At 44.8% G+C, this 144,179-nt stretch overlaps 2 protein-coding genes and 1 long non-coding RNA gene across 3 annotated transcripts; 2 read left to right on the top strand and 1 right to left on the bottom strand.

Annotated features, from left to right (window-relative positions):
• The first annotated feature begins 76,234 nt into the window (after positions 1-76,234).
• Positions 76,235-80,498, top strand: LOC141052181 (uncharacterized). Its single transcript, XM_073549404.1, has 4 exons — positions 76,235-76,364; positions 76,545-77,975; positions 78,033-80,426; positions 80,488-80,498. The coding sequence occupies exons 1-4, from the start codon at positions 76,235-76,237 to the stop codon at positions 80,496-80,498; spliced, it is 3,966 nt and encodes a 1,321-aa protein (XP_073405505.1).
• An 8-nt stretch (positions 80,499-80,506) lies between these two features.
• LOC141051816 (uncharacterized) lies at positions 80,507-97,851 on the top strand. Its single transcript, XM_073548850.1, has 4 exons — positions 80,507-81,953; positions 82,110-84,701; positions 88,360-88,460; positions 97,789-97,851. Exons 1-4 carry the CDS (start codon positions 80,507-80,509, stop codon positions 97,849-97,851), a joined length of 4,203 nt encoding a protein of 1,400 aa, XP_073404951.1.
• An 11,508-nt stretch (positions 97,852-109,359) lies between these two features.
• On the bottom strand, positions 109,360-143,319 carry LOC141051821 (uncharacterized). The gene is made up of 3 exons (XR_012220702.1): positions 143,206-143,319; positions 122,160-122,563; positions 109,360-109,601 (listed from the first exon to the last, which is right to left on the bottom strand). It is a non-coding gene; the product is annotated as an uncharacterized lncRNA (long non-coding RNA).
• Between the last annotated feature and the right edge of the window lie 860 nt (positions 143,320-144,179).

Raw genomic sequence — 144,179 nt, 5'->3', positions numbered from 1 at the left:
CGCCACTTCTTCTCTTGCAAAGCCATCCCAGCCCTCCACCATCATGTGAAAGACCGCATTGTCCATGCACTCAAGCAGTCAGTGAGTGGAAAGGTGCACCTCACAACAGATGCATGGTCCAGTCGGAATGGCCAGGGCCGTTACGTGTCCATCACTGCGCACTGGGTTAATGTGGTGGATGCAGGGTCCACAGGGGGCAGCGGTGGTGGGACAGTGCTGCCTAGCCCACGGTATAGGTAACAGTTGGCTGTAGGTGTTCGACCCTCCTCCTCCTCCTCCAGAAGCGAAAGCTCATCCACAGAGCGCAGTCGTACGAGCACTCCATCTGCAGCTGCCACTGTTGCACACGAGGTGTCCCCCTATCGAGCAGCTAGTGGAAAGCGTCAGCAGGCTGTGTTGCAGATGATGTGTTTGGGCGACAGACACACCGCGGAGGTGTTGGCCGAGTACTTTCAGTGACCAACTGAGTCATGGCTGGGCAGTATACATCTTGAGACAGGCAAGGTAGTTAGTGATAACGGCCGTAATTTTGTGGCAGCCATAGCCCTTTCAAAACTCAGCCACATACCTTGCTTGGCTCACACCTTGAACCTGGCGGGGCAGTGCTTCCTCAACAATTATCCGGAGTTAACAGCCCTGCTCCAGAAGGTGCGAAGACTGTGCGCGCACATCCGCCGGTCGCCTGTACATTCCATTCGTATGCAGAAGCTGCAGCGATTGCTCCACCTTCCCAACCACCGCCTCATTATCGACATTGCAACAAGGTGGAACTCCACCCTGCACATGGTTGAGCGGCTGTGCGAACAGAGGCAGGCCTTAATGCATTTGTGGGAGGATACACGGCCAGGCACTTTGAGAGCAGACATGGAGTTGACAGGTGTGCAGTGGTTGAAGCTGAAAGACCTCTGTAAAGTCCTTCAGTGTTTTGAGGAATGCACATGGCTGGTAAGCGCAGACGACACCATCCTAAGCATGAGCATCCCACTTATGCGTCTGCTCATGCAAACTTTGACGCACCTTAAGGAGCAGGCGTCTGCAGCCAATGTTGACGAGGAGGAAGAGGAGGAGGCAATCCTTGATGACATTCAGCCATTGTCTGCTCAGGGACCTCTCCTGGACGAGGTGGAGGAAGAAGAGGAGGAGGAGGATGATGATGGGGATGATTACTTAGGGAAGGAGGATGCATCTCGTGGGGCAAGTGAAAATGTTGGCGTGGCAAGGTCTGGTACAGGGTTTGTGCGTGACTGGAGGGATGTGGATTTGCCAGAAAGTGCTCCTCCAACCATCACTCGCAGTGCATCATTGACACCGGGAACATTGGCCCACATGTCAGATTATGCCTTGCAGATCCTAAAAAGGGACCCCCGCATTGCCAAAATGATGAACGATGACGACTACTGGTTGGCCAGCATCCTGGATCCACGCTATAAAGGCAAATTACAAAACATCATGCCACAGGAGAACCTTGACCTAATATTGGCTAATAAACAAGCAACTCTGGTAAACCGGTTGGTTGAGGCATTCCCAGCACACAGCAGCTGTGATGGTTCTCACACGAGCCGTACTGGCCGGGGGCAGCTTGGCAGAGGTGTTCGTGGTGCACACAGCAGAAGTGGCGTTGGAGACAGGGGTTTCATGACAATGTTGTGAACTGATTTTTCAAGTACCGCTCACACAACTGGTAATACTGCATCGATGGAAAGTGACAGGAGACAGCAGTTGTCAACTATGGTTACAAACTACTTTTCCTCCCATATCGATGTTCTCCCGCACAGGTCATTCCTCTTTGACTATTGGGCCGCTAAACTGGACACCTGGCCTGAATTGGCACAATATGCCTTACAGGAGCTCGCTTGCCCAGCTGCAAGTGTGCTATCGGAAAGAGTCTTCAGTGCAGCTGGATCAATCCTGACAGAAAAAAGGACCCGTCTGTCAACCCAAAATGTGGATGATCTAACCTTCATTAAAATGAACCATGCATGGGTTTCCAAGGATTTTGTCCCACCTTCCCTTGATGACACATAGGTTGCCAGAAAAATGGCTTGCTTTGGTCCTCCTCCTATTCCGCGAACTTGACCTATTTCACCTTTTGCAGCAGCTGAATGTTCCACATCAACATATGCCACTTTGTAAACCGCCCTAACTGGGCTGCCCCCCCATGGCCGGGGTCACCACCTAGCGCACGAAACCGTGCGAGTGCCGTTGCCCTGGACAGGTGGGTAGGCCGACTCTTGGGCGCATGCACTGGCACAGGGTCCCTCATAGTGCAATCAAGTGTCTCTGACGGTGGTGGTGCACACTCGCCGTCAGACACACCGCCACACTATGAGGGGCCCAGTGCCAGTACCGACGCCCACGAGTGTGCCCCCCTTGCTTGGGCAGGGCCCCAGCATTTGCAATGTTTACCTCTCCCTGCTCCTCCGCTGTGTAGTCTGGGCTGTCAAATACTTCACTGGGAGTGCCACTACAAATTGATTGAACTGAAAGATGATGGTTAAGATGTAGCTATGCCCTGTCCTGCTGGCCGGGCTCCAGATGATCAATGGCTTCCATTTCTTATGGACGTCGACTCACAATGACATGCAGTGGTGGTTTATCATCAGCTTTCACAGTTTTTCTACTCGCAAACATGTGACATTCCGGCGCACATTTTAAAATGTGCCCTCTCATGCCAATCAAATAGAATCGCCTACGGCCTGTGGCTTCTGTCTTTTGCACTCCAAAGTTACATGACAGATCATGATAGCCAGTGAGCACCATGTTTACATCGCTCCGTGTGATAAAAGTTGGATTGAGATGAGTAACAGTGATGGAATCAACGGAAGTGTGATACAGCAAGACTTTATTCACAAAAAAATGTTTTCACTGTCTCAACACACAAATTAATTGAGGGTCAGCATCGCCTTATGAGAATTGTGATGGAAGTTTTTCCCGTGAATAGTAATTCCTAGATTTCTGCAATCACTAGCCTTTATGTCAGTAATTGTATGCATCTCATTTCCTATTGCGGAGAGGCTGGACTGTATTACTGAGACAGAAATATATATAAAGATTTAAAAATAACACCAAAAGTATATAGTTGTGTACGCCTCAAATGCATTTCCTTTTTTCCACTTTTTAGATTGCTGTGTAATCCATACTGAGAACACGGAGATTTTACATGTTTAAACTATGCTATATATACCTGCTATCCAGTGATAAAGTACCCTTTCTCAACTTTGTACAATCTGGTCAAATCCATACTGGGCCTGAGAACATCTGAGTCTGCCTCCTGATCTATAGACATATATTTTTAATGTGTAAACTAGGCTACATATATACGTGTTATCTGGTGAAACTGTACCCTTTATCAACTTTCTACAATGTTGTTGAATCCATACTGGGCCTGAGAACGGCTGCCGAGCTGTTAAGCAAGCTACAGCACCTGTGGTTTGGACACGTAATTTTTTCAGGAATGATGGTTAGGCCTAACTCCGGAATTGCGGTTGACCTGAACTTACTGGGAAATCATCGTTCGTGGGGAATAATCTGAATCCCAGATCCCCATCACTAACGGAGATCAGCAGGTTATCTGCACCTGTAAGCGACAAAAGCAGGTCCTTTCAGTGTAGTGTGCATGCAGCCCTGGACATGTACGGGAATGCTAGACCTGTTATTGCTCGATTTCACATGCCAGAGCCTCGCTTATCCCTCTAGTAAGCTTGCCGGAGTCTCGGTTGTTAACGGAATAAAGCTGAGAAATCGCTAGCACAACTACAAACACACATACCACACCACACACAGAATCTACAAAGCTTTCAAAGTGTGCATCTTTTCTTTAGGTGGCATGGCTGTGGTTTCCTGGGTGGAGTCCAATTAAGCACCACTCCTGGTGGTGCCCTTTTGGACATTCCTTTAAGGTTCAGCTTTGCAATCATACTGCCCCCGGAAACCAAAAACTTTGCCTTCATGGACGCTGTTTGGGGGTTCGTGGGAATAACGCCGCCCGATCAGCAGTCGGCATATGGGTCGCCCTCCCAGGGCTGTACCGGGCCGGTGTCAGTGGGATGTGTCACAGCAGCGGTGACCCGGATGGTGGCCCTGGCTGCCCATGTAAATGGCGTGGTATAATGGTAAAGAGTTTATATAGATAGTTTGCCACCACCTGTGGTGTTCGGCAACATAGATGTTAGGCCGACGCTGCATGCAGATCCTCTGGGACTGATGGTGTTGTGCAGCAAAGATGGTGAAGCTCCCCACAGGTGGAGCTGGAGTCCCAGGGAAGTGTAGATGTAGTGATGGGGGAAAGGCACAGGCGGTTTAGGTGCTGGTACCCAGATGTAGCGGTGCTGGAATAACTGTAGGACACCAGAGCGTGCAGTTCCAAAGCTTTACTCACAGTCTGCAGGTTACACAGATGCCTTCCTCCGTGCTGTGTCCTCCGGGTCAGGACCTCAGCCAACCTACGGGACCAAAATGGAAAGCTCCCTTCCAACACTCCACCAACATGTACCTTCCTGAACGTCTCCTTTCTAACGCTTGTGGGGGAAGCACTCACAGGACCGTGATTCACTGAAGCGCCTCCTGTCTAACAGATGTTCCTCAGACTTTACTTGTATGGCCGGTGGCAGACAGCTGTAGCCTTTTCCTTCTGGCTCCCACACGTCGATGCTGGGGCCTCCGAGCCTTAGTTGGGTACAGAGCATTTATAGCTGCTACTTCCCCCGGTTTCTGCTGCAGGAACGTCAGTGTCCCTACAAACTCGGAGACCGGAATCGGGACCATGCGCTCCAGCTAGGAGTGAGCCTTAACTCTGCTCATCCTCCAGCTCCCCTTCTCACATCCACACACTTCCCCTTCCCTGCACAGAGTGCCCTAACTTACCTCCTCCCGACCACAGAGAGCAGCTCCTCAGCAGTCAGGTTCAGAGGTCTCCCTGCTAGCCTGGAGTGGGAAATGTGTTGTGTGTTGATTTCACTGCTAGAGAGATCCTTCGTTGCTCCCAAGCTTGACAACACACTCCCTAGGAGGAAGGTAATGCCACAGTGGCGACCGTACTCTTGGGGACGCCACAAGTGCACTGAGGCCCAGCCACTGCTGGATAATGCTGCTGGTACATTGACCCAGACCACTACATTCCCCTCGCACTCTACACTGTCAGAATCTGACCCAGAGGAAACTCAGGTTCCCCTTCCCACATACTATACCACCTTACACGGTGACAAAGAGGAAGGTGCAGATGAAAGTGCAGGTTCCTTGAGCAGGTGGGGGGGCATACTCATGGGTGATGGCACTGGCACAGGGCACCGCATAGTATGCAAAAGTGTCTCTGCCGGTGGGAGGGCCTAAACAGCCAAGTGCAGTGAGATGGAAGATGGGGACGACAAGGAGTTCAGAGTAGTGCAGGGATTCCCTAGCAAGGAGACTTATGTAATTGTTTTCAATGTTGGGACAGCAATTATTTGGAGCACTATACTCTGGTCAATGATATATGGGGCCCACCATACTCTGGAGCATTCCAAAGGTGGACATCAGACACTGGGGCAGTATTTACAGGGCCCATTATACACTAGAGCAGTAGAAATGGGGCCCATTATATATGGAGCATTATTTGGGCCCATAAGACAGTGGAGCTTCATCCATTGGGACTAACATATACTATAGCATTATGTGGAGCTCATCATATACGGTTTGAAACATTATATGGGATCAATGATTCCATATGGAGAAATATATGGGCCTCATTACTCTGTATAGCGCACTATGCGGTGGCCATAATACTGTATGGAGTAGTATACTGTCCGTTTTTGGAGGTATTGGAGAATTTAAAATGGATATCAGTCATGAGATGTAAGAAGTGAAGTATTTTTCATTGTACTATACCGCTATTTCTCTGCCGTATCGGAGCATCATGAGTTGTGGTATGTGTTAAAGGGGTGCTCTTTGGCCCTGGGCCCACGAAAACCTGGAGCCAGCCCTACCCCCCCCACAACTGTAGCCAAATAACCCCCTTTTTTCAGTGCGTAACTAGTTTTATGAAGTAAATTAAGGTTGACAAGCTTAAGTAATAAGAATTGATGCCTTTGGCATTCAAATGGGCACTGTAGGTGAGTTTCCTGTCCTCCTCTCACTGCCGACTTTAATTCCCCATTGACTTACATTGGGTTTCGTGTTTCGGTCGGACCCCCGACTTTTCCCTATAGTCGGCCGATTTTGCTCGACCTGACTTTTGGAAAAGTCGGGTTTCATGAAACGAAACTCGACCCTAAAAAACCGAAAGTCGCTCAACTCTACTAATCAATAGTATGACAGGAAGACTAAAACTAAATTATGGTATGGAATAAATAAATTATTGAGTGATATGACTCAACAAGATTTCCTCAAGCCTTGTGAAATGGTTAACTCTTCCAACAATTTATCTCACTAAGATGAAATTTATATAATGAATTATGTAAAAGGGTTAACACACAATATGTAAATGTTATTGCAAAAAGGAGTCAGCTGAGCAACGCTCCAGAGACTAAAAGATATTAAATGATTAACTCTTTTAGCAATTTATCTCTCTAAGATGAGATTTCTATAAACAGAATTATCACCAAGTATATAAATGTAATTGCAAAAAAGAGTTAACTGAGTAACTCTCTGGAGACTAAAATATATTAAATGGTGAACACTTCTAGCAATTTATCTCTCTAGGATGAGATTTCTATAAGCAGTTTATAATCTATAAAACTCAATGACAAAATAGTTTACTTAAGCATATAAGTACATCCAATGTTTATCAGCCGGGTGACTCTTCTTTAGTGATATGTTAGTCGAGAAAAGAGAGAAACAACAAATTGTGAGCATATATAGTATTGTAGTTATCTAAAAGGTACTTCCGGCAACATATGAAGTGAGAGGCCAAACATGTGCATCAATAACCTTGTCCAGACTTACCCACAAGCCAAATAAAGAAGGACATATACTATGATGCCTAAAGTGTGAAATGAACTCTCCTCTGTAAAGCAACTCAGCACAATACCCTCCTTTAATGTCCAAGTCAATAAATTAGTGGACTAGTTTGTGGATGTAAAAACATGAAGTTAATGCTGAGTTCCTTAAAATAAATAGATAAATATAGAAAAAAAAAGGAAAAAGAGATAAAAAGTGCCCAGTATTTGGCTATAACCAAGCAAGAAAGTTCAGTCTTTGTTTACCAGAGCCCTAGCAGGACTATTAAAAGGTTAAATTATAGCTGCTTTTGCACTAAAAAAAAAAAACTTCTTGTTATTCTTCTTATTTTCTAATCTTCTTTATCTTTCTTCTTCTTTCCTCTGTGTCTTTGTTAAGATTCGGCTTTCCCTGGCTCCTCACTCACTGGTACCTCTCCTCGCACACTCCAACCTCTGCTCTCTTCAGCGCAATAAACTTCGTGCCCTTTTCCAGCAATGGCGGCCGCGTCACTTACGGTTTTGTTGTTTGGACACTCACCGCTTCGTTACCTCAGAAAAACTCCCAGGCAGCTTGAGAATGCTGCAGCAGCTGCCCCCATGGTCCCAACGAGTCCAGGGCAAGTATACCTCTTCACCTCAGGCGCTCCCTCTGTTTTTTTCAGCGCGGTAAAATTCGCTCTCTGTGACAGGAACAATGGCGGCGGCGTCACTTCCGGTTATGTCTTTCAGCCGCGTCAGCGCTTCTCCTCACCTCAGGAGCCACTCGCCTCACTGAAAAGACTGCAACAGCTCCCCCAGCAGCATCAGCAGCTCCAGGACAGATGTCCCATGACTTAATAAGATGATTTCTAGGCAGATGAACGTCGGACAGGGAGGCCCCAATCTTTCAAAATGGCGCCTGACCCCTCAGCAAACGTCCTTATTCAAATGGAGTCAATGATAATGGCAGCATATAGTAAATAGATTCCTTTGTGAAATAAATAGCACAGATGTAAGTTTTTCTTCACCAGGGGAATCCCTTCACACCTGGTATCTTCCCACTGACAGAATCACCTCACACCACACCGATTCTTGTCAGTCAGTTATGGCTGCCTATCAGAAAAAAAAAATGTCATGTGGTTGTTACCATATTTGGAGCGTTTTAAGCGTATTTCCATCAATTTTATAATAACTTTCGTCGCTTGACTGTATAGTCCCACGGGAGCTTCAAGCTCACACAACCACCATGGTGCTGAGCTTAGGCCACGCCCCATTTAAAACCTTTTTTTTCAGCTTTTAGACACCGAGGCCTTCTCTTATTCAGAGAATGGGATGGTCACAATCTAGGAGTAGATGCAGTTGTACTTGAACAGTTGTTCTGCCCTCTGATATAGGGCAGTCTGTTTTGTATTATGTGCTGGGTTAATTATAGCACCATCAAGTGGTGGCTGAATTTATAGCAGTGTTTTGGATAGCATTATATAGTCTGTGCCTTTAACAGAAGCAATGCACATGGGATTGAAGCAGTGCTTTGTGGTAAGGAAGCAATGTATTCTGGGATGAAGAAGGGCCATTTTGCTTCTGTGTATATCATAGGATTCACATGTTTACCTGTCCTCCATCTTAATTCTCCATCTTGAATTCGTTATCCAGTTAAAGCACATCTGGTAAGCTTAATCTTTCTTACAATGCAGTGTGTGCAAGAGTTTATTAGCTGCATAGTAGTCAGTGCTCAGTAGACGGAATTGGACACCTGTTTTTTTTCTATGTAAATTGCATCACACTAAATGCTTCCTGTATGTGTGTTAACTGTGTGATCATCTGCCCAATACTTATGCATGTCATTGTATTCTTTACAGTTTTACCACATGTTCTATACTCTTCACAAATAAACAAGTTAGACTACAGAGAACAGTCTGCTTATTTTGGAAGACAGAGCTGTAGTTTATGCTGTATGCTGGATTGCACATCGTGTCAGCGTGCCTGAGGGCAGAATAGTAAAACAGATCGCCATACGACTGTGACAGTCAATTCAAGCTGTAAGGGACCGCTATCACCCAGACTGTTCCACACATGGGTACTACAGCAGCCACTATACAGCCGCAGGAGACAAGCCCAGGGCTCAGTAAAGGACCGCCGGTCGCACGCGGTGATTGCATAGACTGTACGGGACCACTAACACTCACACTGCTCCGCATACGGGTATCACAGCAGCTGCCCTACAGCCGCAGAACGCTACCACAACCCACCAAGAAGTGCTACATCTTTCCCGCCATGTGGAAGCTGCCATACATAGACTGTTTCCCGCCAATATACTAAGCAGCATGCAGCTAAACGCACAATGTCTCGGAAAAGTACATCTTCACTCAAAACAAGGTCACGAGCAAGATTCTGAGAGACACAGCAGCATTCTTGGACCAGATCTAGAGCAGCAAGATCCAGCGCAAAGCGTCGCAGAGTATGTCCGTCAACATTCCAGCATAGATGACAGCCCTGGCGCATTATATCGATCAGCCCATGCCGATTACCAGCGATCCAACCCCGAGCTTCACTACCATAGGCGAGGAGACGTCCAGTACAGAGATGTCAACTACAGCTACTGTTCCACTGAAAAGAAAGTTCAGCTCCCATCCCGCCTTAAAGAGACACCTTCTTCACCAACAAGGTACCGCACAGACTATCCAGAGTCACAAGCATCTTACAGGTATGGTGATGCACCACACGCTAGACATGACTATCACACACCGGCTCGTGCCAGCACTGACGGAGCCATCAAGGACCTTGCAAAGTTCCTTGCCCGCCAAGAACTGGTTACAAAGGGACTTGTAAAGTTCACTGACAAACTCAAGAACTATTGGTCATGGCGAGCCTCGTTCCGGAACTCCATTCATGGTCTGGACCTTTCTTGTGGTGAGGAGTTAGATCTCCTGGTAAAGTGGCTCGGAAGTGAGTCAGTCAAGCATGCCAAAAGACTGAGAGACATTAATGTAAAGCATCCTCGCATAGCCCTACATAAGGTGTGGGAAAGACTCGATGAATGCTATGGGGCAGTAGAAGTCATAAAGAATGCTTTATATAAAATAATTGAGGATTTTCCTAAGATAGGACCTAAAGGTTATCTAAAGCTTAGAGAACTGAGAGATTTGTTGAATGAGTTTCAGGTTGCTCAGCAGGAAGGAGACTTGCCCAGATTGGCATTCTTAGATACCGCTAGGGGTGTCAATCTGATAGTACAGAAACTTCCTTACAACCTACAAGAAAAGTGGATTACATGTGGTTCAGAGTATAAACACAATCATAATGTATCATTTCCGCCTTTCAATGTATTTGTTGATTTTGTCACCAAACAATCTAGGTTTATAAATGACTCTAGTTTTGATTTTACTCTGTCGTGTTCCACTGCCACTGGTGTCAAACCCGGTAAGACATCCGTGGCAGTCCACAAAACTAACATTGATTCCACAGGCCCTCCTCACAAGGTGAATAAAACCCCTCCAGATGAGAGCAAACCTCAGGATGTCAGTAAATATTGTCCTCTAAGCAAGAAACCACATCCTCTACTAAAATGCAGAGCCTTCAGGGAGAAATCTTTAGAGGATCATAAAGGTTTCCTCAAGGAGAATAACATCCGCTTCAAATGTTGTGCTGCAACCTCTAACTTCGCCAGGAACTCTGAAGTTAGCGTGAAATGTGCAGATTGCAGCAGCATGGATCACAATACAGCCTTGCACCCTGGATCACCTCCATGAGTGTGGTCGCAAGCAGAGGAGCACGATGGAAAGCAGAAGGACACTGATGAAGACACCGCGGATGTCAGCTCTAAATGTACTGAGATCTGTAGGGGACTCACAGGAGGAAGGTCCTGTTCAAAAATCTGCCTTGTCCAAGTTTATCTCACAGGCCACAAGGGCAAAGCCTTCAAGATTTATGCAATCCTGGATGACCAAAGTAACAGGTCTCTAGCCAGGTCCATCTTCTTTGACAACTTCAGCATTGTAGGCCCTGGTTCTCCCTACACCCTGAGAACATGTTCAGGTACCGTTGAGACTGCGGAGAGAAAAGCAACCGGATACAAAGTGGAGTCCATAGATGGCCAGACCTGCCTACTACTACCGACCATCCTGGAGTGCAACCAGATTCCTGAAAACAGGTCAGAAATACCTTCACGGGAGGTGGCGACATATCACCCCCATCTAAAGCGTATTGCCCACCTGATACCTGAACTAGATCCAGGAACCCCAATAGCTCTACTTCTGGGAAGAGATATACTGCAAGTCCACAAGGCTAGAGAATGTATAAACGGCTCCGGGAATGCTCCGTATGCACAGAGGCACGACCTTGGATGGGTCATTGCAGGAGACGTCTGCCTAGGAGGAGCACACAAGCCAGCCTTAGTCGACAGCATGCTTACCAATACTCTTGAAAATGGACGTCTGTCTCTCTTCCAGCCATGTAAGAGTAGCTTCCTGGTAAAAGAGTTGCCACACAATGCTCCTCTACCTTGTCCATTAGCTGATCCTTCCTGTGAAGACCACTCATGTGACAGCAACCAAGATCACATAGGGTGCACAGTTTTCCACAGATCAAAAGAGGACAAGGTAGCAATGTCCATAGAAGAAAGACTGTTTTTGGACATCATGGATCGAGAGATGGTAAGAGATGAGTCAAAGAGTTTGATGGCCCCTCTACCATTTAAACCCCAGAGGCAACGCTTACCCACCAGTCAGAAGTCTTGTAAAGGTTGGCACCATTGCAAGCATGCATTCACCGCTCCGAACCTGGAAAATGCCAAAAACACGATAATTTGTACCATACAACGCGACTAGAGATGAGCGACTTTGCCTTTTTTCGGGTCAAGTCGGGTTTCATGAAACCCAACTTTCTCAAAATTCGGGTCGAACGAAATCGGCCGATTATTGTGAAAAGTCGAAGGCAGACTGAAACACGAAACCCAATGCAAGTCAATGGGGAAGCAAAGTCGGCAGGGAGTGGAGGACAGGAAACACACCTACAGTGCCCTTTTGAATGCCAAAAACATAAATTCTTATTACTGAAGCATTTCAACCTTAATTTACTTCAAAATACTAGTTGCGCACTGAAAAATGGGGGTTATTTGGCTAAATTTGTGGGGGGGTAGGGATGGCTCCAGGCTTTCATGTGCCCTGGGCCAAAGAGCGCCCCTTTAATACATAGCACAACTCATGATGCTCCGATACGGTAGAGAAATAGCGGTATAGTACAATGAAAAATACTTCACTTTTTACATCTCGTGACTGATATCCATTTTAAATTCTCCAATAGCTCCAAAAACGGACAGTATATTACTCCATACAGTATTATTGCCACCGCATAGTGCGCTATACAGAGTAATGAGGCCCATATATTTATCCATACAGAATCATTGGTCCCATATAATGTTTGAAACAGTATATGATGAGCTCCACATAATGCTACAGTATATGTTGGTCCCCATGGATGAAGCTGCACTGTCTTATGGGCCCAAATAATGCTCCATATATAATGGGCCCCATTTCTACTGCTCTAGTGTATAATGGGCCCTGTAAATGCTGCTCCAGTGTCTGATGTCCACCTTTGGAATGCTCCAGTGTATGGTGGGCCCCATATATCATTCTCCAGAGTATAGTGCTCCCCAAAAATTGCTGTCCCAACATTGAAAACAATTAAATAAGTCTCAAATAAGTCTCCTCGCTAGGGAATCCCTGTACTAGTCTGGACGTACAGACGTCATGTCATTGCGCTCTCTGATCAGAATATCACTGTCAGGAAATGCGCAAGACGTCATGGCGGTGGTGCAGGGAGAGGTAAGTATTTCAACTTTGCAAGTGCTGTGATCCTGAGCAAGCAGGGGGGGCCCACTCATTGGCGACGGCACTGGCACAGGGCCCCTCATAGTACGGCGGTGTGTCTGACAGCGGGTGGGCCGAACCTGCATTTTCATCTGCACCTTCCTCTTTGTCACCGTGTAAGGTGGTACAGTATATGGGAAGGGTAACCTGAGTTTCGTCAGGGTCAGATTCTGGCTGTGTAGAGTGCAAGGGGAATGTAGTGGTCTGGGTCAATTTACCAGCAGAATCATCTAGCAGTGGCTGGGCATCAGTGCACTTGTGGCACCCCCAGGAGTACGGTCGCCACAGTGGCATAACCTTCCTCCTAGGGAGTGTGATGTCATGCTTGGGAGCAACGAAGGATCTCTCTAGCAGTTAAACCAACACACAACACATTTCCCACTCCAGGCCAGCAAGGAGACCTCTGAACCTGACTGCTGAGGAGCTGCTCTCTGTGGTCGGGAGGAGGTAAGTTAGGGCAGTCTGTGAAGGGAAGGGAAGTGTGTGGACGTGAGAAGGGGAGCTGGAGGATGAGCAGAGTTAAGGCTCACTCCTAGCTGGAGCGTATGGTCCGGATTCCGGTCTCCAAGTTGGTAGGGACACCGACGTTCCAGCAGCAGAAACCGGAGGAAGTAGCAGCTGTAAATGCTCTGTAACCAACTAAGGCTTGGAGGCCCCAGCAGCGATGTGTGGGAGCCAGAAGGAAAAGGCTATGGCTGCCTGCCATACGAGAAAGTTCCAAGAGAGAGTCAACAGGGGGAACTTCATTGAACTCAGCACTGCGAGTACCTCAGATAAGCGCTAGAACGGAGGCCACACTACCTATCTGCAGAGACAGAATTCCCAATTGGCTTCCAGGCTGACCAACTCCTTCTCCATCTGTACTCTCGGTTCTGGATGGCATTTACCAAGTGCAGGTAAAGGAAATGCACGACTGTCTATCCTCTTTCTCCTGCGCCTGGCGCACGGCTCTGCTACATCCTGCACTGGACACCATCTACCAACTCTTTCATCTGCCCTGTGACAATGGCCCTACCTATGCAGGGCTTCTACATCTTACCTGCACCACAACATCTGTCCCAGAGAAGCGCCACTTCAGCGCTGGTCAATCTAAACACGAAATCACAGGTGGCGTCACGTATCATTCACCTATAAGCGTAATTCACCCCTTTGCATGGACGCCCAGGGCCACGGAATGGGTCACCACCGTGACACATCCCTGTGAGACATCGGCCCGGTACCGATTAACCCCACTGCCCTGGCTGGCCACCCACACTCCATGTCAGATTCATCTTGGACTGGGGAATTCACGATTTGACTTGATAACCCAGGCATGGTATGATAGAAAGAGCTACATGGACTAATGTGAAGTGTGGCCTGCTGCATCATTCACTTTGGGTGGGGGTGCAGGACACAAGGAAAGGGGTTCTTCCTGACCAGGAGCCAGCACTTCACGACTCAGTGCTTGCATTTTTTGAAACTTCAGAAGAAGAGGGCATATTTGCTGGAGTCTGTTTTGGAAATGTAAGCCCAAACCAGTTCCTCATGCTCCGGCTTTAAAAGCGGTTAACCTACTCCCAGAAAAGGTAGCCTTCCAGACGTTCCGGAGCCAGACCATGACGCAGGCTCAACACCTCCTGCCTTAGCTGCTATTGTGCTTTTGCCACTACCAGCAGATGCACCACCACCATCAGCACCAGCTGGCCCCCCCACGCCCACGTCCGTGGCCTCTTCCACCAAACTTCCAAATTTAGCACAAAATAGACACAAAATAACATCAGATATATGGCAATGGCACTGTATCAGAAGCGTACAGCTCTATTCAGTCAAAGGATAATTGTCAATCTGCATATATATTCCATCAGTCACACAGAGACGCTCACAGGCACAGTATGGATTACACAAGAATATAAAAAGTAGACAAAGTGTACAGTACCAGCAGATAGCAGGTATATATAGCATAGGTTAAACATTAACAATGTACGTCTATATATCAGGAGTAGTGTTGAGCCACCCAGCTAGTGTTTTGGTTCGTCGCACAGGAGGCAAGTTCGTCGAATGTTCGTTGAACCACATTGAAAACAATGGCAGGCAAACACAAACACAAATACATACAAACACATAGAAAACAATTACAAAACACCTTAAACGGTGTCCCAAAGCTGACAAAATGCTCAGAAGACAAAAATAACATATTGAAAAGGGCAACTACATTTAGAAAAGAGGTGGAGGAGTAAAAGGAGGAGGTGGAGGAGACACAGATATAGGCTTGTCATGCTCTTATGAAGTCAAGAAAGGCTGGACTAAAAATGTAAAAAACAAACCGAAAAAAAAAAAAAATGAAATCGAACAAGATCATATACCGTCGGACTTCCCACCAATAAATTATGCCAACTAGTGATCGGGCGGCATTATTCCCATGAACATCCAAACAGCGTCCATGAAGGCAAAGTGTTTGCTTTCCGGGGGCAGTATGATTGCAAAGCTGAACCTTAAAGGAATGTCCAAAAGGGCACCACCAGGAGTGGAGCCTGCGGCTTCATTGGACTCCACCCAGGAAACCCCTACCATGCCACCTCAAGAAAAGATGCACACATTGAAAGCTTTTTCGATTCTGTGTGTGGTGTGGTATGTCCGTTTGTAGTTGTGCTAGCGATTTGTCAGCTTTATTCCGTTAACGAGCGAGACTCCGGCATGCCCCTGCAGTACGCATCAAGCTTACTAGAGGGACAAGCGAGGCTCTGGCACGCGAGATCGAGCAATATCAGGTCTATCATGGCCTTACATGTCCGGGGCTGCATGCGCGCTACACTGAAAGGACCAGCTTTTGTCGCTTACAGGTGCTGATAACCCGCTGAACACCGTTAGTGATGGGGATCTGTGATTCCAATTATTCCCCGCGAACGATGATTTCCCAGTAAGTGCAGGTCAACCGCAATTACGGAATTAGGCCTAACCGGCATTCCTGGCAAAATGAAAAAAATGCGTGTCCAAACCAAAGGTGCTGTAGCTTGCTTAACAGCTCGGCAGTCGTTCACAGGCCCAGTATGGATTCGACAAGATTCTAGAAAGTTGATAAAGGGTACAGTTTCACCGTACGCGTTAAAAACCTATGTATATAGATCATGAGGCAGGCTCAGACGTTCTCAGGCCCAGTATGGATTTGACGTGATTGGACAAAGGTGAAAAAGGGTACAGTTTCACCGGATAACACGTATATATGTAGCATTGTTTACACATTAAAAACCTATGTCTATAGATCAGGAGGCAGGCTCAGACGTTCTCAGGCCCAGTATGGATTTGACCACATTGTACAAAGTTGAGAAAGGGTACATTATCACTGGATAGCAGGTATATATAGCATAGTTTAAACATTTAAAATCTCCGTGTTCTCAGTATGGATTAGACAACAATCTAAAAAGTCGAAAAAAGGAAATGTATTTGAAGCGTACACCAGTATACACTTTTGGTGGTATTTTTTAATCTTCATTTATATTTCTGTCTCAGTAAGACAGTCCAGACTCTCTGCAATAGGAATTGAGATGCATACAATTACTGACATAAAGTCTAGTGATTGCAGAAATCTAGGAATTACTAGAGTTGAGCGACTTTTGGTTTTTTAGGGTCGCGTTTCGTTTCGTGAAACCCGACTTTTCCAAAAGTCGGGTCGAGCAAGATCGTCCGATTATAGGGAAAAGTCGGGGTCGTCCCGAAACACGAAACCCAATGAAAGTCAATGGGGAATAAAAGTCGGCAGTGAGAGGAGGACAGGAAACACACCTACAGTGCCCATTTGAATGCCAAAAACATCAATTCTTCTTACTTAAGCTTGTCAACCTTAATTAACTTCATAATACAAGTTACGCACTGAAAAATGGGGGTTATTTGGCTAAAGTTGTGGGGGGTAGGGCTGGCTCCAGGTTTTCATGTGCCCTGGGCGAAAGAGTGCCCCTTTAACACATACCACAACTCATCATGCTCCGATACGGCAGAGAAATAGCGGTATAGTACAATGAAAAATACTTCACTTTTTACATCTCATGACGAGGCCCATCTATTTCTCCATACAGAATCATTGGTCCCATATAATGTTTGAAACAGTATATGATGAGCTCCACATAATGCTACAGTATATGTTGGTCCCCATGGATGAAGCTCCACTGTCTTATGGGCCCAAATAATGCTCCAAACATAATGGGCCCCATTTCTACTGCTCTAGTGTATAATGGGCCCTGTAAATGCTGCTCCAGTGTCTGATGTCCACCTTTGGAATGTTCCAGTGTATGGTGGGCACCATCTATCATTCTCCAGAGTATAGAGCTCCCCAAAAATTGCTGTCCCAACATTGAAAACAATCAAATAAGTCTCATCACTAGGGAATCCCTGTACTTGTCTGGACTCCTCGTCGTCCCCATCTTCCATCTCACTGCACAGTATTTCAACTTTGCAAGTGCTGTGATCCTGAGCAAGCAGGGGGGGCCCACTCGTTGGCGACGGCACTGGCACAGGGCCCCTGATAGTACGGTGGTGTGTCTGATGGCGGGTGGGCCGAACCTGCACTTTCATCTGCAGCTTCCTCTTTGTCACCGTGTAAGATGGAGCTGTATATGGGAAGGGTAACCTGAGTTTCATCAGGGTCAGATTCAGGCCGAGTAGCGTGCGAGGGGAATGTATTTGTCTGGGTCAATGTACCAGCAGATTCATCGAGCAGTGGCTGGGCATCAGTGCACTTGTGTCGCCCCCAGGAGTACGGTCGCCACAGTGGCATTACCTTCTTCCTAGGGAGTGTGATGTCATGCTTGGGGGCAACGAACGATCTCTCTAGCAGGTTAACTGATTGGGCGGCGTTATTCCCACGAGTCATGACCCTCCAAACAGCGTTCATGAAGGCAAAGTGTTTGTTTTACGTGGGCAGTATGGTTGCAAAGCTGAACCTTAAAGGAATGTCCAGAAGGGCACCACCAGGAGTGGAGCCTACGGTTAAATTCGACTCCACCTGGGAAACCTCAACCATGCCAGCTACAGAACAGATGCACACATTGCAAGCTTAATTCCGTTAACGAACGAGACTCCGTCATGCCCTGCGGTCCGAGTCCGGCTTACTAGAGGGACACGTGAGGCTCTGGCACATGAGATTGGCCAATAACTGGTGTGTCATGCCATTACATGTCCGTGGTTGCATGTGCGCTACACTGAAAAGGCCAGCGTTTGTCGCTTACAGGTGCAGATAACCCGCTGAACAACGTTAGTGATGGGGATCACTGATGACAATTATTACCCGCGAACAATGATTTCCCAGTAAGTGCAGGTCAACTGCAGTTCCGGAATTAGGCCTAACCGTCATTCCTGAAAAAATGAAAAACTTACGTGTGCAAACCACAGGTGCTGTAGCTTGCTTAACAGCTCGCCAGCCGTTCTCACGCCCAGTATGGATTGCACGTGATTGCACAAAGGTTAGAAAGGGTAGCGTATCCCTGGATAACATGTATGGATAGCGTACACATTCAAAATATATGTCTATACATCAGGAGGCAGGCTCAGACGGTGTTAGGCCCAGTATGGATTGCACGTGATTGCACAAAGGTTAGAAAGGGTACCGTATCCCTGGATAACATGTATGGATAGCGTACACATTCAAAATATATGTCTGTACATCAGGAGGCAGGCTCAGACGGTGTTAGGCCCAGTATGGATTGCACGTGATTGCACAAAGGTTAGAAAGGGTACCGTATCCCCGGATAACATGTATGGATAGCGTACACATTCAAAATATATGTCTGTACATCAGGAGGCAGGCTCAGACGGTGTTAGGCCCAGTATGGATTGCACGTGATTGCACAAAGGTTAGAAAGGGTACCGTATCCCTGGATAACATGTATGGATAGTGTACACATTCAAAATATATGTCTGTACATCAGGAGGCAGGCTCAGACGGTGTTAGGCCCAGTATGGATTGCACGTGATTGCACAAAGGTTAGAAAGGGTACCGTATCCCCGGATAACATGTATGGATAGCGTACACATTCAAAATATATGTCTGTACATCAGGAGGCAGGCTCAGACGGTGTTAGGCCCAGTATGGATTGCACGTGATTGCACAAAGGTTAGAAAGGGTACCGTATCCCCGGATAACATGTATGGATAGCGTACACATTCAAAATATATGTCTGTACATCAGGAGGCAGGCTCAGACGGTGGTAGGCCCAGTATGGATTGCACGTGATTGCACAAAGGTTAGAAAGGGTACCGTATCCCTGGATAACATGTATGGATAGCGTACACATTCAAAATATATGTCTGTACATCAGGAGGCAGGCTCAGATGGTGTTAGGCCCAGTATGGATTGCACGTGATTGCACAAAGGTTAGAAAGGGTACCGTATCTCCGGATAACATGTATGGATAGCGTACACATTCAAAATATATGTCTGTACATCAGGAGGCAGGCTCAGACGGTGTTAGGCCCAGTATGGATTGCACGTGATTGCACAAAGGTTAGAAAGGGTACCGTATCCCCGGATAACATGTATGGATAGCGTACACATTCAAAATATATGTCTGTACATCAGGAGGCAGGCTCAGACGGTGTTAGGCCCAGTATGGATTGCACGTGATTGCACAAAGGTTAGAAAGGGTACCGTATCCCTGGATAACATGTATGGATAGCGTAGACATTCAAAATATATGTCTGTACATCAGGAGGCAGGCTCAGACGGTGTTAGGCCAGTATGGATTGCACGTGATTGCACAAAGGTTAGAAAGGGTACCGTATCCCCAGATAACATGTATGGATAGCGTACACATTCAAAATATATGTCTGTACATCAGGAGGCAGGCTCAGACGGTGTTAGGCCCAGTATGGATTGCACGTGATTGCACAAAGGTTAGAAAGGGTACCGTATCCCTGGATAACATGTATGGATAGCGTACACATTCAAAATATATGTCTGTACATCAGGAGGCAGGCTCAGACGGTGTTAGGCCCAGTATGGATTGCACGTGATTGCACAAAGGTTAGAAAGGGTACCGTATCCCCGGATAACATGTATGGATAGTGTACACATTCAAAATATATGTCTGTACATCAGGAGGCAGGCTCAGACGGTGTTAGGCCCAGTATGGATTGCACGTGATTGCGCAAAGGTTAGAAAGGGTACCGTATCCCTGGATAACATGTATGGATAGTGTACACATTCAAAATATATTTCTGTACATCAGGAGGCAGGCTCAGACGGTGTTAGGCCCAGTATGGATTGCACGTGATTGCACAAAGGTTAGAAAGGGTACCGTATCCCCGGATAACATGTATGGATAGCGTACACATTCAAAATATATGTCTGTACATCAGGAGGCAGGCTCAGATGGTGTTAGGCCCAGTATGGATTGCACGTGATTGCACAAAGGTTAGAAAGGGTACCGTATCCCTGGATAACATGTATGGATAGCGTACACATTCAAAATATATGTCTGTACATCAGGAGGCAGGCTCAGACGGTGTTAGGCCCAGTATGGATTGCACGTGATTGCACAAAGGTTAGAAAGGGTACCGTATCCCCGGATAACATGTATGGATAGCGTACACATTCAAAATATATGTCTGTACATCAGGAGGCAGGCTCAGACGGTGTTAGGCCCAGTATGGATTGCACGTGATTGCACAAAGGTTAGAAAGGGTACCGTATCCCTGGATAACATGTATGGATAGCGTAGACATTCAAAATATATGTCTGTACATCAGGAGGCAGGCTCAGACGGTGTTAGGCCAGTATGGATTGCATGTGATTGCACAAAGGTTAGAAAGGGTACCGTATCCCCAGATAACATGTATGGATAGCGTACACATTCAAAATATATGTCTGTACATCAGGAGGCAGGCTCAGACGGTGTTAGGCCCAGTATGGATTGCACGTGATTGCACAAAGGTTAGAAAGGGTACTGTATCCCTGGATAACATGTATGGATAGCGTACACATTCAAAATATATGTCTGTACATCAGGAGGCAGGCTCAGACGGTGTTAGGCCCAGTATGGATTGCACGTGATTGCACAAAGGTTAGAAAGGGTACCGTATCCCCGGATAACATGTATGGATAGCGTACACATTCAAAATATATGTCTGTACATCAGGAGGCAGGCTCAGACGGTGTTAGGCCCAGTATGGATTGCACGTGATTGCGCAAAGGTTAGAAAGGGTACCGTATCCCTGGATAACATGTATGGATAGTGTACACATTCAAAATATATTTCTGTACATCAGGAGGCAGGCTCAGACGGTGTTAGGCCCAGTATGGATTGCACGTGATTGCACAAAGGTTAGAAAGGGTACCGTATCCCCGGATAACATGTATGGATAGCGTACACATTCAAAATATATGTCTGTACATCAGGAGGCAGGCTCAGATGGTGTTAGGCCCAGTATGGATTGCACGTGATTGCACATAGGTTAGAAAGGGTACCATATCCCCGGATAACATGTATGGATAGCGTACACATTCAAAATATATGTCTGTACATCAGGAGGCAGGCTCAGACGGTGTTAGGCCCAGTATGGATTGCACGTGATTGCACAAAGGTTAGAAAGGGTACCGTATCCCTGGATAACATGTATGGATAGCGTACACATTCAAAATATATGTCTGTACATCAGGAGGCAGGCTCAGACGGTGTTAGGCCCAGTATGGATTGCACGTGATTGCACAAAGGTTAGAAAGGGTACCGTATCCCCGGATAACATGTATGGATAGCGTACACATTCAAAATATATGTCTGTACATCAGGAGGCAGGCTCAGACGGTGTTAGGCCCAGTATGGATTGCACGTGATTGCACAGAGGTTAGAAAGGGTACCGTATCCCTGGATAACATGTATGGATAGCGTAGACATTCAAAATATATGTCTGTACATCAGGAGGCAGGCTCAGACGGTGTTAGGCCAGTATGGATTGCACGTGATTGCACAAAGGTTAGAAAGGGTACCGTATCCTCAGATAACATGTATGGATAGCGTACACATTCAAAATATATGTCTGTACATCAGGAGGCAGGCTCAGACGGTGTTAGGCCCAGTATGGATTGCACGTGATTGCACAAAGGTTAGAAAGGGTACCGTATCCCTGGATAACATGTATGGATAGCGTACACATTCAAAATATATGTCTGTACATCAGGAGGCAGGCTCAGACGGTGTTAGGCCCAGTATGGATTGCACGTGATTGCACAAAGGTTAGAAAGGGTACCGTATCCCCGGATAACATGTATGGATAGCGTACACATTCAAAATATATGTCTGTTTTTCAGGAGGCATGCTCAGACGGTGTTAGGCCCAGTATGGATTGCACGTGATTGCACAAAGGTTAGAAAGGGTACCGTATCCCCGGATAACATGTATGGATAGCGTACACATTCAAAATATATGTCTGTACATCAGGAGGCAGGCTCAGACGGTGTTAGGCCCAGTATGGATTGCACGTGATTGCACAAAGGTTAGAAAGGGTACCGTATCCCCGGATAACATGTATGGATAGCGTACACATTCAAAATATATGTCTGTACATCAGGAGGCAGGCTCAGACGGTGTCAGGCACAGTATGGATTTGACGGCCCAGATTACACAGCGGAGGAGCAGGGAGAGGTAAAGGTTGCAAATGCTGGGGCCCTGCCCAAGCAAGGGGGGCCCACTCGTGGGCGTCGGTACTGGCACTGGGCCCCTCATTGTACGGCGGTGTGTCTGACGGCGGGTGTGCACCACCACCGTCAGAGACACTTGATTGCACTATGAGGGACCCTGTGCCAGTGCCCGCACCCAAGAGTCAGCCTACCCACCTGTCCAGGGCAACGGCACTCGCACGGTGTCGTGCGCTAGGTGGTGACCCCAGCCATGGGGGGGGAGGCAGCACAGTTAGGGAGTTTTAGAAAGTGGCATATATTGATGTTGGACATTCAGCTGATGCAAAAGGCGAAATAGGTGAAGTCCCAGGAAGAGGTGGACCAAAGCAAGCCATTTTTCTGTCACCCTATGTGTCATCAGGGGAAGGTGGGACAAAATCCTTGGAAACCCATGCATGGTTCATTTTAATGAAGGTTAGATCATCCACATTTTGGGTTGACAGATGGGTCCTTTTTTCTGTCAGGATTGATCCAGCTGCACTGAAGACTCTTTCCGATAGCACACTTGCAACTGGGCAAGCGAGCTCCTGTAAAGCATATTGGGCCAATTCAGGCCAGGTGTCAAGTTTAGCAGCCCAATAGTCAAAGGGGAATGACCTGTGTGGGAGAACATCGATATGGGATGAGAAGTAGTTTGTAACCATAGTTGACAACTGCTGTCTCCTGTCACTTTCCATCGATGCAGTATTACCAGTTGTGTGAGCGGTATTTGAAAAATCAGTCCACAACATTGTCATGAAACCCCTGTCTCCAACGCCACTTCTGCTGTGTGCACCACGAACACCTCTGCCAAGCTGCCCCTGGCCCGTACGGCTCGTGTGAGAACCATCACCGCTGCTGTGTGCTGGGAATGCCTCAAGCAACCGATTTACCAGAGTTGCTTGTTTATTAGCCAATATTAGGTCAAGGTTCTCCTGTGGCATGATGTTTTGTAATTTGCCTTTATAGCGTGGATCCAGGATGCTGGCCAACCAGTAGTCGTCATCGTTCATCATTTTGGCAATGCGTGGGTCCCTTTTTAGGATCTGCAAGGCATAATCTGACATGTGGGCCAATGTTCCCGGTGTCAATGATGCACTGCGAGTGCTGGGTGGAGGAGCACTTTCTGGCAAATCCACATCCCTCAAGTCACGCACAAACCGTGTACCAGACCTTGCCAAGCCAACATTTTCACTTGCCCCACGAGATGCATCCTCCTCCCCTAAGTAATCATCCCCATTATCCTCCTCCTCCTCCTCTTCTTCCTCCACCTCGTCCAGGAGAGGTCCCTGAGCAGACAATGGCTGAATGTCATCAAGGATTCCCTCCTCCTCTTCCTCCTCATCAACATTGGCTGCAGACGCCTGCTCCTTAAGGTGCGTCAAAGTTTGCATGAGCAGACGCATAAGTGGGATGCTCATGCTTAGGATGGCGTCGTCTGCGCTTACCAGTCGTGTGCATTCCTCAAAACACTAAAGGACTTTACAGAGGTCTTTCAGCTTCGACCACTGCACACCTGTCAACTCCATGTCTGCTCTCAAAGTGCCTGGCCGTGTATCCTCCCACAAATGCATTATGGCCTGCCTCTGCTCGCACAGCCGCTCCACCATGTGCAGGGTGGAGTTCCACCTTGTTGCAATGTCGATAATGAGGCGGTGGTTGGGAAGGTGGAGCAATCGTTGCAGCTTCTGCATACGAACGGAGTGTACAGGCGACTGGCGGATGTGCATGCACAGTCTTCGCACCTTCTGGAGCAGGGCTGTTAACTCCGGATAATTTTTGAGGAAGCACTGCACCACCAGGTTCAAGGTGTGAGCCAAGCAAGGTATATGGCTGAGTTTTGAAAGGGCTATGGCTGCCACAAAATTACGGCCGTTATCACTAACTACCTTGCCTGCCTCAAGATGTACACTGCCCAGCCATGACTCAGTTTGTCGCTTCAAGTACTCGGCCAGCACCTCGGCGGTGTGTCTGTTGCCCAAACACATCATCTGCAACACAGCCTGCTGACGCTTTCCACTAGCTGCTCGATAGGGGGACACATCGTGTGCAACAGTGGCAGCTGCAGATGGAGTGCTCGTACGACTGCGCTCTGTGGACGAGCTTTCGCTTCTGGAGGAGGAGGAGGAGGCGGGTCGAACGCCTACAGCCAACTGTTTCCTATACCGTGGGCTAGGCAGCACTGTCCCACCACCGCTGTCCCCTGTGGACCCTGCATCCACCACATTAACCCAGTGTGCAGTGATGGACACGTAACGGCCCTGGCCATGCCGACTGGACCATGCATCAGTTGTGAGGTGCACCTTTCCGCTCACTGACTGCTTGAGTGCATGGACAATGCGGTCTTTCACATGATGGTGGAGGGCTGGGATGGCTTTGCGAGAGAAGAAGTGGCGACTGGGTAGGTCATAGCGTGGTACTGCATAGGCCATGAGTTCGCGGAAAGCTGTGCTTTCCACCAGCTGAAAGGGCATCATCTCAAACGAGATTAGTTTGGCAATGTGGGCGTTCAAACCCAGTGTACGCTGATGAGAGACTGAGTACTTTCTTGACCTACTCATAGTGTCTGGGAGGGTGAGCTGGACTTGAGAGCTGCATATGGTGGAAGTAGCGGTGGACAGGGCGGACTGAGAGAGGGTTGATGATGGTGATGGAGTTGGTGTTCTTTCTGATGGCCTAGAATCAGTCTTTCGTTGATATAACAGTGGGATTCCCTGACTGCTGTGGCCTTGCAACGACACCTCAACATTTGCTGCTGTGCTAACCGGTGGGTTTACAGTGGGGGAAACAATGTAGCGTTGCTGATTACCTTCGTTGTGATCAGTTGCACATGTGGCACTTGAGGTTTCGTGTTGTGTCCACGCTTGCAAGTGCATGCTGGTTAAATGTCTAAGCATGCAACTGGTATTCAAATTTTTCAGATTTTTCCCTCGGCTAAAGGTCTTTGCGCACTTCTTACAGATAACCTTGGCCTGATCATGAGGATTTTGTTTAAAAAAGTGCCACACTGCACTCTTCCTACTTTGGCAGACATTTTGCGGCCTAGCACGCTGTGATGTTTTGACCCTCTGGACAAGCTGTCCAGCAACTCTTTTGATTTTTGGAACCTGTCTTTGGAGTGCTCCGGGCCTGCCAGATAACAGCTGTTGCGATGTTGATGTCTGCTGTGGATGCTCCTCATCTGAGCTATTGGAAGCAGCACCCTCTTCCCCCAATGGATGCCAATCTGGGTCAACAACTGGGTCATCCATCACCTCCTCTTCTATGTCATGTGCACCTTCCTCTGTGTCACCGTGTATGGTGGTATAGTGTGTGGGAAGGGGCACCTGAGTCTCATCAGGGTCAGAATCTGGCTCTGTACACTGCGAGGACAATGTAGTGCTCTGAGTGAATGTACCAGCAGAATCATCCATCAGCGGCTGTGCATCAGTACACTCCATGTCAGATTCATCTTGGCCTGGGTAATTCACCATTTGACTTGATAATCCAGGCATGGTATGTGAAAACAGCTCCATGGAGTAATCAGCAGTATGGCCTGCGTCATCCTTCAATCTTGGTTGGGGTGAAGGACACAAGGAAAGGTGTGGTTCATGAACATGAGCCTCCAATGACGACTCAGTGCTTTTACTTTTTACAACTGAAGAAGAGGAGGCGATAGAGCTGGAGGCTGAGTCAGCAATGTAAGACAAAACTTTTTCCTGATGCTCTGGCTTTAAAAGCGGTTTGCCAACTCCTAGAAAACTAAGCGTTCGAGGCCTTATGTAGCCAGACGATGACGCAGGCTCAACACCTCCTGCATTCGGTCCTATTTTGCTCTTGCCACTACCATCAGATCCACCACCAACACCATAATTACCAGCTGCCAACCCCCGCCCAATTCCGTGGCCTCTTCCACCAGCCTTCCTCATTTTTGGTAGAAATGTAGACAAAATCCAACAAACTATATAGTAATGTAAAACAAGGTACAAGGTGTCTACAGGACAGGGGAGATTTTGAATTTCTGCAGACACTTGTGGACACTGGACACTTTTGGATTGTGTGAGGCCCACTGATATCTGAGCGCTATGTGACAGGCTCGATGGCACAGCTGTGACAAAAGTGACGAGAGGATAAGGGAGATTTTGAATTTCTGCAGACACTTGTGGACACTGGACACTTTTGGATTGTGTGAGGCCCACTGATATCTGAGCGCTATGTGACAGGCACGATGGCACAGCTGTGACAAAAGTGACTAGAGGATAAGGGACATTTTGAATTTCTGCAGACACTTGTGGACACTGGACACTTTTGGATTGTGTGAGGCCCACTAATATCTGAGCGCTATGTCACAGGCTCGATGGCACAGCTGTGACAAAAGTGACGAGAGGATAAGGGAGATTTTGAATTTCTGCACACACTTGTGGACACTGGACACTTTTGGATTGTGTGAGGCCCAATGAATATCTGAGCGCTATGTGACAGGCTCGATGGCACAGCTGTGACCAAAGTGACTAGAGGATAAAGGAGATTTTGAATTTCTGCACACACTTGTGGACACTGGACACTTTTGGATTGTGTGAGGCCCAATGAATATCTGAGCGCTATGTGACAGGCTCGATGGCACAGCTGTGACAAAAGTGACGAGAGGATAAGGGAGATTTTGAATTTCTGCACACACTTGTGGACACTGGACACTTTTGGATTGTGTGAGGCCCACTGATATCTGAGCGCTATGTGACAGGCTCGATGGCACAGCTGTGACCAAAGTGACTAGAGGATAAGGGAGATTTTGAATTTCTGCACACACTTGTGGACACTGGACACTTTTGGATTGTGTGAGGCCCACTGATATCTGAGCGCTATGTCACAGGCTCGATGGCACAGCTGTGACAAAAGTGACGAGAGGATAAGGGAGATTTTGAATTTCTGCACACACTTGTGGACACTGGACACTTTTGGATTGTGTGAGGCTCAATGAATATCTGAGCGCTATGTGACAGGCTCGATGGCACAGCTGTGACCAAAGTGACTAGAGGATAAAGGAGATTTTGAATTTCTGCACACACTTGTGGACACTGGACACTTTTGGATTGTGTGAGGCCCAATGAATATCTGAGCGCTATGTGACAGGCTCGATGGCACAGCTGTGACAAAAGTGACGAGAGGATAAGGGAGATTTTGAATTTCTGCACACACTTGTGGACACTGGACACTTTTGGATTGTGTGAGGCCCACTGATATCTGAGCGCTATGTGACAGGCTCGATGGCACAGCTGTGACCAAAGTGACTAGAGGATAAGGGGGATTTTGAATTTCTGCACACACTTGTGGACACTGGACACTTTTGGATTGTGTGAGGCCCACTGATATCTGAGCGCTATGTCACAGGCTCGATGGCACAGCTGTGACAAAAGTGACGAGAGGATAATGGAGATTTTGAATTTCTGCACACACTTGTGGACACTGGACACTTTTGGATTGTGTGAGGCCCAATGAATATCTGAGCGCTATGTGACAGGCTCGATGGCACAGCTGTGACCAAAGTGACTAGAGGATAAGGGAGATTTTGAATTTCTGCAAACACTTGTGGACACTGGACACTTTTGGATTGTGTGAGGCCCATTGATATCTGAGCGCTATGTGACAGGCTCGATGGCACAGCTGTGACCAAAGTGACTAGAGGATAAGGGAGATTTTGAATTTCTGCACACACTTGTGGACACTGGACACTTTTGGATTGTGTGAGACCCACTGATATATGAGCGCTATGTCACAGGCTCGATGGCACAGCTGTGACAAAAGTGATGAGAGGATAAGGGAGATTTTGAATTTCTGCACACACTTGTGGACACTGGACACTTTTGGATTGTGTGAGGCCCACTGATATCTGAGCGCTATGTCACAGGCTCGATAGCACAGCTGTGACAAAAGTGACGAGAGGATAAGGGAGATTTTGAATTTCTGCACACACTTGTGGACACTGGACACTTTTGGATTGTGTGAGGCCCAATGAATATCTGAGCGCTATGTGACAGGCTCGATGGCACAGCTGTGACAAAAGTGATGAGAGGATAAGGGAGATTTTTAATTTCTGCACACACTTGTGGACAGTGGACACTTTTGGATTGTGTGAGGCCCAATGAATATCTGAGCGCTATGTGACAGGCTCGATGGCACAGCTGTGACCAAAGTGACTAGAGGATAAGGGAGATTTTGAATTTCTGCAGACACTTGTGGACACTGGACACTTTTGGATTGTGTGAGGCCCACTGATATCTGAGCGCTATGTCACAGGCTCGATGGCACAGCTGTGACCAAAGTGACTAGAGGATAAGGGAGATTTTGAATTTCTGCACACACTTGTGGACACTGGACACTTTTGGATTGTGTGAGGCCCACTGATATCTGAGCGCTATGTGACAGGCTCGATGGCACAGCTGTGACCAAAGTGACTAGAGGATAAGGGAGATTTTGAATTTCTGCACACACTTGTGGACACTGGACACTTTTGGATTGTGTGAGGCCCACTGATATCTGAGCGCTATGTCACAGGCTCGATGGCACAGCTGTGACAAAAGTGATGAGAGGATAAGGGAGATTTTGAATTTCTGCACACACTTGTGGACACTGGACACTTTTGGATTGTGTGAGGCCCAATGAATATCTGAGCGCTATGTGACAGGCTCGATGGCACAGCTGTGACCAAAGTGACTAGAGGATAAGGGAGATTTTGAATTTCTGCACACACTTGTGGACACTGGACACTTTTGGATTGTGTGAGGCCCACTGATATCTGAGCCCTATGTGACAGGCTCGATGGCACAGCTGTGACCAAAGTGACTAGAGGATAAGGGAGATTTTGAATTTCTGCACACACTTGTGGACACTGGACACTTTTGGATTGTGTGAGGCCCACTGATATCTGAGCGCTATGTCACAGGCTCGATGGCACAGCTGTGACAAAAGTGATGAGAGGATAAGGGAGATTTTGAATTTCTGCACACACTTGTGGACACTGGACACTTTTGGATTGTGTGAGGCCCACTGATATCTGAGCGCTATGTCACAGGCTCGATGGCACAGCTGTGACAAAAGTGATGAGAGGATAAGGGAGATTTTGAATTTCTGCACACACTTGTGGACACTGGACACTTTTGGATTGTGTGAGGCCCAATGAATATCTGAGCGCTATGTGACAGGCTCGATGGCACAGCTGTGACCAAAGTGACAAGAGGATAAGGGAGATTTTGAATTTCTGCAGACACTTGTGGACACTGGACACTTTTGGATTGTGTGAGGCCCAATGAATATCTGAGCGCTATGTGACAGGCTCGATGGCACAGCTGTGACCAAAGTGACTAGAGGATAAAGGAGATTTTGAATTTCTGCACACACTTGTGGACACTGGACACTTTTGGATTGTGTGAGGCCCACTGATATCTGAGCGCTATGTCACAGGCTCGATGCACAGGTGTGACAAAAGTGACGAGAGGATAAGGGAGATTTTGAATTTCTGCACACACTTGTGGACACTGGACACTTTTGGATTGTGTGAGGCCCACTGATATCTGAGCGCTCTGTGACAGGCTCGATGGTACAGCTGTGACAAAAGTGACTAGAGGATAAGGGAGATTTTGAATTTCTGCACACACTTTTGGACACTGGACACTTTTGGATTGTGTGAGGCCCAATGAATATCTGAGCGCTATGTGACAGGCTCGATGGCACAGCTGTGACCAAAGTGACTAGAGGATAAGGGAGATTTTGAATTTCTGCACACACTTGTGGACACTGGACACTTTTGGATTGTGTGAGGCCCACTGATATCTGAGCGCTATGTGACAGGCTCGATGGCACAGCTGTGACAAAAGTGACGAGAGGATAAGGGAGATTTTGAATTTCTGCACACACTTGTGGACACTGGACACTTTTGGATTGTGTGAGGCCCAATGAATATCTGAGCGCTATGTGACAGGCTCGATGGCACAGCTGTGACAAAAGTGACGAGAGGATAAGGGAGATTTTGAATTCCTGCACACACTTGTGGACACTGGACACTTTTGGATTGTGTGAGGCCCAATGAATATCTGAGCGCTATGTGACAAGCTCGATGGCACAGCTGTGACCAAAGTGACTAGGGGATAAGGGAGATTTTGAATTTCTGCACACACTTGTGGACACTGGACACTTTTGTATTGTGTGAGGCCCACTGATATCTGAGCGCTATGTCACAGGCTCGATGGCACAGCTGTGACAAAAGTGACTAGAGGATAAGGGAGATTGGATTGCTTTTAAAAAAGCAGTTTGCAGAGCAGTGGGTAAACAGCAATGCCAGCCTGTCAGGAAGCCTTAAAAGGCAGCCCAACAACCAACACCACTGATACACCACAATATAGCCTCCCCTTGCACTGCACACACAGTGACTGGTGTGTTGTGCAGGCCAAATCGCTAGCAGCAGAAGCAGTTTTTTTTCTTCTCAGCAGGACAAAAAAAAAAATGGGATTGCTTTTAAAAAAGCAGTTTGCGGAGCAGTGGGTAAACAGCAATGCAGGAATGTCAGGAAGCCTTAGAAGGCAGCCCAACAACCAACACCACTGATACACCACTATATAGCCTCCCCTTGCACTGCACACACAGTGACTGGTGTGTTGTACAGGCCAAATCGCTAGCAGCAGAAGCAGTTTTTTTTTCTTCTCAGCAGGACAAATAAAAAAATTGGGATTGTTTTTAAAAAAGCAGTTTGCGGAGCAGTGGGTAAACAGCAATGCAGGAATGTCAGGAAGCCTTAGAAGGCAGCCCAACAACCAACACCACTGATACACCACTATATAGCCTCCCCTTGCATTGCACACACAGTGACTGGTGTGTTGTACAGGCCAAATCGCTAGCAGCAGAAGCAGTTTTTTTTTCTTCTCAGCAGGACAAAAAAAAAAAAATTGGGATTGCTTTTAAAAAAGCAGTTTGCGGAGCAGTGGGTAAACAGCAATGCAGGAATGTCAGGAAGCCTTAAGGGGGTTTTACACTAAGCAATATCGCTAGCAATATCGCTAAAACGTCACTGGTTTTGTGACGTTATAGCGATATTGCTAGCGATATCGCTATGTGTGATACTTACCAGCGACCGGCTCCCCCGCTGCTCATCGCTGATCGCGCGAGAATGTCCGGCTCCATTTCTCGTCGTCTGCTTCCTGCTGAGACTTCCTGCTGTGACGTCCAGCGACGCGTGGAGGCGGGCGGGAGGACGCAGGATCGCTGTGTGTGAAAGGTGAGTATCGTGCGCTGCGTCGCTGCTGCATCGCTGTGAGATCTTTCTGTATGAAAGCTCACTAGTAGAGTTGAGCGATACCGTCCGATACTTCAAAGTATCGGATCGGAATGGATCGGCCGATCTTTAAAAAAAGTATCGGTATCGCCGATTCCGATACCGGAAGTCCCATTCAAGTCTATGGGACATCCGGTATCGGAATAAGAAAAACCCTGTTTTTGCCTTGTACAGCCTCTCTGGGGTCTGTACGGGCCTTTCGGGGGGCTGTGCCGGCCTGCCAGGGGGTCTGTGCAGGCTCCGGTGGTCTGTGCCGGCCTGCCGGGGGGCTGTGCCGGCCTGCCGGTGGTCTGTGCAGGCTCCGGTGGGCTGTGCCGGCCTGCCGGGGGGCTGTGCCGGCCTGCCGGTGGTCTGTGCAGGCTCCGGGGGGCTGTGCCGGCCTGCCGGGGGGCTGTGCCGGCCTGCCGGTGGTCTGTGCAGGCTTCGGGGGTCTGTGCAGGCATCGTCCGATGGGACTACAAGTCCCATCGGGCGATGCCTGCTACCATGACAGTGATTGACACATTAGCCAATGATGGGACAGTAGTAGTCCCATCATCCGGCTAATGTGTTGAATGTAAAAAAAAAAAAAAAAAAAAATTACATGCTACATACATGCTACATACATACAACATGCATACTACATACATGCTACATTCATACTACATACTACATACATGCTACATTCATACTACATATATACTACATGCAACATACATACTACATATATACTACATACATACTACATGCATGCTACATACATACTGCATGCTACATACATACTACATGCTACATACATACCACATATATACTACATACATACTACATGCATGCTACATACATACCACATACATACTACATACATACTACATGCATGCTACATGCATGCTACATGCTACATACATAACACATATATACTACATGCATGCTACATACATACTACATGCTACATACATACCACATACATACTACATGCATGCTACATACATACTACATGCATGCTACATACATACTACATGCTACATACATACTACATATATACTACATGCATGCTACATACTACATGCTACATACATACTACATATATACTACATGCATGCTACATACATACTACATACATACTACATGCATGCTACATACATACTACATGCTACATACATACCACATACATACTACATATATACTACATGCATGCTACATACATACTGCATGCTACATGCATGCTACATACATACTACATACATACTACATGCTACATACATACCACATATATACTACATACATACAATACATTCATACAATACATACATAGACATACAGTACATATAACATAGAGTAACATACTTACCAATACTTGTCACATTGTTCCCCGAAGCCATTGTCTTTTCCGGAATAAATATTAACATAACAAACCAGAAAAATACTCACCCACGATCCGAAGCAGTCCACGAGTGTGTCCCACGACGATCTTGGGTAGAGAACTGCAGCATCAGATGATGCTGCCGTTCTCTACGGGCTGCAGGAATCCAATGACGGAAGGTAGGTATCCTTCCGCACTGTATTCCTCCGCCACTTAAAAAAAAAAAAAGTCCCTAGTCTCACTTTATGCCATTGCTGCGTGGGAAATTCCCACACATGTATTGTATTAATGTATTGTATGTATGTAGTATATATGTGGTATGTATGTAGCATGTAGTATGTATGTAGTATGTATGTAGCATGCATGTAGCATGCAGTATGTATGTAGCATGCATGTAGTATATATGTAGTATGTATGTAGCATGCATGTAGTATATATGTAGTATGTATGTAGCATGTAGCATGTATGTAGTATGTATGTAGTATGTATGTAGCATGTAGCATGTATGTAGTATATATGTGGTATGTATGTAGCATGTAGTATGTATGTAGTATGCATGTAGCATGCAGTATGTAGGTAGCATGCATGTAGTATATATGTAGTATGTATGTAGCATGCATGTAGTATATATGTAGTATGTATGTAGCATGTAGCATGTTTGTAGTATATATGTGGTATGTATGTAGCATGTAGTATGTATGTAGTATGTATGTAGTATGCATGTAGCATGCAGTATGTATGTAGCATGCATGTAGTATATATGTAGTATGTATGTAGCATGTAGCATGTATGTAGTATATATGTAGTATGTATGTAGCATGTAGTATGTATGTAGCATGTATGTAGTATGTATGTAGCATGCATGTAGTATGTATGTAGTATGTATGTAGCATGCAGTATGTAGTATGTATGTAGTATGTATGTAGTATGTAGTATGTATGTAGCATGTAGTATGTATGTAGCATGTAGTATGTATGTAGCATGCATGTAGTATATATGTAGTATGTATGTAGCATGTAGTATGTATGTAGCATGCATGTAGTATATATGTAGTATGTATGTAGCATGTAGTATGTATGTAGCATGCATGTAGTATGTATGTAGTATATATGTGGTATGTATGTAGCATGTAGTATGTATGTAGCATGCATGTAGTATGTATGTAGTATGTATGTAGTATTTTTTTTTTTTTTTTTTTTTTTTAACATTTAACACATTAGCCGGATGATGGGACTACTACTGTCCCATCATTGGCTAATGTGTCAATCACTGTCATGGTAGCAGGCATCGCCAGATGGGACTTGTAGTCCCATCGGACGATGCTTGCACAGACCCCCGGACATCAGCACAGCCCCCCGGCAGGCCGGTACAGACCCCCACAGGGTGCACAGACCACCGGCAGGCCGGCACAGCCCCCCGGCAGGCCGGTACAGACCCCCACAGGGTGCACAGACCACCGGCAGGCCGGCACAGCCCCCCGGCAGGCCGGTACAGACCCCGGGCAGTCCACACAGCCCCCGGCAGGCCGGCAGAGACCCCCGGAAGGCCCGAAATGACGGCGCATCATGATGCGCACACACCGCGCATCATGATGACGTCAGGCTGTCAATCAACTTTGAACTTCCGATTCCGATGCCGAATTCCGATATTGAAAAAATATCGGAAGTCGGTATCGGAATTCCGATACAGCAAGTATCGGCCGATACCCGATACTTGCGGTATCGGAATGCTCAACACTACTCACTAGCGATCATTTAGCGATGCACCAGCGATCCTGACCGGGTCGGATCGCTGGTTGGATCGCTGGTGCATCGCTAAATGTAAAAGGGCCTTTAGAAGGCAGCCCAACAACCAACACCACTGATACACCACTATATAGCCTCCCCTTGCACTGCACACACAGTGACTGGTGTGTTGTGCAGGCCAAATCGCTAGCAGCAGAAGCAGTTTTTTTGTCTTCTTCCCTGCCTAACGCTCTCCCTACAGAATCAGCAGCAACCTCTCCCTATACTGAGATCGGCAGAAGTAAGATGGCGGTCGGCGTGCACGCCCTTTTATACCCCCTGTGACGCCCACCAAAGCAAGCCAATCACTTGCATGCCCTTCTGAAAGATGGTGGTGACCCGTGCCTATGTCATCACGTTGCCCACAGTGTCCGTGGATCCTGATTGGCTGAAAAAGAGCGCAAAACAAACTTTTGAAACTCGACTTTGGCACGTAAGTCGCCGACCTCGTTGCCGACCTCATCCTAGGGTCGGGTTTCGTTTCATGAAACCCGACTTTGCCAAAAGTCAGCGACTTTTGAAATTTTTCGACCCGTTTCGCTCAACTCTAGGAATTACTATTCACGGGAAAAACTTCCGTCACAATTCTCAGATGCGATGCTGACCCTCAATTAATTAGTATGTGGAGACAGCAAAAACCTTTGTTTGTGAAGAAAGTGTTGCTGTATCGCAGTACCGTTGATCCCATCGCTGTTACTCATATCCATCCAATTTTGATCACAGGGAGAGATGTAAACATGGTGCTCATTGCCTATCATGATCTGTCACGTAAATTTGGAGTGCAAATCACAGAAGCCACAGGCCGTAGGCGATTCAATTGGATAGGCATGAGAGGGCACATTTTAAAATGTGCGCTGGAATGTCACACGTCTGTGGGTAGGAAAACTGTGAATGCTGATGACAAACCACCACTGCATCTCATTGCGAGTCGACGTCCATAAGAAATGGAAGCCGCTGATTATCTGAAGCTAGGTCCCGGCGAGCTGGACAGGGCATAGCTACGTCTTAACCATCATCTTCTATCAGTTCACCAAATTTGTAGTGGCAGTCCCAGTGAAGGATTTGACAGCCCAGACTACACAGCGGAGGAGCAGGGAGAGGTAAACATTGCAAATGCTGGGGCCCTGCCCAAGCAAGGGGGCACACTCGTGGGCGTCGGTACTGGCACTGGGCCCCTCATAGTACGGCCGTGTGTCTGACCGCGGGTGTGCACCCCCACTGTCAGAGACACTTGATTGCACTATGAGGGACCCTGTGCCAGTGCCCGCGCCCAAGAGTCGGCCCACCCACCTGTCCAGGGCAATGGCACTTGCACTGTTGCATGCGCTAGGTGGTGACCCCGGCCATGGGGGGAGGAGGCAGCCCAGTTAGGGAGGTTTACAAAATGGCATATGTTGATGTGGGACATTCACCTGCTGCTAAAGATGAAATTGGTCAAGTCCCAGGAAGAGGAGTACCAAAGCAAGCCATTTTTCTGGCAACCTATGTGTCATCAGGGTAAGGTGTGACAAAATCCTTGGAAACCCATGCATGGTTCATTTTAATGAAGGTTAGATCATCCACCTTTTGGATCGAGAGACGGGACCTTTTTTCTGTGAGGATTGATCCAGCAGCACAGAAGACTCTTTCCGATAGCACACTTGCAGCTGGGCAAGCGAGCTCCTGTAAGGCATATTGGGCCAATTCAGGCCAGGCGTCCAGTTTAGCAGCCCAATAGTCAAATGGGAATGACCTGTGAGGAAGAACATCGATATGGGATGAGAAGTAGTTTGTAACCATAGTTGACAAGTGCTGTCTCCTGTCACTTTCAATCGATGCAGTATTACCAGTCGTGTGAACGGGACTTGAAAAATCAGTCCACAACATGGTCATGAAACCCCTGCCTCCAACGCCACTTCTGATGTGTGCACCACCAACACCTCTTCCAAGTTGCCCCCGGCCCCTATGGCTCGTGTGAGAACCATCACCGCTGCTGTGTGCTGGGAATGCCTCAACCAACCGGTTTACCAGAGTTGCTTGTTTGTTAGCCAATATTAGGTCAAGGTTCTCCTGTGGCATGATGTTTTGGAATTTGCCTTTATAGCATGGATCCAGGATGCTGGCCAACCAGTAGTCGTCATCGTTCATGATTTTGGCAATGCGGGGGTCCCTTTTTAGGATCTGCAAGGCATAATCTGACATGTGGGCCAATGTTCCCGGTGTCAATGATGCACTGCGAGTGCTGGGTGGAGGAGCCCTTTCTGGCAAATCCACATCCCTCCAGTCACGCACAAAGCCTATACCAGACCTTGCCACGCCAACATTTTCTCTTGCCCCACGAGAAGCATCCTCCTCCCCTAAATAATCATCATCATCCTCCTCCTCCTCTTCTTCCTCCACCTCGCCCAGGAGAGGTCCCTGAGCAGACAATGGCTGACTGTCATCAAGGCTTCCCTCCTCCTCTTCCTCATCATCCTCGGCTGCAGATGCCTGCTCCTTAATGTGCGTCAAGGTTTGCATGTGCAGACGCATAAGTGAGATGCTCATGCTTATGATGGCGTCGTCTGCGCTGACCAGCCGTGTGCATTCCTCAAAACACTGGAGGACTTTACAGAGGTCTTTCAGCTTCGACGACTGCACACCTGACAACTCCATGTCTGCCCTCAAAGTGCCTGCCTGTGTATCCTCCCACAAATGCATTGCAGCCTGCCTCTGTTCGCACAGCCGCTCCTCCATGTGCAGGGTGGAGATCCACCTTGTTGCAACGTCGATAATTAGGCTGTGCTTGGGAAGGTGGAGCAATCGCTGCAGCTTCTGCATACGATTGGAGTGTATGGGCGACCAGCAGATGTGCAAGCACAGTCTTCGAACCTTATGGAGCAGGCCTGTTAACTCCGGATAATTATTGAGAAAGCACTGCACCACAAAGTTCAAGGTGTGAGCCAAGCAAGGTATGTGTCTGAGTTTTGAAAGGGCTATAGCTGCCACAAAATTCCGACCGTTATCACTAACTACCTTGCCTGCCTCAAGATGTAGACTGCCCAGCCATGACTCAGTTTGTTGCTGAAAGAAGTCGGCCAGTACCTCCACGGTGTGTCTGTCGCCCAACTCATCATCTTCAACACAGCCTGCTGACGCTTTCCACTAGCTGATCGATAGGGGGACACCTCGTGTGCAACACTGGCAGCTGCGGATGGAGTGCTTGTGCGACTGCGCTCTGTGGACGAGCTTTCGCTTCTGGAGAAGGAGGAGGAGGGTCGAATGCCTACAGCCAACTGTTTCCTCTACCGTGGGCTAGGCAGCACTGTCCCACCACCACTGTCCCCTGTGGACCCTGCATCCACCACATTAACCCAGTGCGCAGTGATGGACACGTAACGGCCCTGGCCATGCCTACTGGACCATGCATCAGTTGTGAGGTGCACCTTTCCACTCACTGATTGCTTGAGTGCATGGACAATGCGGTCTTTCACATGAAGGTGGAGGGCTGGGATGGCTTTGCGAGAAAAGAAGTGGCGACTGGGTAGGTCATAGCGTGATACTGCGTAGGCCATGAGTTCGCGGAAAGCTGCGCTTTCAACCAAGCAATAGGGCATCATCTCTAACGAGATTAGTTTGGCAATGTGGGCGTTCAAACCCAGTGTACGTGGATGAGAGGATGAGTACTTTCTTGTCCTACTCATAGTCTCTGGTAGGGTGAGCTGGACTTGAGAGCTGCATATGGTGGAACTAGCGGTGGACATGGCGGACTGAGAGAGGGTTGATGATGGTGATGGAGTTGGTGTTCTTTCTGATGGCCTAGATTCAGTCTTTCGTTGCAATAACAGTGTGATTCCCTGACTGATTTGCCCTTGCGACGACAACTCAACATTTGCTGCTTGGGGTGTGCTATCTGGTGGGCTTACAGTGGGGGAAACAATGTAGTGTTGCTGACTACCTTCTTTGGGAGCAGTTGCACATGTGGTACGTGAGTTTTGGTAGTCCATCCACGCTTGCAAGTGCATGGTGGTTAAATGTCTTAGCATGCAACTGGTATTCAAATTTCTCAGATTTTTCCCTCGGCTAAAGGTCTTTGCACACTTTTTACAGATAACCTTTGCCTGATCATTAGGATTTTGTTCAAAAAAGTGCCACACTGCACTCTTCCTTCTAGGGAAGACAATTTGAGGCCTTGCACGCTGTGATATTTTGACCATCTGGCTAAGCTGTCCTGCAACTCTTTTGGTTATTGTAACCTGTTTTTGGACTGCTCCGGGCCTGCCAGATAACAGCTGTTGCGATGTCAATGCCCACTGCGGATGCTCCTCCTCCTCTTCTGAGCTATTGGCAGCGGCACCCTCTTCCCCCAATGGATGCCAATCTGGGTCAACAACTGGGTCATCCATCACCTACTCTTCAATGTCATGTGCACCTTCCTCTGTGTCACCATGTACGGTGGTATAGTATGCGGGAAGGGGCACCTGAGTTTCATCAGGGTCAGATTCTGTCTCAGTACACTGCGAGGACAATGTAGTGCTCTGAGTGAATGTACCAGCAGAATCATCTATCAGTGGCTGTGCATCAGTGCACTCCATGTCAGATTCATCTTGGCCTGGGTAATTCACGATTTGACTTGATAGCCCAGGCATGATAATATTATTATTATTATTATTATTATTATTATTATTTAATGTTATAGCGCCATTTATTCCATGGCGCTTTACATGTGAGGAGGGGTATACATAAAAACAAGTACAATAATGTTAAACAATACAAGTCATAACTGGTACAGGAGGAGAGAGGACCCTGCCTGCGAAGGCTCACAATCTACAAGGGATGGGTGAAAATACAGTAGGCGAGGGTAGAGCTGGTCATGCAGCGGTTTGGTCGATCGGTGGTTACTGCAAGTTATAGGCTTGTCGGAAGAGGTGGGTCTTCAGGCTCTTTTTGAAGGTTTCGATGGTAGGTGAGAGTCCCATATGTTGTGGTAGAGAGATCCAGAGTAGGGGTGATGTGCGAGAGAAATCCTGTATGCGATTGTGGAAAGAGGAGATAAGAGGGGAGTAGAGAAGGAGATCTTGTGAGGATCGGAGGTTGCGTGCAGGAAAGTACCGGGAGACGAGGTCACAGATGTATGGAGGAGACAGGTTGTGGATGGCTTTGCATGTCATGGTTAGGGTTTTGTACTGGAGTCTCTGGGCAATGGGGAGCCAGTGAAGGGATTGACAGAGGGGAGAAGCTGGGGAATAGCGGGGGGGACAGGTGGATTAGTCGGCAGCAGAGTTTAGAATAGATTGGAGGGGTGCGAGAGTGTTCGTGGGGAGGCCACAGAGCAGGCGGTTGTAGTAGTCAAGGCGAGAGATTATGAGGGCATGGACTAGGGTTTTTGCAGATTTTTGGTTGAGGAATGAACGGATTCGTGAAATATTTTTGAGTTGAAGTCGGCAGGAAGTGGAAAGGGCTTGGATATGTGGTTTGAAGGAGAGATCAGCGTCAAGGATTACCCCGAGGCAGCGAGCTTGTGGGACTGGGGAGAGTGGGCAGCCATTTACTGTAATGGATAGGTTTGTTGGGGGGGTCACGTGAGATGGGGGAAAGATGATGAATTCTGTTTTGTCCATGTTAAGTTTCAGATATGTGAAAACAGCTCCATGGAGTAATCTGTAGTGTGGCCTGCCGCATCCTTCGATTTTGGTTGGGGTGAAGGACACAAGGAAAGCTGTGGTTCATGACCATGAGCCTCCAATGATGACTCAGTGCTTTTATTTTTTAAAATTTCAGAAGAGGAGGCGATAGAGCTGGAGGCTGAGTCAGCAATGTAAGCCAAAACTTGTTCTTGAAGCTCCGGCTTTAAAAGCGGTTTACCTACTCCCAGAAAATGGAGCCTTCGAGGCCTTGTGGAGGCAGACGATGACGCAGGCTCAACACCTCCTGCATTAGGTGCTATTTTGCTTTTGCCACTACCAGCAGATCCACCACCAACATCAACACCATCATTACCAGCTGCCAACCCCCGCCCACTTCCACGGACTCTTCCACCACACTTTCTCATTTTTGGGGAAAATGTCCTCAAAAAGCCAACAACTCTATGGTCCTGTAAAACAAGGTATAGGGTGTATATAGTAGTGGGGAGAAATTGAATCTCTGTAGACTTCAGGACACAGTTGGATACTGTCAGGCCCTGTTTATATTACACCGCAATGTGACAGTCAGATTCTGGATGGTCTTAGAAAGGTGTATAGAGGACAGGTGAGAATTGGAATCTCTCTAGACTTCAGGACACAGTTGGATACTGTCAGGCCCTGTTTATATTACACCGCAATGTGACAGTCAGATTCTGGATGGTCTTAGAAAGGTGTATAGAGGACTGTTGAGAATTGGAATCTCTCTAGACTTCAGGACACAGTTGGATATCGTCAGGCCCTGTTTATATTACACCGCAATGTGACAGTCAGATTCTGGATGGTCTTAGAAAGGTGTATAGAGGACAGGTGAGAATTGGAATCTCTCTAGACTTCAGGACACAGTTGGATATTGTAAGGCCCTGTTTATATTACACCGCAATATGACAGTGAGATTCTGGATGGTCTTAGAAAGGTGTATAGAGGACAGGTGACAATTGGAATCTCTCTAGACTTCAGGACACAGTTGGATATTGTCAGGCCCTGTTTATATTACACCGCAATGTGACAGTCAGATTCTGGATGGTCTTAGAAAGGTGTATAGAGGACATGTGAGAATTGGAATCTCTCTAGACTTCAGGACGCAGTTGGATACTGTCAGGCCCTATTTATATTACACCGCAATGTGACAGTCAGATTCTGGATGGTCTTAGAAAGGTGTATAGAGGACAGGTGAGAATTGGAATCTCTCTAGACTTCAGGACACAGTTGGATATTGTAAGGCCCTGTTTATATTACACCGCAATATGACAGTGAGATTCTGGATGGTCTTAGAAAGGTGTATAGAGGACTGTTGAGAATTGGAATCTCTCTAGACTTCAGGACACAGTTGGATATTGTCAGGCCCTGTTTATATTACACCGCAATGTGACAGTCAGATTCTGGATGGTCTTAGAAAGGTGTATAGAGGACATGTGAGAATTGGAATCTCTCTAGACTTCAGGACGCAGTTGGATACTGTCAGGCCCTATTTATATTACACCGCAATGTGACAGTCAGATTCTGGATGGTCTTAGAAAGGTGTATAGAGGACAGGTGACAATTGGAATCTCTCTAGACTTCAGGACACAGTTGGATACTGTCAGGCCCTGTTTATATTACACCGCAATGTGACAGTCAGATTCTGGATGGTCTTAGAAAGGTGTATAGAGGACTGTTGAGAATTGGAATCTCTCTAGACTTCAGGACACAGTTGGATATTGTCAGGCCCTGTTTATATTACACCGCAATGTGACAGTCAGATTCTGGATGGTCTTAGAAAGGTGTATAGAGGACAGGTGAGAATTGGAATCTCTCTAGACTTCAGGACACAGTTGGATATTGTCAGGCCCTGTTTATATTACACCGCAATGTGACAGTCAGATTCTGGATGGTCTTTGAAAGGTGTATAGAGGACTGTTGAGAATTGGAATCTCTCTAGACTTCAGGACACAGTTGGATATTGTCAGGCCCTGTTTATATTACACCGCAATGTGACAGTCAGATTCTGGATGGTCTTAGAAAGGTGTATAGAGGACATGTGAGAATTGGAATCTCTCTAGACTTCAGGACGCAGTTGGATACTGTCAGGCCCTGTTTATATTACACCGCAATGTGACAGTCAGATTCTGGATGGTCTTAGAAAGGTGTATAGAGGACATGTGAGAATTGGAATCTCTCTAGACTTCAGGACGCAGTTGGATACTGTCAGGGCCTGTTTATATTACACCGCAATGTGACAGTCAGATTCTGGATGGTCTTAGAAAGGTGTATAGAGGACATGTGAGAATTGGAATCTCTCTAGACTTCAGGACGCAGTTGGATACTGTCAGGCCCTATTTATATTACACCGCAATGTGACAGTCAGATTCTGGATGGTCTTAGAAAGGTGTATAGAGGACAGGTGACAATTGGAATCTCTCTAGACTTCAGGACACAGTTGGATACTGTCAGGCCCTGTTTATATTACACCGCAATGTGACAGTCAGATTCTGGATGGTCTTAGAAAGGTGTATAGAGGACTGTTGAGAATTGGAATCTCTCTAGACTTCAGGACACAGTTGGATACTGTCAGGCCCTGTTTATATTACACCGCAATGTGACAGTCAGATTCTGGATGGTCTTAGAAAGGTGTATAGAGGACAGGTGAGAATTGTAATCTCTCTAGCCTTCAGGACACAGTTGGATACTGTCAGGCCCTGTTTATACTACACCGCAATGTGACAGGCAGATTCTGGATGGTGTAAGAAAGGTGTATAGAGGACTGGAGAGAATTGTAATCTCTCTAGACTTCAGGACACAGTTGGGTTCTGTCAGGCCCTGTGTATATTACACCGCAATGTGACAGGCAGAATTTGCCAAGTGTATGACAAACTACAAGGTGTATATAGAATTGGGCAGAATTGGAATCTCCCTAGAGTGTAGGTCTGTAAGAACGGACAAACTCCACGTACACCGCTGTACAATGTATGTAAAATTGTCAAGCTCCGTGTTTTTGTATACGGACTGACACACGCTGTCTCTCTCTAGTTTTGAATGTAATCAAACAGCAAATATACTAAACTGTTTGAAAAACGGACAAAACTATAAGGTGTAGGTCTGTAAGAACGGACAAACTCCTCGGCTTTTCCTTACAGAGTCACACACGTATATAACTTCAATTTGGCCGTGATAACAGCCTTTACACGGTACTGTGTGAGGAGCGTACACCGCTGTACGGTGTGTGAAAAAATGAACGCTCACTACCTCACCAGGACAAAACAATACAATTTGGATTGCTTTTAAAAAAGCAGTTTGAACAACAGTGTGCACACAGCAATGCAGCTAGCTTTAAAAGGCAGGCTAATCACCACCAGCGCTGCTGCACAAAAGCAAAAATCTTCACCTTTCACTGCACAGTAACTACAGTGAAAAGCCCTATCAGCAGAAGCAGTTTTTTTTTCTTTTTGCCTCCCTAAGGCTGTGTGCACACGCTGCGGATTAGGTGCGGATTCATCCGCGCGGATTTTGCAAAATCCGCAGGTGAAACCGCAGGTCAAAATACCTGCGGTTTTACCTGCGGATTGCTCTGCGGTTTTGCCCTGCGGTTTTTCATCTCCTCAATGGAGGAGATGACAAACCGCAGCAGAATCCGCAGAAAGAATTGACATGTCAATTCTTTCTGCGGATTGAAAACCGCAGATAATCCGCGCGGAAAATTCCGCACCGTCCGCACTGCGTTTTTTGATTCCCATAGGGAATCATGGTACTGTACACCGCAGCAAAAACTGCTGCGGGTCCGCAGCGGCCAAAACCGCTGCGGAACCGCAGCAAAATCCGCAGCGTGTGCACACAGCCTAACGCTCTCTCCCTACAGAATCATAATCAGCAGCAGCTCTCCCTATTCTGAGATCAGCATGAGTAACATGGCGGTCGGCGTGCACGCCCTTTTATACCCCCTGTGACGCCCCACAAAGCAAGCCAATCTCTTGCATGCCCTTCTCCAAGATGGTGGTGACCGCAACCTATGTCATCACGTTGCCCACCGTGTCCGTTCTTCCTTATTGGCTGCAAAAGGGCGCTAAAGCATCTTTTGAAATGCGACTTTGGCGCTAAAGTTGCCGACCTCATGGCCGACCTCACGCTAAGGTCGGGTTTCGTTTCATGAAACCCGACTTTGGCGAAAGTCGGCGACTTTTGAATTTGTTCGACCCGTTTCGCTCAACTCTAAACGTGACTGTTACGCCAAACAAATAGACAACCTCAACAAAGGTCAACCCATTTCTAGAGACAATGTCTTGAAAAAGCTTGATCCAATAATTGACCAAAACGAGCTGATATGAATTGGAGGTCATCTTCAGGAAGCCAAGGTGGAATTCGTGGAAAAACATCCTGTAATAATTCCAGACCATCATCATGTGACTACTCTGCTCGTACAGCAACATCATTCATGTTTTGGTGAAACATCAGGGCCAATTGTTTACCGAAGGGAAACTACGAACTGCTGGACTATGGATAGTCGGAGCAAGGAGATGTGTGAGTAAACTCATCTTCAACTGTGTGACTTGTCACAAACTCCGCGGCGCGACTCAAAGCCCAAAGATGGCCAATCTCCCATCAGACAGACTTAGTATGGATCCTCCCTATACCAACGTTGGACTGGATGTATTCGGGCCGTGGTCTGTGGTTGCACGGCATACTAGAAGAGTCCAAGCCAATGCAAAACGCTGGGCAGTTATGTTTACCTGCATGTCCATTAGAGCGGTCCACATCGAAGTGATTGAATCCATGGACACATCAAGTTTCATAAATGCACTCCAACGCTTCATTGCCATCAGAGGCACCATGAAACACATTCGCTCTAACAGAGGCACAAATTTTGTAGGAGCAGTGAAAAAACTCTAAGGGTATGTCCACACGTTGCAGAAAATTTCTGCACAAAAACCTGAATCCCTTCCCAGAAACCGCACCTATTTTTCCGCGGCGGTTTTTGTGCGTTTTTTGCGCGGTTTTGATGCGTTTTTTACTGCAGCGGTTTCTAAAAGCATGGGAGAAGCCTAAACCGTGGAAAAAACCGCAAAATTAATGTGCATGTTGTGGTTTTTACCGCGATGCGGTTTTTTCGCTGTAAAAAACGCATCAATGTGCACACAAAGTGCAAAATGCATAGAAATGACTGTGCAGCTTATTTTTAGCGGTTTTATAGTGAAAACCGCGGTAAAAACCGCTAAAAAAACGCTGTGTGTGAACACAGCCTTAATTCCTTCCAACCTAGACATTACCAGTGTGGAAAGATACCTGAGTGAACAGGGATGTACCTGGACCTTCAATTTACCACACTCTTCCCACATGGGTGGTGCTTGGGAGAGGATGATAGAAATAGCACGCCGAATCTTAGACTCTATCTTCTTGCAAGAAGGTAGCACAAGACTCACACACGAAGGTTTGACTACATTCTTGGCAGAAGTTTCGGCCATCATAAATGCTAGACCATTGACTGCACTCTCCAGTGATGCTGAAGATCCAACCATTCTCACTCCCACCATGTTACTCACTCAGAAAACTGACACTCCTAGCGCTCCACTGGGAGAATTCAGCAACAAGGACATCTACAGACGTCAAAATCTCTCCAATACCTTCTGGGACAGATGGAGAAAGCAATACCTCTCCACCTTACAGCCTAGGAAGAAGTGGCAGATCGACAAGCCGAACATCAAACCCGGTGAAATTGAGCTCATGAAGGACAGTCAGTCACATCGAAATGAGTGGCCTCTGGGCCTCATCACCAAGGTGTTCCCAAGCAAAGATGAGAAGGTGTGCAAGGTCGAGGTCAAAGTGTGGAAGGCTGGGGAGAGTAAACTATTTCTCAGACCAGTTGCAGAGCTAATTCTATTGCTTTCACCTAAAGAGCCTGTAAGTGGCATCAGTTGATGCCAAGCGGGGAGTGTTATGCCCTCTGATATAGGGCAGTCTGTTTTGTATTATGTGCTGGGTTAATTATAGCACCATCTAGTGGTGGCTGAATTTTTAGCAGTGTTTTTGATAGCATTATATAGTCTGTGCCTTTAACAGAAGCAATGCAATTGGATTGAAGCAGTGCTTTGTGGGAAGGAAGCAATGTATTCTGGGATGATAAAGGGCCATTTTGCTTCTGTGTATATCATAGGATGCACGTGTTTACCTGTCCTCCATCTTAATTCTCCAACTTGAATTCGTTATCCAGTTAATACATATCTGGTAAGCTTAATCTTTCTTACAATGCAGTGTGCAGAGAGTTTATTAGCTGCATAGTAGTCAGTGCTCAGTAGACGTAATTGGACTCCTGTTTTGTTTCTATGAAAATTGAAACACACTAAATGCGTCGTGTATCTGTGTTAACTGTGTGATCATCTGCCCAATACTTATGTATGTCATTGTATTCTTTACAGTTTTACTGCATGTTCTATACTCTTCACAAATAAACAAGTTAGACTACAGAGAACAGTTTGCTTATTTTGGAAGACAGAGCAGTGGTTTATGCTGTATGCTGGATTGCACATCGTGTCAGCGTGCCTGAAGGCAGAATAACAGTATTTCTCCATTAAAATGATATATAGTATATTCAATTTAAAGGAAACCTGTCAGCAGGATTGTGCTCAGTAACCTACAGGCGGTGTCAGGTTGGCGCCATTATACTGATTTAAATGATACCTTGGTTGATTAAATCTGTCTTGTGGTTGTTGTTTAATCTTTATTTGCAGTTTTCAGTTAATGAGATTCTTGTGCTCCTGGGTGGGGCTGTGGGTGGGGCTGTATGAGGTGCTCTGTTTACATATTCATCTGCATGGCTTCTGACAGGTCACAGATACCTCAGTGACCTGTCCCCTATTTACATACTGAATATAATATGTATTTAAAAAAATCACATTCAGCTGGTGGTGGCACCTGCCCTGCAGCATGCTTGCATCTATAATATGCATTAAATTATTTTACCAAGTGTTATACATATATTCTGAAAAAAAAGTCGATAGATGCTACTGCGCAGATGCCTCCGGTGCCATCTTGGTGGAGACAAATTTTTTTCTCTAACAAAATGGCGCAGGCGGCGCATGCACAATAGCATCTATCAGATCGCCGATAGCTGCTACTGCGCCGACGCAGCGGGCACCATTTTGAGACAGAATTTTTTTTCAAAATAACTGTATATCACTCAAAAACGCAATAAAATTATTTAATGCATATTATAGATGCAACCATGCTTTAGTGCAGGTGCCGCAGCCGGCGCCTACCTTCTGAATGTGATTTTTCTTTTTCAATACATATTATATTCAGTATGTAAAATAGGGGGCATGTGACTGAGGGATCAGTAACCTATCATAAGCCATAGAGATGAATATCTAAGCAGAGCACCACATAAACTCCCCCCCACACAGGCTGACAACAGCCCACCCACAGCCCTGCCCCCAGGAACACAGGAATCTTATTGTTAGGTGTTGGGTTCCTGCAACTGCACAGCAGGAATCCAGAGCCTTGCATTCTGCAGTCTCTCATTCCCCATCGACCACAGAGGAGCATGCTCAGCAGTCCCGTCATTCCCAACGCTCTTCCCAGACCAGCTCTGTGGGTCTGGCTGTTGCTGGCACCTCTGGGCCAGCAATAGCAATGCAGGCTGCTCAGCAGCAAGCCACTACAGAGGCTGTCTTTCCGTCACTCCACTGAGCATGCTCACGAGACGATCTCCCATTGGATATCGGGAGCCACATGCACAGGTCCTTCTCCAGATCTGATTAGTCCATCTCAGGGATCTGGAAGCTTCCGGAAGGTCCTGGCTATAAAAGGTTTGCATGGCCGCTCGGCCATGCGCTAGTATAGACTCTAGTTGCTACCTGCGTGAATGATGACAGATGTATGGACTTGCAAATGACTCATTAAGATTCCTCTCCCTCTGATATTACGTGTGTGGATAGGGAACTAGTGATAGAGTCAGCGCCAGTCAGTGGCAAGCTACAGGCCACAGTGCATATCATCCACGGTACTAGCATCCGACAGTGTGCCTGCTACCGGGCATAGTCATACAGCGGCAGTGTCTGTCGCCGCGCTGCAGTCAGCAGTACTTATTGGCATCTGCGGTTGCGGTGCTGCACGCACGGTAGGTCTGGAAGGACGCTGACCCTGTGTCTTGGTCCCGAGTCCTGTGACCATATACCGTGCATGCATTCCTCTAAGTCTGTGACTTCAACAGGCTCGGTCTTTGTATTTAACGCCTCGGCGTCTCTGTGAAGTAACAGAGTCCGTCCATCGCACACCGGGTGATGTTCAACCCGCGTGCATTATACCGCCATATTGTGCGTCTGCCATTACGCAGCAGCAGCAGCCTAACATCTCTGCACGGAAGACCCCGGGCGGCGAATGCACTTACTATTATTTATTATTTAGTACGTTCCGCCGTCCCTAACCCTTATTCATTGAAAACAGAAAATAAAGATTAAACAACAACCACAAGAAGTATTTATCACCAGGTATCATTGTAATCAGTATAACAGCTGCAACCACAGAATAGGACTGTGAACGTGACTCTGGCCGCAAGAGGGAGCCAAAACACTGCAGATGAATAGGGGTTGTTAAACTCCTAAATATGCAAATTTCCTGTATGAAACTACAAATTATGCAAAGAAAAATCAGATAACAATTAGATGTCAGAGACAGAACAATAACCATGGATACCTAAGCTAATGCAATGCACTACAAATGGGGAAAGTGATATAGCTAATCAGAAGAACTAAACTACATTTCTAATTGGAGGTATTTGGTTATATTATAAATATTACACAAACTAAATGTTGGGATAGTATCTTGTAGACGGGAATATTTCTTTATCCTTTGCCCATTAATACAATGGTTTTTTTAGGGAATTATAAAATGTTGAGTTCAGGAAACATTGACATTTTCTTTGAGTCCTCTTTTTTGGCCAGAAGCGTTTTTGTTAACAATTATCTCTTGTTTTCTAAAAAAAATTTTAAAATCTTTTTTTAGCCCTTTTATAAGCATTTCTTAAATGATTTTCTCTGATTTTTTTTTTCATCAATTCAGCAAAGAACCTGTCATGATCCCAGTGCAGGTTTTTGAGCTGCACGTCAGGGGTTAATGTCTGGAACTCAGTGCAGGTTTTGACCTGCACACCTCGGGTTAATGATTGTGGCCTCTTTTTGGTTCTGGGAGAGCTTCTTAAACACCTGGGAAGCTCCAATCCCTGTCAGTGATACTTTTGCCTTTGGCCGAGTGTGGTGACCTCCGTGTGCCTGTACCTGTTTGTTGTTATAGCTTGTTTATATGGTTCTGACCCGGTTCTGTTCCCTGTTGTGAGTTTGCCTGTTGATTCTGTACTGCGCTACCCTCTCTGTGTATGACTCGTTGCCTGTTATCTGACTACTCTCTGCTCACCCCTCTTGTACCTTGCAACTATCTCTGTGTATGACTCATTGGCTACGTCCTGACAGAACCAAGCACTCACATTTTTAAAAAATGAAAAAGCACTTTAAAAATGCTATAAATGTTTGCCCAACCACAACTTTTCAAAGTGCTTTACTTCAGATTTCTGACATAAACAGTTTGATGTATTGGAGCTTTGGAGTTTTGGAAAAATGAAGCTAGTAAAAAAAAATAAAAAGATCAAAAGGGTGATACCAAAGTGGTTTTACAATAGAGACAAACAGAAAAAGTCTTTCTAGAATTGCTTTCAGAGATTATTCCAGCTTTTTTCATAGCAGACCTGCTCAAAAAGGCTCCTAAAACGCTCTTTGTGCACAGATCCCAACTCATTAAATGGAACCTGTCACCAGGTTTGGCCGATATGATATATGACCACCACCTTTCAGGCATGATATGTAGCATTCTTTACCACTGTACATACACATGTGGTCAAAATTGTTGGTACCCCTCGTTTAATGACAGAAAAACCCACAATGGTGACAGAAATAACTTGAATCTGACAAAAGTAATAAGAAATAAATCTATGAAAAGTATAATAAACATGTGTAAGACAAGGGACACACAAGTACATAAGGAGAGGGGACCCTGCCCGCGAGCGCTCAGTCTACAGGGATGGGTGAGGATACAGAAGGAGAGGGTAGAGCAGGTCGTGCGGTGGTTCAGTAGACCGAGGATCATTGCAGTCTGTAGGCTTGTCAGAACAGGTGGGTCTTCAGGTTCTTCTTGAAGGTTTCCGTTGATGGTGAGAGTCTGATGTGTTGCAGCAGAGAGTTCCAGAGTATGGGGGAAGCACGGGAGAAGTCTTGTATGCGGTTGTGGGAAGAAGAGATAAGGGGGAGTAGAGAAAGAGATCTTGAGATGATCGAAGGTTGCATGCAGGTAGGTACCTAGAGACCATGTCACAGATGTATGGAGGAGATAGGTTGTGGATGGCTTTGTATGTCATGGTTAGGATTTTGAATTGGAGCTTCTGGGCAATAGGATGCCAGTGAAGGGCCTGGCATAGGGGGAGGCTGGGGAATAGCGGGGAGACAGGTAGATTAGTCAGACAGCAGAGTGTAGGATGGACTGGAGTGGTGCCAGAGTGCTAGAGGGGAGGCCAGAGAGTAGGAGGTTACAGTAGTCATTGCTGGAGATGATAAGAGCATGCACTAGTGTTTTTGTGGTTTCGTGGTTGAAGAATGCGTGGATCTGGGAAATATTTTTGAGTTTGAGGCGGCAGGAGGAGGCGAGGGCTTGGATATGTAGTTTGAAAGAGAGCGCAGAGTCGAGGATCACCCCAAGGCACTGAGCGTGCGGGACTGGGGAAAGAGAGCAGCCATTGACATTGATGGATAGGTCTGGTGGAGGGATAGCGTGAGATGGGGAAAGATGAAGAATTCTGTTTTGTCCATGTTCAGTTTGAGAAAGTGAGCAGAGAAGGCTGAGATAGCAGACAGACATTGTGGGATTTCAGTCAGTAAGGAGGCGAGGATGGGTCCAGATAGGAAGATCTGCGTGTCATCGGCATAGAGGTGATTCTGCAAACCGTGGGTTTCTATGAGCTGTCCCAAGCCGAAGGTGTAGATGGAGAATAGTAGGGGTCCTAGGACAGAGCCTTGAGGAACACCGACAGACAGGGGGCGAGGTGAGGAGGTGGTTTGTGAGATGGAGACACTAAATGTTCGGTCTGTTAGGTATGATGAGATCCAGGATAGGGCCAAGTCTGTGATGCCAAGAGATGAGAGAGTCTGTAGCAGGAGGGAATGGTCTACGGTGTCGAAGGCAGAGGACATGTCCAGGAGAAGGAGGACACAGTAGTGTCACTTGCTCTTGGTGGTTAGTAAGTCGTTAGTGACTTTAGTTAGGGCTGTTTCAGTTGAGTGATGTGGTCGGAAGCCAGATTGTAACTGGTCAAAGAGGGAACAGGAGGAGAGATGGGAGGACAGTTCAAGATATACATGCTGTTCCAGTAGTTTTGAGGCGTAAGGGAGAAGAGATATCGGGAGATAGTTAGACACACAGGATGGGTCAAGGGAGGGCTTTTTGAGGATGGGTGTGATTGAGGCATGTTTGAAGGATGAGGGAAAGACAACATTTCTAAGTGAAAGGCTAAAGGACAAGATTTTTATTCTATTTTCGTCTCCTCCATTCAATATTTGCATGAGCTGGACAAGTGAGTGATTTGCAGTTTCTGCCTGTAACCTGCCTGAAAAAGCGCCTAAAAAATAGAAAAAGATAAATTATACAAAGCCATGTAAAAACGATTTGCTATGTGCATGTTCCGACTTTTAATACATATATGATAATGCCCAGTATCAGAGAACGAGACAAGGCGGTGACCATGGTCCAAAAACGCCTTGTGCATGGATTACCACTCCATATGCTAATCTTAAAAAGGAGAAAACGGAGTAACGGATACAAAATATATGCAAAAGTATAAATTTTATTAATACTCACATCAAGTGCTGACAAGTATACAAGTTGACTAAAATAGGGGGGATAAGCCCCAATGATACAACAATCAGGACAGACAAGGACAGGGTAAATAAAGTGATACCAGTGCTCGAAATCTACATGGCACAACGTTCAGTCTGCACAGTGTGCACAAGCCCTTTTTATAAACTCTCTGAAACTAAACCTTGAAGCTATTAATTGCTGCTTCTTCTGATTTGTTATTGTTTCTAGTAGTAACATGTTCCGACAACGCGCAACATCTACTACTTTGCACTGTCACTTAGTGGTGGAAATAGTAATTACAGAAACATTTATTAATCACTTAAGTTCGAGAGGAGTAACCTTCTCTATGGCCTATATATATTTTTTTCCCCTTGAAAAAGTATTCTTGCCCCCTGAGCTTATCCACCTTTTTTCACATTACACCCACAATCTTAAATGAATTTTAAGTAATACCAACCCTATGTACCAAGTGTTTTTAAAGTGTGAAAGAAATGATACAGAATTTTCTAATTATTTTACAAATATAGATCTAAAAATTGTGACGTTTGTAATTAGCATCCTGTAGTCTGATTCCCCTAAATAAAATCCTGAATGAGCAAATTGCCTCCAGAAGTGACATCTTTAGTACATTGTGTCCACCTGTGTGTAATTTATTGTCAGCATAACTACAGTTGTTTTGTAAAGGCCTCAGAGGATTGAGAACATTAAAGATGAAACAGCATTATGTAGACCAAGGAACACACCAGACAGGTCAGGGATAAAGTTGAAGATAAGAGGAAAACAGGGTTAAGTTAAAACAAAAATTGCCCAAGCTTTGAACATCTCACAAAACACTATTCAATCCATCATCCAAAAGTGGAATTAGTATGGCACAACTGCAAACCTAGCAAGACATGGCCATTCACCTAAACTGACATCTCAAGTAAGGAGAGCACTAAATAGAGGAGCAGTCAAGAGGCCCATGGTCACTATGGATGAGCTGGTGCAAGCATCTGTCCACAGGACAACTATTAGTCATTTACTCCACAAATCTGGCCTTTAAGGAAGAGTGACAAGAAGAAAGAGATTTTTCAAATCAAGTCATAAAAAGTTCCGTTTGCAGTTTTCAAAATGCCGTGTAGGAGACACAGTGAGTATGTGGACGGAGATGCTCTGGTCATGTGAGACCAAAGTATAACTTTTTAGTCTAAATGCTATGTGTGGTGGAAAACTAGTGCTCTCAGTGTGAAAAACAAGATAATATTGCAGTTATGATACCTTTTAATGTCTATGAAAAATAAAATATATGATGTTACAAAGCAAGCTTTCTGGACTTCTTAGGTCTCTTCCTCAGGCATGGTATAACAAAATTTCTGAAGAAACACAAATATATGCACAAACAACCAAAGAAAAAAAATAAAAAAACAGAAGCATGTTATAATATATGAACGTTTAAAGAAACAACCTGAGCTCAAAGACTGAATCCTTAATTGGATTACATTAGTGGTGTGAAAGTTTTATAGTCTCAATATCCAAGTAAGATCAGAGGCCTGGTGCCCTCGACTTAGAATCATGCATCATAGAATGGTAGAGTTGGAAGGAACCTCCTGGGTCATCTGGTCCAACCCCCTGCTCAAAGCAGGATTCACTAAATCCACCCAGACAGATGTCTGTCCAGCCTCTGTTACTTCTTTGGAGCAGATAAAACTAACACTGCACATCACCCTTAAAGGGAGCCTGTCAGCAGGATTGTGCACAGTAACCTACAGACAGTGTCAGGTTGGCGCCATTATGCTGAATAAAATGATACCTTAGTTGATTAAATCCGTCTTGTGGTTGATTATTAATCTTCACTTTCAGATTTGTGTTAATGATATGCTTGTTTCCTAAGGCAGGGTCAGTGTATGTGGTGCTCTGAGTAGCTATTCATAATGCAGACTGCTGACAGGTCTCTGCTCCCTCACTGATCGGCCCCCTAGTTTACATAATGAATACCATCACATACTGAATAAAAAAAAACGCTTCTGCAGGCAGGTGCCGGCAAGGGCACCTTCGCTACAGCATAGTCGCATGGTTACTGGGCACTTAATCCCTTTTGCAGATTTACTTGAGAGAGGAAAAAAAAGTAATTTTGAAAATTGCGTCCAGGAAGCCTGTGCAGTTGCAGCTGTCGGTTTGTATAGAGATCTGATAGCTCCTGTTGCACCATCTTGCTGGAGAAGAAAAAAAAAGTCCTTCACCAAGATGGCGCCACCCACACATGTGCAATAGTAACTATTGGTGATCTCCAAAAGCTGCTATTGCGCAGGCGTGGGCAGTACCATCTTGGTGGAGGACATTTTTTTTCTCCAGCAAGATGGATTTCTTTTTTTCATATGTACCCCAAAAAATTAAAATACGGGTTAATAGTTAAGCTGAAATGAAAATGCTTTTGGTTCTCTATTGCTGAAAATATCATTTCATTTCAGCAAAACTAAATTTAATGTTAGATTTTCAGACCATCAATCATTGAGTTGTCCAGTATTTTCAGAATTCAAACACAGGTGGCAAAGAGGAATATAGGTTTACAAGGATAGAAAGTCCTATGTCTATACTCTTTATATGTTGGATATTCACAATATTTTCTATTTCAGGCAATACGTGCACGGAGAAAAGCCAACAGAAGACATGTCTATGTAGTAAAGTAAATGATCAGTGAAGGAATCAACTTATCGATGAAAACGCAAGATTTTAAGTAAACGTTTACTAGACTTTTTTAATTATGTCAATTCTCAGAGCTATCTACGAACGACTGAAATGGTAATCGTGATGTAACACGACTTTCGAAACATAACTATTGAAGGATTAATACCCTTATTATTATTATTACCTTTATGCATTATTTGCAGTATATTTTTTACTTTTTAGTTCAGGATATTTGTGTTTTTTGCTTTTTGTTTTTTCTGGTTAATGGTCATGTGGTAATATGCACTTACATTGTGCATACACATTAACTTACTTTTCTCAGTTCAGATTTGTTTTTTATTCATTTCATTGTGCATTCAGTGCATATATGGGTGTGACCGCCCTCTTTCTGAGCTGGGAAAGCCATCCAGTCTGGCCTAAGCTGTTACTAGTGGTTCAGCCGCTCGACCCTTATTCACATTCACGACACTTGGCAAGTGAAAAGGTTTTAAATACTAGAGTAGGGACTGTCCCACAAGGGTTGCCGTGACGTGGCGGGATGGCTTGTACATTATTTTGATCAAAATTATGTTTACTAAATACCCTTATTATTATTACCTTTATGCATTATTTGCAGTATATTTTTTACTTTTTAGTTCAGGATATTTGTGTTTTGCTTTTTGTTTTCTCTGGTTAATGGTCATGTGTTAATATGCACTTACATTGTGCATACACATTAACTTACTTTTCTCAGTTCAGATTTGTTTTTTAATCATTGAGTTGTCCAGTATTTTCAGAATTCAAACACAGGTGGCAAAGAGGAATATAGGTTTACAAGGATAGAAAGTCCTATGTCTATACTCTTTATATGTTGGATATTCACAATATTTTCTATTTCAGGCAATACGTGCACGGAGAAAAGCCAACAGAAGACATGTCTATGTAGTAAAGTAAATGATCAGTGAAGGAATCAACTCATCGATGAAAACACAAGATTTTAAGTAAGCGTTTACTAGACTTTTTTAATTATGTCAATTCTCAGAGCTATCTACGAACGACTGAAATGGTAATCGTGATGTAACACGACGTTCGAAACATAACTATTGAAGGAAAAGTGTCTAACTAGAAGACTTGGCCATGGAGTTGTAAGTTTTTTGGCAAAGTTTGCTTAACAAGTTGACACTCAGCGTCCATTGTATTGGATATACTAGTGGAGATGAATGTACAGATCATTTGTATCAAGAGGTTAACAACCCATAGACCTTTCTCTAGACTCACCACTATCTTTCCATCCAAAAGAAGGAAGAAGCATGGGAAGACCATTCTGAAAAATAATGGCTGCATCCTATGTCTGGTGGTCAACAGAAAGATTGTGAGGTTGAATCTCATTAATCTGTTGATGATCAGTAGTCTGTTTTCTTAGCTATTTAAACTAGAATAATTAGATGGGAATGTTGCCTAATCTTCTGCTCCGAGGACATTATTTAGAAGATTCATAGCTATGGAGAACCTAGTTGAAAAAAGCTGTCCTTCCATCATTATCCTTCAACTATGTAAATCTGCACAACTATCTAGAGGAGAATATCTCAGAATGTCTTGATACTTATAAGAAGAATGAGATCACTGATAGGAAGTCAATTAGCTGCTGACTATGTGTGATGTTCATTTTAAGAATTATTTTGCTCTTTAAAATATCACCTGTTTTGGATAACTATTACCTGTTAGAAGAGCTTGTTGCCAATGAGCTTAACACATGGTGTCCACCTCCTGAGACCCAAAGAGATTGGTTGTCATCTAGAGGGAACCTGGTGGTCAATTTCCCTACAGTTCACCAAAGAAGACATGAAGAATTACCCAAAAATACAATTGTTTTCTCTAACATACAGGCCAGGCCCTCCAGAGAAAGAGCAATGGTGATGAGAATCTTCTCTTTCCCAACTTACAATTTCCTAATGGTTTATAAAAATGGACATAATAAAGTAGACAATCAAAATAATGTTAACAAAATCAATGTATTTTACCTGTTCTCCCGTTTCCATAATTTCCAAAAAATCTGGGTAAAATATATAGCTTAGGTTTCTTTTCCACTTGCCATGTTTTTGCAGGCCGTTTTTGTGGTGTCAATACATTTCTATGCGGCCGCAAAAATGGCCCGCAAAAATCCATGGGAGTGCCGTATGACCGTATATATGGCCATGAAAAAATATTTTTCATGGCTCACGGACACGGCTGCAATACATTTCAATGGTACGCAAAAACAATGGTATCTTGTTTTTGCGGTACTCCGTATTTGTGGATCACGGTATTTTTCCAACCAATTTGTTAAAACATGGAAAAATGGTGATCCGAAGGTTTTTTGCAGCCCATTTTTGCGGGAGACCGCAAAAATCACGGCAATGCGGCCCGCAACAGTGGCCCGCAAAACACCCGGTAAGTGTAAAAGAAGCCTTAGGAAATATTTGAGTTGGTCAATGATTTATAAAAATTAGTTATATATTTAGAAACTCATGACATATGCTAACGTCTTACAAATGTTTGAAATCTTCATATTTCCATCAATTGTGTAAATTTTGTATATTTTTAAGAAATTCAATAATTCAATATACTTGCAATATTATTTATCAAATTCTCCAATGACATAGAACTTTATTGCAAAATGTATAAAATAATTTTTTAATCTTTGGAAATATTTGTGAATCTTAGTTTTTTTCGCTGTTACTTTTGCAGAAGAAAAAGTGTAAAATTGTAAAATTATTGTTAAGTGATAAAAGAAATATTTTCATTGTTGGTGCTTGTTTTGTTTACTTTTAGGAAGATGTTAAAGGAAAGTCTAAGTCATAAAAAAAATTGTGAGAGGGTTATCTCATAAAAAAAGAAAAAATATAATCAGCCTTTGAGGGATGATTATACCACTTTTGCCTACATTTGTGGCTTATCCACTTTCTGCTATTTCACAAGTCCATTGCCTTGGTGTAACCCTTGACTCTGCTCTGTCTTTCAAACCACACTTCAAGCCCTTACCATCTCCTGATGCCTCCATCTCAAAAACATTTCCAGAATTCTTCACTTCTACCCTGAATCTACTAAAATGTTATTACAGACCCTCATCATCTCCTGTGACTACCCAGCAAACATTCTCCCACCTCTTCAGTCCATCCTTAACTCTGATGCCCAACTAATGCTCCGCTCTCCTCACTACTCTTCTACCTTTATCCTCTGCAAATCCTTTCATTAGCTTCCAGTACCTAAATGAATCCAGTTCCAACTGAACTGCTTACACTGACTTACAAAGCCGTCCATAATCTGTCTCCTCCATACATCCCCAAACTAATCTCCCGGTATCTTCCAACACATACTCTCTGGTTCTCACAAGACCTTTTCCTCTATTCCACTCTCATATGTTCCTCGCCCAAACACCTTCAAGACTTATCCCTCATCCTCTGGAATTTTGTGCCCCAACACGTCCAATTATCCACTACATATGGAACTTTCAGACCCAACCTCAAAACTCATGTCTTCAGGAAAATCTACTGCCCGCAATAACCTTGTTGACATAATTTCACCTCACCCAGAGCTTTAGCAACCCTCCAAGCTGCTGTCTCCTTCCACAATACCCTGCAGACTGTAAGCCCATGAGGTCAGGGCCTTATCCCCCACTCTTCCAGTTTGTTATTGTTTGTTCATTGTAATTTATGTATGCACAGTATTTCATATATAAACCATTTTCACCTGTGTGGAATCGTGAAACCAGTGGTGTTTAAAAATAAATTATAATCCACAGGGTGTACTATAAAAGCATAGTCGATGTGGGTCCCACCAATGTGAACTGCATCTGTCTTTACAATAAAGCTCTAGTGTGAGGTACTGTTGGTTGAATTAGTCAAAATTCCCAATAATTTGATGAAGAATTCCAACCGACACTCCACTGAAAGCAGTAAACAACAGGACCCAGTTCTTTCAGGGTCCCATTGGTAAGATTAACATCTACTCCGCTACAGTACCAAAGTTCTCGTGGTCTCTTATTGTCTCTTCTAAGGGAATTCTCCTGGTCTTTTCCAGTTTCTTAAACAGTAGTCTAACTTTTTTTATACTAAGCCTGAAAAATTTCTTCACCTAAAAGTTGTCTTCATGCCTTAAGATCATGTGCTATGAATCAATGAAAAACTGAAGCTAATTGCTGTAGTTTCAACAAACTTTATACTATTAAAGTGAATATAGGAAACTTTCTAATACTTTTTTAGTGGAATTATCTTTTTGCAAGACTAAACCACTTTTTTCTCTCCTCCTACAGCCTGATCATCCTCACTGTTCAGTCTGAAAAACAGCTCAAATCAGTCTTAATAAAATCAAAACAGACCGCCTGCTCACTGAAGTATCAGGTTATAGCTCCTACTAATATCTATTGTGAAATGAGAGTGAGGAAAATGGAGAAGGGGTGAGGAACTGACACAAAGATTGAGCAGCACCTTCTAGCAAGTGATTTTATCTCACTTGTGCTGGATTCACAGCTAGACTGCTCATTATTGCTGAATAATGTCATCCATGCTGCTGCTGCTGATTATGTACTAATTAGAGACAGAAGGGTGGAATCTGCTCATGTCTGTATATGCTAGGTATAGAAGATAGGCTTTATCCATTATTAGAGATAAGTGAACTTGTTTGGAAAAGGTTATTCAATCTCAAATTTGGCAAGAACCTTGCACATTCGGATTCGTGTTCAGTTTCGCGAGCATTTTTCTAAAAATTGGCAAAATTCGGTAGATGATCGCGTTTTGACTAATGCTGTGTTAGGACTTTGGCTGGCTAGGATAGTGGTGCTGTATGATGAGCAGGGGGGATGGGTTTGCTGTAGGGAGGAGGCAGGTTAGCTCAGAGAAGTGACAGACTGTTAATCTATTTTTTTTATTAATTTAATGTGTGGAGATTCCGGCAGTCAGTCTGGGCACAGAAACCATCCACAACATCCAGACACAAGATCTTTTGTTATTGGCTGCTGGAGTCATATGTCCCTCTCCATATAAAAAGTAGACATGCGGCTTCAGCACCATTTTGTAGGTTTAACAGAGAAGTGGGACTGCTGCTGCTACTTCAGATAGTTAGGTTGTTTGTTCTCAGCTAGTTCAGATAGATAGGATTCTGTGTTAAATCAACTTTCCAGCATATAAATCTGTAGTGCTATTTCTGAGGTGTAGCCACAAGTCGCCATTTCAGCACATAAATCCACAGTGCTGCTGATTCTGTGGTACAGCAACAGTCACCACTTCAGCATATAAATCCTTTGTGCTAATTGTGTGATCCAGCCACCAGTCCACATTTCAGTATCTAAATCCTAAATCTGGTAGTTTTGGAAGGGGTCTCAGAGCACCAGGCCAACATCTGTCACTCATCTACCTCTTAATGACCAATTTGTAAGCTAGAAATGCTGGCCTTGTCCCATTCATCCATGCTGAGCCATTATAAAATTTCTACTGTGGGTCAATTGATGCCCCAGACCCTGTCTCATGCATGTTATATGGCTGACTGGTGTGTCATTATAAAATCTCTGCCAGGCCTACACCTGTTAGGCCAGGTTCATATAGCGTTATGGCAGTCCATTTAATGGATGCATTACAAAGCGGCATTAATGCGATGTAACGCAACCATTAATGCACCCATAGACAGCCATAACCTAGCACATCGCTAGTGCATGTCAAAATCAGCATGCGTTAGCAATGTCCCGTTATGCTGTGACGGACCCTCGGACACGGTCTATCGTGTCTATCGTCACGGCTAGTGCAGAAGGAGCAGCAGCGCTGACATGATCGCTCAAATGCAATCAAAAGAAGACCAGTGTGGTACCCCTGAGGGTCCAGTCGCCACAGAGGTACTGCACCTCATCCACAGGTGTGGTATCTCACCCTCAGGTAAGAAGGGAGCACCACCCAGGACTCCTAACACTTGCACCCAACACACACCAGGCTGGCCAGGAAAGGGTGTTGGAAGGCGAGTGGGAAAGGTAGATAGAGGGGGAGGAGCTTAGGAGGTGGTGTGAGGTATGTGATCCAATCAGTGAAAGAGAGGTGACAGTTAGTGGGAGGAGCTAGTCCTAAGGTAGATAGTTTGTTCTAGAAAGAGTCAGTCGGTGGCAGGACAGCGGATGAGCAGGATGGACACGGGGAGAGTAAGAGTCAGAGGGAGAAACATCTAGAAGAATAGAAACTCTCAGGACAATAGAAGGGGTCCTAGGGGCACGGGTAGTGCAATAAGCCACCTGTGGGTCCCGTATCCAGAAAAGGAAGGACCTGGCCATAGTAAGGGAGCCGGCCCCTAAGCCTGGTGGAGAACAATGAACGAGGCTCAGCTAGTAAGCCGGAGGCTGAAGTAACTTTAAGTGCCTCAGTCGCAGCCGCATTCATTCCTGGCAAAGGTAGCTATAGAGGATCCCGGGGCCTGACCCACGTCACCCGGTGAGATTAATGGCTGCTGGCTTGGGGACACTGTTTGCGAAGGCGCAGGGCAGGAAAGAGGAGGAGAGATCAGCGTAGAGAGTCGACGTGGCCTAGAAAGGTGAACACACAGAGGAGTCCTGAAAAGATCTTCTTGATCTACCTGGGAGTTGGCTGGACCCCTTACCCGGAGGACACAGTACCAAGTGGGCTACCGCATGCAGGAATTGTGAGTAAAGTCCCTGAAACTGCACCCAACTGTGTCATTTGTGTCATTTACATCTCGCCTGCCATACACTGCTTTCACCATCACCATCTCACTATTACCATCTCAACTGCCCTGGGCCCGTGGAGAGATACACCATCTCTGCTGCAGTACCACCGTTCCAGAGGATCTGTATAGCAGCGACGGCTACCCTAGCCAAATACCACAGGTGGTGTCACGATTTCTCCCTTTTCCCTACAATTACCCTACCATCTTTTCCCCTCATTTGAACTTCCATCACCACTGAACACCCAGGGCCACGGACCGTGTCACTATCACCACCGTGACACACTTCCCCTTTAAAAGAGCCTGATAGACCCGGTACCGAGTAACCCCCGGCCCTGCAGGGCGCTCCACTAGCGTTAGTGCAGTCCATTTAACACATCCATTAAATGGACTGCCATAACGCTATGTGAACCTGGCCTTACTCATCCACCTGTTACTGATCAATGTTTTGGCTAAAAATACTAGTTCGGGCCCTGTCCCATGCATCCATGATGCGCAATTATGCTATTTGTACTTTAGGTCAATTGATGCCACTTTTCCTGGTGTCTGCCCCTAATTTGAGATGTTTTAGCAGCTTTTGGGTTTTCCTGAAGGTGTTGTTTATTCGCTTGGCTTTGCCTTCCATTGAATTCAATTGGGTTCGCATAAGTTTGTTGAACTGTTCGTCGAACATTGGGAAGTTTGCCGATCCCAGCTGAACCGAATATTATAAGGTTTGCTCATCTCTATCCATTATCTTGGAGACCTTTTAAAATTAAAGATGGAACTTGTGTGGGGAGGAGGACCCCCATATAGTGATTGGGCTGGAACCAAGGGGACCACCATCAGGGTTATTGAAGGAACCACATCAGGGGGATTACAAAGGGAGACATGCGACTGAAGTTGTCAGGGCAACAAGAGCGGGGCTAGGGCAAAAGGAGCAGGGGGCGCACTGAGGTGGCAGTTGGGAGAGAGCCTGACAGGAGAGAGGGAGCCGTGTGACAGAGAGAGGACTGCGGTAACTGACGGTGTGTGGTAGAGAGACAGGCAGGAGACTACAAAGGGAAAACTTGGGAATGACCGACAAGCGATGCGTAAGAGACTCTCCCCGGGAGTCCCTCCCCACATACATTCAGATAAAGTGACGCCCGCTGATTCTCTCCGTGGTGTGGCAGGACCGGGATCTCAGGCGACCGCTGCAACGAGACGGCAATCCGGTACAGCGGCCAAGACAATGCCCCCCCTGTCTTCTCCCACAGCTGCGGCCCCATCATCACCGGCCTCAGGGGACGCCACCTCACTATAGGCGGCCGCAGAGCCCCCGTCCCGGTTACTGAGGGGACAGTGAGCGGAGTTTGTTAACGTTTATGTTTTTGGACTGCATCATGACCTGGCTGGGGGACGAGAGCCTCTAAACGGACGCCTGGGAGATTTACCCCCCCCGATCAGTCTCTTCAGGGCCTGTTGCGCCCCACCGTCCCCATTTCTTCAGGGCCTGCTGCGCCCCACCGTTCCAACTTCTTCAGGGCCCGTTGCACCCCACCGTCCCCATTTCTTCAGGGCCTGTTGCGCCCCACCGTTCCAGCTTCTTCAGGGCCCATTGTGCCCCACCGTTCAGTTTCTTCAGGGCCTGTTGCACCCCATCATTCCAGTTTCTTCAGGGCCCGTTGCGCCCCACCGTTCAGTTTCTTCAGGGCCTGCTGCGCCCCATCGTTCCAGTTTCTTCAGGGCCTGCTGTGCCCCACCGTTCTAGTTTCTTCAGTGCCGGATGAGCCCAAGTCCTTCCGGGAAATCGTGGATTACATGGCAGCCACATCTGCAATCCCTGAGTGGTCGTATCTGTGAACTCGAGCGACGTCCGGAAGGCTAAGTGCATTAAAGAGAAATAAGGATCCTTAGTTTGTACGCTGTTTTCCGAGTCCCTGCGAGGACAAATAGGTGTTACCCTTTTTTTTGTTGAAACAGTTTAGCCCTTGTGGCTTGAAATTTATAAAAGTTTATTTCACACAACATTCAGTCTCATGTCTCGTCACTGCATCCTGTGAGCCTGCTCGAACCCTACACTTGGCGTAGTCGGCAGGATGCAGTCTCCGAGCACGGACAGTGGTGGCCCAGAACATGGGGGAGCTGTAAGCTCTGTAAATAATGAGGGTCCCTGTACCAGCATTTCATTGGGGGCCATGCTGAACAACCTGCCTAGATTCTCCGGCTCCAATACTATGCTATGGAGCTGGACAGAGCGGATGCGGGGGCTCTTTTGGATGCACCCAATGACCCCTGACCTGGAAGCCGAAGCGGCACTTATGGCCCTAGACGGGGCGGGGAGGTGTGGAGGTCAGTGATGTTGAAACCTCCGGGGCACCGCAACACTTTTGAAAAGGTGTTACAGATAGTGGAACAGACCCATGGGGATCCCACTAATGTGGGGGAGTTAAGGACCCATCTGTTTAGTCGAATGCAGGCAGAGGGGGAGGAGATTACTCAGTATATGAATGTACTCCAAGAGTTGCATACGGCTATTGAAAGAAAAGACTGGGTAGGGGTACGACCTGTTGACATTACCCTACGTGACCTACTGGTGACTGGACTGCGAGATCCATTAATAAAGCAGGCATTACAGGAGCAGATCAGAATGAATCCCCAAATAGACTTTTCAGAAGTGGGAAGTCAGGCACGGGTTCGAGTGCAAGAGCAGGGGATGGCAGTCCCCGTGGGAAAGGTCCGAGGGGTGGAGGCCTCCTCGAACGCAGTTGAGGAGCCACAGTGGGTGGAGGAAATGAAGCAAGAATTGCAAAATATTAGGGCGAGTTGGCTGAAGTAAAGAGAAGAACCAAGCCTGGGACTGGACGACCTAGCGTTAATCCCGGTCCCTGGGGGTCACGTTCTCCGCGGGGTGGTCGGTCTATACCGGCCCGATGTTGTGAGTGTGGAGAACCAGGCCACTTCACCCGAGAGTGTCCGCAGCGTGGGAGATACCCACCTCGGCGGCCATTAAACTAAAGGGCTCCGGGCTGGGGGAATGCCGCTCGGAGCCGAAAACCACAACTAGGGGTGGAAGTCCCGAAGATTTGGTAGCAAAGTGTCCGGTAGTTTGGGCAGAAGTAGAGGGCCGGGATGTCCGGTGTCTGGTGGACACGGGGTCACAAGTAACCACTATGCCCGCAACGTACTTTCAACAAAACTTTCCAGAGGCAGCAAGGCCTCAGTGGGTGCCCATGATCAAACTAGTAGCCGCTAACCAACTGCCGGTCCCGGTTGCCAGGGTAGTGCAGGTGACGTTGTGCGGTAAACCCCTTGGCCACAGAGGGGTGGTGCTGACTCAAGGAGGAGCTGATCAACGACACCCCGTCACCCTAGGCATGAATGTTTTAAAAGAGTTTGGTAACCTGTTGCTTAATGATCCCACACAAAAGATACTGAAGCAGTGGGGTTCTCGCACAGCTCAGGGACAGGTATTCCAGCAGCTGGTGCGGGGTGCGTGGGTGCATCAGGACTGCCAGGAGGGTGGGGCTCTAGGTAAGGTTATCGCGTCAGCAGCTCCCCTGCTTGTGCTGCCTCCTGGACAGACAGTGGTGGCCCTGCCAATTCGAGCCTCGATACCTTTGGAGGGCGTGGAGGTGCAGGTGGAGCCGTGCAACTCAGAGCACCTACCTCCTGGCATACTGCTGGCCCGTTCCCTCGCTACGGTGCGAAAAGGAACCGTCCTGGTACGCTGCGTTAACCTTGAAGGCCGAGACACCGTTCTGAAAACACGGACTGTACTGGCCAAACTAGTAAGGCCTTTAGAAGAAGTGCTGCCAGCTTCTGCGGTTCAATTATGAGTACACCCCGAGGATCCTTGGGAAGTAACAATACGAACCTTACAGGCCCACGAAGTCTCGGCACAAGAGAAGGGACAAAATATTTTGGAGCAGATGCGGGCTGAGCTTTCTGGATTAACTGCTGCCCAACTCTCACAGATAAAAATATTGCTTGGACAGTACCATGAAGTATTTGCTAGCCATGAGGACGACTTTGGGTGTACCACCGCCATCACTCATGAGATCCCCACAGCAGGAGCGGCCCCTATCCGAGAACGATATCGCCAGATTCCACCACAAAAGTATCAAGAGGTGAAAACTTTGCTGGCCCAAATGCTGCGAAAAGGGGTGATACGGGAAAGTCAAAGCCCCTGGGCGGCCCCAATTCTGTTGGTCCGGAAGAAAGATGGTACACTACGATTTTGTGTGGATTATCGTAAACTGAATGCTTGCACGATTAAAGACTCATACCCACTGCCCCGTATAGAAGAATTCCTGTCTGCGTTGGGGAAGGCAACATATTTTTCGACCCTTGACTTGGCCAGTGGGTACTGGCAGGAGCCCATGTCAGAAGAAGATAGAGCTAAGACAGCGTTCATATTGCCCATGGGACTGTTTGAGTTTAATCGGATGCCATTCGGGCTGGCCAATGCCCCCCGGGACCCTTCAGCGATTGATGGAGCGATGTCTGGGGGGGATCTCAATTTTGAGGCTACGTTGATCTACCTGGATGACATCATTGTCTATGCCGCCACCTTCGAGGACCACCTGAAGCGGTTGGGACAGGTACTCAGCCGGTTGTAAAAGTACGGGTTGAAGGTGAAGCCTCAGAAATGCCACCTATTTCGCTCTCAGATTGAGTATCTGGGTCATGTCGTTTCGGCAGAGGGTGTGAGGCCATCCCGGGAGAAGGTTGCTGCTATCCAGGAATGGCCTACCCCCGAGACGGTGAAAGATGTGCGGGCTTTTCTGGGGTTAGCTGGATATTACCGTCGCTTCGTAAAGAATTTTGCATGTCGAGCTCGAGCCCTGCATGACCTGCTGAAGGGGGCTCCCGCTGGGGCCAATGGGTGAAAAATCCAGTGGCAACACCCTCAGGAGGAGGCCTTCCGGGATCTCAAGGCTGCACTGTCGGATGCCCCAGTGTTGGCTTATGCGGATTTCTCTCAGCCGTTTATCCTGCACACTGACGGGAGTCTTCACGGGCTGGGGGCTGTGTTGTCACAGGTTCAGGATGGCCGGGAGAGGGTGATCGCATATGGAAGTCGTTCACTCCATGACTCCGAGCGTAACCCTGACAATTACAGCTCTTTTAAGCTTGAGCTCCTCGCAGTGGTGTGGGCTATGACGGAGAGATTCGCAAAGTACCTAGCGGGCTCCGAGGTGGTAGTGCGAACTGATAACAACCCACTGGCTCATTTGGAAAACGCCAAGTTGGGGGCTTTGGAGCAGCGATGGGTGGCCCGGATGGCGAAGTACAATTATAAGATTATCTACAAAAGAGGGGCCAAGAATGTCCATGCAGATGCCCTCTCCAGGATTCGACATACAACTCCTGGACAGAATTGAGATGAAGAATTAGAAGGAGAGGAAATACCGTTCACTCTTACCGCTGCCGTGCTCACCAATGTGGATTCAAAAGTATCTTCCCCAGGGGCCCACAGGGGCATCCTGGAGCAATCTCGGGATAAGTGGATACAACAACAACAAGAAGATGAAGAAGCTGGACTTCTCCAGACATGGGTCGCCGCTGGTCAATTACCCACTGATACTCAACGGCAAACTTTGACCCAAGACCTTTCGCTGATGCTGCGACAGTGGGAGAGGCTGATTATCCGAAAGGGACTACTGTACCGTAAAATCACTTCGCAAACAACCTCAACGACTGTTTGGCAGGTGGTTACGCCCAGACCTCAACTACACGAACTGGCTCGAGAGGCTCACGAAAAAGGGGCCCACTTTGGAGTTAAAAAGACTTTGCAATGGTTACAACAGAAAGTTTATCACCCACGCTTGTCGGCTGTTGTGGACGAAGTTTGCCGTACCTGCCGCTTATGTGAATTGGCCAAACCGCCCGCTCAGAGAACCGCAACACAGACGATTGTGACTTCAGCACCCCTTGAGCTCCTGACGGTGGATTACCTGAACATTGGTCCCGCATTCCACGGATACGAACACTGCCTCGTCATGGTGGATCATTTCACCAAGTTTGCTGTGGTCACCCCCTACTCGAGACCAGACCGCGGAGTCGGCCGCCTCCGCAATTTACAGAAACTTTATACAAGTGTACGGCTGTCCTCATATACATTTCGACCAGGGAGCATGTTTTTGGGGGAAAGTTATGGAGGAACTACATCATCTTTATGGGATTGACAAATCCCGGACCTCACTATATCACCCGCAAGGGAATGGGGCTTGTGAACGATTTAATCGGACATTGATTCAAATGCTACGTACTCTGGAGAGTGACAAGAAAGCTCGTTGGCCTGAATATGTTTCTGAACTAGTATGGGTTTATAATAACTGGGTACATCGAGTTACGGGCTATACTCCTTATTCCCTGCTGTTTGGACGAGAGGGTAAAGGGATCACGAGGTAGAGTTGGACCCCAAAGAGCCTCGGCCCTGGACTGGAGTGTCGTCCTGGGTCCGAAATCATCGCCACAGGCTGCAAACTCTTCACCGAATTGTACATACCAAACTCCAAGACTGGGAACACCCAGGGAAGAATACAACTTCCCCTCCTCATCTCCAAAGCGGGGACCGTGTGCTTGTACTGGATCAACGCCCCCTGAACAAACTGGAGTCACGTTGGGAAGAGAGTCCTTATCGGGTACTACGCTGTATCCATCCAGAAGGACCTGTGTACGAAATACGGCCCGAGCAGGATGAAACACTGCCCACCCGCATTGTGCATCGTAATATGTTACGCCCGTGTATTTCCACCAACCCGAAACAACTGGAACCCGTCCCATTGACATTCGAACCGGAGTCCATATGCTGGGACTCGGATGACAAGGATTTCCCTCCAGACCCCAAGGGCCCTCCACCCAATAATGAGCCAGTTGACACAATTAACCCGCCTGCATCATGCAGCCCACCGACGTCCACCACCCCAGAAGATTCCACCCCAGTCGAACTTAGACGCTCCGAGCGGTCAACAGCCAGCAAACCCCCCCGAACGGTATGAACAAGACCAGTTCGTATGGCAACAAATATTGACACCTTTACAGGCCAATCTTAATAGACTAACACCCTTGCCCGAGGACTGGCGAGCTTACAGGGTGGAGGAATGTGGGGAGGAGGACCCCCATATAGTGATTGGGCCGGAACCAAGGGGACCACCATCAGGGTTATTGAAGGAACCACATCAGGGTGATTACAAAGGGAGACATGCGACTGAAGTTGTCAGGGCAACAGGGGGCGGGGCAGGGGCAAAAGGAGCAGGGGGCGCGCTGAGGTGGCAGTTGGGAGAGAGCCTGACAGGAGAGAGGGAGCCGTGTGACAGAGAGAGGACTGCGGTAACTGACGGTGTGTGGAAGAGAGACAGGCAGGAGACTGCAAAGGGAAAACTTGGGACTGACCGACAAGCGACGCGTAAGAGACTCTCCCCGGGAGTCCCTCCCCGCATACATTCAGATAAAGTGACGCCCACTGATTCTCTCCATGGTGTGGCAGGATCGGGATCTCAGGCGACCGCTGCGACGAAACAGCAATCCGGTACAGCGGCCAGGACACTGCCCCCCCTGTCTTCTCCCACAGCTGCGGCCCCGTCATCACCGGCCTCAGGGGACGCCACCTCACTATAGGCGGCCGCAGATCCCCCATCCCGGTTACTGAGGGGACACTGAGCAGAGTTTGTTAACGTTTATGTTTTTGGACTGCATCATGACCTGGCTGGGGGACGAGAGCCTCTAAACGGACTCCTGGGAGATTTACCCCCGATCAGTTTCTTCAGGGCCTGTTGCGCCCCACCGTCCCCATTTCTTCAGGGCCTGTTGCGCCCCACCGTTCCAACTTCTTCAGGGCCCGTTGCGCCCCACCATCCCCATTTGTTCAGGGCCTGTTGCGCCCCATCGTTCCAGCTTCTTCAGGGCCCGTTGCGCTCCACCGTTCAGTTTCTTCAGGGCCGATCGTTCCGGTTTCTTCAGGGCCTTCTGCGCCCCACCGTTCTGGTTTCTTCAGGGCCGGACGAGCCCAAGTCCTTCCGGGAAATCGTGGATTACAAGGCAGCCACATCTGCAATCCCTGAGTGGTCGTAACTGTGAACTCGAGCGACACCCGGAAGGCTAAGTGCATTATAGAGAAATAAGGACCCTTAATTTGTGCGTTGTTTTCCGAGTCCCTGCGAGGACAAATAGGTGTTACCTTTTTTTTTGTTGAAACAGTTTAGCCCTTGCGGCTTGAAATTTATAAAAGTTTATTTCACACAACATTCAGTCTCGTGTCTCGTCACTGCATCCTGTGAGCCTGCTCGAACCCTTCACTTGCAATGCTGAATATAAGAAAATAGTGTATAATGGCCTAAAATGATGTTATTCATGAGGGCACACAATGGCTTATTCTGAAACAGTACCTGAGATAAAATAATATCAGACAAGGTAAAAGGTAAGATTTCGCTCTGCAACAGATGCAATATTAGCTCATGATATGCTGCTATTACATGGAGTATACCTAGTGTATCAAACTAGTCCTATAACTAGGAGTCTGCAAGTTGTGGTTCTCCTGCTGCTACTTAGACTACTTGTCTTGCAGCTTTTAGGGCATGCTGGGAGCAGTAGTTATTGAATGGCTCTGGAGCTTCAAGATGAGGATCACAGCTGCGTGCGTTAAGTAATCTATTTGAAATCTTTTGGAAACAATAACAGTAAATGTAATCTATAGGACAGAATCAGGCAGAACATGAATGCTGCCCCTGGGGTACGTTCTTGTGATTGCTAACGCCTTCTTTCCTTTCACTGACAAAACAAACACATGTCCTGCAACATAAAGAAGAAATTTTAGAGCAGATCTGTCAAGTGATTATTACAACTACAAGACTATTAGCCATGGTTGACACAAAACAAATTGCACCCTGCCTCGCCCTAAACACTGGCCTCTCTCAGAACTGATAGATTTCTGTGACCTTTTTTCTTTCAGAAAATTTTAATCATTGAGGCCCATGTTTTTGTGCCATTTTGACTAATAATAAAGTGGATCTGCATCTATAATATGTTGTCAACACATGATGTCTGTTATCAGGGGTGAAACTAAAGTAGCTCTGGATCCACATTCACAGGGGCTTGGGATGGGAAGAACAAATGTACACACATCACTGTGGGGCTGTTTTACAAAACTGCCCACTCCAACACTGCACTGCCGATCACTGCTGAGCCATCCTACAGTGTGAGCCTCCCTGACACTCCCTCTGTCGAACATCATCATGCTTTCCCGTAATGCCTCCCACTCTAACACTCACTTGTCCATCACCAGTGGGTCCTCCTGCAATGCCTCCCACTCTAACACTCCCCCTGTCCATCCTCAGTGGGTCTTCCTGTAGTGCCACACATTCTAACACTCCCTCTGTCCATCACCAGTAGGCCTTCCTGCAATGCCACCCACTCCAACACTCTCCCTATCATCACCAGTGGGACCTCCTACAATGTTTCCAGCTCTACCACCCTATCTCTCCATCACCAGTGAGCTCTCCTCCAGTGCTAAGAGCCCTTACAGTTCCCTTCTCTGTCATCAGGTGCCTACATTGCTATCAGTTTTGTGAGCACACAAGCTACTGGAGTGGGAATAACTTCAGGAATCCCCCATGATAATGAGAGGGGGAACTCTGGGTCTTCTACTTATGCCTCTGGCCATTGACCAACATTTAATCAGTGTAGGTCCGACCTTTGTGATTCATGTTTCATCGTATCAAAAGGGCTCTGGGTGCTTGTGTAAATACTCCATACCCCCATCATTTTACTCAAAGACATCTATCTTATAAGTGGTTGACACAGACGTTAAGCTTAGCCCATGAAAGGGTCATAGCACTTGAATCTGTATCATGAGCCCTTCACTATGGTCAGACCCCTATCAATCGAAAACTCATTGCCTATTTTAAGAATAAGTCATTAAGTTAAAGTAAGAAGACACTCTTTAACTGGTTTATGTATGTTATATCAATCCATTGAGTTTAGATCATTCAGTAGGTTGACCTCCAGTCCTATGAAAAATTCCAAAAACCCAACATGAGTTATGCTAATGACCAACACATCTAACAGATAGCTATGCCGATACCATTATTCCCTTCCTTTAGGCTATGAGCCTTTCCTCCACCTGTCCTGCTGTTTTAGTCTAGCAGATAGTTTAGTTAACGAGAAGCTGTCATATATGGTAATTCTAATGAGTGCAGGGCAGCAATGTCAGGTTTTATTATCTCTCGTCATTAAGTAGAAACTTTCAGTGTTTAACTGACATTTAACATTTTCTTATGTTTCAACATGTCCCAATGAACTTATAGATACTTGTATGCTGGCCTCAGGCTATCTCCTCATTCCGTACATTATATGGGACAACGTAACGTGACACACCGCCAATATATTCAGCACTGGGGATACACAGATATGGACATTCATAAATGGCTGTAGTGAAGGTTCTGCATCACACAGCAAGAAGGATTACGCTGCCGTCTCCATCATGGGATTCTGTAATGGATATTTAACTCAGTCCCTCAATGTCATCCATTCCAGTTGCACTACATGGAAAATTACCCTTATTCTCCTGCTTTACCTACAGTGTTCAGGTAAGAAGGTAGAAGCTTGTAGTGAATTAATTTACTGAAAACTTAGATAGGGCTCAATTTCACCCTGAACGTGTTCTCAAAGGAAGAAAATCTTCAGAATCCATGCCTTTTTAATTATTAGGTAGGAATTACAGTTTTTTGTGGACATTACAGCTTCCCCCATTCTTCTTTACAAAGTTTTGAAGATTTGTCAAGTCCAATAAGTGTTGTGAATGAGCAGAAAACTTCCCATACAAGCTCAAATTCTCAGTTGAGGTCTGAAGTTGACCGTCGTAGACCACGATCCTGGCTGTTTTTAAGAAATTCCTGTGTAAAAAAAATCCTTTTGGCTTTATATTTGGTGTTAAATGGTAGTTCTGTTGTAGACTGCAGATGGTTTTCTTCTGGTATATATTATAGCTTATTGTATGCCTTGATACACCAGGGTCTGAAGCAGAAAAAACGTTAAATTATCCGCATCTATGCTTTATTGTGTACTTTTGGCTTTATTTTTGGTATTATCATTGTGCTGTTAATTTACAGTTCTCTTACAGAGAGCAGATTGTTTTCCTCAAGGATTTACCTTATTATTAATTTTTTGTGATTTCACTGTGTACCCTATTTCAGTAAGGACTGTTGTAAATAAGCTGTTGTAGATGTTCCTCTAATGTTCTTTACTGTGCACTTGTGGCTTTATAGTTAGGGTTACTGTTGTGATATCATATTAAAGTTCTCTTGTAGACTACAGCAGGTTTTCCACCAGGTGTTTTTATTGCCTTCATTTAGTAGTGTATTCTGCAAGGTTTTCTCTTCACAGAACATAGTCCATTATGATGCTTGAGGCCAGTTACACATGTGTTTGCATTTCTGCTCTTGTATTATGGCCACGACTCTCAATACGATGACAGATGTAATCACGCAGAATACTAACATCATAAGAGTCTATGCTACTGTCAGTTAGGGTCATTAAACCTATGGTCAGGGCAAGCCTTTGGGTTGCAATATGGACACAGAAATGCCCCAACATATTGTCCACTCACTTCTTGATTGAATATGCCACCAATTCCGGATCAGCGGCGATCAGGCAGCTGACATCTTCATTGATGATGATGACTGAGCAGCTGTTTGGCTTAGGTGTAGTCCCACCAATTTTTTCCAAACCAACTTTGAAAAAAAAAACCTGTGAAGTGTTTTTCAATTGGTGGAGACTGATGGACAGTCTGGTCACGTGCTCTTCCACCTACAGCAATTTAGTGAGCAGAAGAGCTGTGGAGGAAGGAGAAGAACCTGTAAGATTAATATATTAGTAAGTAACACAAACCATGTCCTCAACTCATCTGTTAAAATAAAAATAAAGCGGACAAACCATTTAGTATGATTTTATGATGTAATGTATAATAAATATGATTGCAGTGCTCAGTTTGGTCATGATTCCCAGTATTTTTTCTTTCCTCCTCGTTTGGAGAACTCCCACTACACACATTTGTATGACAATATGCCAGCATTTTAGAAGCTCAGGTTGCACAGTTTCTGTATAAACACTCAATGATGCCCCTGTGATTAGCTTTATAATTCTTAATTATGATGACAATAATTTTTTAGTTTAGTAATCACACCATCTGTTTAACTGTGCTAGATTTTTTAATGTTTTTATGTTGTTTCTTTCTGTTGTTTTTTGTTGTTGCTTTTGTATGTTGTTTTTTTCCTATTCAAGGACCTTTTACAGTATTGGTCCTCCCATGTGGGCCAAAGGACCTTTTGAGCCCTTCTAAAACTGCAACCCCTGCATCTACTATAGTTACGCTCCAGCTACCTTGTTGTACTCCTCTCCTAAGATAATGGCATAATCTTGTACAATTCCAGAACAGGAACTAAAATGGATTAATTCACAATTGAATATTATTTCTTGAGGGTTGACCTTAAAATTTGACCAGTTAATTAGAAGATCATAATAATCATAAGATTGTTTTGAGTTGGTCTCTAGTGTGAAATTTCCTTCAACCTGAAAAGGAAATGTCTTATCTATGGGGATGGATAATTAATAAGGGATGATAGTTAAATGATGATAATGGAAGGTTAGATAATGGAATAATGATGATAGTGGAAGGTTAGCCCTGCTTCTTCTCGGGTACTCTCCAGGCCGATGCAATATGCAGATTATATAAGACTAATGTGAATACACCATGCACATTAGACTGACACTGGCCACATCAAAGATATTGGCCTAATTTGTCATCAATCCTAAGTGTATGGGAGCCTCCCAAGTCTAATCTGACTGATGATAATGACTGAGAAAAGAATCCGGCAAATCTGATTTCAAACTGGAAATTCTTCTGCTAACTGAGAGATAAGCCTTCGCCAGAGGAGAAGTTCTCTTATAGAAAAAACAGGAGCTCTTGACTGAGTGCTCTAGTGTATTGAGATACATGAATGATAGCTGTTGACCAAACAATCCTCCAAACCATCATTAACCCAACAGTTCTCTCTTAGGTAGGGTGGTGAAATAGACTTTTAATCCTTGTGAGACATTTTACAAGAATGGCTATGGGACAGATTTATTTCCAAATTTGTCTTGATTTCTTGCAATATCACCAGGACACTAGGATGACCTCTAGTAAAGCTAAAATGATTGATCTTACTACTTTTTATATTGTACTTATATGTGTATAAACAATTAAGATTTAGGGCAGACTCAATTTTTATACTATCTGAACATTATCCAGGGGTAAAGCTGCTACAGCTGCGCAGAAACCCCTTGGGAAGAGGAACCTAGCGATTAATAATGGTCACACTACGTGCATCTCAGCCAGGACACTGCTGTAATCATTCTGTTTCTATCTCAGGAAATTCTCTTGACAATAAGGACATTGAGAGAGAGACACCCAGCAGCTATCTGCGCTCAGCCTTTGTATATAGTTAATAAATTATTTGATATTCATTTTGTTTCTCTTTCCAGGATTTAAGCTCCTGATGTGTTTCTCTTGACAGGCAGAATCTTTTGAATTTAGTCACAGGTTGTACTGCTAAGTATAGGAGGATTTTCTCTGCCTAATGGTCTAAAATAGTATTTTTCTTTACAGCCATATTGTACTGGTAAATAAATACACCTTTATATATCAGAAGATATCCATATACAGTATTTAAGAGTTAAAGTCAAGAGTTAAAACGTCAAAGGTTTTACTGTATTCTTTAAAAACAGGTATTAAAAATTATTAAAAAACAATAGTATCAAAACATGTTTTAATACACTCTTTAAAAATAATTGTCACAAATCAGTAAATAATATGGACATATTAAGTATTTCTGTAATTATAACAAACCATACATTAAAGTGAACAGATTATTTATGTTGATTGGTAAATGTTATTTTATTTTTTATTGGGGTTTTTTTCATTAAAGCCATGTAAAGTTAAGAGCAATGTAACTCTTACATAAGTGTTAGGGAAAATGGCACTTGGGTTCTGTGTTAATTGAAAATTGTAAAAACAAATGTAGCATGCTTTATAAGATCCCTCAATACTAACAGACATGTAGATTGTCAACAATGGGGACAGCAATGAGGATATTTGTAGTGTTGTCAAAATGAATGGGGTTATAAAAATAAGTAAAATAAAAAAATATTTAAAAATCTGTAATTTGGTGCTACATCGAGCATCACAGAATAACTCACATGCTAAAAATGCTAGTAGAAAATATATTGAATTCATGCATATCCTAATCATGACTTTATATCAATATTTTACAGAAAGTTTAACAACGGCAACAATTGACAAATGCACCACAAATGTTTCTACAGCATATCCTTCTAAAAGTAAAGGAACAGAGACTACAAAAGTTGTAACAACAGGAACATCAATTAAAAGAACAACTTTGAAGGTTACAATGAAACAAATTACAACGGCATCTTCTGAAAGTATAGATGGAGAAACAACAAAGCTTACAACTAAAAGAGGTATAACAGGATCTTCTAAAAGTAAAGGAGTAGAAACAGCCATGGTTACAACTAAAGTGAGTACAATAGCATCTTCTAAAAATACAGTAGATGAACCCACAATGGTTACAACTAAAGGAGGTACAACAACATCTTTTAAAAGTACAAGAGTAGAAACTACAACTAAAGGAGGTGCAGTGACATCATCTGAAAGTACAGGAGTAGAAACTACAAAGCTTACAAATAAAGGAGGCACAACAACATCTTCTAAAAGTACAGTACCGGAAACCAAAAGAGTCACAACTAATGAATGTTCAATGGCATTTTTTGAATGCACAAAAGCAGAAACTACAAAGCTTACAACAAAAGAAGGTACATCGGTACCTTCTGAAAGTACAGGAGCTGAACCCACAATGACTACAACTAAAGAAGGTACAACACCATCTTCTGAAAGTAAAGGAGCAAAAATAACAAAGACTACAACTAAAGGAGGTACAGAAGCATCATCCGAAACTAAAGGATTAGAAACTACAATAGTTAAAACTAAAGGAGGTACAACAACATCTTCTGAAAGTACTGGAGCAGAAACCACTATGGTTATAACTAAAGGAGGTACAACAGCATTTTCTGAAAGTAAAGGAGCTAAAACCACAATAGTTACAACTAAAGGAGGTGAAACAACATCTTCAGAAAGTACAGAAACAGAAATCACAATGGTTACCACTAAAAAAGCTGCAACTGGATCTTCTGAAACTAAAGAAGTAGAAACTACAATGGTTACAACTAAAGGACGCACATTAGCATCTTCTGAAAGTAAAGGAGTAGAAATTACAATGGTTTCAATGAAAGGAGGTACAACAGCACCTTCTGAAAGTAAAGGAGTAGAAACTACAATGATTTCAACTAAATCAGGTGCAACAGCATCTTCTCAAAGTAAAGGAGTAGAAACCACAATGGTTACAACTAAAGGAGGTACATCGGCATCTTCTAAAACCAAAGAAGAAGAAACTACAAAGGGTACAACTAAAAGAGCCACAACAGCACATTCTGAAAATAAAGAAGTAGAAACTACAATGGTTGCAACTAAAAGAGGTAGAACAGCATCTTCTGAAAGTAAAGGAGCAGAAACTACAATGTTTACAACTAAAGGAGGTACAACGGCTCCTTCTAAAAGTACAGGAGCAGAAACCACAATTGTTACCACTAAAGCAGGTACAACAGCATCTTTTGAAGGTAAAGGAGTAGGAACTACAATGGTTACAACTAAAGGAAGTACGACGGCATCTTCTGAAAGTAAAGAAGAAACTACAATGGATGCAACTAAAGGAAGTACAACAGCACCTTCTGAAACTAAAGGAGTAGAAACTACAATGATTTTAACTAAATCAGGCATAACATCATCTTCTCAAAGTAAAGGAGTAGAAACAACAACGTTAACCACTAAAGGTGATACAACAGCATCTTCTGAAAGCTCAGAAGCAGAAATCACAATGGCTACAACTAAAGGAGGTACATCGGCATCTTTTGAAGGAGTAGAAACTACAGTTATTACATCTAAAGGAGATACACCAGCATCTATTGAAAGTAAAGGAGCACAAACTACAATAGTTACAACTAAATCAGGTGCAATAACATCTTCTGAAAGCACAGGAGCAGAAACCACAACTGTTACCGTTAAAGGAGGTACAACTGCATCTTCTGAAGGTAAAAGAGTAGGAACTACAATGATTACAACTAAAGGAGATACAACAGCATCTTCGGAAAGTAAAGGAGCAAAAACTACAATGGTTACAACTAAATCAGGTACAACAACATCTTCTGAAAGTAAACAAACAGAAACCACAATGGTTACCACTAAAGAAGGTACAACTGGATCTTCTGGAGCTAAAGGAGTAGAAATTACAATGGTCACAACTAAAGAAGGTACAACAGCATCTTCTGAAACTAAAGGAGTAGAAATTACAATGGTCACAACTAAAGAAGGTACAACAGCATCTTCTGAAAGTGCAGGAGCAGAAACCACAATGGTTACAACTAAAAGAGGTACAACAGTATCTTCTGAAAGTAAAGGAGCAGAAACTAAAATGGTTACAACTAAAGGAGGTACAACAGCATCTTCTAAAAGTTTAGGAATAGAATATACAATGGTTACAACTAAAGAAGGTACAATGGCTTTTTCTGAAAGTAAAAGAGTAGAAACTACAATACTTACAACTAAAGGAGGTACAACTTCATCTTCTGAAGGTAAAAGAAAAGGAACTACAATGATTACAACTAAAGGAGATACAACAGCATCTTCAGAAAGTAAAGGAACAGCTACTACAATGTTTACAACTAAAGGAAGTACAACAGTACCTTCTGAAGGTAAAGGAGTAGAAACTACAATGATTTCAACTAAATCAGGTGCAACAACATCTTCTCAAAGTAAAGGATTAGAAACAACAATGGTTACCACTAAAGATGATACAACAGCATCTTCTGAAAGTTCAGGAGTAGAAAGCAAAATGGCTACAACTAATGGAGGTATATTGGCATATTCTGAAAGTAAAGGAACAGAGATAACAATGGTTACAACTAAAGGAGGTACAACAGCATCTTCTGAAATTGAAGTAGAAACCACAATGGTTGCAAATAAAGGAGGTACAACAACATCTTCTGAAAGTACAGGAACAGAAACCACAATGATTACCACTAAGGAAGGTAAAACTGGATCTTCTGAAACTAAAGGAGTAGAAACTACAGTGGTTACAACTAAAGGAGGTACAACAGCATCTTCTGAAAGTAAAGGAGCAGAAACTATAATGGTTACAACTAAAGGAGGTACAATGGCATTTTCTGAAAGTAAAAGAATAGAAACTACAATACTTACAACTAAAGGAGGTACAGTGGCATCTTCTCAAAGTACAGGAGCAGGAGCCACAATTGTTACCACTAAAGGCGGTACCACTGCATCTTCTGAAGGTAAAGGAGAAGGAACTACAATGATTACAACTAAAGGAGGTACAGCAGCATCTTCTGAAAGTAAAGGAGAAGAAATTACAATGGTTACAAATAAAGGAGGTACAACGGCTTCTTCTGAAAGTAAAATAGTAGAAACTAAAATGACTACAACTAAAGGAGACACAGCAGCATCTTCTGAAAGTAAAAGAGCAAAAACCACAATGATTACAACAGTACCTTCTGAAAGTAAAGAAGTAGCAACAACAATGATTTCAACTAAATCAGGTGCAACAGCATCTTCTCAAAGCAATGGATTAGAAACAACAATGGTTACCAATAAAGGTGATATAACAGCATCTTCTGAAAGTTCAGGATTAGAAACCACAATGGCTAGAATTAAAGGAGTTACATTGGCATCTTCTGAAAGTAAAGGGATAGAAATAACCATGGTTACAACTAAAGGAGGTACAACAACATCTTCTGAAAGTACAGGAACAGAAACCACAATGATTACCACTAAGGAAGGTAAAACTGGATCTTCTGAAACTAAAGGAGTAGAAACTACAGTGGTTACAACTAAAGGAGGTACAACAGCATCTTCTCAAAGTACAGTAGTGGAAACCACAATGGTTACAACCAAAGGACGCGCAATGGCACCTTCTGAAAGTAAAGGAGTAGAAACTACAATGGTTACAACTAAAGAAGTTATAAAAGCATCTTCTGAAACTAAAGGAGTAGAAAATTCAATGATTACAACTAAAGGAGGTACAGTGACATCTACTCAAAGTAAGGAAGTAGAAACTACAAAAGGAGGCACTACAGCACGTTCGGAAAGTAAAGAAGTAGAAACTGCAATGTGTACAACTAAAGGAGGTACAACAGCATCTTCTGAAAGTAAAGGAGCAGGAACCACTATTGTTACCAATAAAGGAGGAACAACAACATCTTCTGAAAGTAAAGGAGTAGGAACTACAATGGTTACCAGTAAAGGAGGTACAACGGCATCTTCTGAAGGTACAGTAGTAGAAACCACAATGGCTACCACTAAACAAGGTAAATTGGCATCTTCTGAAAGTAAAGGAGTAGAAACTACAATAGTTTCAACTAAAGGAGGTACAACAGCATCTTCTGAAAGTGAAGGAGCAGAAACCACAATGGTTATAAATAAAGGAGGTACAACAACATCTTCTGAAAGTACAGGAACAGAAACCACAATGATTACCACTAAAGAAGGTAAAGCTGGATCTTCTGAAACTAAAGGAGTAGAAACTACAGTGGATACAGCTAAAGGTGGTACAACAGCATCTTCTGAAGGTAAAGGAGCAGAAACTACAATGGTTACAACTAAAGGAGGTTCAACATTACCTTCTGAAAGTAAAGAAGTAGAAACTACAATGATTTCAAATAAATCAGGTGCAACTGCATCTTCTCAAAGCAAAGGATTAGAAACAACAATGGTTAGCAATAAAGGTGATACAACTGCATCTTTTGAAAGTTCAGGATTAGAAACCACAATGGCTACAACTAAAGGAGTTACATTGGCATATTCTGAAAGTAATGGAGTAGAAATAACAATGGTTACAACTAAAGGAGGTACAACAGCATCTTCTGAAAGTGAAGGAGCAGAAACCACAATGGTTACAACTAAAGGAGGTACAACAACATCTTCTGAAAGTACAGGAACAGAAATCCCAATGGTTACTCCTAAAGAAGGTACAACTGGATCTTCTGAAACTAAAGGAGTAGAAACTACAATGGTTACAAGTAAGGGAGGTACAACGCCATCTTCTGAAAGTACAGTAGTGGAAACCACAATGGATACAACCAAAGGACGCACAATGGTATCTTCTGAAAGTAAAGCAGTAGAAACTACAATGGTTACAACTAAAGGAGGTACATCGACATCTAATGAAATTAAAGAAGTAGAAACTACAAAAGGAGGCACTACAGCACGTTCTGAAAGTAAAGAAGTAGAAACTACAATTTTTACAACTAAAGGAGGTACAACAGCATCTTCTGAAAGTAAAGGAGCAAGAGCCACTATTGTTACCAATAAAGGAGGTACAACCACATCTTCTGAAAGTACAGGAGTAGAAACTACAATGGTTACCACTAAAGGAGGTACAACGGCTTTTTCTGAAAGTAAGAGAGCAGAAACTACAATAGTTACAACTAAAGAAGGTACAACGGCATCTTCTGAAAGTACAGGAGCAGAAACCACAATGGTTACTTCTAAAGGAGGTACCACTGCATCTTCTGAAAGTAGAGGAGTAGAAACTACAATGGTTACAACTAAAGGAGGTACAATGACTTCTTCTGAAAGTAAAAGAGTAGACACTACAATGACTACAGCTAAAGTAGATACAACAGCACCTTCTGAAAGTAAAGCAACAGAAACCACAATGGTTACTACTGAAGGAGATACAACAGCATCTTCTGAAAGTAAAGGACTGGAAACTACAATGATTTCAACTAAATCAGGTACAACAGCATCTTCTCAAAGTAAAGGAGTAGAAACAACAATGGTTACCACTAAAGGTGATACAACAGCATCTTCTGAAAGTTCAGGGGCAGAAATCACAATGGCTACAACTACAGAAGGTAAATTGGCATCTTCTGAAAGTAAAGCAGTAGAAACTACAATGGTTACAGCTAAAGGAGGTACAACAGCATCTTCTGAAAATAAAGGAGCAGAAACCACCATTGTTACCAATAAAGAAGGTACAACAACATATTCTGAAAGTAAAGGAGTAGGAATTTCAATGGTTACAACTAAAGGAGGTACAACAGCTTTTTCTGAAAGTAAAAGAGTAGAAACTACAGTACTTGCAACTAAAGAAGGTACAACTGCACCTTCTGAAAGTACAGGAGCAGAAACCACAATGGTTACTACTAAAGGAGGTACAACAGTATCTTCTGAAAGTAAACAATCAAAAACCACAACAGCTTTTTCTGAAAGTCAAAGAGTAGAATCTACAATAGTTACAACTAAAGGAGGTGCAACTGCATCTTCTGAAAGTTCAGGAGCAGAAACCACAATGTCTACAACTAAAGAAGGTACATTGGCATCTTCTGAAAGTAAAGGGGTAGAAGCTACAATAGTTACAACTAAAGGAGGTACAACAGCATCTTCTGAAAGTACAGAAGTAGAAACTACAATTATTACAACTAAAGGAAGTACAAAGACATCTTCTGCAAGTACTAGAGGGGAAACTACAAAGCTTGCATCTAAACTAGGTATAACACCATCTTCTGAAAGTACAGGAGCAGAAACCTCAATGGTTACAACTACAGGAGGTACAGCAGCACCCTCTGAAAGTGCAGGAATGGAAACCACAAAGGATACAAGTAAAGGAGGAACAACGGCATCTTTTGAAAGTACAGGAGTGGAAACTATGAAGGTTACAACTAAAGAAGGTTCAACGGCATCTTTGGAATATTTAGGAGTGGAAACCACAAAGGTTACAGACAAAGGCGTTGCGACGACATCATCTGAAAGTACAGGAATGGAAACTACAAAGTTTACAACCAAAGTAGGTACTGCAGCATCTTCTGAAAGTAAAGGAGCAGAAACTACAATGGTTACAACTAAAGGAGGTACAGCCACTTCTTCTGAAAGTAAAAAAGCAGAAACTACAATAGTTACAACAAAAAGTGTTACAACAGCTTCTTCTGAAATTACAGGAGGGGAAACTAAAAAGCTTACAACTAAAGGAAGCTCCACACTCTATGAATCATCAGTAAAGGTTACTACTATAGGTACAACAATGACTAAATCTGGTAAAACACCTGACAGTACTACAGCTTTAACATCTGAGAGCGCTACTAAAGTATCCTTCACATCAGGTGGAACAATAAGTAAGGGTGCAACAACACCGATTTCAGATGTCTCAACAAAGGCAACAAGAGCAGGTACAACTAAGTCATTTATAGAAAGTATATTAATACCATCCACAAAAGAAGTTATAATGTCAACCACTACAGCTATGTCAGGTGGATCTACATTAATAAACATAAATGGTCAATTAAAATCAGCTCTAGTAGAAACGGCTGTCACAAAATCTACACAAGCTCCAACAACTGCTATTTCATCAGCCACTACAAAATCACAAGAAACAGTCCCTGCTACAGAAATGATAAAAAAGGCAACAACAGGTGGCGCTATTTCTCCAGTTACAGAAAATACTATAACATCAAATGCAGTAAAATCTTCAGAAAGTTCACCAATACCTACAGGAGGTATAACAGACCAATCCAAAACAGGTACAACTGCAACAGATACAGGTGTGTTAGCAACTACAGGTATAGCAACCAAATCAGTTGTGAAAGGGTCTACAACTGTATTAATGGAAAGTACAGCAATGCTTTCAATAGGTACCACAGGAAAATCTAGCACAGGTTCTACCTTATTATCAACAGTGCCACATAAAAGCTCAATATTAACAACAGTTAAAACTACAGGAAGCACATTTACCGAAGGTAAAAAAGCAACAATATCCACCAAATTTCCAAAAACAGAAATGAATACAGATACCACAAAATCAATGAGTAATGCTACCCCACAAATATCAGCCACAACAAATCCAAAAATATTGATAGTTTCATCAACATATGATACAACCTCAAGTGTGAATGCCTTTACATCATCTGAAAGAGGCACCAAAGCCACGGGAAGTTCTTTGGAAGGTACAATTTTGACTGCAGTGCATACAGAAGGATTGTCTACGAAAGATTTAACTGTGTCACCTACTGTAGAAATAGGACCATCAATAACAGTATCTGAACATGGTACCACAGCAGCTATCTTCACAAGCTCAATTTTAGAAGACTCATCAAAAGTTTCAACCACAAAATTGAGCAGTGAAAGCATAAAAGTATTAAATTATGCAATAACACAAACCATAGTAGTGTCAACAACATATGGAGAGACTTCAAGTATAGGAGGCACAAAATCAATAACTACAGATGGTACCACAGTATTTACAACTGAAGGTGTAAAAGTATCATCAAGAGAAGACACTACCACAGGACCATCATCAGCAAAAATAGTTAGTTCCATGGTGTCATCTACAACTGGTCCATCAATAGTCTCTTCAGATATTACAACAGCAAAAATAAGCAAAGATTCTAAAACAGCTATTACAGCCAGATCTGCATTGCCAACCACAGAACAAACCATTGAACCTGCTAAGGGAACATCATCAACTTTTACAACCATAACTTCTGAAAAACATCCAGCTCTTCATCTAGGAATCTCAACAACCAGACAAAGCAAAATCAGTGCTTCTAGCGTAGGTCCAACAGGACCAATTTCTAAAGGTTCCACAGCAATCATTTCGGAAAGCACAATAGTGCCAACTTCTGGACCTATAGTGGTATCAACCTTCAAAGGCATGTCCAAAAATACAACACTACTAACTACAAAGGGAATCACATCAACAATGAGAAAAGATACAACAAGCACAAAAGGAACATCAGAAGCAACATCCACAGCAGATACAGACTCCTCTCTAAGTCCTTCTGTTAGGTCTTTTATTGAAAACTGTACAGAACTAGGTTCTTGCATCATCCCTTCACATGAAAAACCCTTGGAGATCCCAGGAATTATTGATACTTCAAACGAAAAACCTTCAGGTACAAATTTCACAGGTACGGTAAAAAAAATTTTGCTCAATATATTTGTGTCAAGAATGCATGGCAAGGCTGGTTTCAGATAGCCTTAGTGTGGTCAGGATTCCATTGCATTTTGAAGGAAAGTTCCACATTGTTCTGCCTGATACATGATAGTAGCTTTAGAGACAATATTAGGTAATGGGTTTTAACAAAGGTTCAGTTAGTTACTAGACTTTAATCTAACAAATGAAGTTCTTCTGTGAAAACAGAAGTCATGATATGACTGCAAATATTGCCTCATGAAATTCCCACAGGTCATATTTGGCCAAATCAAGGGTTATTTATAAGTAGACATTTGATAAGTTGAACAAAGAAGAGAATGGTCTACATACTTTTTTTAGATAATACACCCTATCAATAACCTTACCTGACCTCAGATGTTGGCACCTTAAATAAAGTACGCAAGTTTGACACCCCTGCTCACTGTTGTCTTTCCTTAGCTGAACCTAGGGAGTTTGTAATTGCTAAACCCTTAGGTGCCAATTATTTGGAGATTTACAGTCTTTAATAGTCAATTTTCTTGGCCAGTATAGACACCTTACTACCCAGATTTTTGGATGTTTTGCCTTCCTTATAATAGTGTCATGATCCAGGTTGGATTATGACAGATAAATGCACTAGTAACCTTTTTTTTTCCTTCAAGCCTTTGACTTTAAGGTAGTTTTGCCCTCAGTGGCCATTAGGGTCATTGCACTGTGGTGATTTCAGTTCTAGTTTTGCCCCCGGTGGCCGATAGGGTCATTGTACTCTGGTTTCTTTAGTTTAGTGCACGTGATTATCACTAACAGGTGTGATTGCTCTTGTTTAACTATATAGGTGTGTCTTGTTCTCTCACTCACTGTTGGTGATATTGCTCATTTCCAACCAAGTCTGGTGGAGGAAGGAACTACAGAGAGGAGTTCCTTGCAGCTCAGGCAGAGCTCTGGTGTAGTAGCTTCAGGTGGAAGCTGAATTCTGGTGGTGGACTCTGTTGCTGGGAGCAAGAGCAACAGAGCAAAGCTAAGTGGTGTTACCCCTGTTTTGTAAATTTCCTTTTGTGTGTTTCAGTGCAGTGGTGGGATTAGTTTCTGCACCGTCCATTTCACTAGAAAGGGCTAGGTGCAGGGCGAGCTAGGGTTTTTAGGTTCCTGATCGGCGCCCGGTGCGGAACCGGCCTAGGGATCGGTAGGAGTGTAGAGACACTGACTCAGGGGAGTGCAAGAGGTCTTCACGTCCCCGTTCCCTATCACAGGGCCCTCCTTTGTATCAGTTTCCCTGGTGTTTCCCTTTATTATTTAAATTCGACCTGCTGGAGGCGGTGTATCCAGTTATACGTGTAATTCTGAAATTCGCCTGCTGGAGGCGGTGTATCCGGCTGCACGTTATATTATTTAAATTCGCCCTGCTGGAGGCGTTGCATCCAGGGTCACGTGTGCCATAGAAATTCGCCCTTCTGGAGGCGGTGTGTCCAGTCACACGTTGACCATCACAAATAGCCTTTTTCATCTATACCATGGTTTAGTAATTACAGGACTCCCTAGGGTCAGCTAGGGCAAACAACAGTGAGCAGGGCACTAAACGTGCATACTTTATCAAAGGTCCCAAACTCTGAGGTCTGGTAGGGCTATTGTTAGGATGCATTATCTAGGGCAAAGTATTTAGGCCCTCCTCTACCTAACCTCTTTCAGTCCTGTTTTTATGTGACTTACTACTAAGATATCTAAACTATTTGGGCCACTATATTTACATGTAGATGTTGTTGTCTTCGGAAATTGCTTATAGATCTCCCTTTTAATTGTTATTAATAAAAGTTTAATGTTCAATTTGTGGGGATTTTTTGGACATTTGTTATATCCTTCACATTCTTGGTAGCTTTGTTAGTCTATCACACCAAGTGGTATCTAGTTGGGAGGGACTATCATCACAATATATAAAAATGAATGTGTGTGTGTGTGTGTAACACCAACCAATCATGAAGCATCTTTCATTTCACCAGAGCTGTTCAAAAGAAGCTGAGTTGTGATTGGTTGCTATGAACAACAGTTTTCCTTGCAAACAATCACTAAGCATCTCTCATTTCACCAGAGCTGGTTAAAAGAAGCTGAGCTGTGATTGGTTGCTATGACCAACAGTTTTCCCACTTGACAACACCTCAGCAGACACTGATATGGTGGGAGAAATATAGCATCCCTGGGAACATATGCTCCCAGCCACTGTCTACCCACCTGAAAGGAGCAGAGAGCACATGACAGAAATGAATCACCCCCTCCCTGCCCATTTCCCCATCACACATCCTCCATCCCGTAGGCACATCTTCCCTCTTAAGGGGATCATTGGTATAGAAGTCAGAGCAAATCCACTCTGCGCTTTGGTACTGACCCCAGGCCCTTCTTAAAGGGATCTCAGGTATGGAAGTCAAGGCAAGTCCATCCAGCACTTTAATTCTGACCCCAGGCCTCTCTTAAAGGGATACCCGGTATGGAAGTCAGGGCAATTGCCTTCAAATGCTCTGGTACTGACCCCAGGCTCTCTTAAAGGGATCTCCTCTATGGAAGTTAGGGCAAACCCCTCGGCGCTCTGTTTCTGACCCAAGGGTTCTATTAAAGGGATCATTGGTATGCAAGTCAGGGCAAATCCACTCAATGCTCTGGTTCTGACCCAAGTCCCCTCTTAAAGGGATCCTCGGTACGGAAGTGAGGGAAAATCCACTCTGCGTTTTGGTACTGACACCAGACCTCTCTTAAAGGGATCTCCTCTATGGAAGTTAGGGTAAATCCCTCAGTGCTCTGATTCTCACCCCAGGCTTCTATAAAAGGGATCATTGGTATGGAAGTCAGGGCAAATCCACTCAGCGCTCAAGTTCTGGTGCCAGGCCTCTCTTAACAGGATCCCCAGTATGGAAGTTAGGACCTTTCCACTCAGCACTCTGGTTCTGACTCCAGGCTGACGGGATGATGTGGGATATTAGTGATAGTTGTCCGGTGGCTCTGGCTGATGGGATGATGTGGGATATTATGGGTAGCAGTCCGGTAGCTTTGGCTGACGGGATGATGTGGGATATTAGTGGTAGTAGTCTGGTGGCTCTGGCTGATGGGACGATGTGGGATATTAGTGGTAGTTGTCTGGTAGCTCTGGCTGACGGGATGATGTGGGATATTATAGTGAATGTGGCTATGTGGAATGGGCGGGGCTCTACACTCAGCTTTATTTATATAGATATAATCATTATAATTTGTTATAACTAACCATTCTTAGTTACTATGCCCGGGCAGCGCCGGGCTCTTCAGCTAGTAGCTTGTATAAAATCAGAAACAGGAAATACAGCAGCCATTTTGTAGTGAGCAATAGAGATAGGAAAAGAAAGCCATAAAACAGTAAAGAAACTTTACAGATAGTGTGTGACAACATAGCAGTGAAGACTAGTGTGTAAGGAAAAGAGAACTGTATCATACACAAGCTTCAAAGTACTTTTGATTCATGACAAATTGATTTGCAGCAAATTGAATTTCCTGGGAAAATTCTGTGAAGATGATGAAGTCGAATTTCAAAAGATTCACTGATTTCATTTCTTAACCTAATAAATCATTAGACTCTTTTTCATTAGAGTTTTCATTTTATATATGGGAGATACATTGTTACTTTTTTTCAATTTTAGAAGAAGCACATCCACAGAAAGATCTCATGCCTTGGGGTATTCTTCTTATCGCTCTGGCTACAGCCTGTGGGACAGTATTAGCCTGTCTTTTCTGTTTTGGGGTAAGTCTTAAGTCTTTATACAATGATGAGTGGCAGTGTTTCATGGTGCAAGATGATGAAGACATTTTAACTACTAGAGATGAGCATAATAATTTGCAGGACTCCAAATATCCCTTATTTTTTTCATTCCCGCATCATGGAAAAACAAACACATGGATGGCAAGTATGGTGTACTGGCCATATATGTTATTTTTTAACATAATGCACTAAAGGAAACATTTGGGGAATATCTGGTGCCTCTGTTGAATAACGTGATAAAGTGAAGAGTTGCATTCAAGGAACAGCACGGATCTGTCAACCTGGTGCATGGATAACAATACAGATCTGGTGCTCTGTGACAATCGGACCAGTGTACAGCAAAATTCTTGAGCCGACACTGGAATTCTGTGCGCCTCCGGCATTCACAAGATCTGTGCGACTTAATGACTGGAGATGAGTGAATTTGTTCGGAAAACTTTTGCCAGTTTCAATTTTGGCACAAATGTAGCACATTCAGAATCGTGTTCGGTTTCCTGAGCATTTTTCCTCAAAGTCGGCAAAATTCGGTCACAGATTAGTAAATGATTGAGTTTCCACTAATTCTTTTGTTTTGACATTGTCTACGATAGTGGTGCTGTATGATAAGTGGGGGCATGGGGGACGTGTTTATGAAGAGACAGGGTGTGTCTAGGTCAGAGGATCAGTGGAGTGTAATTTTTTTTCCTTTTTTTGTTCTGTAATATCTTAATGTGTGAACATTCCAGCAGCCCATGAGGGCACAGAAACCATCCACAACGTAATGACACAAAGTCTTCTGTGATTGACTACTGATGTCACATGTCTCTGTCCATACAAAAAGAGGATGTCCTGTTTTGCCGTCGCCATTTTTTCAGTGTAAAAGTTCAAAGAGGCCCCCTCTCTAGTTCTGCTGCTGAAAGTGAGCTTGTCAGTTTGTTTGATAGGATCCTGTCTTGTGTGAAATTAATTTTATAGCATCTAACTAGATTGTGCTAAAACTGTGTTCCAGTCAGGAGGCCCTGATCCAAATCAAATCATTTGAGCAAAAACTGTTGCAGTGAAGAATCAGAAGGTCCCATTTGCTCTTAAAAATCATTAGACCTAATATTAGGGTTCAGCCAGGAGGCCCTATTTGCTAATTCAAATACTTTGTGATAAGATTATGTCGCAATGAGGAATCAGGAAGCCACATTTGCTTTTAAAAATCATTATTGCTAATATTGGGGTTCAGCCAGGAGGCCCTATTTGCTAATCCCAATCGTTTGATATAGAACTGTGTTGCAGTGAGGAATCAGAAGGCTCCATTTCCTCTTAAAAATCATAAGCTAATATAAGGGTTCAGCTAAGAGGCTCTGTTTGCTAATCCCAATCATTTGTGATAAAACTGTTTTGCAGTGAGGAATCAGGATGCCTCATTTCCTCTTAAAAATCATTAGACCTAATATAGGGATTCAGCCAGGAGTCCCAATTTGCTAATCCAAATCGTTTGTGGTAAAACTGTGTTGCAGTGAGTAATCAGAAGGCCCCATTTTCTCTTAACAATCATTAGGCCTAATATAGTGGTTTAGCCAGGAGACAGTGAGGAATTAGGAGTCCCCATTTGCTCATCAAAATTTTTAGGTAAAAGAGTGTTGTTCAAGAACACTAAGAAAATAAATAGTGATTGTTCACTTAGTGGCAGGTGACTGACAGGTGTGAGCCTAAGTTTGTGAAACTGGATAGGCTACCCCACTCCCTTTCCTTGTCAGCCACATGATTGGTCTGCCTGGTATATGAGGGTCAGAAAAAGCATGTGCTCCAGTTGATGGCAAGCACTGCATCAAGTGGCCTCTCCTCTTCTTCCTCCACCTTAACAACACACACAGTGCAATTCTCAGAGGTGGTACCCCAATCACCCTTATTTTCACCCATGTCAAAAATATCCAAGTAACCAAATGACTGTGAGGAACCACAGATGGGCCATTCTGCAGAGCTGTTCACACATCTATTCCATGGGTATCATAGGTCAGCTCTGAAGATTCACAAAATCTAGAAGAGGAAAGCATGTGCACCGATGGCCAAAATTTTTTTATGTTGAATTCGGGGCCAGACAAAATATGGTCTGAGCAGAATCCAGACCCTCATCACCAGATATTAGCGATGAGTGGTGAAGGTGATCCTCAAGAGACTCAGAAGCGCACGCGGACTGCACTGCTGTGTCAGGGCTAGAACAGGAGGAGAGGGAGAGGAAGACAATACATAGTAACATAGTTATTAAGGTTGAAGTCCATCTAGTTCAACCCATATCCTGTCCTAACCTGCCCTAACATGTTGATCCAGAGGAAGGCAAAAAATCCCCATGTGGCAAACAGTAAGCTTCACATTGGGGAAAAAAATTCCTTCCCGACTCCACATATGGCAATCACACTAGCTCCCTGGATCAACGCAATATTAAAGAAACTAGTGTATATACCCTCTAATATTATACTTTTCAAGAAAGGCATCCAGTCCCTTCTTAAATTTTAGTAGGGAATCATTCATTGCAACATCATATGGCAAAGAGTTCCATAGTCTCACTGCTCTTACAGTAAAGAATCCGTGTCTGTGAGTATGCTTAAACCTTCTTTCCTCCAGACATAGAGGATGCCCCCTTGTCCCTGTCACAGGTCTAAGAGTAAAAAGATCATTAGAAAGGTCTTTGTACTGTCCCCGCATATATTTATACGTTGTAATAAGATCACCCCTAAGCCTTCGATTCTCCAAACTAAATAACCCCAAGTGTAATAAACTGTCTTGGTATTGCAGACCCCCTAGTTCCCTAATAACCTTGGTCGCTCTTCTCTGCACCCGCTACAGTTCAGCTATGTCTTTCTTATACACCGGAGACCAGAACTGTACACAGTATTCTAAGTGTGGTCGCACTAGTGACTTATATAGAGGTAAAATTATGTTCTCCTCATGAGCATCTATGCCTCTTTTAATGCATCCCATTATTTTATTTGCCTTTGCAGCAGCTGCCTGACACTGGCCACTAAATGTGAGTTTGTCGTCCACCCATACACCCAGGTCCTTTTCAGTGACAGTTTTGTCTAGTGTTTTACAATTAAGCACATAATTATACATCTTGTTCGTTCTACCTAAGTGCATGACCTTACATTTATCCCCATTAAAGCTCACTTGCCATTTATCAGCCCAAGCTTCTAGTTTACATAAATCCTGCTGTAACATAAAATTGTCCTCCTCTGTATTGATTACCCTGCAGAGTTTAGTGTCATCTGCAAATATTGAAATTCTACTCTCTATGCCCCATACAAGGTCATTAATAAATATGTTAAAAAGCGGGCCCAAAACTGACCCCTGTGGTACCCCACTGCTAACCGTGACCCAGTCCAAGTGTGCTCCATTAATAACCACCCTTTCTTTCCTATCCCTGAGCCAGCTCTTAACCCACCTACACATATTTTCCCCTAACCCCATTGTTCTCATTTTATGCATCAACCTTTTGTGTGGCACCGTATCAAAAGCTTTTGAAAAGTCCATGTACACCACGTCCACTGCATACCCTTGGTCCAGTCCGGAACTTACCTGTTCATAAAAGCTTATCAGATTAGTCCGACAGGAACGGTCCCTTGTAAACCCATGTTGATATTGGGTCATGAGGTTATTCTTTTCCAGATACTCCAGTATAGTATCTCTTAGAAAACACTCCAGGATTTTACCCACAGTTGAGCTTAAACTTACTGGCCTATAATTTCCAAGTTCAGTTTTTGTCCCCTTTTTGAATATTGGCACCACATTTGCTATATGCCAGTCTTGTGGTACAGACCCTGTTATTATGGAATCCTTAAAGATTAAAAATAATGGTCTATCTATGACTGTGCTTAATTCCTGCAGTACTCTGGGGTGTATCCCATCCGGGCCCAGGGATTTGTAAATTTTAGTGATTTTTAGACACCGCCGTACTTCCACAATGAGATTGTAGATTCCACTTGGTGTGCACCCAGAGGTATGCAACTGAGTAGCTCAGCAGAGGAGGTGGAGGAGGAGGAAGACAAAGTGGTTACATTGCAGCTCCCTGCAGATACAAGGAGTGATGAATCCATGACAAGCACTGCATCCCAGTCATAACTCTGGCTATGGCCAGCATCGATTGCGAGTCTACAGTTTGCAGGGGCGGCAAGGGTTGCCTAGCCTGGGCCTTTTTGAGACCAAAAAGAATGACCCAACTCATGTTATCTGCCAAATATGCCAAAAAATAATTCAGTAGAGGCAAAAAATGCAATAGCTTAACTGCTACACGGATGAACCATCACATGCACAATTAACATGCCTTAGTCTGGAAATCTCAGTGCTCTAAAATGTAAAATACAAAATACTCTGCCAACAAAACCAAATGATATCTAGTCCAAAAACCACTATTAATATATTTATATATGGACCTCATGTGAAATGTTAGACTTACATGGACACATCAAACATACCACATAACTAGTTACCAAAGGAAACAATGATGTACTAGTCCAAATCAGATCTTTATTATTAAAGAGTATAAAGTTGACACACGTAGACAATGGAAATCGGGGAATTGCATAAAATACCAAACTGGTTGTACATAAATGCTGTTACAATGGGGCACACACACCCTGCATGAACTCCCCAACCAGTGAGCAAAATATAACATATCACCCAATTATTAATCAATAAATGCACTACGTTGAATAAATATTGTATACCAATATTGGCACTACATTGTATAAGCTACTATTAGGCAACAAAACCACACAACATATTAATTAAATTTATAAAAAGACTATGAGGGGCTGATGTTACCAGACAAACTGATAGGGAAGGTGCAGGAGCCGAGGAACAAAATTGAGGAGGTTGAGAAAGATGTGATGGATGCGCAGCAGTCAGGAGATGAAGAGGATAATGATTCCCTCTCTGTTGTCTATATTTGGCAGGAGGGGACGGAGGTAGTAACCTTCAATGTTACCCCAACACACCATGGAGTTGGACCTAATGGAAGCACCTGACACATGAGCGCTTGCTTACTGCATCTTTAACATGATACCCAAATTCTTAGGGTTAGAAATAGTGCTGACTACCGGATTACCACTCTGTTAGATCTGTGGCACAAGAGTAAATTTTGCCAGATGCTTCCCCCCTGGAAAGGGACATGTGCACGCTGGGGAATCAGAACACGCTTGTAGACAATTTTAAGAGTGGTTCCCCCAAGACAGCAGTGAGGTACACAGTGTGCATCGCAGCCCTAAACTTCCAAACCAAAATTAGCAGTAGCAGCAGTAGTGTCATAAGTAATTTCTGTGAGTCATTTCACACATTTTATAGACCAGCAGTGCACCAGCAGAACAGAGTAAAAGTCTGACACATTGAGAAAGACTGGAGAGGATGGTGCAGAAGTATCTGGAGCTCGATATCAATGCGATCAGGGGGAATTTGAACCCTTTTACATTTTGGTCTTCAAAAATGGAAGAATGGCCTGAGCTCACCTGTCACGCCTTGGAGGTTTTGTCATGCCCGGCAGCCAGAGCATGTCTTCAGCACTGCTGGTGATGTCCTGATGGATAAGCATATCCATCTATCCCCTGAAAGTGTAGACCCCATAACATTCATCAAGATGAACATGTCAAGGATATGCAATGACTTTTACACCCCAATCACAGACTGAGCAGACTTGGCGATGGTGCAGTATTTAGTGTGCTGCATTAATCTCGCATTATTGCAGTCTGTAACACCTTTGTCATGGCTTCTGTGCCGCCTGCTGTTGCTACTGCGGCTGATGTTACAAACAATTTTTTGAAATGCGGAGAATTCAAGTTGGTTTTCGATCTGGTGGGTTGCCTGTAGTGGAAGGTGTGTCAGAGGCCAGTTATGCTTTTTCTACTCTTTAGCAATTGATACCACTTTATTGGTGTGTAAAAATAATGTTTTGAAATGTGGAGAATCCAAGTTGGGCCTCCTTCATGTCTGTTGCCTGTAGAAGAAGGGCTCCCAGATAGGCAGGCCTGCACCTTCTTTCATTCAACTACATTTTTTTACTATCCTTACATTTTTCTATAAATAGTACTCTATGAAACTGATGTGTGCCATTTGATTGTGACTGGGAAAAAACATAAAAGCTGTTGCAAGAGGTATCAGGACTTCCAGCAAAGAAATCTTACACTGCCCCCTTAACCACCAGGTCTTAATTTAACTTCAATTCAAAGCTCTAAATGCTAGCCTAGACCCTGATACCTCATGCATTGCCCATGGATGACTGCTTCTGTGCCAATTATAGCATGTTTTACTGTGGGTGAATTGATCAGTCAACTACTGTGTTACTTTCCTTACATTTTTCTAACATTAGTGCTCTCCCAAGCTGATATTTGTGCCACCTAAGTGTGGTTGGAAAAAAAAACAGTTTGACCCGTTGCATGAGGTATCAGGGCAGCCAGCAAAGAAGGCTTACACCACTCCCTCACCCACCTCATCTTAATTGAAACTTCAGTTCGGAGCTCTAAATGCTGGCCCAGTACTTGGCACTTCATGTATGGCCCATGGCTGACTGCTGCTGTGCCATTAGCAATTTTCTCAATTTTCTAGGTCAATTGATGCCACTTTTCATTGGTGTCTGCCCCTAATTTTAGCAGTTTGGGAAGCTTTTTCTCACCCCTTAAGGTGTTGTATATACATTTGACTTGGCATCCCATTAAATTTAATGGGGTTTGGGTATGTTCGTTGAAATGTTTGGCAAACCGAACCGATCCTTGAAAGGTGCGCTCATCTCTATTAATGACATCTCAGTGATACACATGTCATGATGTATGAGCTCTTGTAAATGCCAGAGGCACCCTGAATGTTGGATTTTAAGTGCCGGTTGACGGTTTGCAGAACCCCAGTTGCCATGGAGTACTGATGTGAGTACCGGACCAGGACCTTGCAAATATTTTATCTCATCTTTATTAAATACTAGCTATGAATACTTAACTATAACATACAGTATATCCCACTTACCTATTCTTTTCAGCATTTTACATATAAACCGTGTATCCCCTGAGTATCCTATAATCATGATTTGTGATATTTACAGTTGCTTGCTGTAGGATTCTGAGTAATAAAATGTCAGATAGCATTTGCCAACACCATGGCATAATAATAAAATGGCCAGTGAGTGAAAGCCAAATGTCTGCTAAGCCCTGAGAATTTTTTTTTAACTGCTTCAGATCTAAGGCTGGAATTTGGGTCCTGCCTGTGACATGCATGCTACTGGATATACCACAGGCTACAGTATCGCCTCTACTGTGCCTTATATCTGCATGATCATCTCCTGCTCACAATTTATAAAAAAAAATTCTATATAATAAATCTAAAGTTACTGACAGGTATAGTCTGGTGATACTTGGTCAAGGCGAAATTTAGTACTGGTTAATCAAGACAGACAAATCTGGGAAACACTTGAATTAATCAGTTTGCATGGTTTTACCCAGGAAATTTGATTCATAGAAAAGTTATTCACTACAATTCTATTGTCCATTATTATGCTCTGAAGTCTCTCCAGTTCCCATCTATTTATATAATTTCCTTGTAATGTTTTCATTTCCAGTTCTGTCCAGATGTCACCGTATCCCAGAATTCCAAGCGGAGGAAGTTCACCGACTGCCATATTGGGACACCCAAGTGATGGGTGTCTCAATATGGAAACTGCTGCTGGTATCAACCTATTGCGTGGTACCACCAGCAGAACACCGCCGCATCACACACACACACATCAACACACTCTATATGCCGTACACACCATGCTCTCACACTCATGCAGCCTCTTGCACAGTACCACCAGCGGAACACCGTCGCACTGTACTTGCGTGAATTCGGCGCAGGCGCAGTGAATTATTCGGCTGACCCCAGCGGCAAATGCGCAACGTGTCTACAGGCAAAGGAAGCCAGTCACATTAAAGGGGTTTTCCCATGAACAAAAGTTCATTTTAAAAATTGTCTGTGTCTGACTGTGTACGGAGAATACCACATCTCCTGGGCAGGGAAGGAAGAAAAAGACAATACTGACATTACAGCAGGGGACCACAGAGGATTCATTTTGTGAGGTAAAATATTTCACTGACTGGTTTTAAACAATATTTTACCTCACAAAGTGAATCCTCTGCAATCTCCTGCTGTAATGTCAGTATTGTCTTTTGCTTCCTCCCTTGCCCAGGAGCTGTGGTATGTTCTGTACTCTGTCAGACACAGGGATGAGAGAGACAGAGCACAGGGGGAGACAGCTGAAACGGGATAGCACATGAGGGGAGAACACAGCACAGGAAGGAGAGAGACAGCAGACAGGGAGGATAGCACATGGGGTAGACAGGTCAAAGAAGAGAGCACAGGCAGGAGAAGTCAGCACATGGGGAAAGAGAGCGTGGATAGGTTGGTGAGCACATGGAGGAAGAGATTTTCAATGCTGCAAAGCCTGCCCCCATCGTGAAATTACCGCCCTCCCGATGCGATAGCATCGGGCCTCCATCTAGTAGAATAATTAATGTATAATATAAAAAATAGAAGAAATGCTTATACTCGCCTCACCGCTCACCTCTCTGGACCCTCCACTCCTTACTGTCACCCAATCACTTCTCGTTTCATCTTCTGATCCCCACATCAAGTATATAAATCCCCAAGTGTCTCACAATGAGCTTGGAGTTAAGGCTCTGATGAGGCTCGGAATGATTTTTCTCAATCACGATGTGCACCATGACCTTACTTTCATGAGTAGAACCACCCTGGGTATCAACAAAACCCTAAGTTCCAACTCAGTGTGAGAGGCCTGAGGATTTTGGCATGAGTGGGAGGACCAAAAGGAGCCACGAGGGCTGGATGGGTGACATTGAGGAGAGGAGGGGCCAGAGAGGTGAGCATAAGGATATTTGTAAAAAAATTTTTAACTTTTTGATGACCTTTTATGGTTCCAAGAAATGGCAGTCAGCAGCTACCATTTTGCTGAATCTAAGCTGATGTGAATTATTAAACATCTGCATTTGGGTGCATGTGGATTTTTGTAAAGTTCGAGTAGAATGCAATTCAACAAAAAGTTATTTGCTCATCTCTACTAGTTACTTGTTGGCAGACATTTATTCATATCATGAAGATTGACGACTGAAGCTGGATAAGTCTATATTCTTCTATTCGTACCACTGCCTTGAGCTTATTGACTTGAAAATGTCTTTTATTTATAGATGGGGTCTCAAAAGTTAGTATAGGGCACATATCTTGCTGGAGGAGCCCTGATTGTAATATAAATGATAACATATACTGTATTTCATGCTACTTTACATTATAAATCTATATTTTGATTTTCTTTCAGTGTATACGGCGTAAAAAGAGATTTCGCCACAAGTTACCTATATATATTGAACACGAGCCATGAGGGGTGTATCTCTGAGGACTACAAGGAAATTTTTGAATGTTACATCTTCCAAAAAAATAAATATTTTGTTTATGAGCGTTTTTTATTACTTGCTTGTACTACGGTCTACAGAGGTGTGAGAACTGAATTTGTTATTTACCTTTCTTGTTCTTTAAATTTTGACTTCAGTCTTACAGAATATTTCTGATTATTGGTGATATCACAGCACAGTTGTCCAAATGGCAAACTAATTTCTGATTATATATTGTGGCGTAGCGCCTACGGTGTGTGTTGGGGAACACTCGCTTGGCAGCGGTTAACGTAGTCAGGCATGGGTTTTTCACACAAAACAGTTCATATGGTTTATTTAAGCACCATAAACCAAGCCGTAAGCCAGGTTGCACATCACTGGCTTACACATATTCCATTACTTTATCACATAAGCTTTACCAAGCATTCACTTGTCACGCCTGACTTTCTCCAGTCACCGGGTGACCACACAGCTCAATAACTGACCTTTGCCAGTGCACACAGTTCTTCCCCATGCCCGGGGTTACATATCAGGAGCTCCTGCTCCACAGACTGATCTCCTGTCAGTCCTGATTCCTGGGGAAGCTGCCGAACTGGGATCACCGTCCTTGTGTCCAGTGCACTACCGACAGACCAGGTCCTCAAACGGAAGGTAGCTCCCCCAAGCGCAGTGCCTTTACAGGCTCCGCAAACACACGTGGCCTGTCCGGGTGCTATTCACGACATTCGTCCAACACATAGGCCACCAGGTCCAAGGTCTCACCACGTGCTCCAGGAATCCGATCCTACTCCCAGGATCTTGCAACACATGCCTTCCAGGACCTTGCACCCAGAACCATTAAGGTACAAACACTGACCTCAGACCTCAGTCACATTATATGGTTGTAACCACCCGGCCATTTACAATAATGCCAGTCCCTAATTCACCATCATAATTATGCCTCCAAGTGCATCCTAAAGCGCATACACAGAGCCCTCTAGCTGTAACAGAGGTTACTGCATCACAATATATATATACTGTATATTTATATATACAATATAAAGCTGAGTGTATGTATCAAGCCATGCTCACTACGCATAGCCGCAATCCATCCGAAAAGCCCCATCCCCAGGCCCATGTTGTCAGCGCACATGTGCGGAGACACATTCACCTCGAAAGTCACCCTGCAAAACTCACCGGCTGCGACGTCCCAGCCGCTGCAAGCTACAATCAGGGACACTGCCTTCAGAGTATCAGTGCGTGGCAGGCACAGGCCACATCTAGCTCCGTCGTGTCTAGAATTGAGTTCCTCCTGTGAGGCATGACGTCAAGGGAAAGGGAGGAGCCTCATGGATTACACCGCTGTGCTCATAACAGTAAGTTGCTGTGCCCATGTGAGGGGAAGAGAGGAGGGGAAAATGAGAGGTATGAGGTGAAAATGAGAGGTGTGAACAGAAAATGAAGAGATGTGAAGAGAAAATGAAGAGGTATGAGTGGAAAATGAGAGGAGTGAGGCTGGGGTCACACTGGCGATTAAATCGGACGAATGCAATGAGATAAAAAATCGCATTGCATTCATCCCAATGTTATTCTATGGGGCAGCTCACCATGCGATTTTTGATTGGATCAGATCCTCGGACCGAGACAATCGCAGCATGCTGTGATTGTCACCAATTTTCGGATCGGATTCGACAATGCAAGTCTATGGGGGCGAGAAAAAATTGGATTGCAAACGGACCCGATGTGTGAGTTGCGGTAAAATCGCACCAAAAGCCCAATTTTTTTTTTCAAATACAGTAATATCACAGTGACCGGTTAAATAAAGAAACAAATTAATAGATCTAGACACATACATATATATATATATATATATATATATATATATATTTTATACATGTCATAGAGACACATTTATATATATATTTCTAATTCATACAGTTCTTCATTGCAGAATAGCCGCTGAAACATTTGCCGGCTTTTGTATAATCATTCTTCTGCCCGACGTGAAATGACACATGGTTTACATATAGTTAACCATTTCATTTCATGTTTTTTTTTATGTCTATCACTATTAATTATATGAGGGTTTGTGGGTAAAATTTTGGAGTTGTTGGGGTTCAATTAAGGGGTTAATTTGTTGTATTAAATTGCTGGGACTCCCGCTGACGTCACTGAGGCTGCAGGGAGTCCCCGCAATTTAATACAACGAATTAACCCCTTAAAGGGAAGGTGACATCCAAAAAAAATTTTTTCAGCAATTGAAAAAATGGAAAGAATTAATGTTTACATGTTCTTAAAAAATATTATCATTTGTTTTTAATTTTGTAAAATATGAAAAATAATTTAAAAAGTTTGGCATTTCCACTTGTTAACACTAGGGGGAGCAGCTACTGAAGTTTGGCACAAAAACCTAGTGCAACTAGCTCACATTACTGCACTGGAGTAAATATGGATGGAGTCTGCTGACATGGGTGTGGTGTCACTCCTCTCCTCCCCTTCTGGGTGTTTGCTAAGGGAAAAGAGAGGATGACATCTAGGAACACAGTGAGCGCCATTTTGATGGGGCCTGCAAAATTACTGACTGTCTTTGCATGCAAAGTCTGGATCAGAACAGGTCACCAATCAGCAGAAATGTTTCCTGGATTTCTGTGGAGCAGACAAGCAGACGCTCCATCCATGTGTATAAAACACAGCACTCGATGTACAATCCCTGGCACCGAACAGGGTGCCCCCCCCATAGACCAGCACACTGCTCTCCTGAAATACTCTGTGCTGCTGTCACCCTGCTCCTTCCACCATACATCAGGCCCCTGTCGCCTCGCTTTAACACATCGCCAGGACGGGATCTGAGGAGAGGAATGGGGTCTTCGGTCACTGAGGATGGCAGGCAGCAAGGATTCTGGGAGTAGGGTGACAGCAGCACAGAGTATTTCAGGAGAGCAGTGTGCTGGTCTATGGGGGGCACAGAGGGAGATATATGGTGGAGGAGCAGGGTGACAGCAGCACAGAGTATTTCAGGAGAGCAGTATCACACGGGATAGGATTAGATACATAGCTCAGCAGACAGTATCACACACGAGAGGATTAGACACACGGCTCAGCAGACAGTAACACACAGGATAGGATTAGACACACGGCTCAGCAGTCAGTATCACACAGGAGAGGATTAGATACACGGCTCAGCAGACAGTATCACACAGGAGAGGATTAGATACACGGCTCAGCAGACAGTATCACACAGGAGAGGATTAGATACACAGCTCAGCAGTCAGTATCACACAGGAGAGGATTAGATACATGGCTCAGCAGGCAGTATCACACAGGAGAGGATTAGATACACGGCTCAGCAGTCAGTATCACACAGGAGAGGATTAGATACACGGCTCAGCAGACAGTATCACACAGGAGAGGATTAGATACATGGCTCAGCAGACAGTATCACACAGGAGAGGATTAGATACACAGCTCAGCAGTCAGTATCACACAGGAGAGGATTAGATACACAGCTCAGCACAAAGTATCACACAGGAAAGGATTAGATACAGGGCTCAGCAGTTAGTATCACACAGGAGAGGATTAGATACACGGCTCAGCACACAGTATCACACAGGAGAGAATTAGATACATGGCTCAGCAGACAGTATCACACAGGATAGGATTAGATATAGGGCTCAGCACACAATATCACACAGGAGAGGATTAGATACACGGCTCAGCAGTCAGTATCACACAGGAGAGGATTAGATACACGGCTCAGCAGTCAGTATCACACAGGAGAGGATTAGATGTCCAGCAGATTGCCAAGTGTTTTGAAACAGCAGGGAGCAGCTCCTCCTATGTTTTGCAAGAGCAGGGGCAGCAGCTGGCCGTGTGTTTTGGAAAGAGCAGCTTGGTGTCCAGGAGCTCGTCCTGGTTCCTCTCCTACAGCTGGTATGTGCAGAGTGAACATCCAAGCCCTGTTATGCTGGAACAGTACAGCATCCAGGGCTTGCAATAGAGTGTAAATGACGCTAAAAGAAAAGCACTGGGCTCTAATAAGGCCTCTTTCACACTTCCGTTTTTGACAATCAGTCAAGATCCGCCAATTTTGAAAAAAAACGGATCCGCCATTTTTCTTTGCGGATCCGTTTTTTCCCCCATTGACTTTCATTATTGGCGGATCCTGACTGATTGCCGTCCGTTGCATCCATTTTTTTGAGGATCCGCCACAATGTTAGTGTCCGTCAACATCCTCAAAGATTTCCAAACGGAGCTTGCAACGTTTTTTTGGCCGGCGGATCCTCCAGACACTGAATTAACCCCAAAATCTGTCTAGGTGCCGGACAAAAAATTCTCTCTCTCTCTCTCTCTCTCTCCCCTTCCCGGCCAGTGGTTCCTTTAAATTTCCTCATTTTCAGGATCCGTCTAAAAACGGATCCTGTGCCATCCGTTTACATCAGTTGAGAATGGATCCGGTTGTCTGCCTTTTTGGCGGATTTGAACTGATGAAAATAACTGAAGTGTGAAAGAGGCCTAAGATCGCACCTGGCCACACCTACAGCTGTGAATTGAGATGCCCACAGAGGCGTGGCCAGTTCACTCCTGATGCTGCTGCAATGATAGAGATAGGGGTCGGGAGCCGACCGTTATGTCTTATGTCCAGGGACTGCCGTAAATGAGCATGGAAAGTGTCGTTCAGCAGCCAGAAAGGTAAGATGGCAGCCCCCAGTGGCTGCATTACTACAGAAAAAAAAAATCCATACACACCACTGAGTCAAGCTTAGGGGACAATATCTTTTTATACTATTTTCTTTTTTACATTAAATTATGAAAAAACACGGCACCTTCCCTTTAAATGAACCCCTACAACGCCAAAATTTTACCCACAAACCCTCATATAATTAATAGTGATAGACATAAAAAAAAAAAAGAAATGAAGTGGTTAACTATATGTAAACCATGTGTCATTTCATGTCGGGCAGAAGAATGATTATACAAAAGCCGGCAAATGGTTCAGCGGCTATTCTGCAATGAAGAACTGTATGAATTAGAAATATATATATGTGTCTCTATGACATGTATAAAAAATATATATATAAATATATATATATGTATTTAATGTGTCTAGATCTATTAATTCGTTTGTGTGCGGAAACCTACCTGTCATTGGGCTCCGTTATATGTCCATTTAGCTACCCTGCGAGAAAATCTCGCCAGACGGATGTCAAACGGATCCTTACATGCAATTAAAATTGCATCAATGAAGAAAAATCGCATCAAAAACGCATCACTGGTTAAGATACCTTTGTGCGATTTCGGACCGTTAAAATGGGACCTATTTTTTATTCGTTGTGTGTGACTCCAGCCTGAGGAGAAAATAGTGATGTGATCGGAAAATGAAGGTGTGAGGTCAAAATGACCGGTATGAGGCTGTGTACCCACGTAAGCATTTTTTTCACGTTTTTCCTTGTAAAAACGCTTCAAAATCACATACAAGAAGCATCCCATTCTTTTTAATGAATTCCGCAATTTTTGTGCACATCATGCATTTTTTACTGCGAAAAAAATGCATCGCGGAAAAAACGCAGCATGTTCATTAATTTTGCAGAAAAATCAACATTTCTAACTATATCCTATGAGGAGGATGCTTCTGTAAAAAAAACGCCAAAAAATGCGCGTTTTGCCTGGGAAGAAGTCCATTTTTTTCTGCATATGTGGGTATATAGCCTGAGGGAGGAAAATGAGAGGTGGGAGGGGGAAAATGAGAGGTGGGAGGGGGAAAATGAGAGGAGTGAGGGGAAAATGAGAGGAGTGAGGGGAAAATGAGAGAAGAGAGGTGCTGTTGCAGTATGAGGCTGTGTATAGAAAAGAGTGAGGCTCTGCAGGTGGAGGCTGTGGATAAGGCCACATTCACACGTTCCGTATTTGGTCAGTATTTTACCTCAGCATTTATAAGCCAAAACCACGAGTGGGAGAAAAATACAGAAGTGGTGACGTGTTTCTAATATACTTTTCCTCTGTTTTCCTCCAAGTTTTAGCTTACAAATACTGAGGTAAAAATACTGACCAAATAACATGTGAACGAGGTCTAAAAGAGAAACGTGTGGTGCTGCAGAAGAAGTAGGCTGTGTATACGAAACGCTTTATGCAATTAGTGCAATTTCTCTCGGGATCAAGTGTTTCCAATTGTACTGTATATGGAAGAGGAGTGTGAGGTGCTGCCAGAGGAGGCGACTATAAGGCCGGGGTCACACTGGCGAGGAATAAGTCCGAGTGAGAGGCGCTAAAAGCACGCATTAGACACGGACAAATGATTCTCTATGGGGTCACTCGCACCAGGCGTATATTTCTCATCCGTATTCTACGCTCCGTGCCAATCGCAGCCGTAGTACGCCATGGCAAGTCTATGGGTGCGCAAAAAATACGGATTACACACGGACCAGACGTGTGACCTGCGAGCAATATGCAGGTCTTTTGGCTGGTGACAGGAAATGGGCCAATCCATCATCAGGAAGCCTAGATGTGCAAATGAGCTCAAAAAGCGCTCCAGACATCCCGGAAGTACGCCTCCACGGAGTACAGCAGCAGCATGGCGTCCACTTACATAAATGTGGAGATGCTCATTGTCCTGGTGCAGGAGCGTCCCAAAATCTGGGACCAACGCGATGCCAATTATGCAAACCGGGCAAGAAAGGAGGCGTCATGGAGGCGCATCTGTCGCCAGATGTACCATGACTTTGGTGACCGACCACGTGAGGAGCAGCATAAAATTCGTAAGTACAAGGCAAAACATGAGTAACCTTAGCGCACAACAAAAAAGGAATATAGAATCAGCACCCCCCCTTCCTGTGCATGTACTTTTTGCCTCATGAGGCCGTTAGATTTGGATGTGACACGTGGATTCACATAGCCATAATTTGGGGTTAGGCCACAAGCTCCTCATCCTCCTAGGCAAACCAATTATTAAGTGTAGCTAAAGAGACCCTGTGTATCTGCCCAATTAGATATGCCACCATGAGTAGAAAGCACACCCCAGAAGGCCCCATGCCTAGACTACTGGTAGCAAATGTGACCTATCAAATTTGTGAATTTGACAATATTTCCTGTCACATTGCAGTGGAAGATGTAATGAAACGCTGGCGAAGCATCCGGGACCAATACCGCCGGGAACGCCAGCAGCGGTCCAGGAGTGGGGATGCGGGATACGTCGAAAGGAAATATATTTATTACGACCGGCTCTCCTTCCTCGCCCCAATTCTGGATCTGAGACCGTAAGTAGATACCTCACACCATATTACACAAATACTTTACAGGGCCAAAAATACTGATGTATTTTTGCCTCTGTTCTATTTCATAACAGAACTCAATCCAACCTTACGGATCGAGGAACGGCCTCAGAGACAGAGCCCATAATTGATCCTGTAGGGGATGAGGTGGCTGGCCCATCTTCTCCCCCTACAAGAAGGATGGCAGAAGATGAGGCATCACAGGAGAACCCATTGGCTGCCCAACACACAACACCACCAGGACGGTCTGCTGCTGCCCCATCACCCATCCTGGAAGAGCCGGGCAACTTGAGCAGCAGCCCAACTGGCCATATCAGGGGATCCCCACAGGCTGCTGTTACAACCCGGCAAACACGAAGAAGGCGCCAGGTCACTGTTCAAGAAAGCAGGACCAATGTGGACACAGGGGTGCTAAATTATTTATCAAGAGTAACTACAGATGATGGGGAGGAGGCCTACTCATGTAGCCTCACCCTTTATCTCCGTGCCCTTACCCAGGCTCCGTATTAGGGGATGTTTTCAGATCTTGCTTGATGCAAGCACCCCTCCCAATACCCCATATGAGCTTTTCGAATATCTGGAGAGGTGGCAGCTTTCCCCCAGAAATCTAATGCGCATGAGACCATCCACACAGATGCTTGCTCAAGCAGGGTCCAAACATCCTCTAATACGTGGGCCTACACCTCACCCCCTTCCTCCCACTACCCAACCTTCTATTCAGCAGCCACAAATGTCAGCCTCTAGCCAACCCCACCAATATGGCCACTTGTACCCACCCAGTGTTGGAGGCTGCTCCCAACCTGGTTGGGGACGATATGGCTATCTTGTTGGGTATGAGCCACGTGCCTACCACAGCCAACAAGATGCCCCTCCCCATCATTACTCTGGCCAGTATCCCCAACAGTCCCAGGAGGCAGGACAATTCCCACATCATGGGCAACAGTATGGCCCCACACAGGGCGATGTTGGCCACAGTGTCCAGCAGCACCCACAGGCTGCTCTACCATGTTCCCCTTCCCCAACCTATGAGGATTTATAAGTCTGATGGCGGTAGATGTCCAGTGCGGTTTCACTGGTGCTCCAAATACAAAGGAAAAAAACAGGTGTTCTCCATCACCAAACTTTGTTACAAAATTTAACTTTCTAATTTTTTAACAATGTTTTCCAATCATATTAAGAATCCATCATGACAGGCAAGGCTACCTCACGCCTTTCAGACAGATATTACATGTGTGTACAAAAGAGAATATTTAAACGCGCTATACTGTAAAGTCAAAGGATGAAAATACACTACTCACTTGCTAATGCCTAGGAAAGGCGTGCTGGCCTTAGTGAAGTAATCACTTTTGCTAGCAATCTATAATAACAAATCAAGGCGACCAGCCTTCAGAATATCACGCTCTCTCTATGTTTTAACAAGTCGGTTTTGTTTTTTCATCCTTTCCAGTATAGCATGGTTAAATATTCTCTGTTCTACAGACAGGTAATATCTGTGTGAAAGCCGTGAGGTAGCCTTGCCTGTCATGGTGGAATATTTCTATGATTTTCTGAAGAAATGTGAGTGTTATCTTTTAGCATTAATTTTGTTGATGGAGCTCACCTATTTTTTTCCTTTGTATTTAAATATTCTCATGCAGCAACGTTGCTATTGCCTAATGTTTTTTTGGGTTATATTATATAATGTTACTTTTCAAAAAAGTTTAAGAAGGCAAAAAGGGCAATTTTGCCCATTGCCAAAATGTTCATATGGCAATATTATGTTTGCCTTTAAGAAACAAAAAAAAAAGGCAAAACTAAAAATTTGTCTACTATAGTTAACATCTCTGTGTGATTTCTAAAAAACCCTGTCAATATACTAACATACACTAACCAATGCAATGAAACAGTCATAGAATCATAAGGGGTTGAGTAATATATATTTAGACACACTTAAAGAAACAAATTATAACATAGACACAGCATGCTCTTGCCAAGAATTTGCCCCCTCAGGTGAGATAAAGTAATTAGTGAAAATATCACGCACTTTGAGGCCAGAGAGCGGTCTACGTTGAGGGTTCATAGGTGGTCTCACCCTGCGCACATTGTCTGGCCTACGCACAACACCAGCAGAGGAGGAACAATCATGTATCCTGGTGAAGTTATGCAGAACCACACAGGCTTTCACAACTTCATTCACATTTTGTTCACTCAACTGAATGGCAGACTGGACTACCCACCATTTGGCACAAAGAATCCCAAAGGAACACTCCACCAGTCGCCTAGCACGTGATAGGTGCAAGTTAAAAATTCTGCGCCTGTGGTCAAGGTTGCGTCGGGGATATGGCCTCATGACATTGCGCGATAACTGAAACGCCTCTTCTGCCACAAGGACATAAGGAACTGATTCTTCAGGGGAGCCTGGTAGCTGGCGTGGTGGTGGTAGATCCAACTGGTTGGTGCGTAGCCGCTGTGCCATTATGGAAGTATTGAAGACTCTAGAGTCTCCCGTCCTTCCATAGGCCCCAATGTCAACAATTATAAACTTGTATTGAGGGTCTACCAGAGCCAACAATACAACAGAAAAGTATTGTTTGTAATTGAAGAATTGGGAGCCAGAGTTCGGCGGCTTACGCACCCGGATATGTTTGCCATCCAGGGCCCCAATACAATTTGGAAACTGGCAGTCCTCCTCAAAGTCCCTTGATATCCTCAACCAGTCTTCCATCCTGGGCTCAGGCATGACCACTTGATGGAGTCTGGTCCAGATTTCTGTACATGTAGACCTCACTATGCCTGAAATGGTTGATGTTCCAATGAGAAACTCATGGTGGAGGGCGGCATAAGACAGGCCAGCGGACAAGAAGCTGTAGAACAACAGAAATTGATAATTTTAGAATGCATAAAGTCCAAAAACATCAGTTACATGCCGACCAAACTTGGTAGGAATTGAGATAGAATAACACACACATATTTGGTTGCACAATGACTAAGTGATATTCAGTACATATTAGACCTAACATTCTGTTGTGTAAGTTGAACCATATTTGGAGTAAGATGAGGGCATTAAACTTAGTCCAAGAAGGCAAAAAAACATACTTTAGCCCACACATTATGAACATAGAGAATGTGGTTGTGTAGTACATACCGTATTGTGAGTAGAAGTCGCTCCTCTGCAGATATAGCTTTGCGCATCCTTGTGTCCTGAAAGGTTATCCCAGGGCGCACTGTCTCCAAGAGTCGATCAAATGTGGAAATTCTCATGCGACAGTATTGGTAAAATTTCACTGGATGCTCCCGCAGAGAAGAATAGAGGCTGTGAAAATGACCTCTTGTGAGTCGTTGCCTCAAAAGTGGATGGACCCACATGCGTCTCCTCCTCCGCGGATCCACTATCACTGGGTATGGTTGCCCAAAGCGCCGTGACAAAAGCCAGTTGAAGAGAACCTGCTCAGTTGTATTGAATCTCAGACCCTCTGCCATGTTGCACAAAGAACACCAACACACCTCGTGAAAGCAAGGTCACAAATGGACAGAATGGAGGCAGCCACCTGTTTCTGAGTGTATAAATAGGGTGCAGGCTAATGATTTAAATTGTTAGCAGGCCTCAAAACCGTTAAATGTCCATTTTGCAAGGCTGTGAGAAAATCTTGCCATACGGATTGCATACGGATGCCATACGGATTACATATGGATGCAGACATGCGCAAAATATGCGACCGCACCTTGCTTACGGTTGACCTACGGAGCACTATTTAGGGTCATTCATCCGTATTACGCCTGTAATCTACGGACCGTATTTTGTGCAGGCTAGTGTGACTCCAGCCTAAAGGAGGAAAGCTGTGCTGCAGAAAAATGCTGTGCAGAAAAATGCTGTGCATAAAGGAGAAGTGTGAAGTGCAGGATAAGGCTGTGTGAAAACAAAGAGCATGAGGTGTAGGAGGAATAAAGCCCCTTACCTATCGCCATTAAAAGTTGGGTAATCTTTTATTTAATTTGTGTTGCAAATCTGTAGTGTTGAATATATGATGTGAAATGTGCAATATAATCATCATAATTTGTTATAACTAACCACAGTTGGTTACTATGCCCAGGTAACTCCGGGCTCTTCAGCTAGTGTATATTTAAATAGGAGAGGGAGGACTGGGAGCTTGCATCGCATCCAAATGGAAAAGCCACCGTGGGCTGAGTTCATTAATCCACAGATGGGTGCACGAATTCGCTGGTGAGCACAGCAGATATCAAAAAAGAGAAGAAAGTTCGTTCAGCACACCGGCATAAATGAAAAAACTTTATTAGGTTATTATGCCATATTTAAAATGCAGAAAAACACCTGACGCGTTTCTGGTGCACGAAGGCACCCTTAGTCATAGGTAAATAAAAACAAGATGCATAGAAAAATATATACAGGTTACAAACCAATCACAAAGCTTGCAATTAATTACAAAGAGTGGCAACACATGAAAGGAAGAGTGAGTGGTTCCTTGCAATGAAACAGATCACTCCAGGATTGAAGTTCCCTAGGAAAGAAAAAAAAAAAATTAAATAAATAAATCACAGTCAAGCATATAATTAGTCGATATTAGACAGATCATACTTTTTTAATTTTATACAACTGGAGAATTTAATTATACATAGAAAAAAATTTTTTTTCTGCAATAATATAAATGGATATATCTAAAACTAGGTAGCTTACTCCAAAATGATCTCCAATGGAAAATGGCTTTTCAGCACAGAAATGAATGGTTCCATGTGAAGGGTGTGAATGAGTGCCTACAAACAATATATAGAATTAGTCACAATCAAAAGGAATTTTTGGCACATAAAAAAAAAAAAAGACACCTTATAAATACGCAGGAATAAATGGTTCCATGCAAGAGGTGTGAATGAGTGCCTACGAACAATATATACAATTAGTGACAATCAGATGGAGTTTGTAGCACATAAAAAGTAAGTTATAGACACATAGCAATCAATGGTGGAACTTTTCATGGAATTCATGCCGTTGGAAATTAAGCAGCATATGAAAAAACAATGCATAATTCCCTTCAAAATCAATAAATGAATATAATAAATACATAATCCCTGGTAATAATATAAAAATAACCAATAAAGATAATATAAATATAACTATTATTAAATACTATAAAAAACATTCCGAATGATAACCATATAAAGACATCATTCTGTGCGGCGGTACTCAAAAAAAAAGAACATGAAAATCATACTAAAATTATTACTACTAAAGAATGCTTGATAAACATATGATGGACATTATGAAGTATAAGATAAATCCTATGCTTTCCTACTATAACAAATTAAATACACAAAGGCTTAATGAGGATCACTATAAACTTATTTTTGCTAGAAAGAACTAATAGGTACATGAGTTTCATTAATAAATATAGAACAAATCGTTCCTAAAATTCATACTGTTTGGAGATTTAGTGTCTAGTAGTGTTGAGCATTCCGATACCGCAAGTATCGGGTATCGGCCGATACTTGCTGTATCGGAATTCCGATACCGACATCCGATATTTTTTCAATATCGGGCATCGGAATCGGAAGTTCAAAGTTGATTGACAGCCGAAATGACGTCATCATGATGTGCGGTGTGTGCGCATCATGATGCGCCGTCATTTCGGGCCTTCCGGGGGTCTCTGCCGGCCTGCCGGGGGGCTGTGCCGGCCTGCCGAGGGGCTGTGTGGACTGCCCGGGGTCTGTACCGGCCTGCCGGGGGGCTGTGCCGGCCTGCCGGTGGTCTGTGCACCCTGTGGGGGTCTGTACCGGCCTGCCGGGGGGCTGTGCTGATGTCCGGGGGTCTGTGCAAGCATCGTCCGATGGGACTACAAGTCCCATCTGGCGATGCCTGCTACCATGACAGTGATTGACACATTAGCCAATGATGGGACAGTAGTAGTCCCATCATCCGGCTAATGTGTTAAATGTTTAAAAAAGAAAAAAAAAATACTACATACATACTACATACATACTACATGCATGCTACATACATACTACATGCTACATACATACCACATATATACTACATGCATGCTACATACATACTACATGCTACCTGCATGCTACATACATACTACATGCTACATACATACTACATACATACTACATGCATGCTACATACATACTACATGCTACATACATACCACATACACTCACTGGCCACTTTATTAGGTACACCTGTCCAACTGTGTGTTAAGACTTAATTTCTAATCAGCCAATCACATGGCGGCAACTCAGTGCATTTAGGCATGTAGACATGGTCAAGACAATCTCCTGCAGTTCAAACCGAGCATCAGTATGGGGAAGAAAGGTGATTTGAGTGCCTTTGAACGTGGCATGATTGTTGGTGCCAGAAGGGCTCGTCTGAGTATTTCAGAAACTGCTGATCTACTGGGATTTTCACGCACAACCATCTCTAGGGTTTACAGAGAATGGTCCGAAAAAGAAAAAAAATCCAGTGAGCGGCAGTTCTGTGGCCGGAAATGCCTTGTTGATGCCAGAGGTCAGAGGAGAATGGGCAGACTGGTTCGAGCTGATAGAAAGGCAACAGTGACTCAAATTGCCACCCGTTACAACCAAGGTAGGCAGAAGAGCATCTCTGAACGCACAGTGCGTCGAACTTTGAGGCAGATGGGCTACAGCAGCAGAAGACCACACCGGGTACCACTCCTCTCAGCTAAGAACAGGAAACTGAGGCTACAATTTGCACAAGCTCATCGAAATTGGACAGTAAAAGATTGGAAAAACGTTGCCTGGTCTGATGAGTCTCGATTTCTGCTGCGACATTCGGATGGTAGGGTCAGAATTTGGCGTAATCAACATGAAAGCATGGATCCATCCTGCCTTGTATCAACGGTTCAGGCTGGTGGTGGTGGTGTCATGGTGTGGGGAATTTTTTCTTGGCACTCTTTGGGACCCTTGGTACCAATTGAGCATCGTTGCAACGCCACAGCCTACCTGAGTATTGTTGCTGACCATGTCCATCCCTTTATGACCACAATGTACCCAACATCTGATGGCTACTTTCAGTAGGATAATGCGCCATGTCATAAAGCTCGAATCATCTCAGATTGGTTTCTTGAACATGACAATGAGTTCACTGTACTCAAATGGCCTCCTCAGTCACCAGATCTCAATCCAATAGAGCATCTTTGGGATGTGGTGGAACGGGAGATTCGCATCAGGGATGTGCAGCCGACAAATCTGCGCCAACTGTGTGATGCCTTCATGTCAATATGGTCCAAAATCTCTGAGGAATGCTTCCAGCACCTTGTTGAATCTCTGCCACGAAGAATTGAGGCAGTTCTGAAGGCAAAAGGGGGTCTAACCCGTTACTAGCATGGTGTACCTAATAAAGTGGCCAGTGAGTGTATATACTACATTCATACTACATGCATGCTACATACTACATGCTACATACATACCACATATATACTACATACATACTACATGCATGCTACATACAAACTACATGCTACATACATACCACATATATACTACATGCATGATACATACATACTACATGCTACATACATACTACATGCATGCTACATACATACTACATGCTACATACATACTACATACATACTACATGCATGCTACATACATACTACATGCTACATACATACCACATATATACTACACACATACTACATGCATGCTACATACTACATGCTACATACATACCACATATATACTACATACATACTACATGCATGCTACATACATACTACATGCTACATATATACTACATGCATGCTACATACATACTACATGCTACATACATACTACATACATACTACATGCATGCTACATACATACCACATATATACTACATGCATGCTACATGCTACATACATACTACATACATACTACATGCATGCTACATACATACCACATATATACTACATGCATGCTACATGCTACATACATACTACATACATACTACATGCATGCTACATACATACTACATGCTACATACATACCACATATATACTACATACATACTACATACATACTACATGCATGCTACATACAATACATTCATACAATACATACATAGACATACAGTACATATAACATAGAGTAACATACTTACCAATACTTGTCACATTGTTCCCGGAAGCTATTGTCGTCTACGGAATAAATATTAACATAACAAACCACAAAAATACTCACCCATGATCCGAAGCAGTCCACGAGTGTGTCCCACGACGATCTTGGGTAGAGAACTGCAGCATCAGCTGATGCTGCCGCTCTCTACGGGCTGCAGGAATCCAATGACGGAAGGTAGGTATCCTTCCGCACTGCATTCCTCCGCCACTTAAAAAAAAAAAGTCCCTAGTCTCACTTTATGGTAAAAGCTGTGTATGTAGTATGTATGTAGTATATATGTAGCATGTAGTATACATGTAGCATGCATGTAGTATGTATGTAGTATGTATGTAGCATGCATGTAGTATATATGTAGTATGTATGTAGCATGTAGTATGTATGTAGCATGTAGTATGTATGTAGCATGCATGTAGTATGTATGTAGTATGTATGTAGCATGTAGTATGTATGTAGCATGCATGTAGTATGTATGTAGCATGCATGCAGTATGTATGTAGCATGCATGTAGTATATATGTAGTATGTATGTAGTATGTATGTAGCATGTAGTATGTATGTAGTATGTATGTAGCATGTAGTATGTATGTACGTATGTAGCATGTAGCATGTATGTAGCATGCATGTAGTATATATGTAGCATGTATGTAGCATGCATGTAGTATATATGTACTATGTATGTAGCATGTAGTATGTATGTAGCATGCATGTAGTATGTATGTATGTAGTATTTTTTTTTTTTTTTTACATTTAACACATTAGCCGGATGATGGGACTACTACTGTCCCATCATTGGCTAATGTGTCAATCACTGTCATGGTAGCAGGCATCGCCCGATGGGACTTGTAGTCCCATCGGACGATGCCTGCACAGACCCCCGGACATCAGCACAGCCCCCCGGCAGGCCGGCACAGCCCCCCAGCAGGCCGGTACAGACCCCCACAGGGTGCACAGACCCCGGGCAGTCCGCACAGCCCACCGGCAGGCCGGCACAGACCCCCGGCAGGCCAGCAGAGACCCCCGGAAGGCCCGTACAGACCCACGAGAGGCTGTACAAGGGCAGGAAAGGGTTTTTCCAATTCCGATACTGGAAGTCTCATAGACTTGAATGGGACTTCCGGTATCGGCATCGGCGATACCGATACTTTTTTTAAAGATCGGCCGATCCATTCCGATCCGATATTTTGAAGTATCGGGCGGTATCGCTCAACTCTAGTGTCTAGTTTTAATATCCAAAAGGCTTGGCGTATATTTAATAGCGTATTTCTGTCACCACCTCGTGCAGGAGTTTTAACCTTTTCTAGACCATAGAAGGCAAATGAATCCATATTGCTATGATGAGCATGAACGAAATGTTTTACCGCCCCTGAATGGGAAGCGCTTTTTTTGTTCTATATTTCTGATATGTTCAGCTATTCTTTTTTTTATTTTGCGTATAGTACAACCGATATACTGAATCTTACACTCTGTGCAACAAATGCAATAAACGACAAACTGGCTGTCACAATTAATGAAAGATGTAATTTGTTGGGAAAAGCCTTGGTATGAAAAAATTAATTTAGATTTGTCTATTGCATATGTGCAAACATTGCACCTGGAACCAGCGCATTTGTAAAATCCAGTGGGAGTCATCCAAGTACGAATTTTGTCTGGTGATTTTAAGAAACTGGGAGAAAGATAATTTGCCAAACTAGTTCCTCTTCCAGCGACATAACGACAACCAGAATGTATGATTTGTCTTAATTTAGTGTCTTGATTTATGATGGGCAGATATTTTTCACAATTTCTTTGATTTGATTAAATTGGGGACTAAATGGCGTTGAAAAAGTCACCATGGAATCAGCACAAGCTGAAGATTTTTCTTTTAAACTGGTGAATCTTGGTTTGTTCATCACTTTGTGAAACGCATTGCTAACATTATAATTGTTATAACCTCGATCAAATAGACGTTGTTTTATAACCTTACTTTCTTGTAAAAACAGGGCATTATCTGAACATAAATGTTTTGCCCTACTGAATTCCCCATAAGGGATGGACTGAATAGTATGTTGGGGATGACAAGAAGAAGAAAGTAAAAGTGAATTGCCTGCAGTTTCCCTTCTAAAAATGGTAGTGTGAACTTTACCAATGATAGGATCACCTGTGAGCAATAAATCTAACAAAGAAACTTGATTACCTGCACCACTGATAGTGAATGACAAGTTTAATTATTGGAGTTGAGATAAGAATGAAAAAGGGACAAATCTGTAGAATTACCTTTCCAAACGAACATCAGATCGTCCACATATCTACAGAACCAAAAAAATATCATCAAAGAATGGGTTAAGATCATGGAAAAGAAACTGTTCTTCCCACCAAGCCATATATAATATGGCTAAAGAACGTGAGAAATTTAACCCCATAGGGGAACCCAAAATTTGAAGAAAAAATGATTTGTTAAACATAAAATAATGATGACTTAGTAGATATATGGACGATCTGATGATGAATGATTTGAGTTCACTTGAATAATTACTGTGATTATCCATGCGATGTGACAAAGCCCGAATAGCAAGAGAACGAGGAATCGAGGAGTATAAGTTGGTTACATCACAGGTGAAAAAACTAAAATTATCCTGCCAAATAAAATTCTCAAACGCATGGATCACAGATAAGAATCTTTCAAATATCCTGGAATACGAAGGGTTAAAGGTTGAAAAAAATGTGTCTACCCAGACACTTAAATTTTCATTTAATGAACCAATACTAGAAATGATGGGACGAAGTGGAGGAGGGAATTGTTTTTTGTGGATTTTAGGTAATCCATGAAAAATAGGAATTATCAGATGGTCAGGTAACAGCCATTTGGCTATTTTTGAATTAAATATACTCATTTTAAGACCATCCTGTACCAAGTTGGTTAATTCACGCTTAAAGGTGGAAGAAGGATTACGATTAATGGTGAGCGATACCATCCAATTCTGAGAAATATCGGATCGGATCGATACCCAAAAAGTATCGGGTATCGCCGATTCCGATACCAGAAGTCCCATGCAAGTCTATGGGACAGAAATATCGGAAGTAAAAAAACCCCTTTCTTTCCTTGCAAATCCAGTTCGGGAGGGGTGAAGAGTGTGGGCGGTGCATGGGCAGACACTGTGCGTGTCTGTGTGTGTGGGCGGGGTCTGTACGGGCCTCTCGGGGGCCTATGCGGGCCTCTCGGGGGTCTATGGGGGCCTGCCAGGGCCTGTACGGGCCTCTCGAGGGTCTATGTGGGCCTGCCAGGGCCCTGTGCGGGCCTTCCGGGGCCTGTACAGGCCTCTCGGGGGTCTATGTGGGCCTGCCGGGGCCCTGTGAGGGCCTGCCTTGGGTCTATGCGGGCCTGCCGGGGGTTGTGTGTGTGTGCAGGCATCGTCCGATGGGACTACAAGTCCCATCAGGCGATGCCTGCTACAATGACAGTGATTGACACATTAGCCAATGATGGGACAGTAGTAATCTCATCATCTGGCTAATGTGTTGAATGTAAAAAAAACATACATGCTACATATATACTACATTCACACAACATACATACATACTACATACATACAACATACATACAACATACAGTACATATAACATAGAGTACATACTCTCCATCACTTGTCACTTTGTTCCCTGAAGCCAGTGTCATCTGTATAAAAATATTAAAATAACAAACAAGCGATTTACTCCCTGAGCCGCAGAAATCCACGAGTGTCCCACAACGATCTCCCGTGGAGTACAGCAGCATCAGCTGATGCCACCGCTCTCTACAGGCCCCAGGAATACAATGATGGGAGGTAGGTATCCTTCCGCACTGTATTCCTCTGCCACTGTAAAAAAAAAGTCCCTAGTCTCACTTTTGGCATTGCTGTGTGAGAATGTTGTATGTATGTATGTTGTATGAATGTAGTATATATGAAGTATGTTGTATGTATGTATGTTGTATGAATGTAGTGTATATGAAGTATGTAGTATTTATGAATGTAGTATGCATGTATGTTGTATGAATGTAGTATATATGAAGTATGTATGTAGTATATATGTAGTATGAATGTAGTATATATGAAGTATGTATGTAGTATATATGAAGTATGTATGTAGTATATATGTAGTATGAATGTAGTATGTATGTAGCATATATGAAGTATGTATATAGTATGAATGTAGTATTTTTTTTTGTTTTTTTTTTTTACTTTCAACACATTAGCCGGATGATGGGACAACTACTGTCCCATCATTGGCTAATGTGTCAATCACTGTCATTATAGCAGGCATCGCCCGATGGGACTTGTAGTCCCATCGGACGATGCCTGCACACACACACACACACAACCCCAGGCAGGCCCGCATAGACCCCCCGAGAGGCCCGTACTGGCCCCCGACAGTCGGCACAGGCCCCCGGCAGGCCCGTACAGGCCCGAATAGGGCCCCGGCAGGCCCGCTTAGACCCCCGAGAGGCCGTACAGGCCCCCGAGAGGCGGCACAGACCCATACAGACCCCCTGCAGTCGGCACAGACCGCGCATCATGATGCGCACAGACCGCGCATCATGATGACATCATTTCAGCAGCCAATCACAGCCACAACAGTGGCTCATTGCATTATGGGGACTTCTGATTCCAGTATCCGATATTGAAAAAATATCGGTACTCGGTATCGGAATTCCGATACTGCAAATATCGAGTATCGGCCGATATTCGCTGTATCGGAATGCTCAACACTAGAGTTGAGCGATACCGTCCGATACTTCAAAGTATCGTATCGGATGGTATCGGCCGATCTTTAAAAAAAGTATCGGTATCGCCGATTCCGATACCGGAAGTCCCATTCAAGTCTATGGGACTTCCGGTATCGGAATAAGAAAAACCCTTTCCTGCCCTTGTACAGCCTCTCTGGGGTCTGTACGGGCCTTTCGGGGGGCTGTGCCGGCCTGCCAGGGGGTCTGTGCAGGCTCCGGTGGTCTGTGCCGGCCTGCCGGTGGTCTGTGCAGGCTCCGGGGGGCTGTGCCGGCCTGCCGGGGGGCTGTGCCGGCCTGCCGGGGGGCTGTGCAGGCTCCGGGGGTCTGTGCAGGCATCGTCCGATGGGACTACAAGTCCCATCGGGCGATGCCTGCTACCATGACAGTGATTGACACATTAGCCAATGATGGGACAGTAGTAGTCCCATCATCCGGCTAATGTGTTAAATGTTAAAAAAAAAAAAAAAATACTACATGCATGCTACATACATACTACATGCTACATACATACTACATATATACTACATACATGCTACATACATACTGCATGCTACATACATACTACATACATACTACATACATACTACATGCATGCTACATACATACTACATATATACTACATGCATGTTACATACATACTACATGCTACATACATACTACATATATACTACATACATACTACATACATGCTACATACATACTGCATGCTACATACATACTACATGCATGCTACATACATACTACATGCATGCTACATACATACTACATGCATGCTACATGCATGCTACATACATACTACATGCTACATACATACCACATACATACTACATACATACTACATGCTACATATATACTACATGCATGCTACATACATACTACATGCTACATACATACCACATACATACTACATACATACTACATACATACTACATGCTACATACATACTACATATATACTACATGCATGCTACATACATACTACATGCTACATACATACCACATACATACTACATACATACTACATACATACTACATGCTACATACATACTACATATATACTACATACATGCTACATACATACTACATGCTACATACATACCACATACATACTACATACATGCTACATATATACTACATGCATGCTACATACATACTACATATATACTACATGCATGCTACATACATACTACATGCTACATGCATGCTACATACATACTACATACATACTACATGCTACATACATACCACATATATACTACATACATACAATACATTCATACAATACATACATAGACATACAGTACATATAACATAGAGTAACATACTTACCAATACTTGTCACATTGTTCCCCGAAGCCATTGTCTTTTCCGGAATAAATATTAACATAACAAACCACAAAAATACTCACCCACGATCCGAAGCAGTCCACGAGTGTGTCCCACGACGATCTTGGGTAGAGAACTGCAGCATCAGCTGTTGCTGCCGTTCTCTACGGGCTGCAGGAATCCAATGACGGAAGGTAGGTATCCTTCCGCACTGTATTCCTCCGCCACTTAAAAAAAAAAAAAGTCCCTAGTCTCACTTTATGCCATTGCTGTGTGGGAAATTCCCACGCAGCAATGGCATAAAGTGAGACTAGGGACTTTTTTTTTTTTAAGTGGCGGAGGAATACAGTGCGGAAGGATACCTACCTTCCGTCATTGGATTCCTGCAGCCCGTAGAGAACGGCAGCATCATCTGATGCTGCCGTTCTCTACCCAAGATCGTCGTGGGACACACTCGTGGACTGCTTCGGATCGTGGGTGAGTATTTTTGTGGTTTGTTATGTTAATATTTATTCCGGAAAAGACAATGGCTTCGGGGAACAATGTGACAAGTATTGGTAAGTATGTTACTCTATGTTATATGTACTGTATGTCTATGTATGTATTGTATGAATGTATTGTATGTATGTAGCATATATGTGGTATGTATGTAGCATGTAGTATGTATGTAGTATGTATGTAGCATGCATGTAGCATGTAGTATGTATGTAGCATGCATGTAGTATATATGTAGTATGTATGTAGCATGCATGTAGTATATATGTAGCATGTATGTAGTATGTATGTGGTATGTATGTAGCATGTAGTATGTATGTAGCATGTATGTAGTATATATGTAGTATGTATGTAGCATGTAGTATGTATGTAGTATGTATGTAGTATGTATGTGGTATGTATGTAGCATGTAGTATGCATGTAGCATGCATGTAGTATGTATGTAGCATGTAGTATGTATGTAGTATGTATGTAGTATGTATGTAGCATGTAGTATGTATGTAGCATGCATGTAGTATATATGTAGCATGTAGTATGTATGTAGTATGTATGTGGTATGTATGTAGCATGTAGTATGTGTGTAGCATGCATGTAGTATATATGTAGCATGTAGTATGTATGTAGTATGTATGTAGTATGTATGTAGCATGCAGTATGTATGTAGCATGTATGTAGTATGTATGTAGTATATATGTAGTATGTATGTAGCATGTAGTATGTATGTAACATGCATGTAGTATATATGTAGTATGTATGTAGCATGCATGTAGTATGTATGTAGCATGCATGTAGTATGTATGTAGTATGTATGTAGTATGTATGTAGTATGTATGTAGCATGTATGTAGTATATATGTAGTATGTATGTAGCATGCATGTAGTATGTATGTAGCATGCATGTAGTATGTATGTAGCATGCATGTAGTATGTATGTAGTATGTATGTAGTATGTATGTAGCATGTATGTAGTATATATGTAGTATGTATGTAGCATGCATGTAGTATGTATGTAGCATGTAGTATGTATGTAGCATGCATGTAGTATGTATGTAGCATGTAGTATGTATGTAGCATGCATGTAGTATGTATGTAGCATGTATGTAGTATGTATGTAGTATATATGTAGTATGTATGTAGCATGTAGTATGTATGTAGCATGCATGTAGTATTTTTTTTTTTTTTTTTTTAACATTTAACACATTAGCCGGATGATGGGACTACTACTGTCCCATCATTGGCTAATGTGTCAATCACTGTCATGGTAGCAGGCATCGCCCGATGGGACTTGTAGTCCCATCGGACGATGATTGCACAGACCCCCGGACATCAGCACAGCCCCCCGGCAGGCCGGCACAGCCCCCCGGCAGGCCGGTACAGACCCCCACAGGGTGCACAGACCACCGGCAGGCCGGCACAGCCCCCCGGCAGGCCGGTACAGACCCCGGGCAGTCCACACAGCCCCCCGGCAGGTCGGCACAGCCCCCCGGCAGGCCGGCAGAGACCCCCGGAAGGCCCGAAATGACGGCGCATCATGATGCGCACACACCGCGCATCATGATGACGTCAGGCCGTCAATCAACTGAACTTCCGATTCCGATGCCGAATTCCGATATTGAAAAAATATCGGAAGTCGGTATCGGAATTCCGATACAGCAAGTATCGGCCGATACCCGATACTTGCGGTATCGGAATGCTCAACACTACTCAACACTAATCACGATTCAATGTGGAATATGTGCAGGTGTCATTCAAAATACTGAACACAGAACTGATGTATAAGTCGGTGTCTAGAATTACTGTACAACCGCCTTTATCAGATTGTTTAATTAACAAATTTGGATTATTTTGCAGATCCTTGATGGCTTGAGATTGGGTGATAGTCAAATTATGAAAAAAAATCAGTAGATTTGGTATTCTTATCTAAGTCCCGTAAATCTCTCTTCACCAAGGACTGAAAAAGGTCCAAACCGGGTACTCTCGGGTTTCCTCATAAGAAATTATCAATTCCATCAGCTTGAAAGAACATTGGGACAAAATACTGTTCCATTTTTGAAGAAATTCATCTGAAAAAATAAAAGTCGGGATCTTTTTAATGCGCAGTACACGTGGGATTAATTGCCTTTCTAAATATTTCCTAAGGGAATTATGATCCCACCATGTCTGTAGTTCTTGAGATAAAAGTTTATCAAGCTGTTTGAAAAGATCTTTCTTTTCAGTCAAACTTTCGTCGACTGATTCCGTTTCATTAAAGACCTGGGCTAATTTAGCCATTCTTAAATCAATGGAGGAGGTCATATTGTTGCAAAATATGTGATGCCACAAAATAATGTAACTCAATGTAAAAATATAGACATTAATAGATCAAACTTGATACGGAGCTCACCGCTTCACAGGAGTGCAGGAGAGGGAGGACTGGGAGCTTGCATCGCATCCAAATGGAAAACCACCGTGGGCTGAGTTCATTAATTCACAGATGGGTGCACGAATTCGCTGGTGAGCACAGCAGATATCAAAAAAGAGAAGAAAGTTCGTTCGGCACACCGTCATAAATGAAAAAACTTTATTAGGCTAATATGCCATATTTAAAATGCAGAAAAACACCTGACACATTTCTGGTGCACGAAGGCACCGTTAGTCATAGGTAAATAAAAGCAAGATGCATAGAAAAATATATACAGGTTACAAACCAATCACAAAGCTTGCAATTAATTACAAAAAGTGGCAACACATGAAAGGAAGAGTGAGTGGTTCCTTGCAACGATACAGATCACTCCAGGATTGAAGTTCCTAAGAAAAGAAAAAAAAAAAAATTAATAAATAAATCATACAGTCAAATATATAATTAGTCGATATTAGACAGATCGTACTTGAATTTTATACAACTGGAGAATTTAATTAAACATAGAAAAAAAATTTTCTTTTCTGCAATAATATAAATGGATATATCTAAAACTAATTAGATTACTCCAAAATGATCTCCAATGGAAAATGGCTTTTCAGCACAGAAATAAATGGTTCCATGCCAAGGGTGTGAATGAGTGCCTACGAACAATATATAGAATTAGTCACAATCAAAAGGAATTTTTTACACATCAAAAATAATTTATAAATAAGCAGGAATAAATGGAGTGACAATCAAATGGAGTTTTTTGCACATAAAATGGCTTTCAAGCGCAGATACAAATGATTCCATATGAAGAGTGTGAATGAGTGCCTACGAACAATATATAGAATTAGTCACAATCAAAAGGAATTTTTGGCACATGAAAAAAAAAACACCTTATAAATACGCAGGAATAAATGGTTCTATGCCAGAGGTGTGAATGAGTGCCTACAAACAATATATACAATTAGTGACAATCAGATGGAGTTTTTAGAACATAAAAAGTAAGTTATAGACACATAGCAAGCAATGGTGGAACTTTTCATGGAATTCATGCCGTTGGAAATTAAGCAGCATATGAAAAAACAATGCATAATTCCCTTCAAAATCAATAAATGAATATAATAAATACATAATCCCTAGTAATAATATAAAAATAACCAATAAAGATAATATAAATGTAACCATAATTAAATACTATAAAAAACATTCCGAATGATAATCATATAAAGACATCATTCTGTGCGGCGGTACTCAAAAAAAACAAACAAACATGAAAATCATACTAAAATTATTACTACTAAAGAATGCTTGATAAACATATGAATGACATTAGGAAGCATAAGATAAATCCTATGCTTTCCTACTATAACAAATTAAATACACAAAGGCTTAATGACGATCACTATAAACTTATTTTTGCTAGATAGAACTAATAGGTACATGAGTTTCATTAATAAATATAGAAAAAATCGTTCCTAAAATTCATACTGTTTGGAGATTTAGTGTCTAGTTTTAATATCCAAAAGGCTTCGCGTATATTTAATAGCTTATTTCTGTCACCACCTCGTGCAGGAGTTTTGTGCGGGTCAGCCAGATCCAGCTGGGGCTGTGCTGAATCACCGCCCATATGTTACTGCTTGTGCCAGTTTGTTTTGTCCCCTGTTAGATTGGTCTCTTTTTTCTGTTTTTAGAATATATCAGAGTGCTGATATAGTGGGGACGAAGTCGTGCGACTTCAGTGTTTTTTGTGCATCAGACGTGTTGGACTTTTTGCAGGGTTTTGGCATGATTACAGACAGTGTCTTTCCTTTCCTGTCCTGTCTAGTCAGTGTGGGCCCCATCATTTGCTCAGTCTATTTTCCTGCCTGTGTTTGTGTTTTCATCTTGTCTCACTGACAATATATGTTTGGGGGCTATCTATTCCTTTGGGGTCTGCTCTGGGGCAGTTTAGATTTCCCCTTCCTTGCTTTAGGCTTAGTTAGCTCTCCGGCTGTGCCGAGGCGTCTAGGATCATCGTAGGTACGCTCTACAGCTACTGCTAGTTGTGTGGATAGAATCAGGGGTCTGAAATCCGCTAAGTTGCCAACCTCTCTGGTTTTCTGTGGCTTAGCCTGAGCCTGCTCTCCTCCTCGGTGACCCATTCATAACAGAACCCTCTGTATTTACTTTCATGCAGTCTTCTCTTTATGGTAGATTTGGATATTATGCCTACCTCCTGGAGAGTGTTGTTCACTTAATTGGCTGTTGTGAAGGGGTTTCTCTTCACCATGGAGATTATTGTTGTTTTCCGTGGGCGCCCAGGTCTTTTTGCATTGATGAGTTCACCAGTGCTTTCTTTCTCAGGATGTACCATACTAATGCTTTGAGTCTTTATAGTTATTTCTTCATTAAGTTAATCCTCTCCAGTACAGTTTATTCCAGCGTAATATGGGTTGTATGCATAATTCTGGATCACATCGTCTTCTTCAATGTCCTCATCTTGGCCATACCCCCTATCAGTTTTGTCCACAGTTATAAGGGGGTTGGTATAGCCACCATGCAAGTTTCTAGTATATTTCTAGCAGTAGCAGTCTTTTCTATACAAAAATGGCTCATGATCATCAATTGTGCCAAAAACAACTCCATAGATTTTGTTTAATTTTCTGCAATACCATATTTTCTCTGACTAGCACTTATTCTCCTTGTTGAAACAACAACAAGGCGAGCGATACAACCCGATACTGAAAAATATCGGATCGGAATGGATCGGCCGATCTAAAAAAAGTATCGGGTATCGCCGATTCCGATCCCAGAAGTCCCATTCAAGTCAATGGAACAGAAATATCGGAATTAAAAAAAAAACCTTTTTTTCCCTGTAGGTTAATTCTACATGAAGAAAAACAACTAATAATAATGTAGAATGTATTGTGGGAGGTGTAGGAGACATTAAAGCCATAGAGACGTTCGTAGTTACAAAGATATTGACTATGTTAAAGTCTTTAATATTTTGTCAGATATGTATGTTTCACTACTTCCATGCTCTTCACCTTCTTTTTTACTTCTCCCACACTTTCTCCTTCATCATCCTGAGCAGCATCTTTTTCATCAACTTCTTCTTCACCTTATTCATCTTCTTCTTCTTCTTCTTCACCTTCTTCCTATGTTTTTTTTTTGCATTCTTCATATTCTTCTTATTCAACTATTATTCTTCTTCATATTCTACTTCTCCATCTTCCTATTCTTCTCCTTCATCATATTCTTATTTGTGTCAGGCATTCCTGTAGTTGTAATCTATAAAAGTTTGAAGATTACACCTTCCGTTCAGCCTGTCACAAAAGATTTACAACAGGATTTGTCCGCGTTCAGTTTGGCCTGCAGCAGCAGGCCTTTTCCAGGGGCACCACGAGGAGGAACGGACTCACCCCCATACACTGCTTAGTCTTCTGCTTATAAATTAGATAATATCATTTGCTCAGATTTTTAGTCTTATGCTTAATGTTCTTCTGCTTTTGGTTTTTATGCTTCTTGTTCTTCTGTCTCTTGTTGTTCTGCATCTTGGTGGTTGTCTTCATGTTCTTTGTCCTCTTGGTCATCTTCTTCAGGGTCATCTTTTAGGTATTCTTCTGTGTGGTCTTCAGGGTCGTCGTCTTCAGGGTCATTGTCAGGGAGATCCAGAGTGAGAATCAAAAACCATTTCCACAAGCTTGAACTTGGAAAAGTAGCAGAAGGTACAAGAAAGCTGAGGAACTGCCGAGAACCAGCTGACAGTACTGGAACCTGGATGGGTAGCAGAAGGAACAATAGCAAATGGAACTAGCGAGGACCAGCTGACGGTGCTGGAACCAGGAGGGGCAGCAGAAGGAACAAGAGCCAATGGCACAACTGTGGACCAGCTGACGGTGCTGGAACACGGTTACTAAGCAGGAGGTACCTGTGCTAGAAAGCACTACAAGTAACAGCAGACATTGCTGGAACTCGGATACCGACACCGGATACCGGCACCTAGGCCAAAGGCTCTGCCTGGAACCAGCTGATGGTGCTGGAACCCGGATGGGTAGCAGAAGATACCCATGAAAAACAAAGTTGCAAGGCCGCGAGCCGGCCGCAGTTACCGAAACCCACAGTCCTTACAGGAGGGGCTTGTCCTATTGGCACTACGGAACCTGCCTTTATTACCAGAACCCGCAGCCCACATAGGAAGCACCTAAACTGCAGGCACCATAGACTCGGCTAACCCGGCCGCAAATCGACAGGACAACGTTTTGTTGGCAAAGTGATGTTGACACTAGCCGGAAACAACAGACGTGCTGGAACCAGGATGGGCAGGAGGTAGTACCCATGCCAGAGACACAGCCGAGAACCAGCTGATGGTGCTGGAACCCGGTTACTAAGCCGGAGGTACCTGTGCTAGAAAGCACTACCAAGGACCAGCATATGTTGCTGGAACTTGGATACCGAGAAGGAGGCACCTAGGCCAAAGGCTCTGCCTCGAACCAGCTGACGGTGCGGGAGCGCAGAGGGGCAGCAGAAGGAAGAAGAGCCAATGGGACAACCGTGGACCAGCTGACGGTGCTGGAACACAGTTACTAAGCAGGAGGTACTGGTGCTACAAAGCACTACCAAGGACCAGCAGACGTTGCTAGAACTTGGATACCGAGAAGGAGGCACCTAGGCCCAAGGCTCTGCCTGGAACCAGCTGATGGTGCTGGAACGCGGAGGGGCAGCAGAAGGAAGATGAGCCAATGGGACAACCGTGGACCAGTTGACGGAGCTGGAACATGGTTACTAAGCAGGAGGTACCGGTGCTACAAAGCACTACCAAGGACCAGCAGACGTTGCTAGAACTTGGATACCGAGAAGGAGGCACCTAGGCCCAAGGCTCTGCCGAGAACCAGCTGACGGTGCTGGAAACCGGATGGGTAGCAGAAGGTACCCATAATCAACAAAGTTGCAAGGCCGCGAGCAGGACGCAGTTACCGAATCCCACAGTCCAACAGGGGGTGCTTGTCCTATAGGCACTACAGAACCAGCCTTTAGTACCAGAACCCGCAGCCCACATAGGAATCACCGAAACTGCAGGCACCATAGACTCGGCTAACCCGACCGCAACACGACAGGACAACGTATTGGTGGCAAAGTGATGTTGACACTACCCAGAAACAGCAGGCGTGCTGGAACCAGGCTGGGCAGGACGTAGTACCCATGCCAAAGACACTGCCGAGAACCAGCTGACGGTGCTGGAACCCGGATGGGTAGCAGAAGAAACAAGAGCCAATGGCACAACTGTGGACCAGCTGACGGTGCTGGAACATGGTTTCTAAGCAGGAGTTACCTGTGCTGAAAAGCACTACCAAGAACCAGCAGGCGTTGCTGGAACTCGGATACCGAGAAGGAGGCACCTAGGCCAAAGGTTCTGCCTGGAACCAGCTGATGGTGCTGGAACCCGGATGGGTAGCAGAAGATACCCATGAAAAACAAAGTTGCAAGGCCGCGAGCCGGCCGCAGTTACCGAAACCCACAATCCTTACAGGAGGGGCTTGTCCTATTGGCACTATGGAACCTGCCTTTATTACCAGAACCCGCAGCCCACATAGGAAGCACCTAAACTGCAGGCACCATAGACTCGGCTAACCCGGCCGCAAATCGACAGGACAACGTTTTGTTGGCAAAGTGACCTTGACACTACCCGGAAACAACAGGCGTGCTGGAACCAGGATGGGCAGGAGGTAGTACCCGTGCCAAAGACACAGCCGAGAACCAACTGATGGTGCTGGAACCCGGTTACTAAGCCGGATGTACCTGTGCTAGAAAGCACTACCAAGGACCAGCAGATGTTGCTGGAACTTGGATACCGAGGAGGCACCTAGGCCAAAGGCTCTGCCTGGAACCAGCTGACGGTGCTGGAACGCAGAGGGGCAGCAGAAGGAAGAAGAGCCAATGGGACAACCGTGGACCAGCTGACGGTGCTGGAACACGGTACTAAGCAGGAGGTACTGGTGCTACAAAGCACTACCAAGGACCAGCAGACGTTGCTAGAACTTGGATACCGAGAAGGAGGCACCTAGGCCCAAGGCTCTGCCTGGAACCAGCTGACGGTGCTGGAACGCGGAAAGGCAGCAGAAGGAAGAAGAGCCAATGGGACAACCGTGGACCAGCTGACGGTGCTGGAACATGGTTACTAAGCAGGAGGTACCAGTGCTGCAAAGCACTACCAAGGACCAGCAGATGTTGCTAGAACTTGGATACCGAGAAGGAGGCACCTAGGGCCAAGGCTCTGCCGAGAACCAGCTGACGGTGCTGGAAACCGGATCGGTAGCAGAAGGTACCCATAATCAACAAAGTTGCAAGGCCGCGAGCAGGACGCAGTTACCGAATCCCACAGTCCAACAGGGGGTGCTTGTCCTATAGGCACTACGGAACCAGCCTTTAGTACCAGAACCCGCAGCCCACATAGGAATCACCGAAACTGCAGGCACCATAGACTCGGCTAACCCGACCGCAACACGACAGGACAACGTATTGGTGGCAAAGTGATGTTGACACTACCCAGAAACAGCAGGCGTGCTGGAACCAGGCTGGGCAGGAGGTAGTACCCATGCCAAAGACACTGCCGAGAACCAGCTGACGGTGCTGGAACCCGGATGGGAAGCAGAAGAAACAAGAGCCAATGGCACAACTGTGGACCAGCTGACGGTGCTGGAACATGGTTTCTAAGCAGGAGGTACCTGTGCTGAAAAGCACTACCAAGAACCAGCAGGCGTTGCTGGAACTCGGACACCGAGAAGGAGGCACCTCGGCCAAAGGCTCTGCCGAGAAACAGCTGACAGTGCTGGAACCTGTCTGGGCAGGAGGGAGTACCCATGCCAAAGACACTGCCGAGAACCAGCTGACGGTGCTGGAACCCGGATGGGTAGCAGAAGAAACAAGAGCCAATGACACAACTGTGGACCAGCTGACGGTGCTGGAACACAGTTTCTAAGCAGGAGGTACCTGTGCTAAAAAGCACTACCAAGAACCAGCAGACGTTGCTGGAACTCGGACACCGAGAATGAGGCACCTCGGCCAAAGGCTCTGCTGAGAAACAGCTGACGGTGCTGGAACCGGGCTGGGCAGGAGGGAGTACCCTTGCCAAAGACACTGCTGAGAACCAGCTGATGGTGCTGGAACCTGGATGGGTAGCAGAAGGTACCCATAATCAACAAAGTTGCAAAGCCGCGAGCAGGACGCAGTTACCGAATCCCACAGTCCAACAGGGGGTGCTTGTCCTATTGGCACTACAGAACCAGCCTTTATTACCAGAGCTCGCAGCCCACATAGGAAGCACCTAAACTGCAGGCACCATAGACTCAGCTAACCCGACCGCAACACGACAGGACAACGTATTGTTGACAAAGTGACGTTGACACTTCCCGGAAACAGCTGGTGTGCTGGAACCAGGCTGGGCCGGAGGGAGTACCCGTGCCAAAGACACAGCCGAGAACCAGCTGACGGTGCTGGAACCCAGAGGGGCAGCAGAAGGAACAAGAGCCAATGGCACTACCGAGGACCAGCTGACGGTGCTGGATCACGGTTACTAAGCAGGAGGTACCTGTGCTAGAAAGCACTACCAAGGACCAGCAGACGTTGCTGGAACTCGGATACCGAGAAGGAGGCACCTAGGCCAAAGGTTCTGCCTGGAACCAGCTGATGGTGCTGGAACCCGGATGGGTAGCAGAAGATACCCATGAAAAACAAAGTTGCAAGGCCGCGAGCCGGCCGCAGTTACCAAAACCCACAGTCCTTACAGGAGGGGCTTGTCCTATTGGCACTACGGAACCTGCCATTATTACCAGAACCCGCAGCCCACATAGGAAGCACCTAAACTGCAGGCACCATAGACTCGGCTAACCCGGCCGCAAATCGACAGGACAACGTTTTGTTGGCAAAGTGACCTTGACACTACCCGGAAACAACAGGCGTGCTGGAACCAGGATGGGCAGGAGGTAGTACCCGTGCCAAAGACACAGCCGAGAACCAGCTGATGGTGCTGGAACCCGGTTACTAAGCCGGATGTACCTGTGCTAGAAAGCACTACCAAGGACCAGCAGATGTTGCTGGAACTTGGATACCGAGAAGGAGGCACCTAGGCCAAAGGCTCTGCCTGGAACCAGCTGACGGTGCTGGAACGCAGAGGGGCAGCAGAAGGAAGAAGAGCCAATGGGACAACCGTGGACCAGCTGACGGTGCTGGAACACGGTACTAAGCAGGAGGTACCGGTGCTACAAAGCACTACCAAGGACCAGCAGACGTTGCTAGAACTTGGATACCGAGAAGGAGGCACCTAGGCCCAAGGCTCTGCCTGGAACCAGCTGACGGTGCTGGTACGCGGATAGGCAGCAGAAGGAAGAAGAGCTAATGGGACAACCATGGACCAGCTGACGGTGCTGGAACATGATTACTAAGCAGGAGGTACCAGTGCTACAAAGCACTACCAAGGACCAGCCGATGTTGCTAGAACTTGGATACCGAGAAGGACGCACCTAGGGCCAAGGCTCTGCCGAGAACCAGCTGACGGTGCTGGAAACTGGATCAGTAGCAGAAGGTACCCATAATCAACAAAGTTGCAAGGCCGCGAGCAGGACGCAGTTACCGAATCCCACAGTCCAACAGGGGGTGCTTGTCCTATAGGCACTACGGAACCAGCCTTTAGTACCAGAACCCGCAGCCCACATAGGAATCACCGAAACTGCAGGCACAATAGACTCGGCTAACCCGACCGCAACACGACAGGACAACGTATTGGTGTCAAAGTGATGTTGACACTACCCAGAAACAGCAGTCGTGCTGGAACCAGGCTGGGCAGGAGGTAGTACCCATGCCAAAGACACTGCCGAGAACCAGCTGACGGTGCTGGAACCCGGATGGGTAGCAGAAGAAACAAGAGCCAATGGCACAACTGTGGACCAACTGACGGTGCTGGAACATGGTGTCTAAGCAGGCGGTACCTGTGCTAAAAAGCACTACCAAGAACCAGCAGACGTTGCTGGAACTCGGACACCGAGAAGGAGGCACCTCGGCCAAAGGCTCTGCCGAGAAACAGCTGACAGGGCAAAGTGTGGATTGTGCAGACGCCACTTCAGAGCAGCAACTGGCGGGGTTGGAGGCCAGGGGAAAAACTAGAGACAGTGGAGTCAGAGGCCTAAGTGGAGCACGGTTAAAGATCAGTAGTAGTTTGAATGTGGATGGAGCAGGAGACTTTGCCGTCTACACAGCAGGGGAACAGCTGGCATTACTGAACCCCATTAACACAGGAGCTAGTGTGTTTTTCTCTGGGAAGACGGGACTTCTGAACACCAACTGGCGTTGTTGGAGCCCATGATCAAGCATGGAGCAGGCTGAGGCCTGATGTTGTTGGCAGGTGGAGGCAGCAGGAGACTTTGCCGTCTACACAGCAGGGGAACAGCTGGCATTACTGAACCCCACTAACACAGGAGCTAGTGTGTTTTTCTCTGTGAAGATGGCACTTCTGAACTCCAACTAGCGTTGTTGGAGCCCAGGTTGAGGCATGGAGCAGGCTGAGGCCTGATGTTTTGGGCATGTGGAGTCAGCAGGAGACATTGCCGTCTACACAGCAGGGGAACAGCTGGCGTTACTGAACCCCACTAACACAGGAGCTAGTGTGTTTTTCTCTGTGAAGACGGCACTTCTGAACACCAACTAGCGTTGTTGGAGCCCAGGCTGAGGCATGGAGCAGGCTGAGGCCTGATGTTTTGGGCATGTGGAGTCAGCAGGAGACATTGCCGTCTACACAGCAGGGGAACAGCTGGCGTTTCTGAACCCCACTAACACAGGAGCTAGTGTGTTGTTCTATGGGAAGACGACACTTCTGAACACCAACTGGCATTGTTGGAGCCCAGGTTGAGGCATGGAGCAGGCTGAGGCCTGATGTTTTGGGCATGTGGAGTCAGCAGGAGACATTGTCATCTACACAGCAGGGGAACAGCTGGCGTTTCTGAACCCCACTAACACAGGAGCTAGTGTGTTGTTCTCTGGGAAGACGACACTTCTGAACACCAACTGGCGTTGTTGGAGCCCAGGATGAGGCATGCAGCAGGCGGAGGCCAACTTGCAGCTGGTTTTATAGAGGTTGTAGACTACAACTGATTGTAACCGTGCTCCACTTAGGCCTCTGGCTCCACTGTCTCTAGTATTTCCCCTGGCCTCCAACCCCGCCAGTTACAGCTCTGAAGTGGCGTCAGCACAATCCACACTTGTTCCTCTGTTACTGGGTCTCAGTCCCGTCAGTTGATCCCCTGATGTGTGTCCGGCAAGGTCTCCTGCTCTGTCCTCATTTACACTACTAGTAATGGGAATGTGGACAGAGCAGGAGACCTTGCCAAACACACATCAGGGGATCAACTGACGTGACCGAGCCCAACTAACACAGGAACAAGTGTGGATTGTGCAGACGCCACTTCAGAGCTGTAACAGGCGGGGTTGGAGGCCAGGGGAAATACTAGAGACAGTGGAGCCAGAGGCCTAAGTGGAGCATGGTTAAAAATCAGTAGGAGTTTGAATGTGGATGGAGCAGGAGACTTTGCCGTCCACACAGCAGGGGAGCAGCTGGCGTTACTGAACCCCACTAACACAGGAGCTAGTGTGTTTTTCTCTGTGCAGACGACACATCTGAGCGACAACTGGCTGTGTTGAAGCCCAGGGATTATAGTTCAGGTGGTAGAAACATGAACACAACAGGAGACCTGGATACAGTTGCCAACCAATTATTTAGTCGGGAAGAGGACTGGCAAATTCTGGAGAGATCCAGTCCTTGTTCATTTTCAGAAAAGTAAGCCGGTCGATGTTATCGGATGATAGTCACGTGCGACGGTCTGTTAGTACACCACCTGCGGCACTAAAGACGCGTTCCGCTAATACACTGGCAGCAGGGCAAGCCAGCACCTCCAATGCATACTGGCTAAGCTCTGGCCATGTATCCAGCTTAGAGACCCAAAACTTGAAGAGGGAAGAGCCATCTGGGACGTTGCCTCCTGCTGACTGGAGCCGTCTGTGATGGTGTAGACAATTGTGGCGGACACACAAAACTTTGCCACATTTGGGCCATAGTGGTCTTGCCTTGTGCTGACACGCTGCCTCTGCTGCCTCTTTGTGCTGAGTTTCCTCCACTGCCTCGACCCACAGAGCTGCTTTGTAAAGCACTAGCACCACTGCTGTCGGGTGGAATGGAAAGCATGATGGACTGCACCAGTGTGTCTTGGTACTCCCGCAGTTTACGCTCCCTGTTCAACGTTGGTATGAGGCTTTTTAAGTTGTCCCGGTAGCGAGGATCTAGGAGGTTGTACACCGAATAATCAGCCTTGTAGAGAATGTGGGCGATGCGGCGGTCATTTCTCAGGCACTGCAGCATGAAATCACCCATGTGCTGCAGACACCCAACTGCCAAAGAACCGCTGTCCCCTGCTTGAGGCGTGATCTCTGCCTGCTCTGCATCACCCCACCCTCGCTGTACATACTGACTAGAGCTTTGTGTACCTCCCTCCTCTGGAGAGATGTCTTCCTCCTCCATCGACTACTCCTCATCCTCCTCACAAAGTGTCCCCTGCCTAGGCCTTTGTGAGGAACCACATAGCGCAGACTGTCCAGAAGCAGATGGCATTTGGGACTCCTCATCCTCCACCTCTTCCAAAACCTCATCCCTTAGTGCTTGCAGTGTTTTCTGAAGCAGGCAGATAAGGGGGACAGTCATGCTGACTAGTGCATCATCTGCACTCGCCATCCGCGTGGAATCATCGAAGGCACGCAAAACGAGGCAGATGTCCTTCATAGAGGCCCACTCAGTGGTGCTGAAGTGTGACCGGAGCACAGTGCAACTTGTTTGCGCCTGATGCAGCTGGTACTCTATGACTGCTGCCTGCTGCTCACACAACCGCTCCAACATAAGTAACGTTGAATTCCACCTGGTAGGTAGGTCACATATGATGCCATGTTCCGGAAGGCGTAATCGGTGCTGCAGAGCAGCAAGGAGCGATCTTGCCGTGCTGGAACGCCGCAAGTGAGCGCACTCTATGCGGACCTTGTGCAGCAGTGCATCAAGATCCGGATAGTCCCTCAGAAAGCTCTGCACAACCAAGTTCAGCACATGTGCCAGACATGGGATGTGAGTGAGGTTGCCTAGGCCAAGAGCTGCCACCAGATTTTGGCCATTGTCACACACTACCAAGCCCGGCTGGAGATTCGCTGGCACAAACCACACGTCGCTCTCCTGCTTGATGGCATTCCAGAGCTCCTGCGCTGTGTGGCTTCGATTCCCCAAAGAAATTAATTTCAGTGCGGCCTGTTGACATTTGGCCACGGCTGTGCTCATATCGGTCGTAACAGGCTCCTGCTGCGCTGTTTCTGAGGAACTTGAGTAGGAGGAGGAGTCTATGTGTACAGACTGGATTCCTGCAATCCGTGGAGTTGGCAGAACACGTACAGCGCCACTCTCCAGATCTGTACCCGGCTCCACAACATTGACCCAGTGGGCAGTGAGGGAAAGGTATCGTCACTGTCCATGGTTACTAGTCCACGCATCGGTGGTCAGGTGGACCTTGCTACTAACGGTGTTTAGTAGCGCATGTTTTATTTTTCCCTCCACATGTTTCTGCAGGGCAGGGACGGCTCGCCTGCTGAAATAAAAGCGGCTGGGCATGGTGTATTGTGGGACTGCCAATGTCATGAAGTCCCGGAAGGTGTCAGTCTCCACCAGCCTGAATGAGAGCATTTCAAGTGCCAGTAGTTTGGCAATGCCAGCATTCAGAGCCTGTGCTCGGGGATTGTTTGCCGAGTATGGCCGCCTTTTATCCCATGCCTGTGCTACCGATGGCTGTCGAGTGGCCTGGGAGTGTGAGGATGACTGGGAACGTGGTGCTGTGAGTGGAATGTCACAGGGTCTCCGGACAACAGTTCCAGAGGTTCTTCCTTGGCGATCCTGTGAGGAAGCCGAACCAGCTGTGTGTGAGCTGGAGGAAGAGGCCCCAACACGAGCTGAAGAGGTGGTAGGTGGTGCTGTATGTTGGCCTACGTCTTCAGTGTGTCTGTGTAACTCCACCTCGTGCTTGGTCCGCACATGTTTCCACATATTAGTGGTATTGAGGTTGCTGACATTTTTCCCTCTTTTGACTCTCTGATGACACAGCTTGCATTTGACAAAGCAAATGTCATCTGCAACTGTGTCAAAAAGGACCACGCACTGCAAGTCTTTGGGAGAGCCCGTTTTGCCTTTTGAAAGAGGAATGCTCCTAACTGGTGCCGAAGTGGAGGCTACAGGCAACCAAGTCTGCCCCCTCCCCCTCCCTCCTGTTTTGGCCGTTCGGGGAATCTCTTCCTCAGAGCTGCTCCCACCACCTTCCTGTTCCTCACGCCATGATGGGTCAAGGACCTCATCATCTACACTCCCCTCTTCAAACACCTGCTTTTCCTGGGTTTTGTCACCAGCACCGTACGCACCAGAAAGTGGCACCTGTGTCTCGTCATCATCTGATGCGTACTGAGGTGTGCTGACCATAGGCACTGGCCCACCCGCCTCTTCAGATTCAGAGGGACAAAGAAGTTGCGCATCACTGCATACTCCCGCTTCTTCACGTTCTGGAATGCTGCTTGGCTGGCCCCCTCTTTCCAAGCCAACAGATTCAGAGAACAAAAGTAGAGACTGTGATGGCTCCTGTCCAGGGCTCTCTGACTGCCTAGGCACTTTGGCAGGTGGTGAAGAGACAGATGGTTGCTCTTCGGTGCTCTGGCCCTGAGAGGATGTGGAAGTCATTGAAGTCGATGCGTTAGCTGCCATCCATCCGACAACGGCTTCAATTTGTTCCTCCCGTAGCAGTGGGGTACGGCGAGGTCCTACAAAGCTGCGCATAAAGGACTGTTGCCTGCTAAAACTGGGGGATGCTGACTCACTGGTGCCCGCAGCAGGCACAGAATCCCCACGTCCTCTCCCTGCAGAATCCCCACGTCCTCTCCCTGCTGAAACTCCATGCCCACACGCACGTGCCTTACTCCCTGCCTTCTTCATCTTGCTAGACTGATAAAGATAGGCAGAAAAGTACAAAGGGGGGGCTTAGTGTGCTTATTCCTGAACAGCTGGTTACAGGTAGAAGAAACACTAATTTTATGAAGTGTGTGTGTGGACTACACTTTAATAGGAGATAATGTGGCCTACACAACTTTCAAATGTAGTGTTTGGTGAACTTTATTGTTTTTTTTGTGAAAAAAAACAAAAAGGATGTGAACAAAGATTTGAAAGTGATAGTATCACCAACTTTTTGGAGCTATTACAATGCAGGCAGGTAACCTACAATGCAAAAGATGAGGCTCCAAAAAAATTGGGTAATACTAATCTGGCTGCAGCTGAAGGGCACAAGCCAGAAAAAAGGCTCCTCTATCTACTCCTATATAGTGTTTGCAACTAACCAATGTAGATGGATATGGATGGATGCACACTAATAGGAGAAGAAAAAATGAGCTGCAATTAAAGAAAAATATGTGTGAGGCAGTGACACACGCTGAGCGGCCTACAACCAGACGTAGCTGCAGGACACATTACTCAGCGTGAGCTGCACTCACACACAGTCAGAGACCTCTCAGACAGCCGTGAACAGTGCAGCTAAGTGGGCACTAGCACTGAAAGGCTGCAGAAAGGCTCCGCTGTGTACTCCTAGAGTGTTTGTAACAACCGTATATGGATATGGTTGGATGCACACTAATAGGAGAAGAAAAAATGAGCTGCAATAAAAGAAAAATATGTGTGAGGCACTGACGCACGCTGAGCAGCCTACAACCAGATGTAGCTGCAGGACACACTACTCAGCGTGAGCTGCACTCACACACAGTCAGAGACCTCTCAGACAGCCGTGAACAGTGCAGCTAAGTGGGCACTAGCACTGAAAGGCTGCAGAAAGGCTCCACTGTCTACTACTAGTGTTTGCAACCAACGTATATGGATACGGATGGAAGCACACTAGATATAATTTTTGAAAAATAAGCAGCTCAAAAAGAAAAATATGTGTGAGGCAGCAGTGAGGCATGCTGGGCAGCCTAAAACCAGACGTGGCTGCAGGACCCACTCCACAGCGTGAGCTGCACTCACACAGCCCTTGCAGACAGCTGTGAACACTGCTGCTAGGGAAAAGAAAGCTACAGTGGTGGTTTATGTAGCCTGGGTAAAGCACAATATGTTTTGTAGAATTGCTATTTCTAACAATCCCTCACAGTCTTCAACAGCAGCCTGTCCCTAACTGAATTCACAGCAGAGTGACCAGAAATGGCGGTGGCAGCGGCGGCTTTTATAGTGCATCATGACATCATTTCAGCAGCCAATCACAGCTATGCCATTAGTTAACATGCCTACAAGCCTAACAGGATGTGCCCACACTTCTGAGGATTCCCATTGGCTGAATCAAAGCGAGCGGGCTCATAGCATTATGGGTACTTCCGATTCCGGTATCCGATATGAAAAAAGTATCGGAAGTCAGTATCGGAATTCCGATGCAGCTAATATCGGCCGATACCCGATACTTGCGGTATCGGAATGCTCAACACTAGTAATGACACAGATCAAAATGCCTGTGACACTGATAAGCCACCATCTCCAAATTTAAATTGGACACTAAAAAGAAAGAACAGACTTATTATTCTGTGAGATAACACCTGTCTGTAAGAACACTTTTCTTGTCCTGGTTCCATCACTATCAACACATTGTCTGCCCCTCTAGCAATCACCTCTGCAGGCTCTAGGGGACCTTTATCCCCAGGTTGTTTTATCCAAATCTTTGCACCATCATTTAAGGAATGAGTGGAGCCAAAACCTTTATCAAATCTACCCTGATGGGCACCCTATGGTCTGTGCCCATTGGTAAGTAGCTTTTTTTCCCAGATGTTCACATTTCTGGTGTGCCCACTGAGTCAATCCGAAAATCCCTCAGTGGTGTCAGTCTTTTTATTGGATTCAGCGAATGATATTCTGGAATATTTATCTGCTACTGAGTTGGAGTCTTTCCAGTGTACCTGAAGCACCATTAGCATCAACATTAAACACAGTCACTTTTATTCTTTGTACAATTGCCCAGATATTTTGCCACAACTCTTTTCCCCTCACATCTTTGCTATATATTTTCCAATCAATCTGAGCCCAAGTTGGTAACCAGGTAGTCAACCCATTCGCCACAGACCATGAATCTGTATACAAATAACAATCACTCAGTGACTCCAGTCTCAAGACACTCTAGATTGCATAAAGTTCTGCATAGTGGCTATTGGCTACTCTTTCCCTCACCAGTGGTAACTATAATGTCATCCCTTTCAGTATATCAGTGTGAGTTATATACTCTGGAATAGGGACAATCATCACTGTGTACATTGCAGTAGGCAAATTCCCTATTTTTAATGATACTTTAGCTTGTACTGCTTCTATTTGTTTGCCCCCTAATTCTATGATTTTGGATTACCATAGATCAAACTGCCTTCGCCCCCGTATCCACTGGGGCTTTTACAGATTGCCTATTCTTATTTTTCCAATTAAAAACCAAATTTACATGAGAGCAAAAAGGTCAGCCCCTGTTGCTGTGTTTTAACCTCCTGCAACAGAGATTTTACTTCCGCATTAAGATCCTCAAACCCCGGCGCCAGAGCCGGTTTTAGGCAAAGTTTAAAATGGGGCCCAAAATGCTAACATACAGTGGGGAAAAAAAGTATTTAGTCAGTCAGCAATAGTGCAAGTTCCACCACTTAAAAAGATGAGAGGCGTCTGTAATTTACATCATAGGTAGACCTCAACTATGGGAGACAAACTGAGAAAAAAAATCCAGAAAATCACATTGTCTGTTTTTTTTTCATTTTATTTGCATATTATGGTGGAAAATAAGTATTTGGTCAGAAACAAGCAATCAAGATTTCTGGCTCTCACAGACCTGTAACTTCTTCTTTAAGAGTCTCCTCTTTCCTCCACTCATTACCTGTAGTAATGGCACCTGTTTAAACTTGTTATCAGTATAAAAAGACACCTGTGCACACCCTCAAACAGTCAGACTCCAAACTCCACTATGGTGAAGACCAAAGAGCTGTCAAAGGACACCAGAAACAAAATTGTAGCCCTGCACCAGGCTGGGAAGACTGAATCTGCAATAGCCAACCAGCTTGGAGTGAAGAAATCAACTGTGGGAGCAATAATTAGAAAATGGAAGACATACAAGACCACTGATAATCTCCCTCGATCTGGTGCTCCACGCAAAATCCCACCCCGTGGGGTCAGAATGATCACAAGAACGGTGAGCAAAAATCCCAGAACCACGCGGGGGGACCTAGTGAATGAACTGCAGAGAGCTGGGACCAATGTAACAAGGCCTACCATAAGTAACACACTACGCCACCATGGACTCAGATCCTGCAGTGCCAGACGTGTCCCACTGCTTAAGCCTGTACATGTCCGGGCCCGTCTGAAGTTTGCTAGAGAGCATTTGGATGATCCAGAGGAGTTTTGGGAGAATGTCCTATGGTCTGATGAAACCAAACTGGAACTGTTTGGTAGAAACACAACTTGTCGTGTTTGGAGGAAAAAGAATACTGAGTTGCATCCATCAAACACCATACCTACTGTAAAGCATGGTGGTGGAAACATCATGCTTTGGGGCTGTTTCTCTGCAAAGGGGCCAGGACAACTGATCCGGGTACATGAAAGAATGAATGGGGCCATGTATCGTGAGATTTTGAGTGCAAACCTCCTTCCATCAGCAAGGGCATTGAAGATGAAACATGGCTGAGTCTTTCAACATGACAATGATCCAAAGCACACCGCCAGGGCAACGAAGGAGTGGCTTCGTAAGAAGCATTTCAAGGTCCTGGAGTGGCCTAGCCAGTCTCCAGATCTCAACCCTATAGAAAACCTTTGGAGGGAGTTGAAAGTCCGTGTTGCCAAGCGAAAAGCCAAAAACATCACTGCTCTAGAGGAGATCTGCATGGAGGAATGGGCCAACATACCAACAACAGTGTGTGGCAACCTTGTGAAGACTTACAGAAAACGTTTGACCTCTGTCATTGCCAACAAAGGATATATCACAAAGTATTGAGATGAAATTTTGTTTCTGACCAAATACTTATTTTCCACCATAATATGCAAATAAAATGAAAAAAAAAACAGACAATGTGATTTTCTGGATTTTTTTTTCTCAGTTTGTCTCCCATAGTTGAGGTCTACCTATGATGTAAATTACAGACACCTCTCATCTTTTTAAGTGGTGGACCTTGCACTATTGCTGACTGACTAAATACTTTTTTTCCCCACTGTATTACACTTCACACAGAATCATTTTGGTTGTATTTACGTGTGCTGAGTTCAGGCCGCTAAATAAGTGTGATCGACAATATTGAAGTCATTCAATACTTGTTTCCCGGCATCTTTCCACCGTTTGAGAAAGAATGATGGGGACAGAACAATCACTAATGGATCAATCGGTCCCCATACAGTATCATGTTATCAGCAGCACATCTACAGTTTACACCCCATAGCCCTCCATATAATATAATGTGCCCCATAGTCCTCCATATAGTATAATACACTCCTCATAGTCCTCCATATAGTATAATACACTCCTCATAGCCCTCCATATATAAAAATACACAAAATAATGCAGCCCCCCTCATATAGTATAATGCAGCCCCTCCATAGAATATATGGCAGCTCCCTCATAGAGTATAATGCAGCCCCTCATACAATATAATGCAGCCCCTCCATAGAATATAATGCAGCCCCATATATAGTATAATGTAGTCCCTCCATAGAGTACAATGTAGCCCTCCTCATATAGTATAATGCAGCCCCCATAGAATATAATGTAGTCCCCTCATAAAGTATAATGAAGCCCCCGTACAATATAATGTAGCTCCCATAGAAAATATTGCAGCCCCCATAGAATACAATGTAACTTCCTCATAAAGTATATTGTAGTCCCCGCATAGAGTATGATGCAATCACCCATCATGGAATATAGTAAATATAATAAAGCCCCCCATAGAATATAATGTAGCCCCGAATGGAATATAATACAGCCCACCTCTCCATAAAGTATAATGTAGCCTCCATAAAATATAATGGACCCCCCTATATTATATTACACAGCTTCCCCCATAGAATATAATGTATAATCTACCACCCATGGTATATAACACAGCCACATAGTATATAACACAGCCACATAGTATTTAACAGAGCCACATAGTATATAGTGCAGCCACATAGTATATAGTGCAGCCACATAGTATATAGCGCAGCCACATAGCATATAGCGCAGCCACATAGCGTATAGCGAAGCCACATAGTATAGAGAGCAGCCACATAGTATATATAGCGCAGCCAAATAGTATATAACAGAGCCACATAGTATATAGCACAGCCACAAAGTATAAAACACAGCCACATAGTATATAACACAGCCACATAGTATATATCACAGCCACATAGTATATAACACAGCTAGATAGTATATAGCACAGCCGCATTGTATATAACACAGCCACATAGCATATAGTGCAGCCACATAGCATATAGTGCAGCCACATAGCATATAGCGCAGCCACATAGCATATAGCGCAGCCACATAGTATATAGCGCAGCCACATAATATATAACACAGCCACATAGTTTATAGCACAGCCCACATAGTATAGAACACAGACCACATAGTATATAACACAGCCACATAGTATATAACAAAGCCCTCATAGTATATAACACAGCCACATAGTACATAACACAGCCACATAGTATAGAGCACAGCCACATAGTATATAACCCCCCAAGAATGGCCCCACAGTCCAGTACTCACTGATATATATAAAAATAAGAAAAAACACAATCCTCACCTCTCCTCATGCCCGCGCTGCTCCCAGCTAGCTCCTGTCTTGCTTTCCAAGGAATTACAGTGGGAAACACATCAAGTTAAATTACTAGCCTTTGCTGATGATATATTGTTGTTTATTGCTAACCTGGCTCAAGCCATCCCAGCCATAATAAGGACTCATGGAGGATATGGCTGTGAAGACTTTGGTCTTGATAAAACACAGTGGACCTACACCAGCAGATGACATGGCTTCCAAACCATCATTGATTGTAGATACTTCACACTAGACCTTTGAAATCAAGGTCCCAGAATCTGGAGGAAAAGTGGAGAGACAGACAATCCAAGCTGCTGGAGGTCTAGTGTGAAGTTTCCACAGTCAGTGATGGTTTGTGGAGCCATGTCATCTGCTGGTGTAGGTCCACTGTTTTATCAAGACCAAAGTCAGTGTAGTCGTCTACCAGGAAATTTTAGAGCACTTCATGCTTCCCTCTGATGACAAGCTTTTTGGAGATGGAAATTTAATTCTCCAGCAGGACTTGGCACCTGTCCACACTGCCAAAAGTAACAATTCCTGGTTTAAAAACACTGTGCTTGATTAGCCAACAAACTCGTCTGACCTTAACGCTGTAATAAACGTGCAGGTATGTCACCACAGAACCGTGACAGATCAAAAGTTAAAGGGCTTTATTTACAGGGATATGATACTCCTCGCAGGGAGAAAGCAGTGGGGGTTAAACTGGTTTTAAAGCAGTATATCAAACAGTCAAAAAGAATAACAATTAGAAACAGGTGTTCTTGGAACTTATCAGTCTGCCGAGTATTTGCTTGCAGGGTCGTCTTCTCCCGCGTCGGTACCGTCAGCAGCGGCACTTGTCGTCTCGCTAGTCGCTATAGGCGCTACAGTCTCTAAGGACCCACAACAGGGGTCTTGGGGGTTAATGAAGAACGGCAGGGGGATCACAATGCATTCCGGGTGTCCCCTGCTCTGAGTCTATGCTCCAAATCTAAACAGTCTCTCTGCAGGAGTCAAGGGCTCTGTGTCTCTATAAGTCTCTCAACAGGAGTCAGGGGCTCTGCACCAACACCACAGGTGCCGGAGCTACGCACAGGGGTCAGTGTCTCTGCATGGGGTCACTGTCTCTGCACGGGGGTCAGAGCTCACCTCTCCTGTCACTGCAGGCTCTGGTCTCACTTACCCACAAGATGCAGTCTCTCTGCACAGTCCCCCTGGATTTGTCCTCTGAACGGGAGTTCTCTCTTCTCTCCTGCGTGCAGCTGCAGCCTGCCCTGTCTCCTGCACATGCTGCTCTGAGCTTCGTGCGCTCTCAGGCTGCCCTCCTTTCTGTTCATAGCTCAGAAAGGTGTGGGACTGGAGATCATGGAGCAGGATCACATGGTGTCAGGAAGGACCAAGGATAGCTCAGGAGAAAGAGTATCCATAACATGTGAAAACTGCTGTGTGATGCCTGTATCAAAACTGGACAAGCAGAGTAAAATGTTTTTGATAATGAACTTGGACTCCGGAAATGAGTTTGTGTTCCTGAAAGATGTGGGAACGCTGCAGACTGAGAGCAGACACATTGCAAACACATCACACAGCAAAATGGACATTTTAATTATGCAGCGAAGGGTCAGGGTGTGATGGAGCAGCAGCAGACCCTCGCCATGACTACCACACTGGCCCCCGTTATACCATCACCACCAGCTCGACCATCTGGGCCAGAGTTGATGAGTAGGGCTGCAGCCACTTTTGGACCAGGTGTAGCAAGTCAAACATCTGTGAGCGGCATGGTTTATTGCCGGCATACGACCAACGATGGACTCGTTGAGCCCTTACAGACATTTTCACACCCCAGGCATGCCAGTATGTAGGTTTTTAACTTTTCATGCTCCTTGGCAACCTGGAGGGCTAAGTCATAATATGCCTTCTGGAGCTTCCCCATCAGTTATGGCACCAGTACCTCTGCCCACTGCTCCAGCGGAAGTCTCTCCCATTCAGCCACCCACTCACAAACTGTCAATAAGGCTTCCACAGCAACCCCGGGGTCGTTTTCTGCATAGCTCACCTTACCGTTTTCCGGGCATATGCATCACCTTCCAGAGATGAGGAGGAGACCGCCAACCTTACCCGAACCGTCTCAGCAAGGAGCTCCATTTGTTGCATTAGCGC

This window comes from Dendrobates tinctorius, unplaced genomic scaffold, assembly GCF_039654945.1.
Source record: "Dendrobates tinctorius isolate UK_male_01 unplaced genomic scaffold, ASM3965494v1 ptg000158l, whole genome shotgun sequence".
In the NCBI taxonomy this organism is placed as follows: domain Eukaryota; kingdom Metazoa; phylum Chordata; class Amphibia; order Anura; family Dendrobatidae; genus Dendrobates; species Dendrobates tinctorius.
This window is presented reverse-complemented; position numbering and strand designations above follow the sequence as displayed.

Coding starts and splice junctions, on each gene's coding strand:
- LOC141052181 (XM_073549404.1), top strand. CDS start 76,235: ATGGTTACAACTAAAGGAGGTACAACAACATCTTTTAAAAGTACAAGA. Junction 76,365..76,544: donor AAAGCTTACAAATAAAGGAG/GCACAACAACAT, acceptor CAACTAAAGAAG/GTACAACACCATCTTCTGAA. Junction 77,976..78,032: donor AATGGTTACCACTAAAGAAG/GTACAACTGGAT, acceptor TCACAACTAAAG/AAGGTACAACAGCATCTTCT.
- LOC141051816 (XM_073548850.1), top strand. CDS start 80,507: ATGGTTAGCAATAAAGGTGATACAACTGCATCTTTTGAAAGTTCAGGA. Junction 81,954..82,109: donor AATGGTTACTACTAAAGGAG/GTACAACAGTAT, acceptor CAACTAAAGAAG/GTACATTGGCATCTTCTGAA. Junction 88,461..97,788: donor CCTGTCTTTTCTGTTTTGGG/GTAAGTCTTAAG, acceptor ATTTTCTTTCAG/TGTATACGGCGTAAAAAGAG.